The 114,678-nt window shown below is 47.7% G+C and overlaps 7 protein-coding genes and 2 long non-coding RNA genes across 14 annotated transcripts; 4 read left to right on the top strand and 5 right to left on the bottom strand.

The window, feature by feature from the left end:
* Positions 1-1,598: 1,598 nt before the first annotated feature.
* LOC111838756 (dynamin-1-like protein) lies at positions 1,599-17,234 on the bottom strand. 2 transcript variants are annotated; one of them, XM_023802044.2, is made up of 17 exons: positions 17,050-17,234; positions 15,284-15,411; positions 12,033-12,174; positions 11,356-11,402; positions 10,552-10,623; positions 10,331-10,417; positions 10,070-10,232; positions 9,855-9,975; positions 6,704-7,042; positions 6,419-6,539; positions 5,971-6,126; positions 5,088-5,177; positions 4,785-4,883; positions 4,341-4,481; positions 4,015-4,124; positions 3,781-3,940; positions 1,599-3,702 (listed from the first exon to the last, which is right to left on the bottom strand). In XM_023802044.2, the coding sequence occupies exons 2-17, from the start codon at positions 15,383-15,385 to the stop codon at positions 3,646-3,648; spliced, it is 2,007 nt and encodes a 668-aa protein (XP_023657812.1). In that variant the 5' UTR covers positions 15,386-15,411; positions 17,050-17,234; the 3' UTR covers positions 1,599-3,645. The 2 variants fall into 2 exon arrangements, with proteins under 2 accessions (XP_023657812.1, XP_023657822.1); XM_023802054.2 differs by having other exon boundaries at positions 15,284-15,387.
* Positions 17,235-18,005: 771 nt separating this feature from the next.
* LOC111838608 (profilin-2-like) lies at positions 18,006-18,434 on the bottom strand. The gene has a single exon (XM_023801779.1). It carries the CDS (start codon positions 18,432-18,434, stop codon positions 18,006-18,008), a length of 429 nt encoding a protein of 142 aa, XP_023657547.1.
* Positions 18,435-21,672: 3,238 nt separating this feature from the next.
* On the top strand, positions 21,673-25,788 carry rab7b (RAB7b, member RAS oncogene family). 2 transcript variants are annotated; one of them, XM_023801564.2, is made up of 6 exons: positions 21,673-21,946; positions 22,527-22,595; positions 22,956-23,082; positions 23,307-23,525; positions 23,901-24,029; positions 24,336-25,788. In XM_023801564.2, exons 2-6 carry the CDS (start codon positions 22,543-22,545, stop codon positions 24,423-24,425), a joined length of 618 nt encoding a protein of 205 aa, XP_023657332.1. In that variant the 5' UTR covers positions 21,673-21,946; positions 22,527-22,542; the 3' UTR covers positions 24,426-25,788. The 2 variants fall into 2 exon arrangements, with proteins under 2 accessions (XP_023657332.1, XP_023657323.1); XM_023801555.2 differs by lacking the exon at positions 21,673-21,946 and adding an exon at positions 21,980-22,162.
* Positions 25,789-26,917: 1,129 nt separating this feature from the next.
* On the bottom strand, positions 26,918-34,076 carry ubl4a (ubiquitin like 4A). The gene is made up of 4 exons (XM_023801590.2): positions 33,881-34,076; positions 28,020-28,125; positions 27,715-27,923; positions 26,918-27,528 (listed from the first exon to the last, which is right to left on the bottom strand). The coding sequence occupies exons 1-4, from the start codon at positions 33,926-33,928 to the stop codon at positions 27,421-27,423; spliced, it is 471 nt and encodes a 156-aa protein (XP_023657358.1). The 5' UTR covers positions 33,929-34,076; the 3' UTR covers positions 26,918-27,420.
* A 27-nt stretch (positions 34,077-34,103) lies between these two features.
* prkg1l (protein kinase cGMP-dependent 1, like) lies at positions 34,104-54,156 on the top strand. 4 transcript variants are annotated; one of them, XM_023801535.2, is made up of 20 exons: positions 34,104-35,727; positions 36,232-36,424; positions 36,698-36,821; positions 37,709-37,875; positions 39,188-39,301; positions 42,858-42,963; positions 43,092-43,155; positions 43,394-43,471; positions 47,284-47,378; positions 48,624-48,689; positions 48,784-48,858; positions 49,032-49,128; positions 49,206-49,345; positions 49,432-49,521; positions 49,609-49,750; positions 51,980-52,143; positions 52,323-52,445; positions 52,785-52,847; positions 53,089-53,155; positions 53,588-54,156. In XM_023801535.2, the coding sequence occupies exons 2-20, from the start codon at positions 36,235-36,237 to the stop codon at positions 53,687-53,689; spliced, it is 2,067 nt and encodes a 688-aa protein (XP_023657303.1). In that variant the 5' UTR covers positions 34,104-35,727; positions 36,232-36,234; the 3' UTR covers positions 53,690-54,156. The 4 variants fall into 4 exon arrangements, with proteins under 4 accessions (XP_023657303.1, XP_072560711.1, XP_072560715.1 ...); XM_072704610.1 differs by having other exon boundaries at positions 49,432-49,750; XM_072704614.1 differs by having other exon boundaries at positions 36,214-36,424; positions 49,432-49,750.
* LOC111838541 (uncharacterized) lies at positions 53,685-57,018 on the bottom strand. The gene is made up of 3 exons (XR_002836897.2): positions 56,664-57,018; positions 55,822-55,951; positions 53,685-53,808 (listed from the first exon to the last, which is right to left on the bottom strand). It is a non-coding gene; the product is annotated as an uncharacterized lncRNA (long non-coding RNA).
* A 17-nt stretch (positions 57,019-57,035) lies between these two features.
* Positions 57,036-74,361, top strand: acsl2 (acyl-CoA synthetase long chain family member 2). Its single transcript, XM_072704619.1, has 22 exons — positions 57,036-57,166; positions 59,656-59,806; positions 66,041-66,279; positions 67,770-67,884; positions 68,130-68,194; positions 68,461-68,562; positions 68,796-68,895; positions 68,997-69,175; positions 69,298-69,330; positions 69,427-69,478; positions 69,602-69,675; positions 69,817-69,894; positions 69,982-70,116; positions 70,307-70,441; positions 71,174-71,269; positions 71,356-71,428; positions 71,653-71,741; positions 71,859-71,975; positions 72,113-72,256; positions 72,451-72,552; positions 73,073-73,144; positions 73,371-74,361. Exons 3-22 carry the CDS (start codon positions 66,043-66,045, stop codon positions 73,509-73,511), a joined length of 2,139 nt encoding a protein of 712 aa, XP_072560720.1. The 5' UTR covers positions 57,036-57,166; positions 59,656-59,806; positions 66,041-66,042; the 3' UTR covers positions 73,512-74,361.
* Positions 74,362-75,265: 904 nt separating this feature from the next.
* bin3 (bridging integrator 3) lies at positions 75,266-108,812 on the bottom strand. The gene is made up of 9 exons (XM_072704620.1): positions 108,647-108,812; positions 99,658-99,706; positions 95,863-95,903; positions 93,664-93,725; positions 92,082-92,218; positions 88,392-88,432; positions 82,095-82,236; positions 81,219-81,353; positions 75,266-76,843 (listed from the first exon to the last, which is right to left on the bottom strand). The coding sequence occupies exons 1-9, from the start codon at positions 108,652-108,654 to the stop codon at positions 76,697-76,699; spliced, it is 762 nt and encodes a 253-aa protein (XP_072560721.1). The 5' UTR covers positions 108,655-108,812; the 3' UTR covers positions 75,266-76,696.
* LOC140581587 (uncharacterized) lies at positions 77,781-80,205 on the top strand. The gene is made up of 2 exons (XR_011984667.1): positions 77,781-78,363; positions 78,394-80,205. It is a non-coding gene; the product is annotated as an uncharacterized lncRNA (long non-coding RNA).
* Positions 108,813-114,678: the final 5,866 nt, after the last annotated feature.

Genomic DNA, 114,678 nt, shown 5'->3' with positions numbered 1-114,678 from the left:
ACCATCATGGTGCAATGGAGGGAAAATGGCTTAGATCTTACATTTTCACTAAAGCTGTCTCATGGTGTTTCTAACATTTTGTTCCCATGGACCGGGTAGGACGGAAAGGGGCGGGTTGCTATAATTTACTCTGGGTATTTTTTTTTTATTCCTATTTTAGTATTCCCACCAACGTTAATCTCAATAAGACTGCCGCGGCTTATGCACGGATCTGTCACTGTACTAGAAACATTAAGCTAGAATTAATTCGAACAAATAGCAGAAAATCGCCAATAAAGGAGCAAAAAAAGAGACGAAAAGAAAATGCAATTCTGCTGGACATATAAGGGACACCCATAGGGAGGCAAAATGAACAGGAGTGAGAAATATTTCACGAGACTGTTCGCAACCCTTCATGGCGCAGCCACGGTGAGTATTGTTACCGGGCTAGAAATGAGGCCATTTTTAGTATCTGCTGCCCTCTAGACATACGTGAAAGAATATGACTATAAAACAAGACGCAATTAGCCAAGGCCAAGAATAAACTCTTATTTCCCTGGTCTGATATAATTACTGCATTGAACATAAATGGTGTTGATTATTCTGAGCTCCGTTGGTATTTGTGCCATGATTGCCCCCCTCTGATGGCCCATGGTATTTCCCGCGTCTGACAGTGTCCATTGCACTCGGGGATACAGATTAGCTCCCATTGGCCTTGTTAGCCTAGTGAGCAGCGCTGGGTGCAGTTACACGGCCCCGTCCCTTAGCCTCCATGCGCCGATCGAACCATAAACAGTTACCCTGAATGACCGGGCCGTCAGCGAGCGTGGCCCAGCATAAGGTCTGGATTTTGGGTCCCAGGCTTCTCAGCCGGACGATTGGACCATTCTTTCACCTGATTGGATAACGGTTCTTGTTCTCCGGCATATCAGAAACTCCAAAACTCAATTGCGGCTGATTTGGTTAGGAAGGACGCATTGGACACCCGCGGTGCTGCAGCGCGGTTCAGCCCGGCAAGCCTGCTGGCTGCATGCCGGGGCCCCTGCGCCCCGCCCCCCCTCATCGTAATGCGCCCCGATCTGACTGCCTATTTGCTTTGCTCAAAATCATCGCATTTCTATTAAAAGTCCTCGCTGCGGCGGACAGCAATTCAAATGTGATTAAGCGCCGCCATCCTATCCGGGGAGTGTCCGCGCATACGATGCGGGGGCTTGCGGAGAACAATAGCGCAGCAGATCTCATTTCCTGCGCTGCTCGCCGGGCTCCACTCGTGATCCTTATCCGGGTTTACAGATATTAAAAACCCGAGATGATGGACAGCCGCTTCATGTCACACCTGCTATCCACTTCTTATCTTTGGCATATGTGGTGTGAGGTGCAGTCCCCGGAGATATACATTCAGGGTCCGTGCTGCAGGGGGCGACCATGAGAGGCACATAGTCTCAGATTGGTGAGTATCTGGCTTGAGTATTTCAGGCCTCCTTACAGCACGCGCGGCATTATGGGATAGAGATCCGCATCAGGTCTAACTGGAAGGGTTTTCAAACATGATAAATGGATGAGGACTATGTGCACCCTAGCTGCTTCTAGGGATGTGGTGTAAAACAGAGGTCGCATGGTGTTTTTCCTCACAAAGTTTTATTTACTCTCTCCTCTACCCATGACACAATGGAACAGGCATCGTTATACCAACTAGTATTACAAAAATCGGCAGGCAAAATTTCCAGGCAGTTTAATAAGTTACATATTAAATTAACAATACAAAACATACAGTTACTCTCATACACACACAGACGTACAAAAAAAGACGAGTTCGCAGGTGTTCAGCTCATCTTCCCTATCACCGTGACAAAGGCAATGGCTTTGAGAGTGGGTTTGAGTTACACAATGGCTGATTTTCCTTAATTAACCAGCATTAAGAGTGACACATTTTCAATCAGCATACAGATCAGCATCTTCTGGGGTTCTGGTTTTGGGGACAGGTGTGGATGATTAGGACTTACTGGTAGAACCAACGGGTGGCCCTAAATACATCCAACAGCCTGATGAATTAGTTACTCTTCATTTTTAAATGACAAAGGAGCAACGTGAACATTCAGGATGCTAACGGAGGGACTGCAGCTGGGACGGACCGAACGGTGTCGCAAATCAACGCTATAAATGCGGCTGGAGGTCGACGCGGCGCCCATGGGTTCTCCCGTCTCCAGGCGGAACGAATTATGGTACGAGGGATCCGGAACCGGGGCTGCAAGGTGACCCTCGGCTAATCGGCCGCTCCATCAGTCCCCAAGAGACCCGACTCCTCTTCAAAAGGCCAAATCGCCTGGCAGCGTTTTAACGAAGTAGCGGCCGGAGCCAGCAGCATCGCTCTCCAGATCGATAGCTGGCGTTTAACGGGGACAGGAAAGAGATGAAACACTTCTAGACGAATCCTTCGCACAAACCATACGTCCTCACACTTAAACCATCCACTTTTACTACATTTACTTGCATAAATATGTTACTTTCACAGACCACGTATGTCAGTGGTGTCATAAGTATGTTTCACGCTGTAGCCCTAACCCATTTAACGAGACCCGACACACAAAGAAGACGTCTAAGCCGTCACGGAATTGAAAAAGGAGCTGACCTAAAATCCGATAACAGGGACCCGATGCTACAAGGCTATGGCCGTGTGTTGGGATCGCGCCTCCGTCGCATGCGCAGTCAGGTCGATCCTCCCTGGTAGCTGTGCATATTTACCATGCATATCTGCACTCCCCCAATTCATCTGTCGCAGTTTTAATTAACAGCTCAGCTGGGCTGAATCTCAGCATGACGAACGGTACCCCATGGCTATCGCTTTAAACGGCATAGCTGCCATGTGCAACTGCCTTAAACCCACCGTGCATGAGAGGTCTACGGCGCATACATTCAGCACACCGCGCCGCAGAGGTCACGGCGGCAAAGCCCGGATGGTGTCTGACTGCTCGATGAGCTGGATGGATTTAATGCACGTTATGGGGCCGGCTTTCCATTAAAAAAATATTTCACCTAAAAAGTGGTCTGAGAGGAAAATTAGTCATCGTTCTTTTCCCATAAATCAGGCTGTAGCAAAAAGTGCCATGTAATTAAATTTAACCTAAACTGAATTATGCTAAAATCCCACTGATGTCCTATGTATTGCAGTGGAAGAACTTAAACGTAAGAACAAATGTAAATTAAATGGTACAAGGACAGAATAATATTCTTAGGAGCTCTTGGTTTTCCCAATTAGCCAGCCGAAAAAGGCCTATTTCCTGGCTGCTGTTTATTCTTGAATTTCAGGCACCGTATTAATTTAATTAGCTCATATTTTGGTCAGGTTGTAGTAACAGGAATGATTTCAGAGTCTGCTTCACTGGTGTTGCTGGGGGGCATCTTTGTGCAGATTTTATAATTTTGATATTGTCGATAGATGCTTTCCTTAGTGGAATTAGCAATAAAATTAAACTCGTCCCAACCTCAGTACAGTTAATTAAAACACAAAAATCTGCATTTCCACTCAGGATTTTGTTCTGTGTGGACAAGTGGTGGACGCACAAGTATGGAGGCACGAAGACGTGTGAGTCGATGTGAGATCTGCCAGTGTCATGGCCCGGATGTGACATCACCAGGGGTTGTGTCATCTGGGGAAGTGGGGCGGGGCTACCACAGATGCGTTTCCCTGATCTCCGAGATGATTTGGTTGGCTTTCTGCAGAGCCTGTGGGACAGGTAGACATAGCAGAGGTAAGGAGGCGTACGACTGACCGACACAGGCGTGCGGCGTACGTCACCGTACCCCCAGCATCCGCGCGACCTCAGTTCTCTGCTGCGCCATGTCCTGCGACTCCACGAGCAGCTCCTGCAGCAGCGGCTGCCTGTACAGCTGCCGCACCAGCTCGCTCTGAAGACGCTCCTTCACGAAGTTCACCAGGAAGTGCATCACCGTCTTGGGCACGCTGTCACGAGAGAGGCCGCGTCACACGTGCTTGCTTCCGGGGGCCCCGCGGTCACCGGGCCCCTCCTTACTCACCTATCCTGGATGCTCTTCCTCACGATGAGGAAGTAGCACTTGATGAGGCGCTGGATGACCTCACAGTCCCGCTGCTCTCGGGTGCTGAGTTTGCGGGACGCTGGCACGGCCTGGCAGGATGAAGACGGAGACCGCAGTCAGAACCTTCGCAGTCTGGCATGCATGACCACCCCCTGCTGGCTGGGATTGGCCGTGATCAGTGTTTAGGCTGGCCCCGTAACTGCCCACAGCCTCCCTGCCTGTGTTGCAGAGGGTGGGGGCGGGGACACAGTCAGCAGGCAGCGGTACTCTAGGAGTGTCATGGGAGGTCAGCACAGGGGTCTCACTGTGTCCAGAAGGTTGACGGCCTGCCCTTTGCTGGGGCTGCTGAAGGCTGAACCCGGCCCCCTCGCCTTCTCTCCCACTGCTCTCTCCTCCATCGCTTTGTCGTTCTTCCAGCGCTTCCCACCATCCTGCAGGGACTCCACCTGGGCAGGTGGAGTGTCAGGAAGAGGAGTGAGCGGGATCAGGAAGCACAGGATCGGGAAGTACAGGATCGGGAAGCACAGGATCGGGAAGTACGGGATCGGGAAGCACAGGATCGGGAAGTACGGGATCGGGAAGCACAGGATCGGGAAGAACAGGATCGGGAAGAACGGGATCGGGAAGTACGGGATCAGGAAGCACGGGATCGGGAAGCACGGGATCGGGAAGCACGGGATCGGGAAGCTTTTGCCTGCTGCCCATGTGAGGTAATGCCCCCCCCCAGGAGCCCATCGGGGAGGGTTCACCTGCTGGCTGTTGACTGAGGCAGAGACCACGGCTGCGTCCGTGAAGTCAGGGTGTTTGGTGTTGATGTAAGCCAGCTCAATCGCTACCAGGTTGTGGACCTGACACAGAACACCGCAAAGAAGTCAGCCTGGTACCAAACCCCTCACCGCCCCAGGACATCCTCACATTGAGGGTAATGGTCTGCCTTGTGTAGGATGGCCTATACCATTCCTGGCTACTGTGTGGATTTGGCAGTACTCGGACTGGGTCATACCATTTCAGATTTCAGGCCCAGGTGCGAGTGTGGTTATACTGGGTCATACCATTTCATTGGTGATAGGGAGGCGCGTCCTCAGCAGGCTGGTCACCACCTCCACAATAGAGTCGTGCAACTTGGGGAATCGCAGGAGCTCCTAAGAGACGAACCGGTGGGTGAGAGTAACAGAGAAAGCAGTGAGGCGAGATCCTCGGCATTCAGAGAGGGTGTGTGTGTCTGTCTGTGTGTGTGTTGGTGTGTGTGTCTGTGTGCTCTGTCTGTGTGTGTGTGCTCTGTCTGTGTGTGTGTCTGTGTGTTGGTGTGTGTGTGCTCTGTCTGTCTGTCTGTGTGTTTGCACGGTATAGGGAATACAGAGGTCATGCCTAAAATTCTGGTTTCGCAGGCAGTAGCTCTGAGAAAGGTATGCAACTTAAATTGCTTGTGTAAAACATGCAGCTTTGCGCGGGCCTGTCTATAGAGGGACATTTTAACACTAGATATATAAATAAAGCAGCATAATAAAATAGTATAATATGTTAAAGATATATTAATATATTATGATAATACAGTATTTATAGTGACAAATAAATTCCTTTGTATGAGAAAAGTCAGTGAAGTTGCACCCAATGTATCTAATGGTAATATGGACTGTGGGATACGGGTGAGTGTCTGTGCTGTCCCCTGCATCTGTCCCCTGCATCTGTCCCCTGCAACTGTCCCCTGCATCTGTCCCCTCGCATTTGTCCCCTCGCTTCTGTCCCCTTTTATCTGTTCCCTCATGACTGTCCCCACATGTCCACTTGCGACTGTCCCTGCATGTTTTCCTCACATCTGTCCCCTTGCATCTGTCCCCACATGTCCCCTTACGGCTCTCCCCCCCATTCCTCTCACATATGTCCCTTCGCCTCTGTCCCCTTGTGTCTGTCCCCACGTCCCCCCCCCCCGCCTACCTGCGTGCTGTGGTTGCTGCAGTGCTGGATGATCCTCTGCATCTCCTCGTGCACCAGCTCCACGCACCGCAGGCTGGGCTCCTCCAGCCGCTTGATCTGCTTCTTCACCAGCAGCTCGAAGGACACCTCGGGCACGAAGAGCGCCGGTCGCGGGCCCTGCAGCATGGTGATGCCCGCCCGGGAGGGGGCATGGGGAGGTCACCACCATGTGCCGGGGGAGACTCTGTCAGTCGGCGTCTCTCACCAGAGCTTGTGTGGGGTGGGGGGCGTCATGATTGGCAGACTAGACGCCCACCACTGGCGTGAGTGACTCAGGGAGGCTGGAACAGCCCCACCCACGTCAGCCTGTTCATTTATTCATGCGTTAACAAGCGGGGGAACTTCAACTGCCCACACATGGGCCCTGAAATAATTCCACAGCGCGGCATGCATGTGTGTAGGGCCTTACCGTAGCGTTGCGGATGGCGGTAAGGATGTCCATCTCCATCAGGCCGGCTAGGGGGTCGATAGACTGCAGCGTGCGACCAAAGGTCTCATGGAAGATGTAACAGATCCGTGCCCCTCCGCAGCTGGGCCCAGGACAGGGAGGACACAACACAGGTCGCTGGGTTACCGTCACGCTATCGCTCATGGGGGCTGATAAGACCGGACCGTTTGGCGAGGAGTAGATAAAACAGGAAGGTTGTTCTAATTACCCGTGACTAGCAGAGACATCACGTGCTCTCAGACTTACAGCTCTGAGGTCTGGATGTGCCGCGCCGTGCCCTCGATGGTGCTGCAGTAGTCGCTGGCAAACTTGGTGATGATCTGCAGCAGCGTGGCACTATGATCCTCCACCGGCTGCCCGTACCCGCTCAGCCGGGCCTGGTACTGGGAGGTGAGCACCGTCACACGGGTCTTCAGCTCAGGCAGGCAGTCGCGGATGTGGTGCATGAGAAGCCGGCTCAGGGTGCGAGTCAGGTAGCGGGAGCCGCAGCGTGAGGCCAGGGAGGGGTAATGCCTCTGCAGGAAGGCCTGCTCGTCCCGGGCCGAGTCTGCCAGGCTCTTCTGGGTGTTTATGTCATGCTGGCTCCTACGGGCAGGGGGGTGAGGGGGGACAACCCAGAAACCTGAATCCCTGGGTTAAAGGTCCCCCGCAGGGTACACAGACGTACCATCCCAGGCTTTTGGACTGATTTAGCTGCACACAGACTGGGTCCCATCCTTTCAGGCCTGGGTACGGTTTTACTCAAACTCTCCTTTACTAGAATCCTTAGAATGTTACAAGAAACCATGGGGCATTTAGACACGCATTTGGACAGAATACAGGCTATGTTGGCCTATTGAGTTTCCGGCGCTGGAATAGAGCAGAAAGCCTGTTTCCGAATCAGAAAAGCAGGACAGTGTTTCCTTGCTCTTCCTCCAGTCTGTACACGACGTGTTCAAACCAACTGCCTGCACCTGCAGTTAATAATATCCCCTAAACGCTACAGTAATGCTTTCCCCCTCCACTCGCTGGGGGTGTTAGCCGGGCCCGTGGGTGCCTGCGCTCGCCTTCTTTCAATTAAAATTCATTTCCTCCTACCAGCAGCATTAATTTATTTCATTTTAAAACATTTTTCTGAGGGAAAAATCGCAGGCAGGGCTCAGCCCAAAGCGCACATCAGAGAGGCGGGCCGCACTCCGACACGGCTCTACCACGCAGAGTAGTTCCTTTTCTTGAATAAAGCCTTTGGTGTCATCGTATTTTCGCTTAGCATTGAGGGGGGAGTGATTCAAAAAGGCTGGAGACATAAACAGACGGGGCGGCCTGGTGCGGCTCACTCCCTGCCCACCCTCCCCCTCCCGCCTGGGAGCTCGGGCTTCACAGAGAATAAAGGAAGGAGCGACCCAGAGGCCCTGGCCCTGGTCTTCAAATCCGAGCCAGCAACAGGCTTCTTGGGGTCTGACAGCAAAGGCTGAGTGACTCCCACATCCATCCATTTTTCATATCCACTTATCCAGTACAAGGTCTGGAGCCTGGAGCCTTTCCCAGCAGCACAGGGCACACGCTGGATGGGATAAATATCCATCACAGGGGACACAGTCACACACACGTTATGAGCAATGTAGAGGTGCCATTCCACCCCCAGCGCGTGGGACGTAACCCACACAAAACAGCAAGCAAACTGCACACAGACCAAACGCAGAGGCAGGCCCCCAAACAGCCAACGCCTGAGGTCTGAGCCCGAACTCTTAAAAACAAACAGATCAATCCATGATGGTGTCAGTCCACAGAGACGCCTGCTACATACAGCAGCGGGTGTTTCAGTATCTGGCCAAAGTGCTTCCTTTCGTTTTGAGACCCAGTTTACTGGTCTTTACCTTCCCATCAGGAGGCTTCAGACTGGCGACTGTAAATAGGGCCACTCAGTGTCACCGCCTCACTCTGTCTCACACCACTGTTTTTACGTCTCACCCCATAGATGAACTGTGAGAGCACAGAAGTCTGGCAGGTGCCTTAAAATTTTCAAGTAGCACTACATATTCTTTGAGTATGCCTATACATATTTATTGCCAGATATAACGGGTATGCAAAAAATGATCTATCTGCATTATATATCTCTGATATAAGCCCAGATGCACAGCAAACTAATGGCAGATCTGCAAGCGCGCCTACAGATTAATTACAGCTGGACGTCGAGACGAAAATACACGAAATTAAAAGAACAGAAATTATTGCTTTAATTAAGAACACGTCTGAATAATAAACAGGAATTCTTTGCGCGTACGGCGATGGGGGGTGGGGGGCTGAGATGGGCAGTGTTTCAGGGACAGAGAAATGTAGAAGAACAAAAATGGCAGCCTGATAGCCACAATGGACTAAATAACTGGACTTTTAATGCTAAATTTGAAAGTACATCAATAAGCCAGGTATATCTTAATGATAATAACAGACATTATTTTACAGTTACTTTTGTATTATACTAAATATTAATATCTAATATAATCATCATTGTATCATATGCTGCCTGGGATAGGCTCAAGGCCAAGATAACTGGGTGCAAGATGGATGGATGGATGGATGGATACAATCATTATTATACTTATGAAATCATGTTTCATAATTTACCAGATCATTAAGCAGCTCAGGCAGAGAATCCCCCCCCATTATGAACATGACAAACGTTACAAAAGCTGAAGTCACCGTAGCAAAGTCCCCGGGCAACGGACTGAGCCCAGCAAATGTGAGTGACAAGCGGTATATTACTATTAAATCTGCGCATTAAAGCGCTTAATTTGGTAGGCTGGTTACTTTGTTTAGAATTATATTTTTAGGAAACTGTATATTTATAGTGTTTTTATTTTATCAAAGCATGCTGAGTTTAAGCCGGCACTCCATCTGGAATGTACCATCATCTGGAATGTACCATCATCTGGAATGTACCATCATCTGGAATGTACCATCGCTGATGTGGAGCCAGGAGAAGCGGTTAGAGAATGGATCAATGGATGCTGGTCGGATTCAAACCTGCTCATATATAATTGAATGAAGTTTTTGGGGGGGGATTCTATTTGTTTTTTATTGTCTATTTTATTTGCTGGAAATATGTACATTGTTGTAAGAGACTTCAGGCAGCCCCCAGGTTATGAATGAGATGTGGTCCCTAAGTCTGTCTTTAAATCGAATTTGTAGGTAATGTTATAATGATCGTCACAAAGTAGCAAGTGTGTTCGTTATCACAAACCATTGTACTTCATTCTAATTTTTGATATTTTTATGGCAGTCCGTTCGTAAGCGCGACTTAAGTCAGACATTCTTAACCCAGGCAAACTTTGCGCTCGCCAAAATGAAAGCACTCTGTGACATTTAAAAACAGTGACATTTAAAGACTGTATCTCATGCACACATGCGACAAGCAGACCTGTTCACCACTCCGATAATTCCCAGGTGGACGGGAATGACCCGGCCCAGCAGAACCTCCAGAGCATCCGTGCCAGCATCCATCAAGTCCAGCTTGCTCACCACGAGAAGGGTCCTCCTCCCTGGGACCAGGGAGCACAGGGACGTGGTAAGAGGAGCGGCACAAAGATCATCAACAGGGTAAGACTACTGCTCAGACAGTCTGCCCCCCCTCACCATCTGGGTCAACCTCTCGGGCGAGTTTGAGGGCATCGGAGGTGGCCAGGTCCGAGTTGGCAGGTGACACTGCCAGGATTATGGAGTTTGGGTTGGAGATGAAAGAAAGGATCATGTCCTGCACCTGACTCTCAATGTCTTCTGGCTGGTCTCCTACAGGCACCTGCATTCAAAAAGGACCGTGTCCCGGCAACAGGATTAATGCTAGCAATTTCATTATTGCTAGCACTTATCAGCTAGCAGACAGCTGCTGGGGGTTACCTTGGTGATCCCTGGAAGGTCAACCAGCGTGAGATTCAGGACATGCGGAGAGAAGATTTTCAAATGGATGGGCTCTGGGCTGATGCCCTGCAGAGTGAGAGAAATGGCCACACACACATGCATTATAATTACACGCTACACACACACACACACACACACACACACACACACACACACACACACACACAAAATGAGACACCACATTACGTATGAGATCCCACCTTATTGTCACCAGATCCACGCTCCGTCTCCTCCTCGATCTCCACGCGAATCTCCCCAAAGTCTGTGAAAATCTATACAGGTTGACGAGACCAAACAGGTTTGCCGTGACAACAGTGTCTTTGAACACACCTCACAGTTTCCCGCAAAAAAAAAATCTGCTAGGAACTGCATAGTTTTATGAAATTAGGTTGTCTAAATTGGGGGTGGGGGGCTGATATCCAGTAATTTAATGAAATGGAGAATCTTGGCTCAGTAGATTCCAGACCTGGAGTCTCTCCATGGTTGTAAAGCGCTGTAGAAAACCCAGTACACTACAGTGCATCACTGAATTGAACATTATTTTGAAGCGAGTCACCAACTTCAAGATGACTGAATAATAATCACATTATAATTGATTGTGTGGGCGGCACTGCTGCCTGACACCTCTGGGGCTGGCGATGTGAACCCCCCCCCCGCTCCGCGTGCGTGTCCGCTCTTGTGTTCCCCCCCCTATCGCGCGCGGTTCCTCCAGGCATGCCGATTTCCTCCCACAGTCCAAATACATACAGTGAGGCAAACTGCTATTTTTAAACCCATAGTGTGTGAGTGTGTGTGTGGCAATTCAGGGTGTCCCCCTGCCTAGTGCTCTATGCTGCTCAGAAAAGGATCCGACCCCCCCACACCCCCGAAGCTGCCCCCCCACACCAAAACTCCATACTAGACAAGCAGTTGGCAGCTGGATGGATGGACAATCAATTTGCCGATTCTATGGTTAATAAAAACAGAAAAGTATGGAGACTAATAGCCAGGTAATATTTTAGTACCTTATTTTTGCAATGAAGGAATGTACCCCATTCTTCTGCTTTGAGTCCTTGAAGACAACAAAAACCCATTAATTGCATTAATTGCAAACAGGCAATAAAAAGAAAACAATCAACAACAACAAATGAAACCTTGCCGTGCGACGTCGCTACAAAAAGAGGCCATTACACAGAAATAGACTGTGTCCTGAATAAGCAATGCACTTAAGGTGGTTCGAAATGGGGGGGGGGGGGTGAAGCAGACAGGCCGCGGGAAAGAAAGAGACACCCGGTTTGCTGTTTTGGGAGCTCTGAGCTGAGCCGCTCCCTGAGGAAAAGCAGAGGAGAAGAGGGAGCGTGGAAATGATGTTAGTGAGAAAATATTACAGCTAATTATAGCTGAATGCTTCTCAGCGTGCAGTGACAGATATGGAAGAATCTCACTGCTACAAAGTGTGCGGATTCAGGGGCGCTAGAACCGAGGGGTGGGTGGGGGAGGGGGGGGTGCATGTATCCCCCAATATTTAATTTGACTTCATCCATCCTCAAAAAAATATAACTTTACATTTAAATTATTAAGTTATACCCCCACTCAATATCAAACTATCTCCTACGCCGCTGTGCAGATTATTCATGAAATGCAGACCACCATTGTACTCAGGGTAACCCCCGTATAAATGATGGCTCCCGCGATGCCATACCACTCTCGCCTTGCTTCCGATCCACCAGCGGGGGCACGTTGACCAGTTGCAGAACCAGGGGCCTCCGTGTCACGATCCCCGACCCACGAGGCAGGAAGTCACGCCCCACCAGGCTCTCCAAGACGGAGCTCTTGCCACTGCTCTGTTGTGATATCAGGGAAAATGTGAGCTGTACGCCACCTTGTGGCCAGATGCTTGCAGATTCAAATCCCAGACAGCATCCCCTCACTACCATACACCTGAACAAAGATCTTAATGTGAAATATACATAAAAATCAGTAAAACATCAAGATAAAATGTAAGAAACCTAAATCTCAATAAAACTTATAAAAATAACATAATCCAGCTGATGCAATAATTAGGGGTTTATAAAGGTATTTTTTTTCGATTAACTGTTTTAAAAAAATGATCAGATTCAATATCAATCGTTAAAATTTATGGATGGATCTTTTAGGCTAATACACATTTTCCGGTTTTCTGGGTTCATTTCCGCAATGCTTAAACAGCCAGTTGTACCGGACTATAATGTAGATTTCGGTTCCTCATTCCTGTGTCGCTTGAAATATTTGCCCTCTGGTGCTCAGGCAACAGAAGCAACACTGCACCTCATGTGCCATCGCTAGTTAGCGTTACACTTGCCCTGATGTCAGGAGATGGCTGACTTTAGCTAGTAGCTTCGTTAAACACAGTTAAAATGCCTAAAGCTAAGCTGTTTGAAGTTTGGCTGCATTTCACTCGAAAGGATTCCCGACACCGGGAAGTTATGTAAAATTTAAGTATCTATCCGCAACAAATTACTACCAAATTTATGGCAAAACAGCTGAAAATTATTGTTTTATGATGAATTATTTGCCAAAAAAGTGTCTGGTTTGTTTGTATTTTTATGTGGCTTTTAAAGTGCTGCGTTTATAAACAGGGCTCAAACAAAAACGTCTTTTTTCCCCCTTTATTTCATCTGCCTAAGTCAGAATTACTTAGAATATCACTGAAATAAATCAGAAACATTAGAAGTCTGGTCATACTGTCTTATTTTTTAACCCTTATTACCCCCCCAATACCACATTATCCCTAAACAGCGAGGCGTAAATGGGGCATTATCTAGTGGTGGTTTTTGTAATATTTGTCCAATTTAGCTTGTTTTGTGGGTAAAGAACGAAAATGGATTTTGATCACTGGACCCTTACGGAGGTAAAAACACCAATGTCAGCATATTTGGAAGCAGGTACTGTCCTATACATGTAAATAGAGAGGAGTTTTTAACCAGATTGTTTAACGCAATCTTGGAAAGAGAGAGAATGCCTGAGGAGTAGAGAAGAAGTGTACTGGTACCAATTTTCAAGAATAAGGGTGATGTGCAGAGCTGTAGTAATTACAGAGAGGTGAAGGTGATTAGTCACAGCATGAAGGGTAGTGGAGGCTAGGTTAAGGAGAGGTGATGATTAGTCAGCAGCAGTGTGGTTTCATGCCAGGAAAGAGCAGATGCAGTGTTTGCTCTGAGGGTGCTGATGGAAAAGTACAGAGAAGGTAAGAAGGAGCTGCACTGTGTCTTTGTGGATTTGGAGAAAGAATATGACAGGGTGCCTATAGAGGAGTTGTGGTATTTGAGGAAGTTGGGAGTAGCAGAAAAGTATGCAAGAGTGGTACAGGATATGTAAGAGGACAGTGTGACAGCAGTGAGGTCTGTGGTAGGAGTGACTGATGTGTTCAAGGTGGAGGTGTGATTACATCAAGGGTCAACTCTGAGCCCTTTCTCGTTTGCTGTGGTGATGGACATGTTGACAGACGAGATCAGACAGGAGTCCCCGTGGACTATGATGTTTGCAGATGACATTGTGATCTGTAGTGAGAGTAGGGAACAGGTGGAGGAGACCCTGGAGAGGTGGAGATATGCTCTACAGAGGAGCAGAATGAAGGACAGTAGGACTAAGACAGAATATATGCGTGTTGGAATATATGAGAGGGAGGACAGCGGAAGGGTCAGGATGCAGGGAGTAGAGCTGGTAAAAATGGAGGAGTTTAAATACTTGGGGTCAACAGTTCAAAGTAACAGGGAATGTGGAAGAGAGGTGAAGAAGAGAGGGCGGCCAGGGTGGAGTGGGTGGAGAAGAGTGGTAGGAGTGATTCATGACAGACAGGTAACAGCAAGAGTGAAAAGGAAGGTTTACAAGATGGCAGTGAGATCAGCTATGTTATGGGCTAGAGACAGTGGCACTGATGAAAAAGACAGAGGGTAGAGCTGGAGGTAGCAGAGTTACGATTTGCACTGGGAGTGATGAGGACGGTCAGGATTAGGAAAGAGTTTATTAGAGGGACAGCTCAGGTTGGATGGTTTGGAGACAAAGCCAGAGAGGTGAGATTGTGTTGGTTTGGACATGTACAGTAGAGAGACACTGGGTATGCTGGGAGTAGGATTCTGAGGATAGAGCTGCCAGACAAGAGGAAAAGAGGAAGGCCTAAGAGGAGGGTTATGGATGTGGTGAGAGAGGACATGCAGGCGGCTAGTGTGAAAGAGGAAGGCCTAAGAGGAGGGTTATGGATGTGGTGAGAGAGGACATGCAGGGGGTTAAAGAGGAAGATGCAGAGGACAGGAAAAAATGGAAACAGATGATCCGCTGTGGCGACCCCTAACAGGAGCAGCCGAAAGAAGAAGTAAATAAACAGGAAGGCGTATTTTGCCTGGCAGCCATTAGGAAAAATACAATATTATTATTTGTACAATATTTTGATCGGAAAATTATTTAAAATGGGTAGTTTTATGTTTTTATAATGTTAAATTGATTTTGAAACTATGTAAAAAGTTACATTTGTTTAGAAAATGTTCAGGGAAGAGGTATTCAAAACAGTAAAAGTTATAATTATTCATGGCTTAAATTTCACATTTTCCAAAAAGTCCCATGTACACAAGGGTTAAGGTGTTAAGTTATATAGTTAACACAACTTTTAGTCTTTTTTGTGCTTTAACAGAGGCAGGTCGGTTTTGCTTTTAAGGAAGTATACCTCTATGTTCCTCAAATAAAGAGGATTTTTGTATACAAGCCTTTGGCGTTTTCACTATTTATTTCCAGTGACTGCATTTGTAAATTTGTGTTCCATGTAGAGCTTTTTAAACATCTCTCCACATATGGAAAGCTGTATCTCATTCCTGTCTAATTAATATGGAATCGGAATCAAGTCGATCTTCTGATGCCAGGTATCTAGGCTGATCCCTGACTGACCAGTCCCAGTATAACAATCCCAGTATAAATACTAACCTGCGACCCAACCACTATAATCTGAGGCAGGTGCACAATTTCCGCACCCACGGTGACAAAGACCTCCTGAAGTCTGTTGATCACAGGAATCAGAGTCTCCATCTCTGTTAGTAAAAAAAACAAAACCGCTTTGGAGCGGAAAAGAAAGAAACATGAATTAAGGTCATATTTTTGACACCCGCCATCTTCATCTCATAGTAGACTCTATGTTTCACTGGTTGCGGGATTGTAATCGCTGAGCTGCCACCTCTCATGTATCTGGTGTGACACTCACACTTTCAGACTCTCACATAAGAAATCTTACGGCAAATCCATATTATTCCATTATAAACCTAAAATTAGCTACATCGAAAGTGTTCGGGTAGTCTGCAAACCTTATAGACTATTTACAAGGTAATAAACATCTTACATACATGTAAAGGTGTGTGCATGTGTGTGCAGACTTTTCTCAAATTCATAATCTCCCGCCAGCCAGCTGACCAAAGTTGGCAACTCTGCGTAGTCATATTATTCAGGGGTGTGGAAGGGGCATGGATAACCTCAGAGATTCAGGGGGGCCCAGCCCTTTACAGGGCCCTTTAATTAATTTATGTGTGTGTGTGTGTGTGTGTGTGTGTGTGTGTGTGTGTGTGTGTGTGTGTGTGTTTGTGTGTGTGTGTGTGGTGGGGGGGAAATGTTAGGGGGGGCCCAAGGTGACATTTTCTCAGGGGGCTCTCAATGTCTAACTACTCCCCTGGGCATATGGGCTGTTCTTTCTTTCCTTCTTTTTTTGTGACTGTCTCAATAGGTGACAGGTGTGCATCCCGGCGGGGGATCGGGTTAAGCAGTGTGTGAGCCAAGACCGAACGATCCCGGACCTCCAGAACCGCAGCTCCTCCTCACTCACATTGGTGGTACGTGTTGTGATACAAGCAGTTCATACGCGGCCTGCTACAGGATTACAGGCTCAGATGTGGAGTTCAAACTCCCAGCTTAATAATGCCTAGGGGACCACAGTTCATCACGGTATTTTATCAGCGCACTCAATCAGCTATCTAATGGTACAACACTACAATTCCAAGTCTGCACTCTCCCAAAACAGTACGATTAAAAGCCCGTCCAGGGGAACAGTAAATACCGACAAAAACATACTACAGCACGATTATTAATTTTCATCGTAACCATTACTCATCTAATGAGCTTTAAATCCGTATTCACGAATCGTTAAAATGAAGTAATTATCAGCATCGGGACGATACCGATGTGTCAGCACTCGTGATGTGCTTACAAGCTTCATAACTATTACATTTCGATTTCTCTTCCTCCCCCCGGACCCACCTGAAGAGCACGGAGACCGTAAACGGGCACACGCCCATACGCGCGGCCGAGTCGCGACTGGAGGAGGTGCTAAGCATGACATCCACTCTGCCATCTAAGTAAATTAATAATAATAATAATAATGATGATTTAAATCCATAGGGTGCTGCTAAACCTCCAGAGGCACAGCTTCGTTTCTAGTAATCCTGACATCGCGAGTCGTACGTAACACCGGGGACGTGGACTGTGACGAGCCATCAAGTCAACAAACCAAGATAGCAGGCTGCCGCTTACCCTTTAGATGTAACGCGTGCAAATAAAGAATAATGATACCTGCGTGCAGCTATGCAGAGGTGACCCGTGAGTAAAAAGTCTGGATGTGAAATAGCTGTACAGTCATTTAGCTCACTGGGTGAATGGATGCACATTTCCCAGTTCAGGAAAGAGGAAGTAAATGAATTCATTCTCACCGAACACAGTACATAAATTGCATGAATCCTTTACGACGATTCCTTCATGATTCCATTGTAAGTTTTTCTTTAAAAAAAATCACAGGAAATTATTTCCACAGCATCTTAATTTAGTGTACACCGACAACTGTCATCACATATTAGGAACCTCTCCGCTTCCTTGTCTCACGCTGTGATTGGCCAGATCCCGCGAAGATGTTCCGTTAGTGTGCTTTCTGATTGGTTTAAATGCCTTTCAATCCGTGTCGTTGTGAAATCGCATTCGCTTCCCCTTCACGGCTTGAATGCTCGGAAACGGGGAGTCGAACGTTTTGCATGAACAAAATGATAATGAGTCCGATTGGAAAGGAAATACACATATTTTTTCTAGGTATTCATTTAATATTTTCCTCAAAGTTTCTCGATTTTGCAGATTTTCCACCCCCATTTTCTTGGTCTTAATGTTTATCCATTATGCGCTCACTAAAACAGATTAATCAAGGTCCAGTAGTTTACATGTCGCGGGGTCCTGATATTTTCTGGCTGGGGTGCACCCTGGATAGGTCGAAAAATTTAGGCCACATAAACTCGCACACCACGGATAATTTAACTACGGCATTTAGCCTAACGGAAAGTATTTAGTGAAAGGAAACTGCAGTGTCTGAAGGACACTCGTGCGACATTGAGAGAACATGTGAACTCCACACACACAGCTGAGATGAGATTCAGACCCCAAACTGCATCGTTCCACTACCATAGCTAAATCTTTTTTTTTTCAAGATTAATCCATAAACCTTGTAATGCACTTTCATGCTGAACAAGCTATTTAAGTAAAGATAGTTTGTTATGCGGCATAGGTGACCAGTATTGGTTTTCCAGAACTCTTTTATTGTTATTACATAAGACTCGGTTGCTGTAAGTACCATACATCTCAGAATCCATTAGAAGCTAAAACTCCAAAAATGTATGGACTTTGCTTATTGGATTATCTGTGAATCGCCATCGTCGATATTAGAAGCTATCTTGTACGCCATCTGATGAAGGACAGCACCGTGGACGCCGCGCTGACCAACGAGCAGAACAAGGACCCGTCTGGAGCGGCGCACCGCCACGCCACGGCCAGGCCTTGGCTTTGTGCGGAGGTCCATCGAGCGATCGCCGGGCGTGCCCATGTTGTCCCGGATGAGTGAGCACTGCATTCCGCCGAGAGTAAGGCCTTGGGTCTGAATGGCCTCTCGGTCACCTGTCAGCAAAGTCTTCACTTCTTGGCGGGTCAAGTGTCCCAGCCAGCCCCATCGTTTGGCGGCCAAAACTTTACGTTTGCGATGGTTCACAATCGCCCAGTCAGCATACTGCTCCTCCGGCAGCACACTGTCCACGTAGTCCTGCAAGCTGACCGCAGACATTTCTGCGCAGACATGGAAGAAAGAGCTCTAATATGAGTGTTTCAGTCATCTCCCCGCGGTTAACGGTGTTCAGATCCTTTGTCAAAGACTCCATGCTAATTAGCTGCTCATCAGAAACTTTTCCTATAATATTTACTGACTTTACAAGCCATATTAAATATCTATATTCTTATGTTGTACATATAGGGACGGAGTAACTTCTCTGGGGGGCCCTAGACTGATAGCTGTGTTTGGGATACTTCCAATTTTTTTTTTAAGTAAACCAATTTAGTCAAATGCCTTCACTGTTTACACTATGTGACGAATATTGATTTCTATTTGTTATATATTATTAATGAATATACGTTAGCTAGAAAAATATATTAGTAAAATTGAAGGGCTCCTACCAGCCTGAGATGATGTGGAACAACTGTACCAAGATTTAACGGAATCGTTATTTTCTTAGCGTTTTTCAAATTAACAACGTGCGTTCCTGAGCGCTGCTGGCTACTCTTAAATACCGGTAAAAATGTTTACGATTCTCCATTAACCGTAGTACAAAAATGCGAGACAAATTCTCGAGTGGATAAATCAACCAGCGACAGCGAATTGGCTCATTTCCTTCCAAATTTATCTAGTGTGTTGCTGTTTGATCACCAGAGGGCAAGCTCTGCTCATCTTTCATTCCACTTTTCAAAATAAATGATCCACTTACTGGAGTATTAATGGTCTTGATGTTGCCGTGTATTCTTCTTGAATATTTTCCTTATATGTGTATATAGATTACTACAGACAATGGGGTTTGGTATGAAATTTAAACGCAAAATTCTCAGATATTTGATCACTTAATCAACTATTGTTTTTATATTTACTGTAGCACATATCTATATATATAGCACATATTCAGATGATGAATTCATTTAATTAAATAGCCCATTTCAAGGCTCATTTCCTGGTATATGGATTAGAGCCAGATGGTATTTTCTTACAGTTCCTAGTATGTGTTCCACCACAATAGACCACTTGGTACACCAGCAGGCACTGAAGAAGCAGGATTAAAACCAGAAAAGATGTATCATGATGTGGGAATGCTGCTTTAGCAAGCTGACCAAATAATTTGATGGAAGACTCCTATATACTTCATTCCTTTTGATACTGAGGAAAAAGTCCATAAATTCTGTACTCCAAATACTTACAGTATAACAATGTATCTGAAAGTAGTGAGGGCCATCATCCCAGCAGCCACGCTGCAGTTATGGACTGAGTGATTTCCGCCTGCGGGTGCAGATTGTTAATTTGAGGGTGCCAGGTGTGCAATAAAAACCAACAGTGCTTTTTTAATGGCATGAATATAATTGAAATAAAATTTGATGTTTGTGAAATTGTTTCAGATTACTTTGCATTTGATAGAATTTCTCTTTAAGTACCAATTGACTTGTAAATTGCATGCTTTGTTCTATTAACTGATCTGCAGATATGATAGCCATCATTATAATTATAAACCTGCAGTGGAATGCAGGACATTTGATTTTTTTTTTTCTAACATACTGTTATTCCTGTCTGTATTCTGAGTGAGTACAGGCGATTTCCCGTGAAGAAGAGCAGACTGCAACATGAAATTCTAAATAAACATCTTTCTGTCTGCACTTGTTACTGTGAATGATGTGATTCACAGTGGATACTTGGTTTCATCATTTCACTGCCTTGTCATGTTCAAAGTAATCCAGTCCTCTTTGTGAATGTGTTTCTTCTCTCACCTTAATAGTTGAAGTTCAAACGAGAGTTGGTTTGCAGTGAATAGTCCTCATCCATAGACACACATGTTACAGACAGACACTTATCACACCTCCTCCATCTTACAACACAGGCAACTTAACACAATAACTATAAAAAAACACAATAAATACCATTTAAGTACAATAAAATAAAATAGCATTTCCCTTTGACTGTAACATTCATTTCCGTGATGGCCACTGGAACAAAACTATCATTTCATTCTACATCTTAGCACTGTAAACCTGCAACCAGAGGGAAGACACTGAAACTCAGTATGCAAAGGCTGGGACTTATCCCTTAGAACTGAGTTAGTAATTCGCTTGAGCTGTCTCCAGATTAACTTGTGTCTCAGCGATCAGTCTACTATCCTTAATCTTATTGGGATCACAGAGGTGTAGTTCTGATATGGCACGATACAGCACAAGGTAGCAGTGTGGTGAACAGTGGTCAGCACCGGCCTCATAGCCCTGGCACCGAAGTTCTCCACCAGGGCTCCATGTGTGTGGGGTCTGCATGTTCTCCCTGTGTCATCGTGGGGTTTCCTCCAGGTTCTCTGGTTTCCCCTCACAGTCCAAAAACATGCTGAGGTTAATTGGAGTTACCAGGTTGCTCATAGGTGTTAATGTAGGTCTGCCCTACAATGGGTTGGCAGTTTGACACCCCGTCATGTATTATTCCCTGCCTCCTGCCCGGAGCTTCCTGGATAGGTTCCAGAGCCCTGCTACCTTAAACAAGAGGTTAAAGAAAATGGATGGATGGATGGATGGATGGCACAACGCAGACTGACAATAAAATGCTCTTGGGTTGCGATTCCTAACTTCTGTATTCCATACAATTATATTGATGTGGAAAAAACAACATGCTCTTCCAATGGAGACTCTTAAGAAATTGACAGCCTACGGACAACATGGGTTTAAAAATGACCAGGGGGTGTTCCACGAAGCAGTACTTCTCAGTTTTCTGGGTTAACTTAGGATAGAAACTGAGAAACTTCGTGGAACACCCCCTTGTCAGTTTAAAAAAAAGCAGAGCTTTTTCTTTTGTTTTTGGTGAGAAGAGTGGGTAAAACAGTAATTTTCAAAGTGTTTCAAAGAAGCTCTGCCCAGATTAAAAGAATGCTTGGAATGCTGCCCCATTTCGCTGTTATTATTGTTGTTGCTAAGAAAATCAGTAGTAAGGTTATTATTATTGTTATTAATAATAATAATAATTATCAGTATTATAATAATAATAATAATAATCCTAACAAAAACAATAAGGTTCCATAGCACTACGTGCTTTGGACCCTTAATAACAAAAAATAATATAACGAAGGGGGCTCCTGCGCCCCCGCGCCATGTTGGCTCGCGACTCGCCGCGCACGTCTCGCGGCGCCGTCCTCCGATGCGCCAAGATGGCTCTCTCTCTCTCTGCGCCCTGCGCGCGGTGAGCGCGGACTGCGGGGACTTCCCGTGGTTGGTTTCTCCTCCTGCAACGTCAACCCCTCGTGACTCTCCGCAGCCATATTGAGGTCCGATCACTTTTGTTTTTTTTTACGGACTCGGCGGATGTTGCCCTTCTCCCGTTAAGTGGGATTTTTTCCCCCAGTGTTTTTTAGGATCATATATATGTCAGCGTGACATTCGGGGCGCGGCGTCACAGGGAGCTTGGCTGCGGTGCTGGCTGGCTAGCGATCTCTCTCCCTGTGTGTTTGTCTCCGATTTGCTCTACGTCCTTCTGTCAGCTGGAAGTGAGGAAGCGGACGGCAGATCGCGTTGGTGAGTTTCTGTAGCCTCCCCCTTCCCCAAAATCTGCGTGGGATCTCTCTGCATTTCGCTTCGCTGGTTCCGTGGCATTGCGCCGTGCTTGAACAGCTCCGCGGATTGCTGCCCGTCGCCCCTGCCTGCCTGCTCACCTGTCCCGCATTACTTGATGGACAGCTGGCTCGGTTCGTCTTCGGTTCTGAGCGGAGCGGCTTCGTCCGCCAGCAGCCCGTAGGTTTTCCGGCCGACGGCCTTATTAAAAACCCAGACCACGTCTGTGCTGTGCGGACGTCCTTTGGCGCGTTTTCGGGCTTTTGATGCCTGCCTACGGGACGCGGACTGTCCACCGGCATTGCCAGGCTTGCCGTTTATTGCCGACCTCCACGCCTATCCGACATTTATACGTTTGCTTATGTGTAATGCAGCCGGATTGCTTTAAACGGGGCTCTCGCCTACCTCGGATTTCGAGTGATTATATTATAATAATAAAAATTGTCTGCCAGCTACTACTTCCTTTTTATTTGTCATGACAGCGGTTGTACTACAAAAACTAAGCAGTTGTGTGTTAAACGCTGTTTATAAATCTCTCATGCAGCGTCCAGCAGTCCAGTATGGCTTCACGGAAGAAGGTGCTGCTCAAAGTTATCATCCTGGGAGACTCTGGGTGAGTTATGTCCCGCGTTTTATGCGTGTTGTAAGACACTATACTCTGCCACGGAGCACAAGGGATTTTCTTTACTGAATTTTTCTTACAGTATTTAACTGAAATATGTGAGTATGGCTCTTGATATTTTATCACCTGTTACGTATTGTTAGGCTGGTTCTTTCGTCAACAGTGAATTACGGTTGTACTCACTGAGTATCTTACTTAAGTTGTTCCTGAACTGTACCTTTCTAGGGTATAGTCACCTTGTACCCTGGACTTGGACTCTATGCCTTCAGTTCCTTGTGCATGTCATTAAACAACGTGCCACCAGCTTTTCCTTATACTGTTCTGTATGTCTCATTTTGTCTCCGTGATTAGCGTGGGCAAGACCTCTCTGATGAACCAGTATGTGAACAAAAAGTTCAGCAACCAGTACAAGGCCACGATCGGCGCTGACTTCCTCACCAAAGAGGTCATGGTTGATGACAGGCTGGTCACTATGCAGGTCTGTTTCTCTCTTCCCTCCCCTACCTTCTGCCTGTTTATTGTTTGCTGCTTTCCTGTCCATAAGAGGGAGGGGGACAGCTTACAAAATGTTTTTTCCTGCTCATTTATGTGTCTCCTCATTCATATAATACCAGAACGGTGCCTCGGGTTGAGCAGAGACCAAAGATGCCCGTCGATTGTGCAAGAATTGACGTGACTCTGAGCTGTTTTCTCATGTGCCAGATATGGGACACTGCGGGACAGGAGCGCTTCCAGTCACTGGGTGTGGCTTTTTATCGTGGGGCCGACTGCTGTGTGCTGGTGTATGACGTCACCGCACCAAACACCTTTAAAACCCTGGACAGCTGGAGGGATGAGTTCCTGATCCAAGCCAGTCCCCGTGACCCTGAGAACTTCCCATTCGTGGTGCTAGGCAACAAGATTGACTTGGAAAATAGGCAGGTCTGTGCAGGAAGCCTGGGCTGGGCGACAGGTTCTTAGGAAGGTGTGCTCGTGCTGGGTGATTTTGGGTTTTTAAGTTGCTAATGTCTGTGCTTGTGGTATATTCACCTCAGAGGGAAGAATATAATTGAATTACATTGGATATGATTGCTCTGTATTAACATGACTTCTGAAAGTGGTCTGGTGACGGTATGAATCTTGAATTATAATCGTCACTCAACTAGATTTTAACTAAACATTGGTAAATTTCTGTACCATTTTTCTATATGCTAAGGCCCAGAATACCTCCTCTTCCATTGATTATGTACCTCATGATGTTAATGGACATTAACGGTCTGGGCAGTTGAATCAGCAGTACGACTTTTCTTGCCGCAGGTAACGACGAAGCGAGCTCAGGCATGGTGTCAGAGTAAGAACGGCATCCCGTACTTCGAAACCAGCGCCAAAGAGGCCATCAATGTGGACCAGGCATTCCAAACGATCGCCCGCAACGCTCTCAAACAGGTACGATGTTTCTCTCCGCCTGTAGGTGTCCCTGTTTGCAACAGGTGGGGCAGGCATCAACCCCTAGCTGGTAAGATGCTTGCTTCATGCTTGTGGGAGTTTTAGACAGAAAGGAAGAAGGCAGAAGGAACAGTGATTGGTTTAGAGAGCGAGAACCAATCAGATTTTAGAGGAGGTGGGTCCAAGCAACTAGAGGAAGTGGGACCAAGATATCTGATTGGTTCGGGGAGACAATCATTTTCCTTTTGCACTCGGAACATTGTTGTGAAAGCAAAACTCCCATGAGCTCCCTTCTCCCCCATCTAGGAGTCAGAGGTGGAGACGTACGATTTCCCTGATCAGATCAAACTGAGGGATGACAAACCAGTGTCCTCCAGTGATGGCTGCGGCTGCTGAGAGTGCAGAAGATGGGAGATTGGGAGAGCGGGGCGAGGGATCTAGGGTGTATCATACAGGTGGACACCAGTAATGTTTTTCTGATACATGGTTCCAGATCAAAACGGTGCAGCTTTTTTTTTTTTTTTTCTTTCCCAAAACTTGACACTCTTGGCAAGAACTGAAACAATATAGAAAGCATCCTCGATTGGCCTTCCCTTTCCACGTCACTCACAAGGTGATTACATCTGAGAAATACAAAACATACAACCTGAATCATGAACCTGTCTGTGGTTTCCATCACGGCTGAGGACTTCCTTCCTTCCTCGTTTGCTTGGCTCTTGCAGCCCACTCAGTGCCGTATCAGTATCCATGGTGCCAGTAGGCCGCACCCCCCCCCCCCCCCTCCCCATCACTGTGTCTTTCATCTACCCACTTCTCTGCCGTTTCTTCTTTTGTCGCACACAACCGTCGGAGTGGCTGGGCGACCGATTCTTGGCTTTCTGAACGTCCCCACAGACGCACTAGAGTAGTAGCTATCTGTCCTCCAGCACTTCACACGTCAGTGTGACCATCGCATGTTGTATAAAGGAGAAAATGATATATACTCACCGGGGAAAGAGGTTTTTGGAGTGTAGCTTGTCAGACCTGTGTGACAGCAGTGTGTGAAGTCCTTCTGTAGGAGCATCGTGGGCTCTGCTGGGAGGAGGGGCAGTGAGTGTAGCCTCACTGTGAGCATTAAGGTAAGCCAGTGGCAGGTAAGCCAGTGGCAGGTAAGCCAGTGGCAGGTTAGCCAGGATGAGCCTGCGCCGCTTGCAGCCAAAGTGAGACACTTATTCTAGGTTCAATTGCCCACTTACTGCAGTGACCTTTGGTTTAAATCTCACCCGCTGGTCAGTTTGTGCTCCTTCTCCACCTCTGCTCCCTCATCGCTCCACTTCAGTCCGGTCTTGACACCCGAGCTAAAGTACACACTGAAGTTTCCTCTTTTTTTTTTTGCCAAATTGTTGGTCCTGTCCTCTCCGGGATTTGACAAACCACGGCGTATTTCCCCTGCCTTGCTTCCCGTATTCTGACGCGGCGGACAGCTAGTGAAACCGGAACAGAGTCGCTGCTGTGGCTGAGGTCTGAGCAGAGAGCAGAAGTCCGATTTCACCCTGCGCTTGCAGACAGCTCTCCTCACCTTGTTTTGTATCTGTGTAGTTACTGTAATATCGAAATCTGTATTGATTTTATATATGCCAATATAAAAAAGAATCCAAATTAAACTATTGTATGCAGTAAAACCCCCTTTACCTTTTTGGCTGACCTGCCATGTTATATCACCTGTTAATATAATTTCCATGACAAAGCAAGTTAAATAAAAAGGTACATTTATGATTCATTCGTGAAGTGCTTTATGAACGGCTTGTAAATTTCCAGCTTACTATCTGGTTCCAGGTCATCTGGTCACCTGTGACTGCAGTCATTCATGGTATAGTAATGTTCAATTTACACAATAGATGGTTGTCTTGGACCTGTAGTCCAAGATGAGTGTTGAAATAATTCCATGGCTTTGCCTGACCAGATTTATCAGCTAATTTCCTCGCTATATTCTGGATATGACTTCACTAGTGAAGTGTCAAAAACAACAGTACAGGGCTTCATATTTGTGGTATTGTTCTGCAAGAACTTCTGTGCTTGAATCACCGTTTCTATTTATACCTAATGCAGTTGTCAAAGACAAGCCCTCTTGGTGTTAGTCATCTTAAAATTGGTTAGCTGGCCACATTTAATCCGGCGGTAGCTAGCAGATGTACTTGGTTATTATTGTGATCCATATCTGTTATAATTAGCAGCCAATTTTGGGTAGCGATTAGCTTTTATACAATGCTATCGCTGCCAAACCGAATGTCCCTCCATCAGCTTCATGACTAGTTAAACATCTTAGCAAGAGTCAATGGCGTGATAATGCAGTGGGCCAGGCTGCTTTTCCGGTGCTGGGCTCAGAGTCTGCCTCAGTAGGGCTTCCATCACGCTGCTTGTGTTCTGCTGGAGTGGTGACGATGCAGTGTGCAGCAAGAGGAAATGAAAGACTGGAGTGGGGGGGGCGGTGGTGCAGGGACCAGATGTGGCAACATCACTTATAGTCTTTTTCATCCATGCTGGGGATCAATGGATAACGGCCTGCTGGTGGCAAAAAGGGCCGTTTTAAGGCGTATGTCAACATGGAGGGAAGGCCCGCCCTCTCAGTAACCTCCTCATGCCTTCTCTTTGCTCCACCGAAGACAGGCCCTGTGTGGCTGTCACCCACTGTCACACACAGCTGTCATGAGGAGGTGTAGGACCGGGAGGGGGAGTCCTTGCGTCGGCTCCACCCCCTCTGGCATGCATGCGACTTCCAGCGTTAAGGATCGGCATATTCTCATCCTTAAGGAAAGACTACAGATGTAAGAGTCCCATGAACCCGTCCTGCAGTTCGCTCGCACCACACGCAGCGCCACCGGCTTAGGCTCAGAAAATACAAACAGAAGCCAGATCCCCTTTTCCTTTACTGCTGACCTACATAAACACAACATACTTACAGTAGAATCATACAGAGACCACCTGTCTAAACAAAAGCATCTCAATCAGTCCAAAGAGTGGCTGCTTTCATGTCCTCGCTGATGTCGTTAGCTAGTCCTTCTGCCATTTTACTACACAGGGATGAGCGAGAGTGTCTGTAAGTGTCCTTCAAAGTAGCTGCAGTACTTTAATCTGAAGAGATGATGGAAATATTAGCTTGTGGCAGGTGAATTCTTATGCCTTTATTCATGTATACAGAGGGTAAGAAAGGGAATCGCTGGCTTGGGTCAAACAGTGATGCCATGTCCAGTTGGTGCAGTGCCGTGTAAATCCATCCTTTCTTGCTTATCCTGGTGAAGACCACCATAGAGGGGTGACCAAGGGTAGCTAAATGGAGTCGCACTTCCACCGCTGACCCCCCCCCCCCCAGCCAGCTTCGTCGGCCGCCCGTGTCCCCAGAAGGGCACTTTTCTCAGTCCATGTATGAGGTGTCCATGCCCCCCGCCTCTGGGTGCAGCAGCCGGCTGGCCAGGCGCTCGATGTCATCCAGGCTGAGCTGCCGGAGGGAGCGTTCGTAATCCTCGTGGGAGAGAGAGAGAGAGAGAGAGAGGAGCTGCAGGTCAGTGACCAGTCCAGAGCCCAGCCCCAGGCCTCATCGTGCACTGAGGATACCGTACTTTACCCTGTTCAGGAAGTGTTGTACCCGTGGTAATATCAGGACGACACGGCAGATAAGTGAGCTGGGGGAGGGGCGTCGACGTAGTACCTTGATAACCTGCTCCTGCACCTTAGCTGCATCCGTAGGACTGAAATGTTTGGCCAGCACCACAGAGAGGGCCTGCCACACCGCACTGCTGCCGCATTCTCCACCACCTCCGGAGCCCCCGGCTGTCCCTGCCCTTTCTCCCGTGGGCCGCACTACCAGATTGAGCTTGGCGTCTGCTCCGATGGAGTAATCACTTAACCGGTGCTCATCTGAGGAGACACATCGGGAAGAGGACAATGCCGGTAGATGCGAGGCAAGTGGGTCTAGGGGCAATAGGACCCAGAGGGCACCATAATGAACCTTACCTGCCAAAGACTTCCCTTTGTAAAGCAGCCGCTGCTGACTGGGGGGGATATTCAGACGGTCAGAGATGAGCTCCTTCACCGTCGACACTTTCTCGTCCTCTGTGACCTGCAGTTCAGACACGTCTGTAAGCATCCTTGGCCTTCACGGTAGGACACACGCTCCCAGCTCTGACTGATAACGTGCAACTGACGTCATAATTAGTACTGCCACCATACTGTCCATATGGTGTGCGGTGAAATGTGACAACAGTATGCCATTTTATAGGAGTCACAGGAAAGAAAAATTCTCATCTCCGAAATTTTAAAGAACAGGGAAAAAATTGTGGGTGGGGGGGTCTGTCTTTAAAAAATTTGTATGAAATGGGCGAAGCATAATTTCAACAGAGACTCAATGGGACAGTTAAGATTCAGGGAAGAGAGTTTTCCAGGGATATGAGATACACAGATATGTACTTTGAAGCAGCATGAAAACATGCATGTGGTGGGGGGTTGGTCAGAACAAATTAAAAACTAAAACATGTGTCTGAAATCGCATATTTCTTTGCTGTGTAGTAGGCGAAATGAGCAGTATGTCCGAATCCTCTGTATGTATGAGACAGTAGGGGAATGGTACCCGGATGACATACTACATTCTGTGAAATTCTGAAGCGTGGATGGATGGATGCTATGCTATCCCACAAGGAATTGTCAAGATGGTAGAGCAAGTGTCGTCTCTGTACAAATTTAAGTGGAAAACAACACTCGGTTGACTTGAATATGTATTTTTTTCGTTGACAGTTTATATCAGTTTTCAACATTTGCGGGGGTCAAACTGCGTCACTGGTAAACATCTGGGTCAGGTGATATGCAAGATGGCGACCGCAATGTGTCCGAATGCATGCATACATACAGTGCATATTGCACTAGTTGTTGAGTAGCAAGCTTCTGACGAAATTTAGTGCCAATTGTGTAAGTATGGTTTCAGACATACCCCAAATCTCAGCTTACGTTAAAAAAAATTGAAAGGCAATTTCAACAGGTACCCAATAGAGCTGAACGATTTGGGGAAAATATCTAATCGCAATTTTTCTGACATTGCGATTACAATTCGATTTGCGATATAATTGTTTGTAAGTCAAGCTTCAATTCAATATTCAGTGTGTAGTAAATTTAAAACATGACGCAGCATTACCACATGAGATAACAATATATTAACTGGTCTATATTCTGCAAGATGTGGTGTGTTAAGTTAAATAAAGTAATAATGAAAACAATTGCAGCAAAAAGAAAAACAATAACGATCTTGCAGCTAACGCTGATTAGTCCCCTAACACTAGAACCGCCGTTTCCCACGCCATTGAACAATCAAGAAGTATTTCAGTGTATGCAGCACTTTTGTTTGCGCTGTGTTATTAGTGTTAATAACAGCAGCGAATCTAACACACTCAACCAAAAATCCGTAATAATATGCATGTAAATGTCGAATAAATAGAAGCAGTCTATTGGTGATTTCATATTGGTCGAAGTTTCCGCTTTTTAACAATTATATACAGTTATTTTCTATACAAATCAATTCAGGTGAAACAAAAAAAAATGTACGTGAACAGGGTACTCACGCAAGTGACTTGCCTCAGACTCACGCAAGAAATCTTAACGGTAAATCTACATTATTCCATTCTGAACATTATTCAATCTATTCTTTTAGTAAAAAAAAAAGCGAGGCTTTTATTTTATTACTGTTGTGGGATTAAGATTAATATAACAAGATTAATCTTTGGAAATACTTAAATTAATGAGCATAAAAACATGACATAAACACGACTGTATTATGGGTTTTACGGCTTTTCTGGGGGTAACAGACTCCGCTGCTGTGAGGAATTCTGACATTGTTGTTTTGATGCGTTAGCGGTATGCTAATGATATTGCCCATTAACAAAAAACAAAAGGTATGATATGCTATGCCCCCATAGTATTTCGCTGCTCGTGGTTAAAAGGAGGTCGCTGGTTCTATTGATAATAGGACCTTTCTGAAACAATCTCGGACCATGAAATAGGAAGGCAATTGACTTATAGCTCAGTAGGAATCAGAATTTTTTCCCCGCACCGTGAATGCAGCATTTTCCTTGGATTTCAGGCGTTTGCCGTTTGTGGGTTTATACGCAGTCGTCCTGGGCCACTTCTTATTGGTGAGCATGACTGGCACGCGAGAAGCATGGCGCTTCTGATTGGTGAGAATGACTGTCACACAGGGAGCACGGCATGAATTTGTAAAACTATTCTCACAAGTTTTAAACTTTGGGTGCTGTATAATGTATATCCTAAATCGCAGCCTTTGCGATTTGCTAATCGCGTTGTTTCAAATCGCGATTTTGATTTGAAATCGATAAATCGTCCAGCCCTAGTACCCAATGTGAAAGTTGCGGGAAATTGATATCTCTGCCGGGGAAGCTCAGTCTCATGCATCCTGCTTGCACGAGCAGGGAGTATAATTTGCAGGAGTACAATTTTAATGGAGACCCTGTGGTGAAGTTGATGAAGGTGAAGGCCTTCCAAAGAGGTGGTCATCACCGTGGTGTAATGTGCCTGCCAGGAGATATCACCAATTTTGCCTTTGGATTAGATTTACAAAGGGAAGGAGTTTTTTTCTGATGGGCACCATCAGAGAAGACCTGCAGGACAACGAGAGCTTTCAGTACTTGCAAATTTCATGTGAATTAGCTGCGCCATTCCTGAATTACAATGCATGGGAGAGGGGGCTGTCACTGCAAGCAGAAATTAAGGGATGAAGACAGGAGAGTCGAAAAACAAGCACATTAGAAAATCTGTTCGTAATCACACGGACTTTCCAGTGGTAAGTGGGTCGTAGTGGTACATAGGCGTAGGGGCAAGTTTTGACACCAGGGTAAATACACATCACGTAACTGCAAGGAGTCAATTATTCATGAACACAGGTACATTTTGAACACTTGCCCCCCACCCCCCACTCTGCCAGAGAAAGCAAGGCTGTACAGTAAGAAATCATGGTTTCAGAGCTTATATGCAGGACATGTAGATGCTAAAAAATAATGCTAATTAATACCAATGTTCTGGCCTACAGTTTATATGTATTGGGAGGGTAGGCTGAAGTGATACAGGAATCCCCCCAGTCACAAACAGTTTGCTTGTGACCAATGATATACTGTATAACGTCTTGCCTTTTTTGGTAGTAGAGAGATTGAGCATTTAAAAGGATGATTGCATACACAGTTTATATGCAGGACTACACACTTAGGCTGGAAGAAGCATTTTTTAAATACTGTAACCAAATTATACTTTACCAGTTTACAGTACTTGGTCTCATTGTATGGTTCTGTTTAGTCCTTTCTGACTGCAGTGGTCAGCAATCATTTTTTTAAAAGACTACGAAATCTGTAATGGTGGCCAAATCATCTTTAAATTGTGCTCCTTCGCTAATCTTATTGTACAATTCTTACAGTGTCTTTAAGATAATTGAAAAGGTCTATAGTATGGGGCGGAGTTGTGGCTCTGAGGCTAGGGATCTGTGCCTGCAGCCAGAAGGTTGTTGGTTTAAATCCCGTGAATTCCATGAGTGATCATACTCTGTTGGGCCCTTGACTGAGGCTCATAACCTGCAATTGCTTTGTCCAGGTTATGACATTAATCTACATCCAGCCCTGTAAGCAGGTTCCCCAATTTACAGGAAAAAAACTTGGGGGTTTGTGGCAGGATTAGCACTCCAGCCAACGGATGTGGCAACACACTGTAATCAATGCATGCTCCTTACCTCTCCTATATTATGTAAGCTGAGTATAGACTACAAGCTTGCGGGGTCAGTCCCAGTCATTCCTGTTGTTTCTCAATATCATTCATAATGTGATGGCCTGAATGGTATCATCCCTATAAACAGTGTATTGTATCCCTATAAATGGTGCATTGACATTAAACATGGTATGATACAGCCAACTTAAACAGAATTGCCAGTTTAAACACAATAGCTTGAATTTAAAGTAGTATAAAGTAGTATACCTGCAGCTACAACAGCATGTTATTCTCCCCATAAACACACTAATAAAACAGCCATTGAATACATGTAAATAGCCACTGTATTTATCTAGCCAAGCCTGTATCAATGTTTTGTTAACGTAGACATAAGAAGTACTGTTAGTTCTCCCTCTTCGGGGCCACTGCTTAGATGAAATGTAGCCTATTATCATTATAATGAGAAGAAAAGCAGTCTTTTAAAATGTCGATAAATTGCTCGAAACACATTTAACCAAAGGTCCACAGGTCTATGAGGGTCCAAATCAAAGCCATTCTCAAAGCCGCTGACTCAGAAGCGCTGGAGAGCAGCCTGACCACGGGAATCACAGCCTGGTTTGGTAACTGCTCTGCCCTGGACCGTGAAGCTCTGCAGAGGGTGGAACGTCATGCCAAACGCATTTGTAAGGGCTGATCTGCCCTCCCTGCAGGACACTTACATCAGGAGCAAATATCTGGTCTTTTATAAAAAATTTTTTACTGTATAACATTTATGACATTTTCATATTATTACTTTTAACATCTTTTTAAGGTCGTCTTGCTTTCACTACTTTTGTGGCCAAGATGACCACCTTGCACATCCTTGCAGGGTTAGGTCTGACAGTATACCTTTCATGTGATGAATAAAAACCTTGAAGCCTTGAACATGTACTGTCAGACTGTTAGACCAAGTCATACATTTTGTATTTCAGCAGAACAGACATTCTCATTTTCCTGTTACACATTCTGCAATGTGACATGTTAAAGTTCATAAACAGGCTTTGAATAACAAGACTCCCCATTAATGTGTCATGTAACAATGAACACTGACCTGAGGATATTGGATCCTATAATTAAGAGTAACTATGTCAACATAAAATTTTGATGTGTAATATTTACTCTCAGTAATTCTGGAATCATCATTAAAATGTTACTTGTAAGCTCTGTAATGAGGTCAGAACAATGACTGTCACCCAGCGCCACAAGATGTACCATCATACTTAGACAGAACACATGAGCCCAGGGTGACAAAGACAAGTCATAATCAGTTCATCAGGCTACTGGCAAAAGCACCTCTCTAGAATGTTCTGCAAAAAAAGTAAGTAAAACCGGCAACGCCAACTCCCACAAAGCTAGCCAATCCCCACGGGCGTCACATGCCCAAATATGCAACGCTTCAACCTGTGCTCAAGTTTGGTCACGTTTTGATCACCTGCACAGAGTTCGAGATAATTAACGGTTCTGTCCAAATTATAATGCAGGCAATAATTATATTACTTTTATATGTCTGACGTGAAATGTTACTGCGAAATGGGCATTTAAAGGTTGTTACACGATATATAAGTTACAGGAGTAGCATGGTACTGGCATCCAGTACCCGAGTACCCCCAGCTTTGTACCCCGTGTTTCACTGCCCCCGGGCGATGTCGTATTTTTCCTTATCGCGGTGCGTAGTTGTTACAGAAGTGGCTTAAATTCTCATTAACGTCAATTGTCCGAAAGCAGGACACCATAATAAACGTGCCACCCGAGAGTCGCCGAGGCAGCCTGAATGTCGAGCGCATTTCCAAGAGTTAGCCAGTTAGCTGCTGTTAGCGGCGCCCCGCCAAGCCCCGCACGATGTGAGCCCGTTTATAATAGAATAAAAAGCCTGGACGCAAGTTGAAACGCGAACCGGAAGCCTGTGTACCCTCTCATATGAAACTTTATACGGACAAACATTCACACGTACGCATAGGTTACGCTTGGCACCGAGGGAGCAGAAGGCCGCACTTATCCCCGGACTTTCCTAACGCGTTGCAAAGGAAGCGCGAAGCAGCCAGCCGGGCAGACCCACGACACGCCGCGCCGCGCCATCACCTTACCTGCAGGCTACATTCCTTCCCTTGAAGTGGCTTCACCGTGAGAATCATTTTATCATTCGGACCCTTTCACAAATGTCAGAGAGCACGACCCGTTACGGCGAATGTGTTGATTCTGTGATTTATGAGCATCGGACGTCAGGTCCGGTAACGTAACGCCGAACAGCGGCGCCACTGAGCACGAATACGGCTACTGTGGGCTGCGGATGCGCGCCGAGGTTCTTAAAGCGCCGCGCAAGTCAACTGATCTCGAGCGCGACTGACCGCCTGTTTTGTACCGAGGAGCTGGAACTCCAAGGATTAAAAAAAACTGCAAGAATTAAATGCAAAAACACCCTGGCATTTGGAAAAACCAATGAGCATTTTACTACATTGAGGATAAATAATGTCTAAAGAATAATATTGAATTATCTAAATTGCATCGGGGGAAATGATCTGCTAAAATGACAAATAGATAACTACAGACTACCATAAATTGACTTCTGCCATCACCTCCCGATTTTAGTGGCATTAAACAGGACAGGGTGAATTGTGTGCGGATTTTGACCCTTGATGTAGGCCTATTAATCTCCGACATGTGAATGTGAAATTCAGCGCTTATTTCTGCAGTGAGTGCTGTAATATCACCTATTTTTTGAGACACGTACAGCGTTTATTTTGAAACTGACACATTAAACTCTCTAGCTGATCTAACACAGCCTACTTTATGTCCGATCATAAAGGTCATAGCCTACGTACACATTTTAACAATGTCCACCACAAAAACAGGCAATGTTTTACAAGGTTTCTTAGTTTTTATCCTATGTAGAGCCAAATACCCCGAGATGTCTTACGCAGAAAGAAAGCATGTAATTAAATTATATAGGCTAACATTTAATATATAGTGTATTAGTGTATTAATCATAAAATATATCAATGCAATGTAATGCATTCTTCACAAAATTACAATTACTAGTGTAATCCATTTGAGAATGTGATTTTCATTTTTAATTTTAAAAATGGTAATTTTATGATGTGTGATCACAAGTGTGCGTGTAATCCTTATTTAAATAACGAGGTGTTCATGGATAATTTATAACGAAGTGATGAATGGGAATACTGGCATCAGTATTTGCAGTGTCGTATGATGTGATTAATATGCAGCTGGACGTCAGTGTATGTCTAGCGTCTTTCTGTGCACTGTATTCATGTAGAGAAACGTCAACTTCGTGCATTCCCTGGCCGGGACTGTGAATTAACAGAGCATCTGAGAAAAGATAAGAGAAAAATGCCTCATTGGGAAAGCTTACGTGTCTATTTAGACATTTGGAGAAAGCGTGCGTGGAAAAACTAGAAGGATGGACACCGACGGGAAAAAACATAAATAATATACAAACGTACAAAGAACAGCACATACATTACCTGCGTGATCTGACATCACGGACCTCTATTTCGTTTCTTATGCGGAGATTACTAAAATGAATGCAAGGGGGTGTGTGGTGGTTTCGGGGGGATCTGCCAGTGTGGGCGTGAGAACAGTGCGACGTCGGAATTAGTTTTAGCGGGGATGCGATGGAGGGTCATCGGACAAAATGCCATTCTGGACATAATTACCGCTACGTCTCAGTGACGCTCCGCTACTGAAGTGTGTGCGCTTGCCTGTTGGATTCAGTCCTAGTTAACAAGGAGAGTACGATCGTCCTGTATTACCGTCGGCTGGCTCAAAATCCCGGTAGCACATTAATACTGAAATTATTCGCCCAGATTTTTTGGAGTCTGCTCTCGTAAACCTCTGCAAGTACATATATAGGTTGTCCAAGAGGCAGGTGTGTCGTTTTTGGATCTCCCAAGGTATCGGCGTTCGGAAACAGGTAAAATACCTATGTTCTGTTATTTTGTATTGTTGTTTATTTTTTTAAGTGACTTTTGATGTTTTCTTTTTGCCGGAGGAAATACGTTTTCTCGTCATTTCTGTAGCAGTGTCGATTAATATTGCATGTAGAACTTGTAGTGGATGCAGTACTACTGGTAATCAGTTCACATGTTTGCTGGATGAATTAAACCGTTATCCTAATACTGAGAAAACAGACCGCTGCCGGCAACGTCGTTTGTTAAACTTTAATTTAGGATTGTGGTTTTGTGGCAGTTTTTCTGTCTTTCCGTGTATATCTTATTGTGTCTATGCAAATGTAAAGTTTGCGCATAAAGCCAACCATCCGATCTGACTGTACATTTCATGAATACAAATGTTCAGTTCAGATATTTATTTATAACGTTTTTTTCTTTGAACGTCCTGAGATGATGTTTAGATTGCATGCATACATTTTATGAGCCCCGCAAACAGCCATTTTTGCCAGCCGTCCCCCTGACTCCAGGCAATGGGCACCCTGCGGGACCTCCAGTTCGCCCTGCAGCTGAAAATCGAGGAGCTGCGGCAGCGCGACACTCTCATCGACGAGCTGGAGCTGGAGCTGGACGCCAAGGACGACCTAATTCGGCGACTGCAGGGAGAGCTCGACCGCTATCGGGCAAGCCTGACCCCCTCCGGGCCCTCCGCTCCCTCCACAGGTAGCGTGTGCCACCCCCACACTCCGGAGCTCTGGAAGCGGTCCAAGCCTCTCTTTTTTTGGATGCTCTCATCCAATTGTCTGTTCTTTGCACGATTTCAATGGTGTGACATCTAAATTGAGCAACAAAAAAAAATCCAGAAATTTAATTTGAAATATTTTATGATAGTTGTATGTTTAAACTTTGTTTTGCTTTTTAGCTTGCTTTTACAGATTTATAAAAGCATAATAAAAAAACAAATTTAAGGGTGGTTCCATGCCGTATCGATTTCAGGACCACCTGTGGTTGCTGATGAGCCCCAGCGCACCAAGAGACAGGCCATATCTGCTGAGCCCACTGCCCTGGACCCCAGCCAGCTGCCACATGTGACCCTGACCAGCTACAGCAAGAGCAAATCGTGAGGGAGAGCTGTTTGCATACCTGTTTAGGACGGTGCAAGTTTTTAACCCTGCACGCTCGAGTTAGGTAATCAAGGGCCACGTTATCAGATGGCAAGAAATACAGGTGTGGAAATAGAGGGATAAAAAGAAGTGGATTTGCTGGGGGGAGGGGGGGGTGTTGACAGAGTCCAGAACCATTGATTTAGATGGAAATAATGGTCAGTAATGATTTTGGACTAAAATAGAATTTCTGACTATTGGAAAAGCAGTTTGGAGAAGGATGAGTGAAAGGATGGTAAAAAATCAGGGTCGTACGATATTCCCCAAGCTGTAAACTGTAAGGTGAAAGCCTATTCCATACTGTTTGTAGTCTGGACGTTTTGCTCAGCCTGTTTTGCTGATATTCGAGCTTAACGTTAACCGCTGTCAAAGCCAGATACCGCTGAAGGTCAGGGGCTCCTTCGCCGTTTGCCGTTTCTCCAGTGGAAAAGCTGTGCTGGTTAACAGCTGCTACAGACAGTCGAGTCAAACCTGCGAGGTGATGCTGAGCATTTAAAAAACCGTGGTCTTCACTGCAATAACATAAACTCTGTGCATTTTCACTGATAATTAACAGTGATTATTAGAAGCTTTTCCTTTAACAGCATGCAGCCTCGGGGTGTTAAAATTTGTCGCCGGAGTCATAGGGGAGAAGTCAGTCCGGTTCTGTCGTTCTTTGAGAGACTTTCCTTTTCTGGAGCTATAAACGCTTGAATGGATGAATAGCTCCTAGTTGGACGAATCGAAGGTGATATTAAGTCATTGTAACCTTCTACCACTGAAGACGCCTGAATAGCGACCATTGTGTGGCTGTGGCACAGAATGTGAACGGATCATCTTCCAATCAGCCTGCTTTCCCCCACAGCTCCCAAGAGCTCATCCAGGCCGCTTTACTCGAGAATGACTTCATGAAACACCTGGAGGTGGGCCAGATACTGGCCATAGTGGACTGCATGCACCCCACCACCGTCACCCAAGGCTGCTGCGTCATCAAGGAAGGAGATGACGGCTCTCTCGTCTACGTGCTGGAGGGTGAGAGAGACGCTGAATGCATACTGAAATCATTGTGTGATATTGGATGTTTCTGAGTAAATACTTTTTGTCCTGATTGCAATAAGAGGCTGGCATTCTGCGTTGGGTCACTATTTTGCCAGCGACTGGTGACTGTAATGGACTGTAATGGAGAGAATTGTAATGGTCCAAGACCCTTAATATGTTCTGCTAACTGCCCTGGCAGCTGCCACCTGGATCCCCCCCAGCCCCCCCCCCATTACGGACATCCTGTCGCCGGTGCTGCCAACACGTGATGTCAGAAAATGAAGGGTCAGTGCGTTTATGGGACGGGAGGGTTTAGCGATAATGAGACCCATCACCCGTGCCGTGTTTGAGAGCCGTTACGCAGCAAAGGGGTGGCACTGAATGGGATGGCGGCTCAAATATACGGCCACCACATGTCACGTGAATGTGTCATTATGCCAGGTCCCCCCCCCCCCGCCAAACCCCCGGTCCCTCCCGGAGACCGACCTAATAACTTCTCAACACCTCCGGATCTGACAGGCGCTGCCGAACATCTGTTCATGGTACTTAGGGCTGGGCGCTGCCGTTTCCCTCACCGGTCCATTCCGGCTGTCAGAACCGGGCCGTCTCCATGCTTTAGCGGCTCCGGAGGCTGCGGCGCCTCCCTGCTGACCCTGGAGGAAGCCCGGGGCAGCTGGAGAGGCAGCCTGTTGTCATCTGCTGCCGACACCCTGCTTCAGTCTGCGGCTTTTTTCCTGTTGATTGATGTCGGCGTCATGCTGACATCTGCAGACACGGCACTGCGCTGTCACGGACACAGCACATGGCACACGGACACGGCACACGCATGCACTGTGTATGATGCACCTACACGTTGCAATTGTGTCATTTTTCAGGAAAGATATACGCGCACAAAACCAGTGTGGCCTTTATATGTGGATTCAAATGCAACTTGAATTGTTGCTGGACTCTAAATGTCTGAATCCGCCCCCCCCCCCACTCCTTTGGTTGGTGGTACCAACTCTTTACTACCTACTCAATCCTAACCTTAACCATAAACCAAACAAAATGACTTTTAGGATTTTTATTTTCTTTGATTGCATTCACAGATTTTTATAAAATTGAATTTTCCCCCTGTGACCAAAAAAAAAACGTTTCCCCACAACGTTTTTATGACATTGTGAGGAAGTCTGGTCCCCACGATGTAGTAATTACGAAACGCACACACACGGTGCGCTGCAACAGGGGCCCCCTCCCCCTCACTGTCACACATCAGGCCTGCGATACATAAGTTGCTCTAACGCCTCTGCTGCTTGTTTTCACACAGAGGGGAAGGTGGAGGTGACTAAGGAGAACCAGAAGCTGTGCACCATGGACCCGGGCCGGGTGTTCGGAGAGCTGGCCATCTTGTACAACTGCACCCGCACGGCCACTGTCACAGGTACTGGCGGCTCAGCGGGGCTGCCTGCTTGCAGAGAGCCCGGTTCACACCTCCACCTGGACGCATGGCCAGATGCCTGAATGTCTCACATGCTATACAGCCATGTGATCAGGAGCAGAAATACCCCAGAGTAAGAGGTGAAACCCTTCCTGTAGCAGACAGGAGGACATTTAGCGAGCTGTGGCTTCTCTGAACGGAAGGCCGATCGGCAGGTCCCTTCAAACTCCACACATGGAAGAATCGCTTTGCCGGATGACTTGGCACTTATAGGATTGATCGCAAAACCTGACCTTTTGATGTACGTCCAGATGCACAAATGCAGTCCATGCCCTGCAAAGTTGCTCAGAACAACAGAACAGAATGTCTTTTTTTTTTCTCATGTGAGGGTTTTATTCAAGCTCCGGAGCAGGAAATCGAGGGGGGGGGGTAGTACGATCGCGGGAGCGTTCTTCAGGCACAGAACAAACAAGTAGCTGCAGCTGCTATGCTACTGCTATTTTTTGTACCTCACCCCAGATGCTGGAAAGATGAAGGCACTCAGATTAACGTGACTAAGGTCCCGAAATCCCCCTCTTTGGGGTATATTTTTAAACCCCCCCCCCCCCCCCCCGCACCCAAATTCACTTGTACCATGACTCTTTGCCTCAGTCTTGTCTGCCTTCTGGCTCCTCTTCCTCTACTCCTGGGACCTGGTTCCTTTACCCGTCACACAGTCAAGGCCTGATGGTCAGGTGGAGGTGCCTCCACCGTCTTTATTTACAGCAGGCTGGGCAGCGTCATGGTCACCACAGCTCCGGGCAAACGGGCTCACGGCGAACCGAAGCCCGGTGAGGCATGGAAGGGCTCCAAGGGTGTATTCTGGATGAAAGGAACAGAAGAGGCCCAGACGGATGAGGAAAGCCGGCTCACGCCCTCATAACCCCTCTTACTCCTTGTTAGAGACGTGTCAGCCTTGCCTAATTAGACTCATTTGGGGGGGGGGGGGGGGAGGTTTCCTCTGTCAGTGTGGCCACAGCCTGTTATCACTCTGCTACTCAACACTAACCAAGGTGAGATGGTGAGATAACTAGCAGGATTAGTGCCTCTCAGACCAGCGGACTACACTATTGTCTGACTGTGGACTGTCAGATTTGACGAATTCCAAAATAAGTGAATTATTCATGTTTTCTGCCAGTAAGCCGAAGGCAGATAACGCACAATGACCGTTCCTCTAGGCCCAAGGTCCCGGCGCTCTCTCAGGCCGATTTATTTGTTATTCTTTTTACATAAGACTCGTGCTATTCTCTTCTCAAGTGAGAGGGAGTAGACTCGTTCGTGGCGGCGAGGACAGGGGTGACTGGCGCAGGGAGCCTGACTGGCTGTGTGGAGGCTGCCTTTGGAGTCGGGACACGTGGGTGAAGCGTAACACGGGAAATGAAGCTGCCGGATAGAGGCGCGGTTGGTCCCGGGAGTCGCCCTCATTCGCAAACATCGTGTGCTGCTCCGCTTTGCCCTAGAACTGATGAATTTTAAATCAAAGTCACTATCAGCCGCTTCCCGCACTTCAAAGAGCCCTTATTGTGAGGTGGGAATTCTGAAAGATAAATGGGGGGGGGGCAACTCACCTTGGGCGGCCCCTCTCCCCCATCAGGAGGGATATTTTACATGCACTTCATTAGATATCATTAAATCTACTTTTGCCTTGGGGTAATTAGCAAATTTTAATCATCAATCCATCCATCTTCTGACTCTTTATCCCAGTCAGGGTTAATGGCAGAGGGCGGAGCCTATCCCAGGCTGCACCCTGGATGCGATGCAGATAGTAATCAGCCTGCCAGACCCGATGCGGCATATCAGACCCCCCATGCCCTTTCGCAGAGGGTCCTCGGGCGTGGGGCACGTTTCTCACAGTGTGATGACAGCCGCTTATCCTCCACCCGCCGACAGAAGCAGGTCCATCTCCTCGCCACTGACCTGGTTTCCTGCCAGAGAAATGGGTCAAGCTGTACAGGCACCGCTTACTGTACGTCCATCCATCTGAGATCCGGGTCCGACAGCCCTAGGTCAGCCACCAGAATGCATGGGCCCATCAGAACCAGGGCAAGGGGGTGCGAAAGAACCGGCCTCGTGGTACCAACCGTCCCCTAAGGCAGTCCGGACTGCCCATGGACCTGAAGAGAATTCTTAATCTGGTTTTCTGTCTCCCTCTCCCAAATGCTCGTCCCCCCCAACTCTCCCCCTCCCCCCGTCTGTTCTTGGCTGTACTCCTGTCTTCAGCGGTGACCTGAATTTTCCTTCGCTGTAGCCTTTTTTTTTTTTCCGTTTTTGAAGCCCTCTAATAACTTAATAAGACTTTCTTAATTCCTTCTTATAAATTCCTTCACATTACAAGCTACGTGGTAAAACGGAGGGAGGCCAGGAGGTCGGGATGCCATGCACCACGCGGAGTGTGCTGTCGACGGTTCTACCGCCCTGGTGTTGGGACGTGGCATTTGGGTTAGCCTGTTAGCCAGTTAGCTTGTCAGTGGTGCTGGCGCTAATGCTAAAGCTAAAAAAAAAAACAGACATCTGGCCCACTGTGTGAACGCACTGTAAGTCATGCGGCACCATATATCCCCCCCAGGAGTGGATGGACAGGTGTGAAAAGGCGTGCATCGTCATTACATAACCTGTGAAGCCTCAGATCGCTGACCGTCTCCTAATTGACCTCATTTCCTCAAATTCTGTCTTGAGCATCTGTCGGCAGAGAGAGCGCATGCAGGGCACGGGGAATCTGGGGGTCTGGGTCTAGCCGGAGCCTCGGTGATTAAGCCTAAAGCCTTTGTCAGTGTGTCTCGCTAGCGCCCCCCCCCCCCCCCCACAATACTGTCAGTTGGGTCGCCTCCCGCTTCCAAGATGAGAAATTGAGTCGATTAATCAGGTCCATCATTAATTCACAGCATCTGTGCCAAAGATCTTCTCTCCCTCTGCCCACAGCACGGGGGGGGGGGGGCAGATGTACAGGATATAGGAAATACAGCTTTGAATCTCTATTCTGCATTTAATGAAGTAAAACAGTGACAGAGAGGCACAGGATGGGACTTAGACACCCTGAAATATCACTTAGAATTTCATCCCTGCTAATGTGTCCCCTACTGGTGAGAATAAGTGTATTTCCTGAGAGAAATCCATTTGGCGGCAGCGGGGGGGGGGGGGTGTGCACCCTATAATTCAGCTGGGAGGCTGCCCCGGCTTTCAGGGAGGGGGTCTGTACCACGTTACCGGCCGCCGCGGCATGACCAGGATCAATGCCGAGGTCTCTGGGAAGCGACAGGCCTCCTGTCTGCTAAGGGGGAGATAAAACATAGCGACTCGGGGCCACGAACACGCACCCATGGACGGGGCCTCACTCACATTACTGCCTTTCATGTCTGTATTTATGCGAGCTGCTCAGACTCCCGTAGCATCAGAAAGCAGAAGCGCAGGTATTTTTAATTTAAAATCAGACTGCAGTCAATTCTCCTCTCTCTCTCTCTCTCTCTCTCTCTCTCTTTGTCTCTCTCTCTCTCTCTCTCTGTCTCTCTCTCTCCCTCCCCAGCCTTGACTGATATCAAGTTGTGGGCCATTAACCGGCAGTGTTTCCAGACCATCATGATGCGGACGGGCCTGATCCGCCACTCACAGTACATGGAGTTCCTGCGCAGGTGACCGTGCCCCCCCCCATGTCGCTGTCACAGTGTCCTGCCCAAGACCCCCTCCCCCAACCCCGCATGTGTTTCTCTTTCATATTTTACATTTGGGAATCGCTGAGTTTTGCCGTCCTCCTCCCCAGCGTGCCGTCGTTCCAGCCCCTGCCCGAGGACGTGCTTAGCAAGGTGGCCGACGTCCTGGAGGAGGTACGGCGTGGTCGTGGTGTGCACGGAAACACGCAGGGTGCTGCAGGCCGCTTGAGGAACACTGCGTAGATGGCGACGCCCCTGTAGCCCGTGTTCCTGCCCGCTGGCACTTCCTCACACATCTCTATTTCTCATCTAATCTCTCTCTGCTCCTTACCTCATTTTCTCCACCCGTCCTTTTCTCATGGTCTTTCCTGGGACCCGCCCATTTCCCTGCCCCTTCCCCACCACCTGACAGACCCACTACGCCGATGGGGATTACCTCATCCGGCAGGGGGCCACCGGGGACACCTTCTTCATCATCAGCGAGGGCCAGGTGAGGAAGCCTCTGCAGCCAATTGAGCCGGCAGCCCGTGACAGGGTCACATGGTCTGATTAGCGTAATGTCAAGTCATCCGTTTCCTGGAGGGCTCTTTCTGGGTTTGTTATGCTTTCCCGTAATGAAACCAAAATTCCCGCATTATATGGCCTTCATAAACGAAAGAGTCACTCTCCTGACATTTGCCCCAGGGCGGTAGGTAACGCTGTTACTGTGAGGTGAATCAGTGCTCGGCTGATTCACTCCCAGAAGAGCCTTTCCCACAGCACCGTGGGAGAAACTCAGCTCAATACAAAAGGGCAATAAAGTCACCGTCAACAGAAGAAACCAATGACGCTGAATAATATGAGTAATGGATATTAGATGGACGCCCTGATGTTCCGTCATACGGCTTTCCAATGACAGGAAATGCTCCATAATCAAGTTGAATGAGAGCCTCTTCCGGCCCTGGAAGCAGACGGCAGATAAGATGGTGACAGATTGAGTGGATTCTCCCTGCATCCCTACAAGAGACCTGTGTGTAGGGAATGAATCTTAAGACACAATTAATGTCCCAGGTTGACTGTCAGCCCTCCCCTTTAATAGGGTCTTATAATATGAACAGGACCCACCCACATCAGACATTTAGCCACTTAGTAGAACTACTGGTTTGAACCCCACCCCCCAAAGTTTGCCCCCGCACCCCTGTTGGCAAAATCTACCAAGAGGGACCTATTGGCAGGGTTGCCGCACCCCAACATTTATTTCTGGCTACAGGCCGGCCCCACCTGTAGCCCCCAGTGTAGTACAGCCTCTCCCATCCTGCCATCCCATCCTACCATTGGCTGTTTAGCCCACCACATCCCCCAATCGCAGGCTTAATTTCATCTTATCCAGCGTTGTAATATAAACAGGCTGATGCACTGATATTAGAATCCTGAAATGGATGTGGATCCTCACTCTAGGACTAGTGAGGAGAGTAAGATATATTTTACACATTCGTATTGATTTCAGAGATTGCGTTGTGATGCTGTATTAACATAAGAACATAAGAAATTTACAAACGAGAGGGGGCCATTCGGCCCATCAAGCTCGTTTGAGGAGAACTTAACTAATAGCTCAGAGTTGTTAAAATCTTATCTAGCTCTGATTTAAAGGAACCCAGGGTTTTAGCTTCCGCTACACTAGCAGGAAGACTATTCCATACTCTAACTACACGCTGTGTAAAGAAGTGCTTCCTCAAATTTGTTTTAAAATGTTCTCCCGCTAATTTCCACTTATGGTCACGAGTTCTAGTATTTAAACTAATATTGAAATAGCCATTTGGCTGAACAGCATCCAGACCCGTTAGAATCTTATAGACCTGGATCATGTCCCCCCTTAGTTTCCTTTGCTCAAGGCTAAACAGATTCAGCTCAGCTAACTTCTCCTCATAAGACATTCCTCTAAGACCAGGAATCATTCTCGTAGCCCTCCGTTGCACCTTTTCTAAAGCAGCAATGTCCTTCTTAAGGTATGGAGACCAAACCTGCACACAATATTCTAGATGGGGTCTTACCAAGGAATTATATAAATGTAACATCACCTCCCTTGACTTAAACTCCACACACCTAGAGATATAACCCAACATTCTATTGGCCTTTTTTATTGCTTCCCCACACTGGCGAGAGTGGGACATGGAAGCATCAACATACACACCGAGATCTTTCTCGTAATCAGCTACCTTTATTTCAGTGGAACCCATAAAATATCTGTACTTTATATTTCTGCTCCCTGCATGGATTACCTTACATTTATCTGTGTTAAATTTCATCTGCCAAGTATCAGCCCAGTCGCTAATTAAATCCAGATCCCGTTGTAGCCTCTCTGCTGCTAGATCAGTATCTGCTACACCACCCACCTTGGTGTCGTCTGCAAATTTAACCAGTTTACTGTATGTATTGTTGTCAATATCATTAATGTAAATTAGGAACAATAGTGGTCCTAAAATTGAACCCTGTGGTACCCCACTATGAACGCAGGCCCACTGTGACATTGTGCCTCTAATAACTACTCGCTGCTTCCTGTCAGTTAACCTGTTTTCGATCCAAGCTGCCACAGTTCCTAAAATCCCTGCAGCTTTGAGCTTTAGTAAGAGCCGTTTGTGGGGGACAACATCAAAGGCCTTCTGGAAATCTAAGTAGATCACATCGTAGGCCTTTTTGTGATCAATTTCACTTGTAGCTTCCTCAAAGAACTCAAGTAGATTCGTTAAACAGGATCTACCTCTCCTAAGTCCATGTTGGCTATCCCTCAGAATGTTATTTGCATCCAGGTAATCTACCATTTTCACTTGGATTATAGCTTCCATTATTTTTCCAGTAATGCTAGTTAAACTGATTGGCCTATAGTTTGCTGGATTACTTCTATCCCCTTTTTTGAATATGGGTGTTATATTAGCATGCTTCCAATCAGAAGGTACCAAACCTGCAGATAATGATTTCCGGAATATTAAAGTTAAAGGTTGGCTAATAACATCCCTCATCTCTTTTAAAACTATAGGTGAGATGCCATCAGGGCCCTGCGATTTATTCATTTTGAGTTTAGCTAGACTTAGTACCACATCAGCCTCAGTTATAGATGTATTGGTCATAGACGACACTGTATTCGTACTAATTGGTGGTAAGTTACTTGAGTTCTCTACTGTGAACACCCGTGAAAAATAATCATTTAACTCATTTACTATAACATGTTTGGCACATCAATAAAGAATGTCCTAAAATTGAACCCTGCGGTACCCCACTATGAAGGCAGGCCCATTTGGCTCATGCTACTGTCATTATTCAGCATAAGAACTGCGTTAGGTTAAAGAATGTATCAGGGTTAGGGTGAGGGTATGCACTTTGTGTTGATTTAATACATTTGAGAGTTAGATTTGGCCCACAATGATCTGCACCCATCCATCTGTCCTGATTACCCAGTGCAGGGTGGAAGTGAGTCTGCAGCCCATGCCAGGGGGCACAGGGCACAGGGAACGGGGCAGCCTGGGCACAGTCACACAGTCATTCTTCAGGGTGTATTTAGAGTCACCAGGTCACCTAACTGCATGTCTTTGGACTGCAGGAGAAGAATAAAGCAACCCGAAAGAGAACCCAGATATAAGGCAGTTCCTCTGTCACTGTGTTTGTGTAAATAATAATAATAAGAGTGAGAAAACTGGCCAGAAAGAAGGAGCATTGAGTAGCCGTGGAAACAGATGGGGGTTGCTATTTGGGGGGGGGGGGGGGGGAGCAGTGGATAAGTGCATAAAATGGTAGGTGATCTGTGGTACTGTTCCACTTTCCAGCCATTTGAATCCTGTAAATTATGGGATGTTAAAAGAAAGAACAGTTGTTTACAGATCCATGGATTATTGAAATGTAATTTTAGCATTTATTTCAAAACCCCCCCTTTCTAATGGCGACGTGATGTACTCCCATTAAGCTTGTTTGTTTTTCAGTCAAGCCATGTGCCACAGTCCAGGATGAATTGTATCAATGTTGGTGGGGGGGGGGGGGATGTCTCACTCGTTTGTAGCCCATCACTTGGAGGTATATTATAGGTCTGTAGGGAATGCTTCTGACATTATGGGCAAACTTTCACCATCACAGAAAACATGGTTAATTCTCCTCTGCCACTATGGAGCCCCTGGCCCTCAAAGTTAGTGGACGATCGTACCATGATTCATCTGGGCATAATGGGCAAGAGCATCCTAGAAGACTTGTGAAGCACAGCTGGGTACATTAGTGCCTTTGGGAACAGCCATTTACTGAGAATGTCCTCTGTGACCTTGAGCATTTTCTCTCACCCAGGTTAAGGTCACGAAGGACAAATCGGCCAATGAGGAAACAGTCCTGCTGTCTACACTTTCCAGGGGGGATTGGTTTGGAGAACAGGCTCTTAAAGGGTAAGAACAGATGTCCTTGAGGATGAAAGCTTAGAGGGTAAGAGCGGACATGGACAAAGAAAGGGGTTACAGGGTAAAAGCAAATGAAGACAAGGGCTTAGAGGGTAAGAGTGGACGGAGACGGGCTTTGAGGGTAAGAGCGGACGGAGACGGGGGCTTAGAGGGTAAGAGCGGACGGAGACGGGGGCTTAGAGGGTAAGAGCGGACGGAGGCGGGGGCTTAGAGGGTAAGAGCGGACGGAGGCGGGGGCTTAGAGGGTAAGAGCGGACGGAGACGGGGGCTTAGAGGGTAAGAGCGGACGGAGGCGGGGGCTTAGAGGGTAAGAGCGGACGGAGATGGGGTTAGAGGGTAAGAGCGGACGGAGATGGGGTTAGAGGGTAAGAGCGGACGGAGACGGGTTAGAGGGTAAGAGCGGACGGAGACGGGGTTAGAGGGTAAGATCAGATGGAGACGGGGGCTTAGAGGGTAAGAGCGGACGGAGACGGGCTTAGAGGGTAAGAGCGGACGGAGACGGGGTTAGAGGATAAGAGCGGACGGAGATGGGCTTGGAGGGTAAGAGCGGACGGAGACGGGGTTAGAGGATAAGAGCGGACGGAGATGGGCATGGAGGGTAAGAGCGGACGGAGACGGGCTTAGAGGGTAAGAGCAGACGGAGACGGGCTTAGAGGGTAAGAGCAGACGGAGACAGGGTTAGAGGGTAAGAGCGGACGGAGACGGGGGCTTAGAGGGTAAGAGCGGACGGAGACGGGGTTAGAGGATAAGAGCAGACGGAGACGGGGGCTTAGAGGGTAAGAGCAGATGCAGACAAGGACAGGAACTTGTGAGTAAAGGCGGATGCACTCAGTGATGGGGTTTTGCTTGTGAGGACCAAGACGTCAAGACGCCCACAGTCGTGAGTCGGTTTCTGTGAAAGTGGCACTGGGAGCCACGGGCGTTATGTTCTAGGCTGTTCCCGCCTGCTGGCTATGCGTATGGGCACTGTGCCCCGCCAAGCTAGTACAGCATTTATGCAAATACACAGGCCGCTTGCACCGTGTAAAGTCGGAGTGAAAGTCTGGACATGTTCCCTGGGGGTGGCTTCCGGACGTTTCGCAGGTTCAAGCTCTCCGTGTCTGTGTACCTGTATGAGGGCCAGTCTGGCCTTTCCTGACTGGATGCATCACGGCTGTCTGAACCGCTCAAGACTTAATGCCCCAAAGGCTGAATGAGACGTGTGGCCTCTTCTCCCCTCCGGCCTGTTCCCAGGGAGGACGTGAGGATGGCAAATGTCATCGCGGTGGGAGATGTGACATGTCTGGTCATAGACAGAGAGTAAGTCATTCTCCTGGAGCCCAGCAGCACACAGGCCATGAATCTAAGATGAACGGCACTGACTTGGTTACCGAAAACCCGCCATGCCCTACAGGACCTTCAAACAGTTGATAGGTGGCCTGGAGGATGTCAGCAGGAAGGTTGACGAGACCGATGAGGCCAAAGTCAAGTGAGCATGTACCATGTTTACCTGTCTAAAGTGCCCTTTCGTCTGTCCGAAGTGCTGAACTGTATCTGTCTCACATGCTGTGTAACTTGTGCTTCATCTCAGCATGATGCTCACTTTCTGTTACGGCTGTTTTTCTACACCCTCCTCTGCTTACCGCTTCCTGCCGGGATCAGGCTGGAAGCGGAAGCTGTCTTCTTCTCCAGCCTGTCTCTCAGTGATTTCCGGGTCATCTGCACCCTGGGCATAGGCGGGTTCAGCCGCGTGGAGCTGGTGAGTGTCCTGTCTTCTTCCGGCGGTTGAACGTGCTGGGCAGACTCACCAGTGCGGTGGTGCCCGGTTCCTACTAGGTGCAGCTGAAGAACGACCCCGACCGCACTTTTGCGATGAAGGTCCTGAAGAAGCGCCACATCCTGGACACCAGCCAGCAGGGACACATCCTGTCTGAGAGGCAGATCATGATGGAGGCCCACAGCCCCTTCACCGTCAGGTTTGGGCCTCACCCTCAGCTTTCGTAGCCGTCGTTTCCACACACGGTGGCCTGCAGGATGATCTGTCCTTCTGCCTTGATTCTAGGCTCTACCGCACCTTCAGGGACGCTAAGTACCTTTACATGCTCTTAGAGGCCTGCCTAGGGGGAGAGCTCTGGACCCTGCTCAGAGACAGGTACTGCTGTGCCTTCTCTCCCAGCATGCACTGGGGCCGCTGTGTTTGTCCAACGCCACTTTCACTGGTCATACCCCCCTCCCCCAGGGGCTCCTTCGATGAAGGCACCACGCGCTTCTACACCGCCTGCATGGCTGAGGCGCTGTACTTCCTGCACTGTCGGGGAATCATCTACCGCGACCTGAAGCCAGAGAACATCATCCTGGACCAGCGTGGATACGCTAAGCTGGTGCCCGCTCTAAGCCGTCTGGGGTGCCGCTAGGGCTCTGCGTGGGAGGGTCCTGGTTTGGGTCAATTGGCAGGATGTCTGCAGGGAAAAGGGTAGAGTGGCTGACGAGGAACTGAACAGCAGGGGGCGTAGGCTGCAGCCTCGGGGACAGCATGGATATCGATCATTAAAGCAGGGGTGGGCAATCTTATCCAGAAAGGGCCATTGGGTGTGCGGGTTTTCGCTGCAACTCCCTAATTCGATTACTAATTAGAGGACTGACTGAGTGAAGAGTTCTCACACCTGAACAGCTGAATAGCGATCCCAAAATCCTGCATATGCATATGTTATTACATTTTCTGTTGTTGTATTGTTTTTGTTGTTAATAATAGTAATATAATAATAATAATAATAATAATAATAATAATAATAGTAATGACTTACCCAACCCAATTTGTAGGACTAATGCTCTCAGAGTACATAATAATCTGTCCCAGTGAATCCAGCAAATCTAATAGCATCGCTCTTCAAAGAAAAACTAGGGCTACAGGGGCCTCTCTGATGAATGTGAGGAGTTTCATCAAGCTGGCTTTTGTGATCAGACAAAAGGTTAGAAAAAATACACCAGAGGAGGGTTTTTTTTTTTTTTAAAAAAAAAAAGGTCTGATCCTTTTAACAGAAGATTGTGAGGAGCACCTGAACAGAAGCGCACAGAGTGTGAACACGCCAACGTAACCAAGCAAGCTCCCCGGGGTCAGCCTGGGTACAGATATCAGCCAATCGAAACACCCCACGGGGTCAGCCTGGGTACAGATATCAGCCAATCGAAACGCCCCATGGGGTCAGCCTGGGTACAGATATCAGCCAATCGAAACGCCCCACGGCCACGCTTCCTGTCAGCTGGAGCTTCCTCGAATCTGGCCCCTGTCGCAATGCAGTGAACCGCTGCTAAGCTTCTTCAGTCATATTTTTTAACTGATGAAATGTCACTGAAAGCCAAAATTCAGTATTTATGCCTTGTGCCCTTTGCTGCTTGGGATCAACTCTGGGTTGTCCCTGGCCATGTAATATGGGTGGGTCTTTTTTAAAATATATATAATTAATGCATTATCTGTTACCTTTGTTGAGGTGTGAAGGCTCTTTCGCACTGCCTTGTCTGACCAGCGCTCCACTGGGTTCTATTGTGGCTCATATACAGTTTCATCTCAGGGTTCGGCCGTTTTGTCGGTAGTGCCGTCATCACACATTGTGACGAGCCTTTTATGTCTTTCCAGGGCGATGTTTTTTCATATAAAACTACAGACCGAAGTTACCCAACCTGACGCTTTATGGCTACATTGGTTCTTCTTTCTACAGCTTAATTCTCTGTTCAGTCCATTTCATTGGCTGTTCGATCTTTTCTGTGGGAATTCAGTTTCCTTTAAACCTCTTTCTCTACCTCTAACCGTGTAACTCAGAATATATCTGTATTGTATATTATAGAGTATTGCACAATGGTATATTTCACTTACTCTGAGTTTCACTGAACTATTATCGGATAGTAGCAGAGAGCATATTGGTGCTTTAAAGATACAAACTAGATTCTGAGTTCTCGCCAATCACAGGAATCATCTGGAAGGTCAAACCAGCGTGTCTCTGACTTTACAAGGCTTATCATCATATATCAGACATCTTCTGATTAAATGACATGAGTCTCATGTTTTTAGATTGGATTTCTGAGGAATATTTCTGTGGGCATGTTCAGGTTCATTATATAAATATCTTTAGTTTGTATTTAGACAGACTGTGGTGTTTTGCAGCTTCCTGCCTGAGAGTAACTGAGAGTAATAATTGAACGGAGCAGAATAAGAGTAATTCCTGCATTTCCTGCACTTGCAACCAACACCGACAAATATGCTCATTCACGCACTTGATAGGGTGGCACTGCGGGTGGCACTGCAGCCTCACATTCAGCTCTCTGTGTCTGTGGCCTTTGCCGGTTCTTCCTGTGTTTTTATGGCTTTACTCTGGTTTCCTCCTGCATAAATATGCTGTTAATTAGTGATTCTAAACTGGTTGAGTGTGTGGGTCTGTGCACTGTGATGGACAGGAGAATGACTGTATTTCTGAATAAGGTTAAGTTTTGCCCTCCACAGTATGCCAGTCTAGAAAGGTCTATCGCCAAAGTACGCAGAGAGCCGCGTCGTGGCACGTCACATGCCCAGCAGAAGTGACACGTCCACGTCCTTGTTGTTCTCCTGTCCTCTGCAGGTAGACTTTGGCTTCTCCAAGAAAGTGGGCTTAGGGAAGAAGACGTGGACTTTCTGCGGAACCCCAGAGTATGTCGCCCCCGAGATCATCCTGAACAAGGGCCACGACGTCTCTGCAGACTGCTGGTCCCTGGGCATCCTCATCTTCGAGCTGCTGAGCGGGAGGTGAGGCCAGAAGGTTCGGGAAGGATTCCAGAGGGCGGGATATGGAATGCAGAGGGGGTCTCTGTGACCGCTTTAGGTCAGGGAGGACACTGTCTGCATGCTGCCTTTGTCACTCAGGGATGTACTGTCACCCCCACCCGTCACGACTGGCTGTTCTTTGACCGTCCTCAACCCTCTAGCCCCCCATTCTCGGGCTCAGACCCCATGAAGACATACAACATCATATTGCGAGGGATCGACATGGTGGAGTTCCCCAAGAAGATCACGAAGAGCGCGGCCAACCTCATCAAGAGGCTGTGCAGGTCTGATGCTCGGATTCACCTGCGTCTGTGTATGTGTGTGTGTGTCTGTGTGTGTGTGTGTGTGCGTGTGTCTGTGTATGTGTGTGTCTGTGTGTGTGTGTGCGTGTGTCTGTGTATGTGTCTGCGTGAACTGTGTGTGTGATGCGTGTGCGTGTGTCTGTGTGTGTGCGTGTGTCTGTGTGTGTGATGCGTGTGTCTGTGTGTGTGTGTGTGTGTGTGTGTGATGCGTGAGCGTGTGTCTGTGTTTGTGTGTGCGTGTGTCTGTGTGTGTGATGTGTGAGCGCACCAGCACCTAGGAGAATTCAGCTCCTCACGGCAAAACCATGTTCTGACCCACAGAGACAACCCTTCAGAGAGACTCGGCAATCAGAAAAATGGAGTCAGAGACATTCAGAAACACAAGTAAGAGCCGTAACAGGCACTGATGGAAGCCACAAGAATGAGAGGGAGGCAACGGCCAGGAAAGGAATTAAAAAGGGAAGCATTTTATCCCCCAAAGAGGTTACTGTAACATTACCATGTCTCTAAGGGCATTAAATGGGATGCAGTTAGAATTTATAAATGAAAAATGCAAGTAATTGTACTATAATTTGCCATATATAAAGAAAATTGGGAAAAAAAAGTGTGCTATTGCTTTTACCAGGTGGTTTGAAGGATTCAACTGGGAAGGAATTCGGAAAGGCACCTTGACCCCCCCGATCATTCCCGATGTAAGAGAGACTGGAGGAGGTTTTGGGGGTGAGGGGGTGGGGGGTGTCCACAATGCCTACCTTGTGTTCTCAGTTTTGTTTCTAATTAGTATTAATACAGTATTTATGCAGCAGAAATGTTCAGATGTTTTTCATAGAAAGATTTTATTACAATGCCCCCCTCATAATAAATATTACAAAAGTGCATGATGGGACATACAATATATCCTGTAGCGATCATAGATAGACATCAACAGAGTCAAAAAATGAATGAAGGAAGAATTTTTATGGGGTATTTCGCAAACATCAATATTCAAATCTAAGTACAAGGAAGGGAGGAAAGGTGCTAATCACTAAAATTCAAGTTTTACAACCATGGAAATACCTAAATGCTGAAAAGTCCCCCAAATGTGAAGAAGCCAGTATATGATGGTTAAATATTCCTCCCCCCAGGTCAGCGGCCCCCTTGACACCAGCAATTTCGACTGCTTCCCCAGTGACACGGAGGACCCCCCCCCTCCAGACGAGGAGTCAGGCTGGGATGCCGAGTTTTAAGCAGAATAGATCCGACATGCCTTGTTGAAGGTGGAATGACGTCCAGCAGGGGGAGCCACCAGCAGCGTGTTGTGAAAGGGCTGTTTCCATTAAGCCGGTATTTCTGGACTGAAGACAGACTTTAAGAAAACAATGCAGTGTTTATAAGACAGTAGAATGGACTGGGAATTTTTTAGTCTGTAAATCAGTCAGGATTTTGTAATGTAAGCATTGAAGGTTATAGTAAACATTTGTGATATTAAAAAGTAAATCTCTATAATATTTAATGATCAGAGTTATATTGTGTGTCCTGGATATTACAAATGATAACTGTGACTGTGTTTATCACTAATTTGGCCTAGAACAGCAAAATATATGATAACCACTGCATTGACTTAATGCCTTTTCATAATAGTATCAAAATATTTTATTTGCAGAATAATAATTTTATAACACTACAGTACTTTAATAAACAGAATTCATTTGCATATGTTTATATAATTTAATTTTTTATGGAATTACTTTTTATCTGTCACTTTTACACTAGTTAGGAGCATTTAATAAATAAATAAGCTTTAATTTGGCTGAAAAGTAAGTACATCTTGTTTATTACTTTTCTCTGGTCTATCTTCATTCTGTAACTTTTTTTTATCTGTATGGGAGTTTAGAGGTTAACTTTTCAGAATGATTCGGATAACTCCTTTTTCGTAGCTTTTTTTCCTCCTTCCTAAACTGTTATTTTACTGGAGTAATTAGATATATTATGTTGAGTATCTTGCTCAGCGGATTATACTGCTGGGACTTGTACCAGCCATACTCATTTTACCACCACCTTGCTGAGTAGGTTTTATGAGTATTATTGAGGAGTATGGAGGTACTGCAGTAGCACGAGGCCCCATGTCACACTGTAAGCACAGTTGTTCAATACTGCAATACAGGTCGTGTGGCCGGCGTCATTCTCCGACTGTCAGCGTGTCGACCTTTATGAGCTGACCCAGAATCTACAGAAAAATGGACCATGGAGAGGAAAAGCACAGAAAAGTGTAACACTGCAACAGCAGCAGAGGGAACGTGCCGGAGTAAAGGCACTGAAGAGAAACCAGGTGCTTGCTGGGAGAAAGAAACACGAATAGGGAAGGTACCGGGAGAAACGGAGGAAAAGTGGCTGCAGCAGGAGAAAACGACAGTAGCGAGAGATGTAAAAAGAGAAACAGAGATTAGCAACTATCAGGATGAGTGAAACCAACATCAGTCATGGAAATGTTGAGAGAAACAGACAGCAGTTTATCAATAACCCTTAAGGCAACCCTAACCCTAGCTATAACTCTAATAGCATAACCTTAACCCTGGCTATAACTCTAATAGCATAACCCTAACCCTAGCTATAACTCTAATAGCATAACCCTAACCCTAGCTATAACTCTAATAGTATAACCCTAACCCTAGCTATAACTCTAATGGCATAACCATCAGTCAGGATGAGGGAAACCAACACGAGGGAGGGATATGGCGGAAGTACCCAGAATCAGAGAAGGAAGGATAAATCAACTTTAAATAAGTGATGGAAAATTGAGGAAGATAAAAGCAACAATAGCCGTAGTATCTAGCCATTAAGGTGAATAGAGAAAGTACTGGGAGAAACCATCACAGTCACCCCTCAGTGGGAAATCATACTGGTGAAACCAAAAACAAACAGTTGATTGATAGGGTGTGAGTGATGTTTTCATCAAGCTGCTTAGCCGAGAGTGTAGCCTGGGCAAATTGACTGGGACACCATTTAGTTTTCTGTTGTTATTTTGTTTTGTAAGACCTTCCCAGAGGTACCGGTGAACGCTCACTAATATTGCAAAAAATGAATGCCAAGGTCAACAGAAAAAATGTTAAAGTATCACAGATGCCCTTGCTTTCATTCAGCACAAAAAAAAATATTTAGAGAGGTGCAGCATGTGCAAATCAAAGGGGGAATTCCTTGGCCAGCTAACAATTATGAATGCATTTGGAATTTCGGATATTACTGACCAGCAGTAGAAGTATTTCCAAAAAGCCCTAGTCCCGTTGCCTATGGGGCTGCATAACTGCAGGCCAGTCAGAGTGCACATGCTGACCACTACCCACCATCAAAAGCGTCAACAATGGGCATGCAAGCATCGTACCTGGGCCTTGGAGCAATGGAATAAGGCTGCCTGGTTTGATGAATCCCATTTTCTGCTGCATCATGTGGATGGCTGGGTATGAGTGGAATGTAATGGACTGACAAGTCCGATCCATGGTTACGTACGTAACCTCAAACACAACACAACACAAGATCATTACTCCAGTTATTATAATCAAAATTATCTACCATGCCAACATAGCCCTTCCACATGGGGTAACCTTCATTCACATGTCACCTCGATGGATTATGACTAACCACTGTGAGCAGGTACTCACCACGGCTGACCGTCAGCACCCCCAATCCTTGGTGTTTTGGAGATTCTCTGACCCAAACATCTGGCCATAATGATTTGGCCCTTATTAGAGTCACTCTGATCTTTTTCCCTGCCCAAGCCTTGGCACATATCATTTCTACAATTTAGTCAACATTACTTGTTTCACATGGGGGTGCTCATAATGTTTTAGCTCATTGGTGTGTGTGTGTGTGTGTGTGTGTGTGTGTGTGTGTGTGTATATATATATATATATATATATATATATATATTGTCACTGCCAAAGGTCATTGCCTTGCACCATATTTTCATGGACACAAAACAAACCCGTATTACAGTGACCTGGGAGGCTGTTGCTAACTTTGGTTGAAGCTCAGTTGTGTGTCACCACTTTTTGAAAATCTTAAGCACATTTAACAATACCACAATAATACTGATAACTTTGATAACTTTGGTCACCATAATCGTGATATTAAATTTTCACACAGTTTCATCTGTAGTTCCAACAAAATTTCACAATAAGAAAATTGCTGGGTTGTTAGATGAAGCCATTTCACAGTATCACTTACATGCAAGTCTTCAGGTATCGTGGCCATTGTTTTTCAACTCTGGTCTTACTGTCAGGGCTCAGATGTTTGAAATAACAGGCCTCTGGCCAAACCGTTTCTTCTTCTTCTGTTTTTGGCAGTTGGAAAATAATATTTGGTGCACTAACGCCACCTTCTGGAAAGGAGTGCAGATCTGGTTGACCTCTGGCCAAATTGCATGCCTCTTGTTCAGTTAGGGGAAGCTGTCAATCAAGGGACAAGTTGGGTCTTGTGGGTGTAACCGCGTTGAAAGTGACCAATCATAAGAGGGCCAGGGGTCTCCCTTGGTTTCCTTCCCCAAATTGTCAAAAGTCAGGTTGATTTGCACAAGCAGAGCTCAGCTTCGAGAGCAGAATTCACGTCACGCAAGCAGCATTTCTCACTTGCAGCTGCCGGTACTATGCTGAAATGCTGAATTTGGGCACGAGGGTTGCAAAGACTTGCGAGTAGGCCATTAATACCTGTGCGCAAAATATAATTTACTGGTGAGTATGTTATTGCACTTGTGACTTTTGACATAAATGTAATGCTATACGGGTTAACACCCACAGAACTGTGGCCGTAATTCCGACCTTTGGCAGAGTCAAACAAATTGACAGAAAAATGTATAGTTTCATTTCCAAAATGCCTGTTGTTCTGTTATGTAGACTCTGTTATCCCTGATCGTTATGAGATGTGTTTACTATGTTCATCTGCACTGCAGCACAGCCATGAGCAAAAATTATGGGGGGATAGGGAGGTTGTAACCCCCCAATAATCAAAACCAGCCAATACAACCCCCTGGAAACCCTTAAATGGCTGGAGACCTCAACTTCCCCAATGCTGAACCGAAAGTTATGATCTTGAGCGCAGTCTAGGAAAAACACATGAATGCACAGAAAAATGTGGTAAATTTGAAAAATTGCACGCTCTTGCAAATTTTGCTGAGTTTTCAGGATTTTTTTTCTGTGATCACAAAATTGCGAAATCCTGGAGGGACCTGCTGAAAAGATCAGGGGCGGTTGCAAAAATCAAGACTTTGCTCCTGCAGAAATGTTCAGCTCCTCATTAAATTATGTAAGTCTTAATGTTTATGAGTCTTTATCCAGGAGTTGGAGGCTGTAGGACTTTAGCTTGAAACACATGCACAAAATAGCCAATAGCAGATGGGTATATTGTGGCCATGAAGGGTTGCAGATGGTCAGCAACAATATACAAGTAGGTTGTGGCATTTGAGAAATGGTTGGTGTTAACAGGTACAGTGGGTGTTTCTTGCTTTTCGAACTCTGGAGACTGTTGTGCATGAAGATCACAGGACATCGACAGTTACAGAAATACTCAAACCAGCCCATCTGGAACCAGCAATCGTGACATGGTCAAGATCACCAAGATCACATCTTTTTCCTCATTCTGGTGTGTGACGTGAACATTACATGAAACTCCTAATCTTCCTAATCTGTAGCTGCATGATATTATGCACTGCGCTGCTGCCACATATTTGACTGATTAGATAATTATATGAATAAGAAGATGTACAAATTTTCCTAATAAAACGCTCAGCGAGTGTAACACTCGGCACTCTGATGGAAAGGAAAGGGTTCAGTTTACTGCTTATTTCTACTCCAAGCATGGAGACTATTATGGGTAATTAAAAATCCATGAATATCGGTTGTTTAGACAAGTAATTGAACACGCCTAACTGTGTAGAAGAGTGTCGCATACGAAAGGTTTAATGATCATGAAGTGTCTGAGAAAGCGTAAAATAGCATGTCACCACGGCACCTACAGTAAAAAGTAAATTATTCCGGGTCACGCCACAGTCATGTGCAATATGTAACTGTAATGTAAAGTGCGTGATCATGTATTAATGTTGTAAATAATAAGTGTTTTACCCGTCTAATGTTGTACCATAGAAAGCGAGTTTCCATTAGTATCTACCCTGAGTGTGAGAGTTAATTTTCGACTTATCGAAAAATGGTTATCGCTGGCAGCGGGCGGTAAATAAACCTGAGCTTGAGTTTTTAATCAGCTGATATCTCCCTTATTTAAAAAAGGAGCCACACCCATGTTACAATAATATTTAATACGGGAAACAACGCGATGTTACAGTAGGACTTTATGAATCCTGAAGACACGTAATTCTGTTTACTACAAGGGCATTATTTGAGTATAAACGACGGTGATTTAAATATTGCGTTATAGGTTAATTTACAGGAGGATTCTTACGAAATATATACATGTTTCACATAACTGTACCGTTGGACTGGACGAAGTAATTTTGTGTTAATATAAATACTCTAGGTATTATAATACTCTTCGATCTGACCTACATTTTAATATTAAAATAAATATTTATGTTATTATATTGGAGTTTGAGTGATTCAGATTAATATGTAGGCTAGTCTGAGCTGAAGACTGAGTAAAATATAACACGTGCTTAGACTATTAAATGTAATATTCTGTATTCTGCATGTATCATTCTGTAGCCAGTCTGTGCGGACTAGAGGATGTAAGGATCATGTGAGCAAAAAACTTACCTTCTTATGTTCTTATAATAGTGTAAGCGTTTTGTGGGCATTCTCGTGTTATCTTGGAGCCGGTGTCGGTGTCAGATCGGTGCGCCTTTCGCGATAATAATTCCGCTTAATTGCCCTCTAGACTGGATCCATATTAAAGGCGTTTGTCTTTAATAACCCGAAGATGTGACAAAGGACGGAATGGAGACGTGTATCCCAACTTTTTGTGGCATGTATTACATAAGCCCGCGGGGTGATGTAACGCCATGGCAAAACTTGTATTTCTTCTTTACTGGCATTTTCATACGCTCGAATTTCGGTGGAACTGTTTATTACTGAAGCACATTCACATTTTTTCTTTAATTACATTTTTTTCCAAACTATACGTGTGACCTGTACCCTACACCCTGTACGTGTTGTACCGGTGCTTGCTGGCACAGTCCAGCCCCGTTAATATAATTGCCATTCGCTTCTCGCAGGATGACGCCAGTCAATAAAGGAGGGGGAAAGGGCGGCGTTTCGGGGCCGGAGGGGGGGCACTTTCCACGACTCTGTGGGACCGATCCATCTCCACCTCCTTTCTGAAGTTACACGGCCAGCCCAAGCACATAAACCGGGCGTTTTTCACAGGTAAGCCTGACTTTTCCTGTTTCCAGATTCACAACAATACAGCAAAATAAAAAAGCGGACTGAAGACCGAGGCGCAGTGGGATAGCCTCGTAACTTCCTTATGCGGTATCACTTAACAAAGTTTTGCTTAAACGCCGGATGAAGTGTTAATGTGGATCCCAGCGTTTGCAGAAACAGGCGCGATACGGGAACATTCACTTGGGAAGAAAAGTTAAAAAATCGGTAGGTAAATATTTCGGGTTGGCTTAGCAGTATTGCATTTTTAGTAAGACTGCTGGTCATGTGTAAAAGTCAATTAGATCTGCATCAGGCTCCCTAATTCTTATGTAACTTTTGAAAGTTAGTCTAGATGAACGAAAACGTGTTTTAGCAACAGATGTGCAGAAATGACACGTTTTCAAGACATCAGTGATGTGTTTCCTCTTACGGAGGGCATTTAAAGAGGCAAAGCGTCGAAGTGCACCCATGTACACATCACTACATGTTCGCCGTGTTCTTCCGGAGGGCTGCGGCAGATCCATGGGGGCAGCCGGCATGGATCGGACCGCGGCAAAACCTCATGTTCTGGGTCGACGTGGCCGCACGTTTGTGTGCGGCATTGTGCAGGATCCGTGCACTTATCGTGGCGCCCCCTCGCTTTCATGTTTCTATGTGTGTGTGTCTACGTGTCTCGGCTGGTTTTACTGTCACACTGTCTTGTCTGACACGGACCACACTGGAAAGTTTTTTGCAGGAATGCATGCAGACGCAGTAAAGGACTTTACTCATGCCTTGGGGCAGCTTAGTCCCGCAGGCCAGACTATAGGGCTGGGTGGACTGGCGCATCTTAAACTTGAAGTTCGACCCTGTGATAGAAGTTCAGTGAAAGTGCAGGTTACATTTATTACGGTAATTAATTAGTAAATAATTACGGTAGCAATTATTCACCCTGGAAGCCTTTCTTGTGGTTTTTATGAGAGTGTGCTCCATCCCTAATCGCCGCAGGAATTTCAGCGAATGTCGTGCAGTTGGGATTATAGACTGCTGGCATGTCGGAGGTGGCGCGCCGCGGCAGCGCGACAGTCACCGGAAGCCTTGCGCTGCTCCCGGGCCACCACGCGCTCCCCTTTCCTCCTCATTGCGATGGCGTTCATGCTCTTCATGGTTCGTTTAGGTATCAGAGCCTGAGAACACCCAGCCATTCACTTGCGCCCCCCACCCCATGTCCTTTTTTTATACTGCTTCCTCCCCGCACCTATTCTCTAAAAATGTTCACCCGTTGTGCCGTTGCATGGTACTCGTCCATCTTTACTGCTGTGAGTTTACGTGCGCTGTCGCCCCCCCCCCCTTTCCCATCCCTCTCTCACCCGATTTGTATGGGTTACCCGCTCACTTTTGTCAGCCTTTTGCAGACAAAGGTTTCCTTGTTCTGGGGCGTCATGGCTGGACGGGGGAACTGAGATTCATGGTTGCTGTGTGTGTGTGTGTGTGTGTGTGTTAGGAAGAAGTTCTGGTCAAGGGCTGAGGCAGTGTGACACTTCAGACAGGGAGCCGTATTGTGACTGACCAAGGACGATGGAGGTAGTGTTCTGCAGGTGATGTCAGGGGAGTGACCACAGTAAGAACAGTAGCTGATTCTTTCAACACAGTTGCTGCAATATTGCGATCAACTAAACGTGTGACTTCAGCTTGGCTGTGCTTGGCCAGTAGGCCTCCATTTTCGGTCTGGAAAGTGGATTCAAGCTTCTCAGCAGAGTGCTGTAAACCCTGAAATGGGGCTTGAGAGCTTCAGAGCTGGTCAAGCTCTCTCTCTCTCTCTCTGTCCCTGTCTCTCTCTCTCTCTGTCCCTGTCTCTCTCTCTCTCTCCCTCTCTCTCTCTCTGTCCCTGTCTCTCTGTCTCTCTGTCTCAGCCAGTTTCTGGGTCAAAGGATGGCATTCCTAACTCCACACCCCACCCCCAGAACATAATGACAAACACTCCCAAACCTATTCACATGGGTGACTTTGTGTGACTTCCGGTTCCCAAATAGATTTGCTTAAACTCAGTATAATAACCCCGCCCCCCCCCCTCAAAATACCCCAAACCTAGGGCTATAAGAGCCAGGGGGGAAGGGGAATGTGTGCCCAGCCTGGATTTAATTTGGCTTAATCCCCCCCCCCCCAAAAAAAAAAAAAAAACACACGGACCTTTGCATTTAAATGATTAAGTTGTGTCCTTCCATAATATCAAATGCACTCCCTACACTTGCCTAGCCCCTCATATCTACCCCCACCTCACTGGAGCAGGTGTCTCGGTACTGAAGTGTGGACACCAGGACAAGGACGTCCAAGGTCACCCTGTCGCTTTTTATCCCCCTGCATTGGAAGCCATATCCTGTGATCTTTTGTACCATCCGTCTATGTGTGTTGGGTGGAGTGGAGTTCATGTCCCTCCCCTAATGTCTCACCGATGTGCCAAAGTGCTTTCAGGTGTCTGTTTACGGCCTGTTGTTCCCTCCCAGCCCACAGGCTGTCGCTTCATGCCCTCACGATGTAACATTGTGGTCCCCCCCCTCCCCCAGAGCTGCCATTCAGGAGCCACGATCGAATCTCGCTACTAAGCTTCCGCACTCGGCGGTTTCGGAAGACCGATAGCCATCCTCGGGTTTGGTGACGGCCCGCGTCGTCTCACGTCGTACCTCGGTTGCGGCATCACCACGTCCGTCAGAAAAACTGTGAGAGCCTGAGACCATGAATACACAGGGCAACCCGGCGCTCTTCAGTCCCAGATTCCAGAGATCAAGTTTCGTCCTGCCTGTCTGCCCCGGGGAAGACGGCTCTGTGTACATAAGGAAAACGACTTATAGGAAATAGAGTATTCCCCGACACCCCCGCTAAATGTTAGTAGTAATTTACTGCACGGTTAATAATCCCTGTAGGTCCTTCCTGTGCCATGCCTCTGCCTAAGGTTTGTCTGTAGTTGTAAGTCTCTGGTTTGATTAATTCTCTATGCTCTCCTTCCTCGCCTCCCTTTGCTTGTGAGTAAGTGGCAGGTCAGAACAATAGGGCCTGTCCTGCCCTGACAATGGCCATTATGGATAGGTGGGAGGGAGAAAGTTCCCGTCTTTCATCCTTTCATCGGCAAATCTTTTTACGCGTTGTCGTCGATGGTTGCGGTTGGGTGTCGGTTTTTTTTTTTTTTTTTTTCGTCCGCAAGTTTGTGTGAATCACTCATTTTACCCATGTTCGGCACGCAAGTCCGGTAACGGGTATCCACAGAAATCTCGACTTTCGTGGTTTCTGCCCCGTGCCAGCTGCGAGCCGGCACATGCAAGTTTCCGGTCACTGTCGAGTTCCGCTGCCATAATTAGGGTCCCAGTGCCGTGAAGAGGAGCCGGTGAGGAAGTGGCCGGGATTCGCAGGGCTGCTTTCACCCTCATGGGGCCGCCGGTGGGGGTGAGTGAGGAGGACCTGGGGATGGATGGCGTGGTTCTTAGGGTGCTGGAGGTGGGGGTGTGTGTGGAGTGACTGAAGGGATGGTGATGTCACTCTTTATTCCCCATGGTGAGGAAGTGGGTGAGAGGTTAAGGGGGGGGGGGTGTTTTGTTTGGTGGGGAGGCTCGTCTCCGCAGAGTGAGCAGCGGGCTTGGGGGGGCGGGGGGATTTGAATGGAGGAGACTGAGAGGCAGTGAGGAGAGAACTTTTGATGGAAGTGGAACTTTGGAAACAAAGACGGGGGGCATGGCCTTCAAAGGCACTGCTGCCTCTGTGGCCTCCCCCTCCCGCGGGCCGCTCTGGCCGCAGAGACACAGACATGTAGGCTGTCCCTCCCCCTCACCCCATCTCGCCACTGAAATCGGCCCAAATCTCTTCACTCATTGCTCACCCCCGTTCCTTCCTGCCAGGCTCTGTTGCTCTCCTCCGTCCCCTTGCTGCAGTCTCTTTCATCCTTTCATTGCAGCTTCTGGTGCCATTTATCCCTTTCTCTGTCTGTTCCCGTCACACACATTCTCTCACACAACTGACGACCCCAGCTAGCGCTAGCCTGAGCTGCTGCTTGGTGAGCCGCTATGGCCGAGAGTAACCTTAGCGCCTGTTTCAGCCTGACCAATTAGTGTCTTCTCTCATCATCACAGTGCCTCTGCCCTCACGCATGCATGCACACACACACACACACACACACACGAGATGAGTCTTTCAGTGTTCCCTGTTCTGCCCCATTTTCCAAAATCATGCTTTAAAGTTTTGAAAACCCTGTGGGAGTATTGATACTGGCAGTACTTCTTGGGTAGGTATCGGTACTGGCAGTTCTTTTCTCTGGGGGTATTAGTACTGGTTGTAAATGTCATAGGAGTATTGGTACTGCCCATACTTTTATATTAATACTGGCAGTGAGTTCTGTAGAAGTATTTGTTTATTTTGATATTAGTATTCTGTTGGAGTATGTTTCTGGTTTCAGACACCTATTCTGTGAAACTATTTCTCAATGCTGGCAGTATTTCTGTTTCCCTGGTTCTCTCCTAGTTCTTTAATTATAATCACAGTATTTTTCAAAGTGTCCCCTGTGCTTTTCTGTTGGAATATTTATACCAGTCATGTTTTTTGTGGGAGTATTTCTCTGTATCTTTCTTGCAGGAGTCTCATTCTTACAGTGCTGTCCACATTTGACTATGCTGACCTGTCGGATCTCTCTCTCTCTCTCGCACCCAAAATAAACACCAACCTAGCGCTTGACCAAACGGCCTTTAGCCTTGCAGCTGTGCTAGACTCTCTCGCACCGAGTATGGTCTTCTGACCACAGTCGCAAAACCATATTTGAACAGTGTTCCTTCATCTAGTGCTTAGTTTTAGTTTGAGTTTGATCCACAGAGACCCCCCCTGGGTGTCACTACTAAATAATTCCTTCTGTGAAAAAGGGGGTGGGGGTGGGGGGGGCAGTATAAGCAGCGTCAGCCATTTTTCCAAATTTGGCAGTTTTGATTTCCGTCATGTATGAGCATCAGTGGGATCGATACAGCGCAGGATGTGTGCAGCTCTGCGTCTCCTGCTGCCCTCCTGCTGCGTCTCCTGCTGCCCTTTGTGAGGCGGGTACTGTGCTCAGGTAGCGCTGGTCAGGCACGCCTCCTTGGCAACTCTGCCCACACTGACCTGCACACAGCAGCCGCACTTTGGAAGGTTCATAGAAGAGCTTAAGCGGCCATTTCTGCACAGAAACAGAAAAGAGTGATGGAAGGGTAGGAAGTGTAAGCAAATGCCTAAATGAGAAGTCATTTCAGTCACGGTCCCTTCAGTTAATGGGAGTCTGATATGCTTGGCCATGCATGTTGTATAAGAGAGGGGTTGACGTCCTTTTCTGTGATGGACAGTGTCTGTCAGCCTTGGGCATCTGCAGGCCTCCGAGTCCGGGTGCTCATGGTGTGTGCGTCCATGTGTGTCCTTGCCTGTTGTGATGGTGAAATTAAGCTTCATGAACCATTTGCTGTATTTTTTGACCCCACTAGATGGCGCTCTTGATTTACTTTGGGACCTGCTTTGAGCCCTTTTTTGAACAGAGAGCATCATCTAGTGGGGGTCAAAAAATAAAGCACATGGTTCATGAAGCTTCATTTGGCCACATCACTACTTGCTAGAGCTGTGCAATTAATCAAATTTGAATCACAATAACAATTATGGCTTCCCATGATTATGATATTTGTTTGTATCTTGTATTGAAATGATGCCCTACTTTATCTTGCACAATAAATCCAGATTGGTGCACAAATTTTTCAGCAGTGCGTTTTGTCCCTCCGTAAATGTTGTTAGCAAATTCCCTGCAACACAGCAATAAAAATGCGTTCACGGTCGAAATGGCAGGACAGGGACCTTTGGTCAACAAAAGAGGTAAACGCACATCAGTTGTTTGGAATCATTTTGGTTTCAACTAATCAGACCAAGAACAACAACAACAACAAATAATTTGCAGAATATCTGAACCTCAGAGAGCAGTTAATCTCAGTATAATTTATGTATTCATTTAAATATATATATATTTGTACAAGTTGTTATCTCATTAAAATTGTATTTTGTTTCAATTCAATTTCAATGTAAGTGTATAAGTTACATTATTGAGATTCAAGAAATACAATGTTTCTGCAGTCAAGAGTAATTGTGAGAAATAATTGTGATCTCCATATTGGTCAAAATAATCATGATTATGATTTTTGCCATAATCGAGCAGCTCTGCTACTTGCCTGCATTGGTCCTGCACAATCAGTAAGCGAGTCCCTCCCTCATCAGCCATGCAGGTCCAGGAGTGGTTACGCTCCCTGCGCTCCGGCTCAGGGGTGCGGATGCTGGACGCCGAGGACCTGCGGAGCCTCATTCCATCTCTGCCCTCACTCTCTTCCTTGTCCCTCTCGCCCTCCTCGCTGCTCGGCCTGGGAGCGCTGGCTTCCCTCACCGCCTATTGGCTGGTCACCCGGCCACGCCCCATCCGGCCACCATGTGACCTACACATGCAGTCCATACCTGTACAGGTAAGAGGAGTGAGCTTGGGAGTGGCTCTGTAAAAATGTGTTATTTTGGCGGGCCCGGTGCGTGTCAAGGCATGCTCATAGCGATAAAAAAAAAAACCTAAAACAATTTCAACCAGAAATAATTTTAGCATAATCAGTCTTTCCAACCATTAAAAAACATTATTCATTCATTCACAAACTAGTTAAATAAAATGTAAAAAAATAATAGTTATAAAATTCTGACTAGCGGCCATCTTGAATCGTGCACTTACGGATTATTTACATAAAATAATAACGCGCTCACCGTGTGAAGTATGCTGATATTGGTGTTCATACCTCTGCAAGAGTCCAATAATCAGTATCCATCATAGTTCTTTATTCAACAAACCAATTTAAGCTGACTATCGCTAAAAACTATCGCTGCTTACTCGGCATCCGTAACATCATCCACGTTCACCCTGTGTTTACCCCGTGGATTTCAGCATGTAAACTGCTTGGTGTACAAGGTTCACTGCATGCACAGTGTACAACAGTCTTCCTGACCGTGTAAGCCCTCCCTCAAGCCATTTGGCCGATAGGCAGGCCTTTCTAGGCGATAATGAGAAACCATAACACATGATCCCTCTTGATGCATCTCTTGGCCACCCAATACCCTGTAGCTCCCAGAAAATGTAAGGAATGAAAAGGCAATGAAAATACGCATCCGATGGTATGTCACATTACATGCATCACATGCACTCTCTACGCTGGGAAGCACAGGAGCCAAATTGGGCTTCTTTACTTCTGTCTCGGTTACTGGAGGAGAGTCAGCGGGGGGTGTGGCCCAGAAACATTTTGTTACACTTGGATATGAAGTCAAAAATGGAATACATAAGAAAGAACTTGCATTTAAACACAGGTAAGGCATTTATTTATACTTTGATTTGCTGTTTTCCATACTGGTCAGCTGTTCCACAATGGGAAGAAAACGTGGGTGCATTTGAACTCTGTGACCAATTTCCACCAAACTTTCATCGAGTCTTCCTAAGAACCTTGTCAATAGCAGTTTTATTTTGGAAATTTTCCATCTGTGAGCAGAGCAGTTATTGGTATGGAGAATTCAAATATCAGTTTTCGCAGAACAGGAATTGTCTGGCTCAAGGATTGTTTACCAGCATGCAAAAAACTTTTAGTAATTGGTTTGTGTTTGCTTAACAATGCAAACATGTCTCATGACTGTATTGATTAAAACAAACCCTAGTTTGTGATTGTAGGACAAGCGGTTCCGGAGTTACAGGTATTTTAAACAAACAGCGACGTGCTGGCAGGACCCACCATTAGGGGGCGAGATTGATAGGATAGGATAGGATAGGACTTTATTGATCCCACAGTGGGGAAATTTGTGCGTTACCACAGCTCTAGACAGATAGCCTGAAAGACTATGATGACGGGTTAAGAGACACTGAACAGCTGGTTGGGAGCCAATGTGCCTTTAAAAAAAACATCCTCGTTCAGTAAGTGTCTCTGGATAGGGGGACCACACATGCCGGCGCTCTGCTCTCCTCAAGGACGATACGCTGCTGGATTTCTACTACGAGGACACCAAGACGGCCTACGATATGTTCCAGAGGGGACTTAGAGTATCCGGTGAGTTACTCCCTGCTGTTCTGAAGTGGCATTTATTGAGCAGCAGTTAAATGCAGGCTTCTGCTGGTGCCTCTGAGACCCAAGCAGTGAGTAGTAAAGTATAACGCCCCCCTGAGGTATGCTAGGGTAGGACGTGGCTCTTATTTGCCCAGACCGGTTACTTTAAACTCTTCAAGCAAGACGGAATCTGCTGGCTTTGGATCCAGCCCCATAACCTTACTGTGTCATGTCGCCCACATCAACAGGCGCTGGGCCTTGCCTGGGCTTCAGGAAGCCAGGGGAGCCATACCAGTGGATCTCCTACACTGAGGTGAGTGGTGGTCAGAAGCTCTGTGGTGCCCCCTGCTGGTGGCATTCTTCCCCTTCCTGTTCCTCTGGCTTAGGGAAAGCAGCTAGCGCCTTGACCCATTTATGTAGCCGCACGATGTGTCGGGATCGATACCAACCCAGACACCTTTCTGCACCAGACTGGTCACATGTTTACCCGCTTAACCGAGTCTGCTTCAGGGATCTGGCCGCGGCTTGACTCCGCCTTCCTCCTGTCGCCGTTGGTAACGTGCCTGTGCTCCTCCCCAGGTTTCTGAACAGGCTCGGATCCTGGGGTCCGGCTTACTGGCTAAAGGCTGCCAGCCCAATCCCCAGCAGTTCATTGGGATTTTTGCACAGAATAGACCAGAGGTACATGCCACTGGTTTTGCCGTTCTCTCCCTCCCCCCACCTTCCCTCCCTCCTTCCCTCCCTTTCTGTGATTTTTTTCTTTCTTTCTGCAGTTCACCTGCCACATATAAAAGATTATTCCCTTGACATTTTTGGGCTGTAGAACTGAGACATAATAGGATTTGCAGCACAGCCAGGTGGCTCAATCCAGCGCGTGTGTTTTGTGTGACTCTGTCTCCCCCTGCTGGTTCCAGTGGGTCATCACAGAGCTGGCCTGCTACACCTTCTCCATGGCTGTGGTGCCCCTCTACGACACTTTAGGCCTGGAAGCCATGGTTCACATCCTCAACCTGGGTGAGCAAGAGAAGGCTCAGCTCAATGCCGACGAGCGTAAACGACAGAGTGCAGTGCGTTTCCCCGACCTGGGAGATGACCTCCCGCCTGTCTCCTCACAGCTGAGATCTCACTGGTGCTCTGTGACCGGGAAGAGAAGGCGGAGTCCCTGCTAGCCAACATGAAGAAGGGGTTGACGCCTATGCTTTCGCGCCTGGTGCTCTTCAATCCCTTCAGCTCCCAGCTTGTGGAGAGGGGAAAGCAGTGCGGTGTGGAGGTTCTGGAGCTGAAGGAGATCATGGTGAGCGGGACAGGAGGCGCCGTGTCGCCCTGCGCTCCTCTGTCCGCGTGCCTGGTAGCGTGATGGTGATGTTCGCTTTCTGGAATCCAAGGTCTCAGTTTCCTGTGTGTCTCTCCTTCCAGGACCTGGGCCGGCAGAACCTCAGAGACCCCGTGGTGAGTGTCTGGTCCGGTCCAGTCCGCTCGAGGCATTGTACCAATCCCTGCGTTCCTGCAGTCCTCACACTCTTCCTCACCTCTGTCTCCCCGCAGCCCCCCAGACCTGAAGACCTGGCAGTCATCTGCTTCACCAGTGGCACCACGGGTCTGCAAGCCAAGCCTCCCTGCTGTACCTCAGACAGCGCATGTCTGGGGGCTACATTGTAACCTTGATTCCATCCTGCGGCTGCCCCCGCCCCTGGTCACGCCTGTGTTTTCGCCCTCCTAGGGAAGCCGAAGGGAGCCATGATCACCCACGGCAACATCGCGTCAAACACCTCCTCCGTCATCAAGATCCTGGAGGTTAGCTTGCCGTTTGCCCCCCCCCCCAACCCCCCACCCCCTACCCCACACACACACAACTGTATGGCTCTCAGTTGCAAATCTGAGTATTATGAATGCTAAAATCTGTAGATGAAAAGATTAAATCTTTTTCTTCACCAGGGGTCATTTGTGATTCAGCAAGAGGATGTGTCTATATCCTACTTGCCCCTCGCCCACATGTTTGAGCGCATGATCCAGGTACCACCCCCCCCCCCTTCCTTAGGCACCAGACCCCCCCCTCCCCATCATTCCTCCTACTTCCTGTACTCTCTCTTTCTCTTCCAGGTCTCCATGTTCTGCCACGGAGCCAGGGTAGGTTTCTACCAGGGGGACATCTCTCTGCTGATGGACGACATCAAGACCCTGAAGCCTACATTCTTCCCTGTGGTCCCACGGCTGCTGAACCGCATCTACGACAAGGTCCGCTGTCCAGCCAGCAGGGGGCGCTAGGGAGTTATTACAAAAAAGTATATGTCATGATGTGCAAATCACTGTACAGTAAGGCACTTCCATCTGTCCCCAGCAGTTTTTTGACAAATGTTTAATCTGTACGCACAATTTATCTTTTCCTGTAAACCTACCACCTGGCTGTGGTCCTGCCCGTCTGTAGATTTTGGGCTCGGTCACCTCCCCCCTGAGGCGGGCGGTGCTCCAGTATGCCGTCCGCAGGAAGCAGGCCGAGCTCAGCAGTGGGGTTGTGCGTAACAACAGCCTCTGGGACCGACTGCTATTCAACAAGATCCAGGTGGGGGCGCCACTAGGCCACACAGGGAGCAGGGTTAGGCTCCAGATGGGCCTTCTGAATGCATGTGTCTGTCAGAACTGTTTGGGGGAGGTTGGGGGGGGGTCAGGGGGGGTCCTGCCCATCTGCCTCTGTCAGATCAGAATCCGCTTCTCAGATCAGCAGCTGGATCTCGTTAGTAACCAGCGTCAAAGTCATACTGCTTTCAGGATGGGATTTTGCTTCTTTGTCTTAAAAAGGGACTGACTATGATCACAATTTTAGGCTATTTTGGGGACTTTTTCTGAATAATTTTTTATTGAATCTCAGAATTAACTTTTATAAATAGCTCTTCAAAACTCATTTCCGTATCCAAAGCTTAAGGAAGTACTTAATTTATGCTACATAAACATTGTCTTTTATATCTGACATTCTGTTTCGGTCTTGAAAAAAACCTGAATGACAAATTTTTTTTTAATGATTAATGTAATTGCAATACTTAATGACATATAACAGTGTTTCCTAATCCAGTCCTTGGTAACCCAGTCGATCCACGTTTTTGCTCCAACCGACATTTAATAATTTAATAATCACTTAATAAATAAAATAACTTAAGTGAGACATTCTCTAAGCTGGAGATCCACACTGAAAGCGCTTGTGTCGCAGGGGCTGTTCCCTTTAAACAGCGGACAAGGCGCGGTGGACAGAGTGTGTACCGAGAGTGTGGACCGTCTGTGTTTGTGTTTGTTTGTGCAGGCCAGCCTGGGGGGGAATCTCCGATTCATCCTCACTGCCTCCGCCCCCATCTCTCCCACTGTGCTGTCCTTCCTGAGAGCCACGCTTGGCTGTCTGGTGAGACAAACACTTACCTCCTGGTTATACCTCCTCTGTGCGTACATACACCCTATCGCTGGCATCTGACTGCACTGTCTGCGCAGATCTTCGAGGGTTACGGGCAGACGGAGTGCACAGCTGGCTGCACTTTCTCCATGCCTGGTGACTGGACTGCAGGTGAGCCTTGTAGTTGAGCTTTGTTGCCCCCTTGTGGAATGTTTGCATAACGCACACTGGCGCTGGACTGTAGCGACCTTGTTAAAGCTGTCAGACAAACCTCGCACTGCTTTTCACTGTCAGCATTGTTCGGGTCTGCAGTTTTTTTTTCCGGATGCCTCGTCGTTAACGCCTCGTCTGTGTTGGTGACCTGAATGTCGTTCATTGTCCATCCACCTACCCAGGCCATGTTGGCGCTCCCCTTCCCTGTGCCATGGTGAAGCTGGTCGACATCCCTGACATGAACTATTACGCCAAGAACAGGGAGGGAGAGGTGAGATGGGGCCGGTGAGAGGCGTTCGCTAAGCCAAGCCTGCGACACTCTCCCATAGGCCACGTTCTAACTGTACCTGCTGTTCTCTCTCCTTTGACCCGTCTGGCCTGGTCACAGATCTGTATCCGGGGTCACAGCGTGTTCAAGGGATACCTTCGTGATGAGGCGACGACGGCCGAGACATTGGACTCCGAGGGCTGGCTGCACACGGGCGACGTGGGACAGTGGCTGCCCGTGAGCTCCGCACGCTGCGCCGCTGCTCCGCGGACCTGCCGTGTTTGGGCGTCTCGGCTCGCTACGGCAGTTTGATCTGACCCTTTGAAAAAGGAGTAAAACGGCTCCCCTTTACGTTGCCGCTCTACCTTCCTCAGAACGGGACTCTACGCATCATCGACAGGAAGAAGCACATCTTCAAGCTGTCCCAGGGCGAGTATATCGCCCCAGAGAAGATCGAGAATGTCTACACGCGCTGTGTCCCCGTCCTTCAGGTCTTCATCCATGGAGACAGCCTGCAGGTACTGATGTATAAACCCACCCGCTAAGCCTGGCGTGAATCACACGTGTATTTTCTGACTGGTGACACAGGAACTCTGAGCACTAGTGGAAAAATTCCTTCCTTTGGTCAAATGATTATGTCCTGTTTAGTTTCTGTAGGGTTATATATTTGTATGAAAACTGAAATTTGATATTATTTTTTGTCTGGGCTCAGTCTTTCCTGATCGGTATAGTCGTGCCGGACCCTGAAGTGTTCACAGAGTGGGCCCGAGAGAGGGGCATTGTGGGAGCCCATGAAGAGCTCTGTCAGAATCCAGTAAGTGATTAACAAAGAAATGTGCAGGTGCCCCAGGGCATGTCGTTATGGGAACTCCGCTGACTAGGCGGCCGTTTCCCCTTGATGCCATTTTTGTTTGTTCAGTGGTTCGTTTGATGGTTTATTCGTTCTGGTTTGTTCTTCTGGTCAAACTGAACTATGTCACTGAGAATGTCTGCTTCAGAATTATTTTAATCACCAAAGGACAAATAATCACTTTGACAGCATAATGAGATACTAAGGTTTTTTTCCCAGGGTGATTTTTCTCTTTATAACGATATATTTTAGCTAGCTAACAGACTGTGAACGGTTACCTTCATAAAAAGTAGTAGATTTAGGGTGTATATCTTTTAAAATAAAAGTCATTTCCATATAATGTATGTATTTCCATAAGCACATTTTGCTTGTTTGTCGTCCAATACTTGTCAGCCATTATCTGGGTGTACGTCACCACCTGGGTACATAAGCCGGCTGTGGTTCTCAGACGAGGGCTTTAGCAATGTTCTCTCCTGGCTTCCAGGACGTGAAGAAAGCCGTTCTAGAGGACATGACGGCAGTGGGCAAGGAGGCCGGTCTCAAGTCCTTCGAGCAGGTGAGCGTCGCTGGACCAGTCTACTGCTCTTGTGACGAAAGCTGGTTATTTGATACGATTCATTTACTAAACTGTACATGAAAAATGGCAGAATACACTATAGCAGATAACTGCCAGGTGTCTCCCTCGACCATAAGCCGTTAACTGAGCCGAGTACGCCCCCCCTCGCCCACCAGTCTTTTGTCCTGCCCTGTGAAATTCTACAACCTCCACCCTCTCACCCCAGGTGAAGGATCTGCACCTGCACCAGGAGGTCTTCAGCGTGAGCAATGGCCTGCTCACCCCCACCCTAAAGAGTCGCCGTGCCGATATCCGCAGGTTCTTCCAGGAGCAAATCTCACAAATGTACAGCAAGTCGGCCATTTAGCGAGACCCCCCCCCCCCCTCCAGGGGCGCACATACCCGTATCCCTGTACTCGGTGAGGGGGGAGTCCGCCCCGCAGTAGTGTTCCATCGGAGGACCGCACGTACGTCGCCTTGCAGCTCACACTTAGATTCGCCGTTTTGCTGCGATGGAGGAGGGCGCGTAGAGCCCCTGTAGCTGATCTACAGAACACATGGATGAACACAGAAAGCTTCTGCCTTTGCTGCCGGGAGCAGCACGTGGACCTCAAGGTGAGACTCGGTGGTGGTGTGGGTGTGGTTGAAGATGGCTGGGGGCCCTGAGACACCAACCCATTTGGGGCTGCGGGGGCGAAACTCGGCAGATAGGCACGGGTGGGGACCACAAGCAGAGTGGATGCGCTTTACTAAGCGGTAGATCTCTCCTGTATGCAATTACAGCTATTGTTACCGGCCCACCCCCCAGATTCTGGACCTACGTAGGAAAATGTTTTTTTTTTTTTTGAGAGAAAAATCCACCATCGTGAGGTTAAATGATTTTAGGCACTTGTCTTTTTTTAATGTGTTCAGTGAGCTTCTCATCATCAAGATGTGTGTTTCATAGCCAGAGCCTCAGCGCCCGCATTTCGGACTCGGGCTGGGCGGAGCCTCTGGCTTTCCCTCATCCCAGCCCAACGCCGCAACAAAATCGCCTCGCGCTCAGAAGTAACGTGCAGCACATCTGTAAAAGGAGGGTACATTATAAAGACTGTAAATACGGAGCGTGACAAACTGTAAACACTGTGAAACTAATTCCTGTACTTGTAGCGAGTCCTGTTTGGTGGTCTGAGTTAATGGAATAAAATGGGATTATCGATTCCTGGGTGTTAAGCACGCATATCAGTAACAGTGTTTCTGTAACTGCAGACAGCTGAATGTTTCGCTGTGATGGCCTTTCTCTCGTGGCCACCTGTAGCTGACAAATGAAGGTTTACTCTGAGTTTCCATCCTCCAAAGCAAGGCTAAATTTAAAACCTTGCCCCAACATGCCTGCCGTATTTCAGGCACTACTCCAGGCCTGCAGACTGAGGATCCATGCCCTGCTTCTCTTGGACGTGTGAGAGACTCTGTGGGTGCTGGATGTCGTACTACAACTGACTGTCAATAGCCACTGCTGAATGCTATGGCAGAGTGCGGCCAGCAGGGGGCACCAAACAATCGTACGTCCCAGAGGACCAGCTCCATAACATGCTCATAATTACCATGTAAACTGCAGTGGAATATAAACCAGTTATGATTATAAAACTGTATGCTACATATAGCAGCAAGTATGGGAAAGAGGTGTTAAGTATTAGATGCAAATAATGTTGAATTAGCGCCCCTGCGTTTTGGATTACTGTGTGTAAATGTGCTGTTTCCTTGGTGAAATTGGCGGCGGTTACCGAGAGGGACTCAGCTGGGGAGAAAATAATGAGTGAGGGAAGGTAATCTGGGGAGGCCGGGGCAGCAGAAGCTCAGGGGGCGAAAGGATCCTGGGGGAGGCTCAGGGGTGGAGAGAGACCCTGGGTGGGGAGGCGGACAAGAGGAGGCGACGGGGACTGGAGGAGCAGGGGACAGATGGTGAACTGTGAATCAGCAAGTCAGCGCGCACGTACGCGCGCGCACACACACACACACACGGGACAATCCACAGGGTGGCTACTGAAAGACAGAAAATTCAGATCAACCTGGGGGGGGGAGCAGTTAGAGTTGGACGGTCTCATCTGAGATTCTTCAAGAACACAAACTTCCAAGAAGAAAAACATTTCTTGCTATTTATTCACACATCGCATCAATTAGAAAAAAAGACCTACAGGCTGATTTCCTAGAACAGTGTCATACTTTATAAATAAACAGAAAGACAGCATCATGAAACAGATTCATGTAAAACTGGTAAATCATAGGCTTCGATATATAAGGTACTTCTGTAGGCATGTCGTATTGCTGTTAGCCGGGACCATGGCTTAACGGTAAAAACCTACGCAGGAGAAATGCCACAAGGCAAGGGTTTGCTTTTCAATTAACATTTCAGGAAATGCAGCAAACCTACGGTTAAAGTTAATGCTGTGAGCCCTAATGCTGATTTAAATACACGGCCATTCTGGTGAATAGTGCTGTAGTGTTTGTCACAAATTAAAAAAGCCGAAGCTTGAGATTTGAGCGGTAAGGCACAGTTTTTACAAAGTTACAATGACCCATATCACCCTAAATTAAAAATTAACATCAACTTACATTAATTCATTAACATACATTTTAAAAAAGAACAAAACCCTGCACTTGCATTAACATATGGAACGTTAATCACAATCATGGCTACATGATTAGAGTTGGGAGGGCACAATACTAAACTTACCAAAACACAATCTCTGGCCCCTATCACAAAGTAACAGACCACTGACATAATAAGAGGGCAGGCTAATTTATATTAGAAAAAAAATTAACCGAAGAAAACAGTACGGCAAGTGCCACTAGAGGGCGATGGAGCTACATGTTTGCTAGGAAAGCTGAGGTTCTATTTGTGCACCAGTACCGGCACTCTTCATGAACGAGAACATGAACGTAGACCACAGCCGGGATGCTCACTCCCGAGCGACCGTCTTACACCGTTTTTCCACTCTAACAATTTGTCTGTTATGCTAGTGCACCGCAACACATGCAATTATTAGGGCACCTGAATATCAGGCGTGGGAGAATCAAGACCCCGCAGGGAGAAGTCGGGGATCCTCGTCCCACACAAACGGAGTCACTCGGGATCCTTTAAGAGGACATTTGGGGGAAAAAGGCCAGACTGTAAGCAGCCCATAAATATTGGTATTTAAGTGTCTCGAATGGCACTTAAGGTTTTCAGATCACACTTAACCGTCAATCACCTGGCTGTAAAAATAACATTCATGAAGAAGATTTTAACAGCTTTGAAATGCTGGTCATTAAACAAAGTAATTCATCAAAAGGTCATGCTAGCTTTTGCCTGGATTTCCATCTTCAAAAACATACTAATATGCCACGAGTGGCGGCAACGATGTTGCTCATGAAATAATGCATGACTCCTAAAAACAATACAGTCTTTGGGAGTGACAGCTTGATGCCGATGGCTTTTAAATGTAGCTAGAGTTTAAAAACATGAGACTTGATTAAGTGATTTAAGGGAAGCGAGGCAGTTTGGAAAGCGGTAGAGAGAGAGAGAGACCGTCCTCAGTCGTCAGCGACAATAGACAGGGCCCTCAGCTCGTTAAGGCGGGCCTCATTCTCCCGCTCGCGCTCCGGGTCCGTCAGCCGCGCCTGGTCGATCTGCTCAGTCAGCTCGCTGAAAATCTTGTGCATCTCGGTGAAATAGACCACCTGGGGGGGGGGGGGGGGGGAGAAGGGGGGGGGGTCGAGGTGAGCGGAAAGGGAGCAAAACAAAGGAGAGGGCCGACGGACTGACTCAGGACGGAAGGACGCAGAAGAGAAGCTGGCTGCAGGAGAGCCGCGGGCTTCCTACTCGCGCCGCGGAAAAGTCCGCGGACCCAGCTGCCGGAACGTGTTGGGGGGGGGCAGCTCCGCAGACGCCTAAGGTCGGCTCCATCTGACCAGGGTATCCTCCGCGCCGTGACCCTGCCCCTCCCCCTCCGGCCTGTAGTGTGTGCGAGTGTGAGTGTGTGTGTGTGTGTGTGTGTGTGTGTGTGTGTGTGTGTGTGTGTGTGTGGGGAGGGGGTGACAGTGGCTGCTTGCGAAAGCTTTTCTGACACTCCCCCCCCACTGCCTCGTCCCCCGGCCCGTGAGTCAGCATCCCGCGAGAGCTGCTTTGATGATTAATAGACTTTAATCACATTACAAGACTCCGGAGGAGTGGGCAGAGAATGAAAGCGCTGGGAAGTACGGGCGGCCGAACCCACACACATGCCGCACGCCTGCTATACGGCGTTTATTCACGCCCCGGTGGATCGGGGGGGAGGGGCGACACAGGCAGGCGAGGGTTAAAAAATGAAGAGCCGGGTGCAGGACAGGGGGCGCTGCTGAGATGTGCCCTACTGGGCCGGAGCCTCTCTTTCGACGAGGCTAATCTGCCAGGACAGCGGGATGTCACGCCGTGTCCCACGTGCCCCACGCCTTCCAGAGCCCCCCCGCCCCGGGCGGGCCATAAGGGTGAGAGTTAACTCCGCGGTGAGTCGTGTGAAACCGGCAGAAAGCCCCACAACAGCCGCTCAATTAGGGCTAATAAACGAACCGCTGTCACCGAGCATATGCTAACCGCTAACGAGCCTCTCCTAACAAGCCCCCCCCCCAGCCCCCCACCCCCCATACCTTTCCCTGAGGCTCGTCACCCGTGGATCTGCTCAGAACAGTTGAACTGCAGGTGCTGCCCTAACTGAAGATTGCAATGTGGACTTCGTAATGCATATTAAATAAGTGTAGACTTAGTAGCAACATCAATGACAGCCATTGTCTTCTTGTACCAATTACCCAGAGGCACGGTGCCCCAGGGGCCTGAACAGGAAGAACATGGCACACACAGGCACAAACAGACACAGGCACAGGCACACACTGGCACATAGTTGCACACACAGGCACACAGTCCCACACACAGGCACACACAGGCACACAGTCGCACACACAGGCACAAACAGACACAGGCACACAGTCGCACACACACAGGCACAAACAGACACAGGCACACACAGGCACAGGCACACAGTCGCACACACACAGGCACACAGTCGCACACACACAGGCACAAACAGACACAGGCACACACAGGCACACAGTCGCACGCACAGGCACAAACAGACACAGGCACACACAGGCACAGGCACACAGTTGCACACACACAGGCACACAGTCGCACACACACAGGCACAAACAGACACAGGCACACACAGGCACACAGTCCCACACACAGGCACACACAGGCACAGGCACACAGTCGCACACACAGGCACACCATGGGAAATTCAGAGATTCCAATTCACATGTCTCCAGGCTACAGGAGGAAACCAGAGCACATGCAGGAAAGACACGTGCAACATGCAAACCCCACAAACCACACAGAACCCCCCCCCACACGCAGAACCCACAAAACCACGCAGAACCCCCCACACGCAGAATCCACAGGCCTGGAGGTGTGACACCCCACTAACAATGCCTGTCAATGGATATTATAGGAAATCATCAAGGGCTCTGTACATGACTGACATCTCATAATTCAGGAACCGCCCCCCCCCCCACAAACAGTTCTGTGAATGTTACAGAGGGGCAAACATTTGTCTTCACTTATAAGTACAAATCCAGTTCCTCAAACGGACAGTCCAGAGAGCCTGAAATAATAATGTAGCGCAGGGAGAGCTAATGGCGTCTGACTAGTGGGCTTTCATTCTGGCATTTTTAGACTGAAATGAGACAAATGTGCATATATACTGTGTATGAGTAACGGCTCAGAGGCGGCACATGAGGAGGCCAGCCCAGCAACACTCTGAATTTGGAAAAGCTGGGAAGAGAGAGGCTGGGCTGTCGGAGCGAGGGCCTCCAGTCGCTTAGGAGTAGCTGTGTGTGTATGTGTTCCAGGTATACCATGACATTATGGGGAACAAATGTCCCCACAATGTCTTATTTTGACCACGTGGGGACCATTTTCAGTCCCCACAAGGCGAAATTAAATTTTATAAAGGTCTGTGATTGAAATAAAAAAAAACTAAAAATGCCAAAAGACTTGTATTTTGTTTGGTTACTTATGGTTAAGGTTGTCATTGCTGGGATTAGGGTTTTTCACCTAGAAATGAACGGACAGTCCCCACAAAGATATAAGTACAGGTGTGTGGGTGCGTGTGTGAGGACCCATTGGCAGGGCGTGCCTATGCAGAGAGCAGCAGGATGAGCCCACATGACAAGCATGTTGGGCTCACATACGAACACACGTGTGTGGGGTTGCCGTGTGCGTACACACGTGTGTCCATATGCGAAGAGCAGTACGAGAGACAATTCACTAGAAGAGTTTCAGTCAGCAATAGGCGTTTTCACGCCAAAGTTCCCAGAACCTGGTCCTGCTTTACAAGCCCCTGGACCATCTCCACCAGGAACTTTTGTGCTCCTGGCCACTTTCATGCGTCACTTTCAGACCACAGAACAGGAATTGGGACCTTTATGTTAAATAACCATGGGAGAGACAAAAAGCTCGTAGGTTAAACTTCACACATAATTTAATACAAAACTACATCGCCATGCGGAAACAATGAACGATATATACACACTGTTTTGATAGTTATATGTTCGATCACGATCAAAACAGGACAGAGTTTTTTATTTATATTTTACTATTTAAATCTGGCCAGCAGATCAATGTTTCGATTTCCAGGGAATAAAAAATTATGTAACGTTATCCCACTAATACCAGTAATATTAGACAAAAGAATATTGGTAATCGATCAAATTTTCCGATACAGAATTATGGAAAAGAAAACATTCATTGATGCATTAAATGTAATTGAGATACAAAACTAACTCCTTCTGCTCAGTTTTTTCTCTGTTACTTCTCTCTCTTCCCCCCACGCTTCACGTAACTTCTAAGCTAGTGGCCGTGCTTCTGGTCAACCAATCAGCAACCTATCGCTCTAAGCGCTTCCCCAGTACTTAAAAAGTCTGGAGGTAGGTACTAAAAAAGGGTTTCGGAACTGCCTCAGAGGAACTACAACTGGGCCAAGTTCCTGTGCCATGAATATCACAAAAGTTCCTCACCCCGGAAAAAGGTTCTGGCTCCAGAAAAAAAGTTCCCACGGCGTGAAAGCACCTAATGGAAGTAGCAGGTTAATCCAAAGGACTCGCTCATGAGAATTGTCTTAACGGACAGACTCTAACCACAGTAAAATCCTAGCCTGTATATTTAGACCATTTCCATCTGAATCAGCAGTAGCTACACCTTTGTTCTCCATGAGACCCCCAAAGAAGCTGCTCAGTGTCCCTATGGTGGGACATCGTCCATCTCCACAGAGCCTAGTCAATCTGGCTCTTTAAGCCACTGAAGGGCAGCTGCCTCCTCAGTCACTCTCAGCGCGGTTCCAGCCGCCCGCTGACCTCTCCCCACACCCCCACACCCCCTCACCAACCACAGCCCCATAACGCGGCCAGGCCTCGCCGCTTTCCACAGAAGCTGAACTCTCTGCCGCCGTGATGGACGACCTCCTGCCCGAAATGCTGCATGATGCTTAGGTTCTCCAGAGAAACCCAGGACCACCAGCAGAGCCCAACTAAAATGGAGGACCAGTACATGTTTTGACAGAAGTCTACACTTGGAAAGAAGTGGAACATGGGCTGACGCAGTGTCCCTGTGGCACGACCTGATCTGCCGGACAGCCTGCCACCGCTTCCTGCCTGCTGAGCTCATTAAAGGCCCCATGGAGGGAGTTACACTGGGTCCACTTTGGTGCTGACCGGACCAGTGGCCAGGCTGGTTAGAGGTAGACCATCTCCACTTGGATCAGCATGTAGGATTGGGTGGAGGAACTGTGGCTCAGCTGGAGAATGACTCCATGCTGCTCCTACTACTAATAAAAATAAAGTATTACACAGGGAATACTCTGCATATTTTCTAGAGATGCCCAAGTATGGGTATTCCCCAGTAACACCAGTGATTCCAGCCTGTGTTACACATCCTGTTGGTGCTTTGGCACACAACTTCACAGGCGTTCACCAGGAGGCGCAGAGTGGGAGACACGTCCCTAGGAGGAGGAGCCGACCTGCTCACCTGGGCCCGGATGAGCGCCTCGAAGCTTGGCTGGAAGTAGTCGATACGGCTGCTGTAGAACTTGGGCATCTCTTCCAGCAGTTGCTTGTTCTTGGCCTCAAAGTCCTCTTTGACGGGCCTCAGCTCCTCCCTGGCCTGCGACGGAAAGAGCCGGAAGAGTGAGAGAAGTCACCAGGACATGGCAAGGGAAGAGAAGCCGAATCCCTGCCACGTTTATACACTGAAGGACGGTGTGGATGGGCTGGCTGTTCTTTAAGAGGTTCTGCCAAAGACTTCCCATGACCTCATCAGAAAGTGCCTGTTCACTCATGAGTGATGACTGGAGGAGTGAAGTGGGCATGTGATCTGGGGGCGTCACTCACCAGACGGAGGTGTGTGTGTGTGTGGGGGGGGGGGGGGGGGAGGTCGGTCTGTTCATCAAGCAGCTGACAGAGCTTCAACAACCTCCATTCAGATGGGGCACCTTCTTCTGGTGACTTATCTGAGCACGTCCTACCTACAGCTGTCTACTACTATGAATGCAGGGACAACCGCCTGCACTAACTCACACGCGCACTCACTCACGCACTCACTCTATCCGTGTAGGTGTGTGTGCTGTGTAGAGAGGGGGCTCTGTGTTGGCGCCTGTGACTATATGGGCATATGTGGCCAGGACAGGGCTGGATAAATATTGTTCGGCTGCACAAAAATGAAGGCCCATTTATGCAATTGTGAGAGTTCACCGAGCAGCCTCTACTACCAGCAGGTGGCATAGTGGTTAAGACATCTACACAAATACTGCTTTAGCGAACACTTAAATGTATGAAAGTATAAGATGGCAAGAGGCAGTAAATCCTGTTAAAATCCCCAAAATTCTGTGGGAAGCGGGATGCTTGCCTGATGTAGTTTAACCACCATGGGTCCGGTCTTTTCCTTCTCCTCATACTTCTCCACCTTGGACTGCAGCCTCTTGTAGTCCTGCAAGGCCTGTTCACGACGCTTCACCGCCATGTTCAGGCTAGGGAACACGCTGCTGTACCTGAAAGCACCACATGGGGGCCCCACTGAGTAAGGGGCCCCACGGAGGGAGGCCTCCGCTGTGTTAATGCTTCGCACTGCTCTCTACCTGCTCCTTTCCTTCGCCTAAAACATCACGGTGTCGCCTCCCGCTTTGCATCCCACACGCTGGAGGCTAGAATGAGCAGACCGGTGAAATCTTACAGGCCCACAGGAGATGTGACATGAAGAGATTGTCATAAAGGAGCAGCAACATCACTTGACAGTTAGTCTAGAACACCTTCGATCAGTAGACAACAGAGACCAACTTAGGTTATAAATCCATCCATCCATCCATCCATCCATCCATCCATCACAGGGATACAGAAGGCTTGGAGCCCATCCCCAAAAGCACAGGACACAAGGCAGGGAATATTCAGGATGTGAAGCCAGTCCATTAGAGAGCACATAGGCTAAGTAATTTAGAGATGCCAGCTACTGAAATGTCTGTTTGACAGGCCCTTAAAAGTTCTCAGATGCACCTACACTGCGTTGGTGCAGAAGTTCTTGAGGGCTACTTCAGAAAGGGTTTCATGAGCCATGGCCATCCACAGTGGGCTGGCTAATTAAAGCAACACACCGCGACAATATAATAATAATAATAAAACGTAGTAATTAAATCTGACTTTGTTTGTCAACACATGTTTATGGAGCATCGCAAAAGTTCCGAAACCACTAAGTGCAGTCAGCTATGATCTGCGACGGAGAGGCCGGGCTCATCCGGGGACTTTACTGCAACGGAGAGGCCGGGCTCATCCGGGGACCTTACTGCGATGGAGAGGCCGGGCTCATCCGGGGACCTTACTGCGACGGAGAGGCCGGGCTCATCCGGGGACTTTACTGCGACGGAGAGGCCGGGCTCATCCGGGGACTTTACTGCGACGGAGAGGCCGGGCTCATCCGGGGCCTTTACTGCGACGGAGAGGCCGGGCTCATCCGGGGACTTTACTGCGACGGGGAGGCCGGGCTCATCCGGGGACCTTACTGCGACGGAGAGGCCGGGCTCATCCGGGGACTTTACTGCGACGGAGAGGCCGGGCTCATCCGGGGACTTTACTGCGACGGAGAGGCCGGGCTCATCCGGGGACTTTACTGCGACGGAGAGGCCGGGCTCATCCGGGGACCTTACTGCGACGGAGAGGCCGGGCTCATCCGGGGACCTTACTGCGACGGAGAGGCCGGGCTCATCCGGGGACTTTACTGCGACGGAGAGGCCGGGCTCATCCGGGGACGTTACTGCGACGGAGAGGCCGGGCTCATCCGGGGACTTTACTGCGACGGAGAGGCCGGGCTCATCCGGGGACCTTACTGCGACGGAGAGGCCGGGCTCATCCGGGGACCTTACTGCGACGGAGAGGCCGGGCTCATCCGGGGACTTTACTGCGACGGAGAGGCCGGGCTCATCCGGGGACTTTACTGCGACGGAGAGGCCGGGCTCATCCGGGGACTTTACTGCGACGGAGAGGCCGGGCTCATCCGGGGACTTTACTGCGACGGAGAGGCCGGGCTCATCCGGGGCCTTTACTGCGACGGAGAGGCCGGGCTCATCCGGGGACTTTACTGCGACGGAGAGGCCGGGCTCATCCGGGGACTTTACTGCGACGGAGAGGCCGGGCTCATCCGGGGACTTTACTGCGACGGAGAGGCCGGGCTCATCCGGGGCCTTTACTGCGACGGAGAGGCCGGGCTCATCCGGGGACTTTACTGCGACGGGGAGGCCGGGCTCATCCGGGGACTTTACTGCGACGGGGAGGCCGGGCTCATCCGGGGACTTTACTGCGACGGAGAGGCCGGGCTCATCCGGGGACTTTACTGCGACGGAGAAGGGGTTATGCGGCCAGACTGCTTTTATCGCATTTTTTGTCCCATTCAGAAAAAAATGCGGCGGCAGGGAGACAGGCACCCGCCCCGGGGAGTGGTGCTGACATCATGCCCCCCCCTCGGCTGCCGAAACTGGCAAGCCCACGCCAGCGGGGGCAGGTGGGCGTCTCAGGACGCAGGCCGAGCCCGGCACTCAGACAAGCCGCGGATTGTTTTGCCCGGCAGAAAGCGAGAGGGAGCGGCCCGGCAGCAGAGACGTCACGGGGCCCAGCGGCCCACGCTGCCTCTATTTATACGCCGTGAGACCTGGCCCAGTTCCCACAGGTTGTGTGCATTCCTGACCCCCTGCGTGCGCACTCACACAGCCCCGTCTCGGGGGACAAGATCAGTCATGTCCGCCTCAGTGCACCTTGGCCCACTGTGGCCGGCGGTTCGTCACTACCTTGGCATATCACAGATCGTCAATCGCACCAAACCCCCACCCCTCCCCACCCCACCCCTCTCCTGGCTGACAACTTCCGAATGGGTTGTACTGTTATAGCCCGTCCCGGCCATGAGAGGGCGACTGCGGTGACAAAACCGCTTACAGAGGCGTATTTTCTCACTGGGAAGATCCCAACAGGACATACAGCCTCAGGAACCACACCAACTACACAGAAAAGCCCGGAAAGGTTTTTTTAAAGAAAAAACGAACGGGCGTGAGAACAGCCAGGAAGCATGGCAATCGGCATCGGCTGGATTGGCGGCACCCCAGGACTTCCCACCGTCCTGCCCCAGAGCATTATGGGAAGGACAGATTATACAGATCAAGTGCCACCTGTGGGCTCCACCACACAGCGAGTTTACTCTGGGCCAGCCGGGAAACTGGACATGGAAGGGATGGGACCGGAGGCCTGCCTCCGGGAGATCAGCCTCCTCCTCTGGAGGATTCCTGGTGCAGCAGATTAAGGGAGAGCGCACACGCCAGCGAGGGCCCTGCCGAACGTCGCCGCGTAATGACAGGCCATCCCCGGACATCCCAGGGCTGGACACACCGACGGTCCGCCCGCTGGGCCGCTATATTTACAGCCCTCCCGTCTGGCCGGGGTGGGGAGTGTGGACAGTCCCGAGGAGCCCAGGTCTGGGTGCGGTGGGCGGCGGGACAGAAATAGCCTCGTGTTTTTATGGCCCGGCGACGAAACAGGCCGCGGGCCGTGGCGGCGAGCGTGAAAGCGCAGCGATCAGAAACGATTAACCAACAAGTAAAACAAACATCTGTGAAATCGGCAGTCTGCTGGTGTCCCGTCAGAGCTCTCCAGGGGAGGGGGGACTGAATAAATCACCCGGCCTGAATGGGTGAGGCTTGTGCACTCCTGGTTTTGGGGGCCCGGCACCAACTCGGTGAGCAGATCTCAGCTTTGCTCAGACTTGCCTGTAACTTCTCTGCTACTCGAGCCAAAAGAAGGACGTTCACTCCAAAAGGCGACCCGATGGCTACCGGAACCGCAGCAGAACTCATTCCGGAAGTGCTGGCGTTCAGCCGCAGACCCAGCGGTCAACGAGAACGGCTGCCCTGACTCTGAACGTCAGCACATCTAGAGGGACATCCAGGGAGCCTCACTGCGTCAGCGATTACCTCAGAGTCGATTGGGGGAGAACTGGCTGTCGTATCATAAATAAATATTCAAAACTGTTTTCAAAATATTTTAATGAATGTGTAATCGTTATGGATAGAAAATATCCACAAGAATGATATTTTATGTGTAAGAAAAATAATTATTTTATTATCACATTATTATTATCAGCATTATCATTATGGGAAAAAGTGGAGAAATGGGAAGAGATTGAAAATCAATCAGCCTAAAGTGTCCAAGTCAACCCCCGGCCCATGCAATCCAGCTCCCGCCCCCAGCTAAAGGGCGCAGCTCCCAGAGGCGCATGCAGGAGCAGCCGCATGCAGGAGCAGCCGCGCAGAAAGGGCTTGGGCCGCAGATAAGGCACAGCTGTGTGCCCACGCAGCCCCTCCCTCCACTGCGAGCGCGCTGACGACAGCGAGCAGAGCCTGCTTTTGTCCGTGTGTGTGTGTGTGTGTGTGTGTGTCCGAGGACAAGCGGGAGTGAATAACAGAAGGTGGGGGGGGGGGGGGGGGGGTACGAAGAAGGAAAAGAGGAGGAAGAAGGATTTAAGCAGGTTTATGGGGTCAGGAAGACGGTTCAGACGGTGCGATTCAGTATGAAAATCTGTGTAGCGCGTCTGCACACACTTACACAGTAGTTACTAGCTAACTCTGCGAGTATGACGATCTACCCCCCCCATGACCCCCCCCCCCCCCAGCTCCCCGTGTGGTTTTTGTTAGTTTAACAGCTCTGGCCGGGCCTCCATCCCACAGCCATTCATGCGCCTCTATTCAGACGGCCGATGCGGGAAGCGGCCCGCCTGCCTGGCTATTAAACAGCGGCGAATTAGCGATCGTGCAATTAAAGGGCAGACGTGCTCTTCCATTAACGGGACGCCACAGCGCGGCTATTGCGGAGGCCGCCTGTCCTCTCAAGCATCTTAAATAGGAAAAACTGATGGGGGGGGGGCACCTTCCGAAACAGAAGAAGAAATATTGACATTAGCTTTTTTCACGCTAATGGAAAGCTTTGTGCTGAGAGCGGCCTGATGCAGAGCGCCGTAACTCAGACGGTCAGGATGAATTCTTAAGGCTTTAATTTAAGCACCTTGAGGAGGGCGTCAGGCTCCGTGTCCCGAGTTGTTATTTCTGAGTGAAAAGGGGGGAAACGCTGGAGTCCGTTACTCCAGTCGGCGATCACAAGGAAGGTATCTCCATTATTGAAAAGTCGAGGGCTGCATGAATCTGAATTCTGCGAGTTCCCCAAAGGACTGTGAGTACATCTGTATGTGTGTGTGTGTGTGTGTGTGTGTGCACGCTGTCCTGGGATGGTCCTGCACTCTGACCAATCCCCTTCTTTTGGCCCAGGAAGCTGGGCCTGCTGCCACCTTCATAGCCTGCCCACACGTCCGCCGGCCGCCCACCAGGAAGAGGAAATTAGAACCATTCCATCCTGTCACAGCACCGCCACCAGAACATACGGGGGGGGGGGGGCATTGTGCACCAGCGTGGATACAGCAACAGACACACACACAGACACACACACAAACAACCTGAGGACAGGTGCTCTCTCTCTCTCTCTCTCTCTCACACACACACACACACACACACACACACACACACACACACACACACACAACAAGCTGTATTCTGTTGTAGTCTCCCTGACACAGACCGTGAAACAGACGCTAAGTCAGGTTGAGAAACAACAAAATATTTAAAAAAAAAAAACATAAAGATTATCAGTCTTTAAAACTTTTAAAACGCTGCTGCTTGCCTAGACTGTCAGATTTCCGACCCATTCACACGGACAGCTGGTGGCTATGGAGAGAAGCACACTCTGCCTAGACAAACACACACACACACACACACACACACACAAAGGTGGGAGGGAACACGCGCACACACACAGACACACACACACATGCAGGCAGGAGGGAACACGCACACAGACACACACACACGCACATGCAGACAGACACACACACACAGACACACACACACACAGACACACACAGACACACACACACACACACACACACACAGACAGACAGACACACACACACATGCAGGCAGGAGGGAACACGCACACAGACACACACACACAGACACACAGACATACAGACACACACACACAGACACACACACACACACACACACAGACAGACACACACACACACAGACAGACACACACACACACAGACAGACACACACACACACAGACAGACACACACACACACAGACAGACATACACACAGACAGACAGACACACACACACACACACACACACACACAGACAGACATACACACAGACAGTGCCGGGGCGGCCCAGGGAGTGGTCAGGCCGGCAGGGGGGAGCCTACGCCCTGCTTCCGAAGCCTCGTTAAGGCACTGCTTCCTCTTCTCAGCCCCTCCCCTGAGGGGGCAGGGGGGAGGCTGTCTAACAGGCCCGGCAGCAGAGCATGCGGATGGGGCTGAGGGGCGGGCAACCAAATAAACTCTCTTTTCCAGACGTACCGCCAGCGCAGAGGCACTCGGCCCAGAGTTTTACTGTCCCACGGCTTCCTTATGGGGGGCTTAAGCCCTACACCACCCAACCTCTCACCCACTCGGGGGGGCTCGGGGCCAGCTTAAAGGCATAGGCCTTCCCATTCAGGCCTGCGGGGGCACAGCAGCAGCGGTGGGGGGGGGTGGCAGCAGGTGGGAGGCAGCGGCACACTTACTTCTTCAGCGGGTCGATCACCGTCTTCTGGATCTGGTTCACCTGTGGAAGACGTAAGCATGCGGTTAAACGTGAGGCCCACCGACGACCCGATCGAGCAGCGAAACTTTCGTCTGGCTCACCAAAGCACAGCTAACGCATCAGGCAAACTCCAAGAGAGAGACCCCAACTTCAAGAGCTCGGGTATCACAGCCACAAGCAATTAGCAAATTAGCGCTTCTCCGTGTGAGTTTGTTTTGTTTTGTTCCGTTCCGTTCCACTCAAACGCCCGATGCTGCAGTCGTGCGACGAGGGGCGGGCGCCCAAACTCCGGTTACGCCGGCCCTGAGGAGGAATCCCTGAATATTCATGGGGCTCCGGAGGAAGCGAAGGGCCGTGGGGCCCGGGGGGTGGGGGGGGAGGAAGGGGACATGAAAGAGCATCTCCAACCCTGCACGGGGCGGGCTGACTAACTACATGAAAGTTTTTTTTTTCCTGCAAAAAAAACATTTTAACAATAAGAGTTTATATTTCCTGTATTTTCTTTCATTGCTAGCTGAGCCAAACAAAGAGCATGTGTGTCTCTGTGTGTCGAGGTGGGGGTGGGCGATCCGAGCAAATGAACATCTAATCTCTCAGACCAAGGTCACAGTCCTACCCAACGCAAAAGACAAGATATCATCTAAAGCCAGTCGAATGGGGCTTCTCACCCAGGAAACGCTGGCTTGCCAACCACCCAACAAATGGGTTGCTGATAACCCGAGAACACGCTTGCCAACACGGTAAACATTAGCGCTGTGCTCTCGTCGAGGCTCCCCGACCACGCGGCTGAGCGACAGCCACAACGATCAAATAACGTCTCGTTAAACTGAACCTAGTTAGGTGGTTGGTAACAATTACGTAAAGGAAGCGAAGGCCAGTGGAGAGGGAGGGAGAGAGAGAGAGAGAGAGAGAGAGAGCCGACATGCAGATTTCCATGGCCTTTGTGCCCCGCCCCCCCCACCCCGACCCTCCAACGGGGGCCACGGCAGCGCCCCGGGCCCGATCTGCTGCAGCGGACTCCCTCTGTGAGTCACGGGCCAGAGGCCACCACACACAGGCCTCCCAAAAATACATGAGTATTTCTCTGGTTCCCCCCCCCCCCCCCACACCACTTGCGAGTAGAAATCAATACCCTCCACGTATGGGTAGCCTCGTCCGCCATTTCCGCTCATGAGCGTCCTCTGGGCTCGGCGATGCCGCGGGCCCGGCGCTTCAATGGTGTCCGCTTTAAACGCAGGAATAAACACGGAGCCGTACCCGGTGCCTGCTTTCATTAGCTTTCCACACCCCCCAAACCCCCCCCTCCCCCCCCACCGACAGTGCCCCTGGCCATACATCTCCGTTTGCAGGCCTCTTTCACAGGTGGAGGGGGAGGGGCGAGGACAAATATCCAGTTTATTTTTCTCAAATCTCGGCACTGCTAACACCAGTGAGCGCCAGGTGTGGGAGGGGCAGCCCGCACTCTGGGATTTCATCGACATGCTTTGGCTCCCTCAGTTAAAGTGAAGCGGGATGTAACAGGAGAGCTCCGGCGCCATGCTTCTCTGGTCTGCCCGACAGCGACACCTACAGGTCGAGATGCAAGTACAGGCTGTCAGCTAGAATGCACTAGCTCAGCTAAAAGACACCATGACAGCCGGGGAGCGGGAATAATACAGACGACAAGCTGGCAAGGGTTCATCTGACATAGAAGTGCTTAACGGAGAAAGGAACCGCGAGATGCAGACCGAGATGAACTGGAAACCGATCAAGAAACGCACAAAGCGATTATGCAAAGTCACTGCCACGATAGCGCAAAAAAAAAAAAAAACGGGAGAGGACGGTCTTGAAAGTCGTGATGTCTGCTTCAGAAAGCCTCCGTTCCGGTACCCCCTGTGCGCACTCCCACTCGATGCTCGCTGGGAACAGAAAATCCAGTCAGACCAGCATTTCGGCTCAGCGGGTTGCGAGGCTCACATCAGCGAGCGGGGAAAGGAAGGCCGAACACAATATGGAGATCCGGAGTCAGAGGTAACGTGCAGAAAATGCCGGAGTTCTGCCCCATTTCTGCAAACGGCTAACAGACCCCAAAAGCAGAAAGGTTTCTGGGTGTCCGATTGGCCTGGTGACCTTAACACCCCCCCACCACCACCAGAGGAGTGCCAAGTGTCTGAATCTGCCATATTGTGGGAAAGTGACTTCGGCTCCTACGATAGTGTGCGAATGACTCACCCCTTATCGCTACGCCGCATCACCAAAAGTGATTAATGCATCCCAGCCTTCGAATTGCACACTGCGCGGTTGGCTGGGTGGCGGCAGGAGGCCCATTCATGCTCCCTGACACATAAAGATCACGCCCCCGGGTTCACAGGGCAGGCCTCGCAGTTATGAAGGTCGCAAGAACTCAGGGGCGAGAGGAGTCATTACAGGAGGATATGGACCTGCCTTTGAAGACACGGGACTCAAAGGAAGGAATTGGCGAGCCGTGAAACGCACCGCACTTTTCAGGCAGAGCGCCGGGAGCATTGTTCCGTTAGTACGCGCCTGGTTATTTCACACAGAGCCGTAGGTGTGCCGAGCACAGTACACAGCCTCCGTGTGCCGCTCCGCCAGATTTTCACCTAAAGAGCCCGATGACGGCTGATTCAGAAATCTGCTGCGAGAACGTTTACTCATACCCAATCTGCCGAGGAGAGGAAGTGTCTATTGGGCGGCATCGTTATTTGTCTGAAAAAAAAAAAAAAACATGTATTTTGGAGGGTTCTGAAAAGCAATGGTGCTACTGTGAGGGTCTCGGGTGTCACCCGGACTAGGCCAAGGTTTCTGTGCCACAAGCCCGGGGTGTTCTGGCCAGGGAACTTCACCGCGGAGGACAGGGGTCCTTACAGCGACCCAAGGGCACAACTACGAGTTACAGAGTCTACGCTCATGTCTTGGATGGTCAGGGGCTGATGGGTGAAAGTGGTAGTGAGGGAAAGGTCACCAAAGTGACCAGCGTGCTTTGAGAGGGGACACCATCAAACGGAAAGGCCCAATAGACTATGGATCATTGCTCCCGACTCAACCAGAGACGGAGAGCAGAGAACGACAGAGTTCTTTTCACCCAACCTTACACACGTTGCGAAGACAAAAGGATGATTTCCTCTGTGATTCAGTCAGCTTCCAAAGTGAAACCCGTGATGCCCCAAGGACAGCTCACTTTCACTAACACTCACATTGCAATTACCTTCAAGTTGTGGGTTTAATCAAACATTGCAGTAGACAGAGCATTTACTCCTGAGGGGTGGGGGGAAAAAAACCCCTCGGTGAAAAGGCTCCTCTTTAAAAAAAACAGTCACAGGTGATCCGAGGAACACCCAGATACAAAGGAAAACATAACATTCTACGGTGGTATCCGAAGAGGGTTACGTCTCATTCTACAACTCCCAGTGAGTCATTGATGCATTAGCCTATATACCTCCCACAGACGAGCCACTGCAAACCAAAGGATAGAACAGGCTTGCCCCATAAAACGAGATTTTTACCAGAAAAGAACAAGACCGACCTGAGATGTTTCGCAACTATTTAGACATGTGCTGACATCACACGAGGACTTCCAGATTAAGAGTTATAAGCATGAACGGAAGACTCAAGAGTTCTGAAGAGGTGATGTACATCCACCCACCAAGAGAAGCGAAAAGGGGGTTCGTACCTTCTCCTGGTTGAAAGCATCCATGCGACGCATGGCCGTGTCCAGGGCCGTCATGGAGTCCAGGAGCGCCTGGTCCTGCTCACACAGAGGGTTACTCAGCAGGTCCACAGAGATCTTCACAGCAGCTTTGGACATGGCTGGGGGGGAGGGGGGGTGGGAAGCGCATCAGTTGGTGTTGGTTGGGAATCAACGTTCGCGAAATCATCGCAAATCTGGACAGACGTATCCGCAGCCCCGGCTCCTTCGTAAAGGCCTTGCCGAGTGCGTAAAAGCAGAAAAACCACGTTAATGAGGCAAAGCAGCCGGGCCTGGCGGTGGTCCCTGGTCACTTAAGGTGTCACAGCGGAGGAAGGCGGCTCTGCCGTCGGTCTGGTTCTTGTTATGTGGGTCAGCTCGTTAGCTTAAACTCCAAACAACAAATTCACACGACCAGGATGGAGGCTCCAGCAGACGTATAAGAACAGTACGAGTTTGAGTAACAGTATTTGGCTGAAGGAGTGAAGGAAAAAAAAAATCAAATATTTTGCGTACAGACGGTTAAATCTCTGATTCCGTTTTTGAAGGAATTAACATTAAGATGCTTTTGCATAATTCTCATCATACTGGGTGGAATTTAAAAAAATGTATTCCACAGAGCATTTTCAAATCTGTTTATGAACAGTGTGGTTTTATCATATAATTCCTTCCCACTTAATTTACCTAGCTGTTATTTTAACGGGTAGTTTATTCGATAGTATGGTATGTTCATGTATGGTATTTATTAAAAAGCTAATTGAGGCACTATTTATTGTTTTAATAGCCACACATTGTTGAAGTTTTCCTCAGATTATAGCTATGTATTTCTGGGTTAGCTAACAGTCTGCCTTAACCTGTTAGCTGAACAGGGCTAACTAACGGCAGATTAAGAGAAGTTACTCATGTGATGCCACGGCTCTTCAGCAACTACATCGCTAAATATTCTCTGGGTAGTCAAATCGTCGAGGATATCGTTCTAAGGAAAGTTTGACAGACAGAGATTGGGGGGGAGCGGGAGGGGGCGCTGGGTGAACGGGGGCAGAAAGGAAGCTGGGTGGCAGTGTTGCGTTGAACAGGGAGGAGTCGCATGCCGAGGCGGGGGCTTCTTAATTACTGCGACGGAGCTGACAGCTCAGTTACTTTGATGAGTCTCCGCGTTTTCCGATGGAAACAAAGGAAATTTAAAAGCGCCCCCTCCGCACGAGACGATTGAAGTATCAACCGAAGGCAAGTCTGGTTCCACCCCCCTGCCCTCCCCAAAAGGCAAATAAATAAATAAATAAATAAATGAGTAGTACAAGATCCCCTCTCTCCGCGCTGTGGAGAAGAAACAAAGAAAGTAGCAGCTCACAGCATTTACACCAAACCTGAAGAAAAGTATTTCACCTTTTGATGCCAAATCTTACAGGCTCCAACTTGGTGAAGTTTTTAAGTTTTACAAAGAGGAACTATAAAACGGCGCAAGTTTAGAGTCCATCTCTATCTGCTGATTGTCTGACATCTGGCTAGTTTCTGAGACCGTAACCTCCGCGTCATGACCACCCCAAGCCCCAAGGTCCGCACAAACCTAGGTCAGCTTCAGTGCTCTTCTTCATGTCTTTGTGAAGCTTCTTTGTTTGGTCCTCCAGTCTGCAAGAGAGAGGCAAGTGCCTGTTAGACCACGGGAGCCTGAGGGGGGGCGCTGCCGCGACATGCCGTGCCCCGGTACTGACCCGTTTCACGCGCCTTTGTCAATTAGCCCGATCCCCTCCACCTCCTGAGACTTGCCAACACTGTACAGCTCAATTTGTTCAATTAGTGGGTGTTAATGCTGCCAATTACTGCACTGGGATTAGGCTGCATGGGAGGGGGGGGTTGCTTACAGCAGTTATGAAATAAATGCTAATGTTAATGGAGATCTGATTATAATGACCAGGACCCAAAAGCAACAGATTTTTCATTTTTAAAAAAACAACTCAGCCAGCGACCAGGCCACGTTCTCAGGGTATATGTTTGGTCACCATGGTCCAAGAATAATGACATTGAGCAGAGCATTATTTAAAATCCGCCATCAGAATGACTAAAGCGGGCGATCTCAAGCTCACTGTCACTTTATATAGTACAGGGAGGTATAAATAAGATAGAGGAAAGTGACAGACTGACTGAATCATATTTATTAGAGGAAAGAGGAATTCATTCTGGAAAACATGATAATCACCTCATTAATATTCGCAGGCAGGCTATAACGGCCAGCTAAATGGCATAGCTGTGGGGGCTGGGAACCCTGTAGATGGGCCAACGTCATTGCCACACCACGCCACACGAGGCGCCCTTCTGCTAGCATCAAACCCAGGAAGCATCTCCCAACAGAGAAGTTTTCACCACGAACAGGTCGGCTACCTGAACCCCCCCGTGCTGCGGTGATTGTATTGTGGCTGCCCGAAATAAAACCTCGATGGACATGACTGACGTTAAAGTCTGCCCCATTTCAGGAGAGGGACTCACCAGTTGGTAAAAATAAGATGATAATATGATAATGATTCTTCGACAAACAGATCTTGTTGTTGGAATATTTCGTTAATCAAAGCAGCCACTGGCTGTTTGCAGGCAAGTGCTTCTCTTTGTTTAAAAAACAGAGATTTGTTTTCCCTGTAGGAGGCTAATGGACCAGTCACAGCACCACAGCGGCCCTTGTGGCCCGGTGTCTCCTAACCGTGTCAGTGTGTCCCACAAAGGCCTGGTCAGTAGGACACGCTGCCACCGGGCAAAGACATTCGTTCAAAAAGGGGACACCAAAAAAAAAGAAAAAAGGTAACAGGTCATCACCCCCCCCCCCCCCCCACCACACACCCCCTTAAGGAGCAGAGCTACGGCAAGTTGTTTGGCTCCACCGGATGCGTGGCTTTGTAAAACAAACTGCTTTCTGAAAGACATGGGCGGGCAAGAGGGACAAGCCACGTGGGCAAAAAGAAAAAATTAAAAACGCACACGCATGAGCGACGAGTTTCGCACTCAACATTTGCAGTGTCGCCATGGAAGCAGCCTCCCAAAATGTCTCGACATGCCCCGTCGGCTTGTCCCTGAAACCCCCCGCCCCAACACTCTTACTCACCCATAAGGCATGTGACCGAAACGTTATCGCGGCCGCGCAGGGAACTCGGCGCTCCGTGTAACCCAAACCAGCCTGCGGCCCACTCACTCTGCAAGGCCTCGGAAACGGCTCTCAACCTGGGGGTCGGCGTGTGGGAACCTACACCCCCCCCCCCTTATCGCTTCACTTATTTCACACAAACACATAAATAAACGCAAACAACACCTTTGTGTGTTTCACCTAGTCGGTAGGAATTCACTGGAGCTCCCAGCGAACACGACCGCAGTGAGAAACGGTCAAAGCGAACGTGGCGGCGCTCGGACCGGCTGCATGCACGTTCTCAGGTGGATTCACGTCACACACTGAGGGAAGGGGGGGGGGCATTTTCTGGAGGGTCTGAGCACCACAGATCAGCAAGATCACCGGGATCCAGTTTGAGTACAAAATGCGTACGAGCAGAGACGGTGTTCAAAGCCGTCCCATATGAAAGGGTCCGACAGCGGCCCGACATGAGCGAGGAGAGGCGAAGGCTCACACCTCCTCAGGCGCTCCTCGTTTTCCCAGCCATTGTCAGGAGCGCGCAGCCTCACAGGAGAGACACCTCCCCCCGCAAAGCCAGCGCACACTCAAACACTCACGTGGGCGGCTTCTGACACGGGCGCCGAGGGGAGGGATCCAGCTCACACACAAACTTACTTTTGCAGTTTGTCGTACTCCCGCTCAAAGTCTCTCTCCACCTGTGGACAGAGGGAACGTACACAGAGGTCAACGCGCTTATAGGGGTGGGGGGGGGGGGGGACATGCTCGTCTGGCTGCTCCGGCGTGTAAATGGCAGCAACGCGTCGCTCGTTCTCTCTCACTGGAGAACGGAGGCCTTTGCCAGGGCAGTGGGAGTGAAGGGGCTGTTGTCAAACCCCACCTGCCGAATGAGTCAGCGCAGCCAACACACGCACACACACACATGCACTAATAACATGCGCAAAGTGACACACACACACAAACATAAAGTAAGCTGCAGATACTAATAGCGTGTGGACAGTAACCTCACAGATACTAACAGTGTATGACCAACTGCACAGATACTAATAGTATGTGCAGAGTAACCCGCATAGATACTAATAAGGTGTGGACAGTAACTCGCACAGATACCAATAGCATGTGCAGAGTAACCTGCATAGATATAATTTACATAGACAGTTACTCGCACAGATACTAATAGCATGTGCAGAGTAACCTGCATAGATACTAAGAGAATGTGCAGAGTAACCTGCATTGATACTAAGAGAATGTGCAGAGTAACCTGCAGAGATACTAATAGCATGTGCAGAATTACCTGCATAGACACTACTAATGTGTGGACAGTAACCTGCGTAGATACTAAGAGTATGTGCAGAGTAACCTACATAGATACCAATAATGTGTGGACAGTAACCCGCATAGATACGAATAGCATGTGCAGAGTAACCTGTATAGATACTAATAGCATGTGCAGAGTAACATGCATGGATACTAATAATGTGTGGACAGTAAACCACATAGATACTAACAGCATGTGCAGAGTAACCTGCATAGATACCAATAATGTGTGGACAGTAACCTGCATAGATACTAATAGCATGTGCAGAGTAACCTGCATAGATACTAATAATGTCTGGACAGTAAACTACATAGATACTAATAGTATGTGCAGAGTAACCTGCATAGATACTAATAATGTGTGGACAGTAACCCGCAAAGATACTAATAGCATGTGCAGAGTAACCTGCATAGATACTAATAGCATGTGCAGAGTAACCTGCATAGATACTAATAACGTGTGGACAGTATACCACATAGATAATAACAGCATGTGTAGAGTAATACACTGATGATGGCAGAATCCCAAAAGGGTGACAATTTGGCCCAACTATGGGATAAAAACTTCAGTTTCTTTGGAATTTCAGTTACAGTGGAAACCGCTTATAGTGATCACGTCGGTCTGGGTGACATTGATCGGTATACCCCAGGGGGGGCCAATCTTATCCGCAAAGTCCCGGTGTGTATGCAAGTTTTTGGGATAACCTGTAGGTCAGCTGTTCAAACCCAGGTGTGAGGACTCTTCAGCCAATCAGTCCTCTAATTAGTAATCTAATTAGGGAGTTGCAGCGAAAACCTGCATACGCACCGGCCCTTTGCGGATAAGATTGGCCACCCCTGGTATAAGCGGATGATCATTATAACTGATTTTTTTTTCTTTTCCTTTGTCTCAAGCAGATTACCATCTAATTGAGATCTGTATATGTGTTACATGCATATAAGGTAATAAAACTGACAGCGTTGCTACTTACTAAATTTTATTGACTCTAAAAATATAGTACAGCCATTTCCAACGCTTTTCAAGTTACAGTACTGGACAAATAAAATGATTGAACTGTGTATAATTCAAATACGCGATAATACAGTACAGTACTGTACATAAAATACAGCTTATTGTAGCTTCAATGCTGCATCTCGGTGGCTCGTTTTTGGCAGTTTATCATAAACTTTAATGGGTCTACATTTGTCATTGAGAGATAATCACTTTCTATTTCCCGTCATGTTTTCTGTGCGCACAACATTAGCCTCAGGTAACTAGACAGAAGCAGACAAGTTACTGTCATGTTTAAAAAACCCGAAAATGAACACGGACTACTTGATTACTATAAGCGAGTTATTTAAACAGTATCAGTACAGGAATTATTCTGCCCCAAGATTTTTGATCTATATAAGTGGCTGATCACTATAACCGTGATCACTGAAAGTGGTTTTCACTGTGAGTGTCGACCTGCATTTCTGACGATGACACAGAGCTGGGCTCCCAGACACCGTGAGGTTGTGGTCCTCAGCGTGTCCTGGTGTGACGATCATCACGCACGTCTTTCATAAGACACTGGGTGGGGTGGGGGGGTGGGGGGTCACATGTGTTTTCCCTCTTTTGTTTAATGTAGGCATTTTTTTCTCATGGTCAATTCACAAACGTCATTCTCAAGGGAAAAAGACAGATACGATCAGAGAAGGTGGGTGGTATTCACTGCTGGCACAACTGTCTCACCTGAGGCACTTCCAGCAGAGTAACTCAAGCCCCCGTCCATTCGGACGGCACCCTAGCTGGCGAAGGTAGCATATGATTGCCTGATAGTGTGACCGTGTACTGTGCACATGTGCATTTTGGGGGCATTACCCAATCGACTGGCATGTCAGGAATGTTCACTGATGACGGGGCTTCCCCTCGTACCCTGAAGCACCATCTATTTTGGAAACAACTTCGAGAAGTAAGCCAGCAACACGTCCCCCCCCCCCCCCCCCACCTGGCTCCTGCACGCTCACCGCTGTTCCGGTGGCCATCCCCCGGGGCCACCCCGAGCCCCCCAGGCCTCGGCCCAGCTGTTCCAGCCAGCCCAGGCCGATCCACTTCCAGGCAGTGGGGGGGGGGGGTTCCGTGGGCTTCGGGATAAACAAACACTGGGGCAGGAAGCGGCCAACTCGTCTCTGGAGAGGCTCCAAAGGGCCAGCCAGCCCCCCCGCCAGCCCACCCGCTCCCAGGGCCCGGGCCTCTGATGTCACAGTGGAAGTGGTTTCACCCCAGCGGACTGGGTGCCCACTCACCTCAGTGCATGAGTGGGACAAATTCATAGCCCTAACTCCACCGAATAAAGGTGGGGGGCAAGAGTATATACTTCAGCTTATTACAGAAAGCAAACGTTCATTCAAAGGCTTCCATAAGATTTACATTCAGGGTCCAAGGACCTTGGGGAATAGAAATGATGACAATCGTCAGGCTTAAACCTGCCCAGCTCTTGCCAAAGTGTAGAAGAAGGAGCTTGTGGGAACCTTCACAGGAATATTCATGTCTGATCCTTGGTCTTTTGGGAGCAGCTATGGCAGAAGCCATCAGAAAACCTGAGCCGGCTGCCTGGGGCAACAAGGGAGTGAAGGTTACAGGGGGACTGAGGTGAGGGGAGGAGTCAGCCAAAGATGTTCATTGAGGAACCTCATCAGTCATGATGTGTGACAAGACATACACATGCACACAAAACATACAGATCTCCCCTTCGCTTTCCTTCAGGGGAAGCCAAAAAGCAACTCATCTGGTGACGTCTGAAAGCCGGCGAAATCCAGAGGCAAAATGTCGCAACTGGAAGCATACTGCTGAAGCGAGCCTTCACCAGCAAGCCTTCACCAGCAAGCCTTCACCAGCAAGTCAGATGAGCTTGCGTAAATCAGTTGGGCAAAAACCGAGACCCTTTCAACCTGACCATCCAGGCTCCAAACGCGGCCCATCAGGAACAAGAAATCTGTGACATTTAGTGATTGCGCCACAGGGAACTGCTACATTCACCCCCTCGGCAAGACGTTGCATATTCAATGACATCACCGACCATATCAAGACCTGTCAGTACAGCCAGTGAATAAAATACAAACATGATCATATGTCAATAAGTTGATAGATGGAGCTACGGAAAACAAGCTTACCGTTTTTGAAACAATCTGTTTCTTCGGTTGTCCAATCTTGAATGGGATCCTAGACGAAATAACACAGATAAATAACATGAGTCAAGAATAAACGCTGACAAACAAGTGACTAAACGCAGCATACGTCATCGGGACTAGCGTGAAGATGTTCTTGTCGACAGGCGGGTTTGCTTTATCACATTCCCGAAGTCGAGAAGGCGCACAGCCAAAAATGGCGGAACAGAATGGCGGAGAGTCGCCATTTAACTCAACACCATGACAGTTGGTCGTTTCAGCCTGGAAGTTGGGTTTAAAGCTGGGGGGTGGCTTCCTTTCAGTGTTCAGGGGTCAGTGTTCACTGATGGACAAGTAACTTCAGCTACCCAGAGGCTGCTGCTGTTAGCAACCTGCAGGTAAGCGGCCGCAGGAAGCCGGCAGGGCCCCTGCAAGCCTCGTCGGTAAACCCCTTCCCTGCTGCGCCGCGCTCTGCGGTGTCCCCGCGGACTTCCTGTCACCGTGCCGCACATCTGTCTCCCATTGCTGGCGGATGTCACTAATTAGAAGTGTCTGTCCCCTCTGCCCCACATCCCTCTCCTCCACAACCTCCCCCCATCCTTCATCCACAGGGTCCTGTCAATTGTTTCAGCTAGAAACCACAGCGCCCTCCACGCCTCCGACTAACCCCCCCCCCGCGCACACTCGCATGGCCCAGCCCCCAAACTTCACCCGCAAGGTCAGCACCCGCTCCCAGCATCTGAGGCTGACATATCGCTGCGTATGCTACTGTCACCCTAATCGTATTGCGATTAGATAATATTCGTTTAGACTACAAAGAACCTGGATAATTGAGCTGAGTCTTCGGGACAGACTTGTCTTTGGGGATCGCGAAATAAACAAAATAGACACAAGAAAAAGATAAAAACCCTGAAAAATCAGTCCTGAAGCTGCGCCTCTTTTTCGATGCGACTTCAATGTCTTTCATGCAGGGATCTCCTGCAAACTTCCCCCTACTCTGAACAGGCTAATGGGAAGATCCTGACTGAAGGCAGCCAGTGGGCGGAATATGGACATCGCCGTATCCTGAAACGGTCAAAGTAGCATTGAAAGAAAGAAAGAAAAAAAAAGAAAAAAAATTCATAGGTGACCTTGAAAGAGCTCATACTCTGCCCAGGACCCAGAAGTTCCCAAAAAAAAATAAACGCATTCACAAACAAATGGTCAAACAACAAACGGCCCCCGTGGAAATGAAGAAGCCAGTGTCCTTAGACAATAAACGACCCATGACCCCTGTTATCTTACAGTGGGTGGGTGGCGGGCGTTCCGCAGTGACTGTACTTCATGTGCCGTCTGACAATCAAATTCACAGCAAAATAACTGTAAAATGCTATGAAATCTTGGAAGGTAAAAACAAAAAAAAGAAAAAGACATCAGCCATTGAATCCCCCGAAATTGCATTCATCCTTCCCGTGCGATACGGCACTCTGATTACTATGGTGGGGGCGGAACTGCCAGGGAAATGCCTGACCTTTGCACGACTGAGAAGCGTTCCTCGTCAGGGCGACGCTATTAACGACTGAGGCGTCTGGCAGATGGCTGCGTTTGGGGGGGAGGCAGGAGCTGCTGCTGCTGATGGTGGTGCGGCTGGTGGGTGGGTTGGTTCATAGACCAATGCGAAGGAACACGAAAAGGGTGAAGACACGAGGACCACCTCGCTTCAAGGTCTTCATCCTCAGGAAGGCCTCAGGATCTTCTTCATGGCCCAAGTCCAGTGATTAACATTCAGTGAAACTCAAACGAATTATATTAAGGTGTGGGGAATGGGGGGGGGGGGGGGGGGGGGTCCGGCAAGCCAGCTTCCTGAGGAAAAGTACATTCGCCCATGTCACACTTTTCATAAGCGAGCGCCATCATGGAAAACTACTCCTTCACCCACTCGAATTCCTCAAGGGCAGACGGTGAGTCACGCCGTGGCGACTCGTGGACGGCACGCGGGAGGTGCATCTTAGCAGCGGTCGCTCGCTCACTCGCACACTCGCCTGTGCGTGCGACTGGGCCCCGATACAGCGCCCCCTCTGTGCACGTTACACACACGTGCGCTTGTCTGTTTTCCCAAAGCTGTCGACTAGACAGCATCCATATGCAAACGACTCAGTCTCACGTCAAAGAGATGTTGTTGCTGTTTATTTTTCCTACAGAAAGACGACGAGGATTGGCGCCCACGGATCGCACGGGGACGCATGCCCGCTCGAGCGCAACTTCGGCTCTGACGTGTCTTTGAATCTTAAACTTTAAGCCATGAAATGGGTTCCGACGCTGCTTCGGGTCCCGGGAGGGTAACAGAAAGGTGACAGCTACAGGTCATTACTCTCCACATTAGTCTGCGTGCTGTGTAGATGTGCACGATCAAAGGGGGGGAGTGTGACACGAGTACAACCACAAATACATTAAGGCCCATTGTGTATGAATTTATATTGTATATGTGACATTCTACCTATAAATACACACAAATGCATACAGGGTGCAGTCAAATTAAAGGGAATTCTTTCAATAGGGACACAATGAGGAGTAAGGGTGCCGTTTCCAAGGTGTCATACAAGTTCTGAACTGTATGCAGGGGGATATTAGACAAATTCTACAAGGGATGGAGAGGATGGAAATCGGCTTCACACTCTACACTCCAGAAGTTCTCATAAAGGTTCAGGGAGGTCATGAAAGGTGTTTGACATCACCCTGGTGTTCATGAAACTGCTCTTTGTTTTACAGTGTATTGGGGGGGGGATTATCATCTCAAAGTACAGGAACATCCTGACAGAACGGTGATTACACTGAAGGGTACGCCCGGCCCAGTAAACCGGCTTTATATTCTGTTGCATGACCATGAAGAACAATGATCTGACCTAATGCCTTCCACAAGATGGCTGCCCATACCATTACTGAAGCCCCACCATGTTTGACATCTGGTAACACACACTGTGGGCTGAAAGCACCCATCAGGTATCTCTAAACTTAAACCCATCTGGGTGTAGGGAAAAGGGTCAAAGACGACCCATTAGACCAGATTTTACTATTTTACTACTCATCAGGGGTCTGGACTTTGGGTTCCTGACACCAGGTTACATGCCTTTGCTCTTTGGCCATGAATATGGTCCCTGTCCAGCTCATGCAGCTCCCCAGGCAAGTTTTGCCACTAGCGCCCCCTGTCTGAGACAAAGTGAAACTGACTCCCTAAGTCAAAACTTCCCCCCTCAAAAAATGGCGCCGCAGGCGTCCGCTAATGTTGCCTAATGGGTTGACTGATACTGGCCCTGACATAAGCCCACAGCAGTATTTGCTGAGACTGGTTGTGTTCACTGGTTCAGTCATTTCTGTGGTTGTATTGTGCTCCATAACCGTGCAGTTCAATGTCCGTCTATCCTTGTCCATGAGCATCTCACTCCCCCTCTCGGCTGATGCCATTTGTTCATATCCAGCACATGCAGGGCCGGAATAGAGCGTGTGGGGTCCGCTGGGGCCCTCTGGGTTAAAGTTATTGGTGGGGCCCCTAACTACACCATAAAATGCTGCATGAACGACTACCGCCCCAGGCAGCTCGTGCGGCCTTGGGTACATGCTTTGAATTTTGAACCCTTTCTCATGGACCACTTCCCTGTTATTTCATCCATCCCCTGTACATAAGCACCGTAATATTATTACGTACAGGTGTGATACTGATGGAACACATATTTGCGTACACACACGCACAGGAACATTCTCACCTTAAATAAAAGTGAATGTGTTTGTGTAGGTCTACGTGCATCAATAATGCATGTCCGTGTTTCAGGGAGGGAAAACTAACACTGGAAAGAAAAACAGATCAGATGTTTTGCAGATCTGGCGAACGCTAAAGCTTATTTTAAATGAGGTATTTTGGAAATGTTCTATAATCAGAGGAAACATCCACCTTAATGATGCAATAACCTATTTCTGAGAGATTTCCCCATTTCCAATTTTCCTCACAACAATTAAGCTTTTAAATTATTTAGGGTAGGTATAATTATGCCATATTATCCTGGAAATGCCCAAGTACAGGAGACAAGGGTATGGAGCGAGTTTCTAAAAAAGCACATCCAAGGTCACCCCAGTGCAGGTAAACAGGATGTGAGACGCAATTACATTCTCCTTTTAATCAGGTAATCATAGGTGTATGTAGCATCTACGGTAGGATGTTTACTGCAGAGTTAAAACAGAAAACCTAAAATCCTAAGGCAAACCCGAGAGGTTCGACCCAGAGTCCTCCATGCCACTTAAACATGTTACCTACTGCAAACAAAAAACTAAGTGCAATTACACTCCTTCTAATAGTAATATGTCAATTTTTTTGAGCTACGGTCAGTGATTTTCTTGTATACATTTAGTTCCATGTTACGATTCATTTTTTGGCACCACGTTCTGATACATTCAGCCGATTCTGAGTCATCTCATCTTTTAATAAACATTTAAAGTTATATATATTATTGTATACACACATACATACACGTATTTTTGCCTGAATAGTGAGTAGTATTCTTCGTTATGATGTTTCTACGAGTGCCTAATTAGATTTCTTGTATTAGAGGATGCTCTGTTGCTGCCTTCTCTCGAAAGAACGGCACTGCAAACATTACAGATAGTTGTCGGGCTACTTTGAGTTTTCAGTTTCACGAATTTCCACACAGCTGACCTCTCAATAGTTTGTACTATAGTTTCAAGCCCATGTGCCTCAGGCTCACTGCAGCGTATGATGGAACTTTACATTCTCCGCAACTGATGTCAGTTTGGTGGATGCGGGAAATTAAGTAGATCGGGCTTTGGATTGGGTCGTGGTAGCCGACACCGATCGATGAAAAAATACCTGCATTCCCATCCTTGACGTCGACTTGGGACATCACTGATAAAAAAAAAATTGTTTTGAGAAACTGGGAATCATTAAACAATGCAAAGTTAATAAAGAAGCCATCTTAATAAGAACATGGCTTCACATCACATGCCCAATTGAGAAGCATGGTTAACCAGTCCCTGGAGCAACCGAGGTTAGGGGTCTTGCTCGAGGGTCAAAGGGTGAAACCACTTTGCCAGACCATGGGATTTGAACCTGCAACCTTCTAATCACCAGTACAAAGGGCTAAGGCACAGAGCAGCCCTTTAACACACTTCTGCTTATGACGTATCCAGTTCTACCCGACAGACAAAAAAAAAAAAAAAAAAACCGGACTGACAAATGCGTGACGTCGTCATCGGAACTGTATTCATTCCAGAGGGGGAAGAAAAAAACAGCAAAAATTTCATCAGTCTCTTGATGCTCCATGGACCAGATTGTTAAAGTGGAAGGGGGGGGGCCACCAGCAAACTAAAAGATGACAAAAACAAAACGCTGCTGTAGAGATCTCCAAAAATGACCCTTGTGTTAAGAGAAACCAACACGGCTCCCATATCGCTCCCGGAAAGTGGACAAAGCAGCCGTCTGTTAGCTGGTGCAGCGTTTAACCCAAACGCACACGGGTCCAAACAATGATGCACTCATTACCCCCCCCCCCCCAAAGGGTGCTGAAGCAGCAGAGTGACGGAGACAGGCAAATGACGGCAAGGGCCGGGCGGAGTACGAAACCGCTGGGCGTCCCAGCAGATCTGTGATCGGCACGGAGCTCTTTATCGCGATGGGCCGGACAGGAAGATCCCGCTCATGCCCTTCCAGACACTGGGGCTGCGATTGTTCTCAGCGCTGACCCCAGGCCCTTGTGCCCGCGTCACGGGCCACGCGTAAATGCCAGGCTTTAACTGCCCAGTCAGAGTAGCCCATAAAGGGCCCTTTGACAGGATGGGCTCTTCACCTTTGACCCCAGGGTTGGTCTCACACAGCGGCGGAAGTGAAGCCTGCCATTGTCCCCGTGTGACAGTATTGTCGTCTCTGTGCCTCTCTGTCATGGTGCCCCCCCCCCAATTCTTTTCCCTGAACGTGATGCAAATCAGACAGGGATTCACACGCGTGCACTGACGACAGCGTGAGGAAAGCTCCCCTCGCCACCGTGACTCCCCGACTCGACTTCCTTTGTCCAGCATGCCGCATGGGAATGTCACGATGAATCACTTCCCTTGTGCGATCGACCGAAAAAAAAAATGCCACAGATTAGGAAGCGGGCAGAGAGCTGTAATCTCACATCCAGCCAGGAAGGATCCCCCCGGGGTCTTTCTGAAATGATGACGGCAACAATATGCACAATTATAATCACAAATGTATTACTTATTTGGGGGGGAAAAAACAGAGTAACCTTAACTCCTTGCCAAAGTGCCTTAATCATGTTAAACTTAAGAGAATCAAGCCAAAAATTCGATTACAAGGTGCCTTCAAAATACAGAGCAAGGAGCCTAACGCTTCTCAGCATAACAGTCAACACGGAGAGCGCAAGTTCACCTGAACCATAATTTCACCCACCTACACAAAAACACACACGCACACCACCTGTGACACTTGGCAGCCTCTCGTTTTGGTTTCATTTCGCCCACCAGTCGACACGTGTGTCTGCTTGAAATTTCGGCTGGCATTTTTTATTTTTTTTTGCTTTTGAGCGGCTAAGGTCAACTGGGGACTTCTGGCTACCCTTACTGTGCAACAGTGTGTGTGTGTGTGTGTGTGTGTTTGTGTGTGTGAGTGTGACTGTGTGAGAGAGAGAGTGAGAGAGCGAGCCTAACAGACCGGCATTCCATCCAGGATACACCCCACAGAAAGCACTGCACTTCCTGGGACAAGCCCTAGTCACTGGAAACCAAATTAGATAAGCGATTATTGAGAAAGGAAGGATGGAAAATAGCCAGTTGCTGATACAGCCCCGTTAAACGAACATCAATACACTCCCAGCTAAGAGGCAATGTGGAACATCAAGTGTGTATTAAAGGATCCCTTTTTCCTAATCTGTGCGCCTGTATATATCCATCATGTGCCACAAGCAGACCGGACAGCAGAGACAGCGGTGGCCAGCAGGCCCTCCCTCCAAAAATACGCCAGGTGATGAAACCCAACTGACTCCAGTCAACCTGATCACTGTGTTAGAATTTAAACTGGGTCAGCTGGGTGGACTGGGGTAAATGGACAGTTTGTGGGATGAACTGCGGCCTTTATTTGCTGTGTTTGTTTGTTTATAAGGAGATTCTCTCAGTTAGTGTTTTAAGGGCTGTCTGTTGGGGCTCAGAGGGGCCATAACTACATTTCGTTCGAGTTACATTAATAGTTATTTGGTTATTTGGTTTCTGTTGAACCCTACTATCCTCCTCCACCACAATCATGCTATGCAGTGCATCTCCACCTCACAACCATAACAGGGGAAGAATCGTGAGATTTACATAATTATTGAGGTTATATTAGAGGTATAAACACAGCCGGAGAAGGCGGGAAAACACACAGAGGCCTTAAAGGAGGGTGATTATGCTTCAGAAAGCATGGCTGTAGTCATAATGAAGTTCTCATGAAGTCTGGACCCTATGACGGTGTTTAACTTTTAAAGAAACTGGCTAAACAAGTCAGCCTAGAATTCATTAAAAACATGGGGGCAAAGTATTTTAAAAATGCAAATGTATATTTATATGTTTCAACATAGTGGGATTATTTATGTGGAAAGTTTTCAGCTTCAATGACAATATTTGCATATAGCACATGATCTGCATTTGTAGAACATGATTAAAATGACATTTTATTTGAGGTCAAAAGGCAAACATTACCTACAGGAAAGGGTGAAAGGTGCGTATTACTAAGAGCAAACAGTCAGTATTTCTTCTAAGATGGTCAGCAGCTCCATTCTCCAAGAGCTGCACGGAACAGTCAGAACACTATGGCTCTTAATTACTTTGACTGCAGAGCTGGGCCTTGCCAGGGGACAGGAAAAGGAGGGATACGTTGTAACTGGACAAAACCAGGGCTGAGAAAATGATCAGCTGAAATACTGCCAGGAATGGAAAAACCGACTGTTTCGAAGTTAGATTTTTTTGTCTTGCTTGTTTGATAAGCCAGGATGTTAAATGTGTTCACTGATACGTGGAAAATGGCTTCCGAGTAAAACCAAAACCTGTATTATCAAGATGTCGGAAAGTTACCAGTGTCTGGTCCCTTACTGTAAATGATCAATTTTCTATTAAAAATAACATTTCCTTGAAAACTTTAAAAAACATTTTGGTACACTTGGTACAACTTGAGAGGGTATTAGTGAAATATTTGCCAAAGTGTTATAAAAGTTTAAAATCCACCGTATAGACACAAGGTGGAGGCGGGATTTCCATATTCGCACTATAATAAATCTACCCTCCTCTTTTTTACTAAACACCCAAAAGCCTTTTCTTTTTTGATTTATGCTGTGATGGATTACATGAAATGAGACGCTGTGTCTTTTTAGAGACGTGGGCATCTATAAATACACCTGGCATCATTGCATCCTTGGTGTCGCGGCGTTTCCGTGACACTGCGATCCGCTTCTGGACCCCCGCTGCCACCATCACCGCATCACCACCTTTACCTGCTGCTGAAATGTTCAGACAGTCTCTTCGGCATCATTACGAAATTCTCACATCTTCCTGATCATTCTCCATACGCAAACACATTACCCAACGGGGCTTTAAAGGGGCGTTTCGTTATTTTTGTTTCTTTTGAGGTTTTTTTGGTGTGTGATCCTAAGATGACGATTAAGAAAAGACAGCGAGAAACAATGTTTTTCAGGTAACAATAATTATAATGGACTCGTAGATAGACCAGACCACTGGCTTTTTCGAAACTCGCCAGAGTTCTTTTCCAAGCAAACATTAGCATATTAATAGAGACAGATCATCCGGGTACTTTCAGATATCCCCAATGTTCAGGTTATTCTGACTGCGGATTCAACAAACAAGTACGTGCATGAAACTCACAAAGTAATGTCCCGGACCGAAAGCCATGTCAGTTTCGACGGTGTCCGGCCGGTGCCGGCGCGATCGGAACCGATGGAAACCGGCATCACAGCTTTACGGTACTCACCAGCTCATGTTGTCGGGGCTTTTCAAATTCTTTCCACGGCCAACCCTTATTTTTCCGCCTTAGTACCTCATACTAGTCGGCTATATAAAAACAGAGCGAAACAGCTTCCAGGAAGTGGAAGAGTCGGTTTTCATTCCTGGGGTCACGGGTTAGAGCGTCTGTGACTCTACGGCAAGCGAGCAGGGAGCGGACGGCGTTGGCGAAAGCGCGTCGGAAGAGGCGCGGGGCCTCTCTGCGTGCTGCTAAAGTTACACAGCCTACAAAGTGGACTGCGTGTCTATATATATGACCTATAATTAATGTTCCCACAAATATACTTAGTATATGTATAGCGCAATATATATTACAATATAAATACTTAATATATATAGTAGGATGTATATGTAGACTACATGTATTCTTAGTGTAACTCTACATATTTACATATATAGCAGTATATATATACATACTACTATACGTATATACTACTATAGATAGTTAGTGTGCATATGTGTGTGTGTATGTGTGCATGTGCGAGCGGGTATACCTATCCTTATGGGCAGGGGCGGATTAAGGTGTACAGAGGCCCCTAGGCTACAGTAGTCTGTGGGCCCCCCAACCCCACCCCCCTCTGCGCCAATGGGGGCCCCCTTGCAGGCTGGCACACGTGGGGCCCCTAGGCTTAAGCCATATCTAGCCTGTGCGTTAATCCGCCCCTGCTTATGGGGACACACAGCAAAACACAATGTCCCCATAACGTGATAAATATCAGTTTTTTTTCCGTATGGGGTCGGGTTTCCTGGTCCCCATAAGGGTAAACTCTATTTTATAAAAATCGGTGACTGCTATGAAAAAACTAAAACTGCAAAAACTCTTGTATTTTGCTTGGTTACTTATGGATATGGCTATGGTTAGGGCTGGGTGGGGGTTAAGAATGTCAAAGTTAGCGTTAGCATTTGTCCCATAGAAGTGAATGAGCGGGCCCCATAAGGATAGGTATACCCAACGTGTGTGTGTGTGTGTGTGTATGTATAGTACACATTCAACAACTGAGTTATTAAAAGCCCTGCATGTAATTCTCTGTGAGGACTGATGAAGGATGAGTGATGTCTGATTGTCTGATGTCACCATTGTTTCCGCTTAAACAGTGTTGATCTCAGGAAGCTACATATTTCAGCTCTTCCATTATTCAATCACGGGGCAGAGGGCTGGAACCAGCAGAGGTTGCTAATCATTTGAATGAATGCCATTGAATATCGAACTGATTATGCGATATGACTAATTAAGTACAGCACTGGGAGAAGTAATCTGCATACACATTGGTCCTTGTGGCTGCCTCCCAGTGTGACACATTGACTATGGAAAATTGAATAGATGCTTATGTTCCTTGATTGATTTTTGTATTAAAGTCTGCTGTGGGGATGTTGTGGGTGTGGGTTTGGGGGGGGGGGGGAGCATCAGGCTGGTGTGGGATTTCTCCAAGTACTCTGGTTTTCTTCGAAAGTCAAAATACAGAAGTGAGAAGAAAAGTGATGACTCAAAATTACCCTTTAAGGGAACCTATGGCTGAAAGACTGCCCTGCTGTGGAATGGCATTATATTTCCCAGAATGCTCCATGATGAAAGCAGTCCTAATTGGACAAAGAGGGACTGAGGAATGATGGACAAAAATTCCTGCTATAGGTTATGGTGTATGTTACACGGGACACTTTACACTACTGACTCATGGGCTTCTTCAGGCCATTGCCAGTTTGTAATGAACTGGCTTTATTATAAACAAACGCAGCCAGCATTCCAAAGACATTTATACTAATTTCCAAGTCATTGTGAAATAGTATATATTGATACCATCTATGTCACTTCAATGGAGACGAATCACACAGAAACTGATTGTCAAAAACACAATATATTTACTGTGTTATTTTTCTTTTCTTATCACAGTGCAAAGGGTAAATGAATCCAATTGTTAATTGTTATTCAAATGCTTTATGTGTTAATAACATTTGCATTTGCATTACAACAAACCAAAGAGCCAAAGAGTTGACAGTTGGGTAAATAACTCACCCATGCACAAAATAAATTAGAGTGACAATAATAGATTCCATTGCAAAATTCAAAGTTAACAGGGTGCACGATATACCTTACTATAAGGTAATATAAATAAGAAGAAAATCTCCACAGATTATATAACAAGACAATTTCTACCATTTTAAATGAAAGCAAACAAAATTCGAAAGCTTCATAACTTTCCCAGGAGTCCTTGAAAAGTTCTTCTATCCAGGAGTTGCCTTTCTTTGTCAAAAATACTTTCTGTCAAATCACCATGCAAAATAAAAGCGCTCAGGTCAACTTTTGGTCCCACTAGTTGATACGGTTGATATAAAGAGTCGTGTTTTTCGTGCAGCAGCATGCAAAGAGGAAGGTACAATTAGGCGATGGAAGGAGAAAGTAATAACTCTGTCTGACATTAAAAATTCAGATTAGCATAACAAAATATGCAGCTCAGAGCTACACACTGTATAAAGAAATTTTGTGTTTTGTGTGTGTGTGTGTGGGGGGTGAAATAAAACTGTCAACCTTCACCAACTAACAGATTTCCAAGGACAGAAACCACACTGTCACATGAAGTCAAATGACGTGCTTCATGCTAATGTGATCTTAACTTATCACTGTGGCTCTCATTCTCACGAGTGAAATGTAATGCACCCCTTCTACACATTTACAGAGGCTAAGACTGACATACTGGATTTCCGTCATAAGTGCAGAAAATAATCAGTCACACAGTACGGAGATAAATGTAGCATGGAAATCACCGGGTGACTGCACAAGGGGCAGCTGAAGCGGCAGCTTGACCGGTCGTGTCGATATTTTGGCACTTCTGCGCGGTCCTCAGAGCTTGTAATTCCTCGCGAACCCCGTCTCTCAGTCCCCGTGAACCAGTCTGGCAGATTGACACGGGACACCGCTTGGTTTAGCAGCATTTCCAAGAACGGACAGTGAGCAGTCAGGCTGAGAGCGACATGTCAAAGCAGAGGTAAATGTTAGCTTTCTTGTACCCTAAGTCCACGATGCCCATTTCCCCCACACAGTCACATGGATATACACAGATATACCTACACAAACAGCAAGGTAAAATTGCAACACTTTGTGTACTAAGTGGCACCAGTACTGAATGGGAGTGTGTGGCCCTCTTTTGTTATTGGACTCGTACAGATCTGAATATTTTGAAATCAGACATATTGATTATCAGAGGTGATTTGGCAATTTCTTCTGAAATCTTAAAAATAAAATTTAAAGCCAAAATAGAAAAGGTTACCTAAATCGGCAGCGATTTAGAATAGTCGCATTTTTTAATCCCTGCGGGGAAATTCTGTTTTCACCTACCCCATCCTCCTCTCTGTGAGACATTTATACAGGAGAGAGGAGGCATGGGGGGGCGAAGGGGCGGGGGGGGGGGGGGGGGGGGATCACAGCACAGGGTCAGCTAACTTGCCGTACGCATGAAGCTGGGGGGTGAAGGGCCTTGCTCGAGAGGCCACAGACATGTAACTATTCTGGTAAGGCTGAGGCTTGTTCTTCTCTCCAGCTTCTCTTCTACTCACGAGCACAGAGGGTTAGCCCACTGAACCACACACCACAGATCTTACATGTGATGTGAGAAGTTTGCACATCTATCCATCTTCTAATCACATCTCCTGGTCAGGAGTACGGGGCTCTGGAGACCATCCCAGGCACTATAGAACCCAAGGCTGAGATACACCCTGGATGGGCAGATATTTGTGTTTTTTTTTCATTCACTGTAAAATTTTTGGCAAGAACCTTGAAATACAATTTTTGGACAGACGGTGGCAAATCGTTGTCAAATTTGTGCCAGCATGCATCCATCAAACAATTTCTCCAGTCACCTGGAGTCATTTTAACTAACATTATTTTACTATTAAGAGTGGAGGGGGGTCTTATTTTTTATTAATCTATGTGTTCACAAAACAGACAGGGATAAGATATATCCCAGTTTCTGACCTGGTTATAGACTATTGATCACTATGACTCATAGATTAAGTTATGCTCATACGACAAATAGAAATACCAGTATTTTACACAAATAACATTCTGATGTATACGATGTAGTTTTACATAAGTACAGTATAAATAAAACCAATATTCAGTTCAGACTAGTGCGTGGTATCTATTTCCCTTCGATTTTCTAGTTAGCTGAGCTTTGAAAAATAGCAGACTCTGTTTTAAGCTAACCCGCCGCATGTGCGTATATGTCAGATATAAAGGGCTCCTTCCTCAGTTGGAGATAGCTCCTTTCCATCTGTAATTACATGGCAGGTGTTTTGGCTGCCAGATGGAAACATTTTGGCATTTTTCTTTTCTTTCCCTGGGCTCAGCTTGCACCCTTAGCTAAGCGCAGCGTTCCTTCAACAGTCAGCCACATTCCTTTCTATAAATCAAATCGGGAGCGCGGCAAATCCTCTGGGCCAGTTATATGATCTGTGAGAACTGGCCTTACTATTTATACTGGTACTCCTTGGCCTCCGTTTCTGAACCTTTTTGGCTGAGTGCGAAAGTAAGGAGAGAAAAGCCAGCAGCTATTTTTGAAAGCTGGAGTAAAATGCGGCATATTCTACACCACGAGCATGGCTGAAATAAAGACATCACTCCCAACCTTACGCAGACGGCAACGGCATCTCGTAGCTGGCGTGATAATAGTCAACGGCAAATCTGTAGAGACGCTGAAAGGATACTGATATGGATTATTTTCCTTGCCCTCTGCACCCAAGAAGCAGACCTGTCTCAGTTGTTTAGAAGTTAATTTGTTACATCTCTGAGTCAGCCTCGACAGAGAGCAGAGCTAATAGATCTGCCTTTGATGACGGTTCCCCATCAATTTAAAAGAGGCATCACTGGGAGTTATCTCAACCACTGCTTATCACTGCTTATCAAAAAGCTTTTGATTTAGTTATTGCTCAGATTTTTGAAAGTAAAATTGTTTTTTTAACAATATTTGCATCTTCTCAAAATCTGCCATTTTTCATGTAATAAAGAAACTTGCATTCAAATGTACATTTTCTTTACAGTGTTGATAATTGAATCAAGGCCGCTCAAAATCATAACTACGAAAAAGAATAATAATTCCAGGAGTGTTTCACTTGACTGTACGTAAGCCGATCCATGAAATATATATTGACATAGAAGAGGAGAATTAAAGGTTCTCCGTTGATGACAAAAGACGCTGGTTTGTATAACCGATGAAAAATGTGTTAACTTGTTCAGTTGACTGCATTAGAAAATGGACAGAATTATTCATCCATTTAAATAAGTAGAGAAAAGACTTGTTGGAGCCACCGGGCCTCAGTTAATTGGAGACAAGATGGAAGTTTGCCAGGAAAGTCTACGCTGCAAACCGGTTCCTGCAAGAAAGGGAGAATCTGCTGGGACGAGCATTTGATTGTGTGTTGTGCCCTTCCTTTACAGAAGCTGTTCCCAGTACCCCTAGTTCCTGCAGGGTTTGTCTGCCTGTGTGTATGCTTGAAAACTACTTTATCTGGTAAAATGTTATTTTTAACTATATTCTTACAGTTCTACAGATAACCAAGTCATTTAACCATTAATAGAAATATATTTATTATAGAAGCAAAAGTGTTAATTTTAATTCGATGAAATACACTGACACAGCACATTGTTAAAATTATCATTTAATATCACGATTCGCGATTTTTAATAGCTACTATGGGTTGGGCGGGTAAACGTCATAATAAACGAATGGGCTTTCAATGTGCGTTTTGTCTATCCGTTAAACCTTAGTGATTTTAAAGGGAATGTCGTGTTACTATTAGAAATGTAATCGTTTTCAGAGATATCTTAATATTACCCATCTGGCGCCTTTCTGGAAGTTTTAGTTAAGGCGCGGACGAGGAGCGTCTCTGACGCGTTTACTGCACAAAGCCTGGACACGAGAAACCGTGGATATGACTGATCCTACAGAACCCCACAAACCACGGCGTTCCCTTATAAATGGCCAGACCTCTGAAGGCTGGAGCATTGAG

This window comes from Paramormyrops kingsleyae, chromosome 2 (genome assembly GCF_048594095.1).
Source record: "Paramormyrops kingsleyae isolate MSU_618 chromosome 2, PKINGS_0.4, whole genome shotgun sequence".
In the NCBI taxonomy this organism is placed as follows: Eukaryota; Metazoa; Chordata; class Actinopteri; order Osteoglossiformes; family Mormyridae; genus Paramormyrops; species Paramormyrops kingsleyae.
The sequence above is the reverse complement of the archived record's forward strand: the minus strand, read 5'-3'. Positions and strand labels throughout refer to the sequence as shown.

Bases quoted from the DNA above. Each gene is read 5' to 3' on its own strand.
- rab7b (XM_023801555.2), top strand. From the start codon at position 22,101: ATGGACAGCTGGCTCGGTTCGTCTTCGGTTCTGAGCGGAGCGGCTTCG. The intron at 22,163-22,526 runs GTAGGTTTTCCG...TCTCTCATGCAG, and splicing joins GCTTCGTCCGCCAGCAGCCC to CGTCCAGCAGTCCAGTATGG. The intron at 23,526-23,900 runs GTCTGTGCAGGA...TTCTTGCCGCAG, and splicing joins TTGACTTGGAAAATAGGCAG to GTAACGACGAAGCGAGCTCA.
- acsl2 (XM_072704619.1), top strand. From the start codon at position 66,043: ATGCAGGTCCAGGAGTGGTTACGCTCCCTGCGCTCCGGCTCAGGGGTG. The intron at 68,896-68,996 runs GTGAGCAAGAGA...GTCTCCTCACAG, and splicing joins GGTTCACATCCTCAACCTGG to CTGAGATCTCACTGGTGCTC. The intron at 70,117-70,306 runs GTCCGCTGTCCA...GCCCGTCTGTAG, and splicing joins TGAACCGCATCTACGACAAG to ATTTTGGGCTCGGTCACCTC.
- ubl4a (XM_023801590.2), bottom strand. From the start codon at position 33,928: ATGATTCTCACGGTGAAGCCACTTCAAGGGAAGGAATGTAGCCTGCAG. The intron at 28,126-33,880 runs GTAAGGTGATGG...TCTGAACTGCAG, and splicing joins GGAAGGAATGTAGCCTGCAG to GTCACAGAGGACGAGAAAGT. The intron at 27,924-28,019 runs GTAAGGTTCATT...GTGTCTCCTCAG, and splicing joins CAAAGGGAAGTCTTTGGCAG to ATGAGCACCGGTTAAGTGAT.
- prkg1l (XM_072704610.1), top strand. From the start codon at position 36,235: ATGGGCACCCTGCGGGACCTCCAGTTCGCCCTGCAGCTGAAAATCGAG. The intron at 42,964-43,091 runs GTGACCGTGCCC...CCTCCTCCCCAG, and splicing joins TACATGGAGTTCCTGCGCAG to CGTGCCGTCGTTCCAGCCCC. The intron at 49,751-51,979 runs GTGCCCGCTCTA...TGTCCTCTGCAG, and splicing joins AGCGTGGATACGCTAAGCTG to GTAGACTTTGGCTTCTCCAA.
- LOC111838608 (XM_023801779.1), bottom strand. From the start codon at position 18,434: ATGTCTGCGGTCAGCTTGCAGGACTACGTGGACAGTGTGCTGCCGGAG.
- bin3 (XM_072704620.1), bottom strand. The intron at 95,904-99,657 runs GTAAGCTTGTTT...CTCTGTCCACAG, and splicing joins AACAGATTGTTTCAAAAACG to GTGGAGAGAGACTTTGAGCG. The intron at 88,433-92,081 runs GTACGAACCCCC...CGTCTTCCACAG, and splicing joins ATGCTTTCAACCAGGAGAAG to GTGAACCAGATCCAGAAGAC.
- LOC111838756 (XM_023802044.2), bottom strand. From the start codon at position 15,385: ATGGAGACTCTGATTCCTGTGATCAACAGACTTCAGGAGGTCTTTGTC. The intron at 6,540-6,703 runs GTAAGTCTGAGA...TCCTGGGCCCAG, and splicing joins CACATCCAGACCTCAGAGCT to CTGCGGAGGGGCACGGATCT. The intron at 5,178-5,970 runs GTAGGCGGGGGG...TTCGTCTCTTAG, and splicing joins GCAGCAACCACAGCACGCAG to GAGCTCCTGCGATTCCCCAA.